The 144,179-nt window shown below is 37.0% G+C and overlaps 3 protein-coding genes across 7 annotated transcripts; all 3 read left to right on the top strand.

Moving 5' to 3' along the window:
- The first annotated feature begins 65,800 nt into the window (after positions 1-65,800).
- On the top strand, positions 65,801-68,096 carry LOC121493271 (histone H2A.Z). Its single transcript, XM_041759054.1, has 5 exons — positions 65,801-65,957; positions 66,395-66,472; positions 66,758-66,871; positions 67,254-67,383; positions 67,660-68,096. The coding sequence occupies exons 1-5, from the start codon at positions 65,955-65,957 to the stop codon at positions 67,719-67,721; spliced, it is 387 nt and encodes a 128-aa protein (XP_041614988.1). The 5' UTR covers positions 65,801-65,954; the 3' UTR covers positions 67,722-68,096.
- A 1,171-nt stretch (positions 68,097-69,267) lies between these two features.
- On the top strand, positions 69,268-117,143 carry DNAJB14 (DnaJ heat shock protein family (Hsp40) member B14). 3 transcript variants are annotated; one of them, XM_041759124.1, is made up of 9 exons: positions 69,681-69,817; positions 75,714-75,796; positions 85,758-85,929; positions 92,718-92,863; positions 103,944-104,129; positions 105,944-106,038; positions 106,819-106,928; positions 107,771-107,943; positions 112,186-117,143. In XM_041759124.1, the coding sequence occupies exons 3-9, from the start codon at positions 85,775-85,777 to the stop codon at positions 112,308-112,310; spliced, it is 990 nt and encodes a 329-aa protein (XP_041615058.1). In that variant the 5' UTR covers positions 69,681-69,817; positions 75,714-75,796; positions 85,758-85,774; the 3' UTR covers positions 112,311-117,143. The 3 variants fall into 3 exon arrangements, with proteins under 3 accessions (XP_041615059.1, XP_041615057.1, XP_041615058.1); XM_041759123.1 differs by lacking the exon at positions 75,714-75,796 and having other exon boundaries at positions 69,276-69,817; XM_041759125.1 differs by lacking the exons at positions 75,714-75,796; positions 92,718-92,863; positions 103,944-104,129; ... (2 more) ...; positions 107,771-107,943; positions 112,186-117,143 and adding an exon at positions 88,366-89,159 and having other exon boundaries at positions 69,268-69,817.
- Positions 117,144-124,011: 6,868 nt separating this feature from the next.
- LAMTOR3 (late endosomal/lysosomal adaptor, MAPK and MTOR activator 3) lies at positions 124,012-137,869 on the top strand. 3 transcript variants are annotated; one of them, XM_041759842.1, is made up of 7 exons: positions 124,012-124,150; positions 124,450-124,495; positions 127,036-127,070; positions 131,425-131,483; positions 133,827-133,960; positions 135,028-135,091; positions 137,292-137,869. In XM_041759842.1, exons 2-7 carry the CDS (start codon positions 124,487-124,489, stop codon positions 137,363-137,365), a joined length of 375 nt encoding a protein of 124 aa, XP_041615776.1. In that variant the 5' UTR covers positions 124,012-124,150; positions 124,450-124,486; the 3' UTR covers positions 137,366-137,869. The 3 variants fall into 3 exon arrangements, with proteins under 3 accessions (XP_041615776.1, XP_041615777.1, XP_041615778.1); XM_041759843.1 differs by having other exon boundaries at positions 124,032-124,264; XM_041759844.1 differs by having other exon boundaries at positions 124,040-124,183.
- The last annotated feature ends 6,310 nt before the right edge of the window (positions 137,870-144,179 follow it).

Below are 144,179 nucleotides of genomic sequence, written 5' to 3'. Positions count from 1 at the left end.
ATGGTAGCAGCATAATGGCAGGCTTTGGTTGTCACTATAAACAAGTCTTTGATATACTGCTTTAGAATGCAATGCAGTAAAGTGGTATCATTGTGAAAGTCTAAAAAAAAATTCATTTACATGATGCCAGAAAGTTTTGCCCTAGTATTATGCAAATGAATACTCACGGCTCAAGATAAAATTTCCAGAGCTTTATCTCAAACAATATAGATTGAAATGAAGACTGTGTCCTCTGGGAAAATGTAAGTTCTTAAAGTGGAACTGTTATCAACAGTTCAAGTGAAGAATTTAGTTTATGTATTTTGGATTTTCTATACTGGAAGGTTTTTAATTGCTTCATGAAATATGAAAGCAGAACAAAAAACAATCTGGGACCATTTCATCAACATCTTTGTGAGTTTGAGCAAGTTTGGACAAGAAGTGTTATCAGAACTAACCCCTGTGCTTTGGAATCAAAATACAATGTGAAGACAGAGTTTGGGATAAAGAGGAACAATAGATTTATTGCTTTGCTGAGCAAAGGAGGCTATAGCAGGCTAAGGCCTTCAAAAACTGCAAGCCCTCCCACAGGAAGGGGCTGGGGTTGGGGAGGAGTTATAGGGAAATACAAGATCTAGTCCATTTTGACAGGAATTGTATAAGTGCTACTAGCCTCCTTCGTCTTGTCTTTAGGGTGGTATTGGGTTCTCAAAACAAAAGGCTAAGAAGGGAGGAGGGGAGATTTGGGAAGGAGAGGAAAGAGGTTACTTTAAGATGGAAGTTCACCAAAGCATCAGCGCAGCCGTTTTGATTTCTGTTCAGCTTTATGACTCTAACCAGTTTCAAAAGATTGACTAAGATTCAGTCATCTTGCATACAGTATAAATTTGATACTCAAACTTAAACGTGAAACAAGTATTTTAGACAGCTTAATCATTTTATTGAATTCTAATTTGACATTTTTGTCATCCTCACATGTTTCTGAATTGTGCTATAATCTAAATGCAATAAATAAAGGTAACTATATTTAAGGTTAAAATGCCTCTTTAAAAGTTTAGGTATATGTTGTTCATGCTTAAAAAAAAAAGAAAAGACATAGAAAATGTGGCTGAGTAATTGAGCTATTGAGCTAAGGTAAGTTCTCAAGTTTTCACTATGTACTCCTAATAAACCAAGTAGCTGCTCTTGAAGAATCTTTGAAATTGTTAGGAAGGAGATTTGAGAGAGTAATGGTAGCAGAACTAGTTAAGAATTGCAAAATCTTATCCTACCTCTCATTTTATGACCCTGCACATATTACTTGACTTCTACACATTTATTCCCACATCTGTAAAATGAGAATGATGACACAATCCACCTCATAAGGCTTTTATAACTAATAAATGCTAAAATACTTAAAAGCAGTTAGGAAAAAACCTTACAACATGACAGGTGCTCAGTAAATGTGAGATCTTACATTTTATCCTTTTTTCTTTTGTTGGCAATATTCACAGCCTTTTAACTTTTTCCCCATAAAGGACTTTTTACACAAAGTAATACAAAAAGTAATACAATAAAATACCATAGAAATCTAATAGAGCAGATAATTGAAATATAGAGACAAGAAAACAAGTTTATTTTAAGCAGAACACCACATGTCATAGATTAGGCTAATGACGAGTTTAGCTCCTTCAGTGATCTGTGGGTGCCAACTAACACATCCAAGAAGCCAAATCTCTGGTGACAGGTTCCTTCCTTCTTTCCCTCCTACCACTTCATATAATGTTCGCTGACTTGAAACTAAGCTGAGGTGAGCAGTAATGAAATCCAAATGAAATATTCCTCCATCCAGAAGAGCTCAAACTTGGATCCCAGGAAAACACAAGCAATACCTTGCTTAAAGGATTTTGAACAGCAAATTGATGATGCAGCAGCATATAAAACTATAACTAAAAGCCACTTCCATTTAAAGTTCCACTGAGCATTGCAAGGTAACAGTGAGTGAGGGAGAGGGAAGTGTCTCGATCCAGGAAGTGTGCAGCACACACACTACGGTTTGTAAAAACTCCTAATTCTTGTAGCTGGGAAGAGCTTGCTTCTGGTCCAAATAACATTCTCCAGAAGTTCCTGAGCTTCTTGAATCCCCTGTCTTGCACCAACATTAAGGAGAATCTCTACATCCCTAGAAGAGGCAGTTATTTAGTCGTGTAAAGAAAAAGTAAACCGAAAGCACCTGCATGTCCAATGTTTAGGCTAAGGCCAGGTTAACACCTGTTTGGACTCATTCTAAGGTATTGAGGGAAATACGTGCTGTTTCATCTGAGTTTCATCATAGGTGTCTTCATAATAAAATCAAAGCCACATGAAGAAATAGTCTTACAGCATCATAGTCCAGCTGGATTTTTTTTTTTTTTTTGCCCTATTTAGAAGAGTTTTTCTAGCCAAGACTCTTAGGTAGTGTCTGAGACCCCTCTCTTGCAAGCAAATTCTAAATTCTAGTTTGGAAGTGGTAACTGGAGACAGGCCCCACTCGACATGCCTGTCCATCAGCTGTGAAACTACCAACTGTCAGTCATAAGGGAACATATTGACTATACCATTTTGACTTGGCTGCCTTGGAAAGATCATTTCAAAATTTCATTACCAAATTATGCATGCAACTAATATCCCCGAGTGTTATGTCAATTCCCAAAACTCACTCTATATCCATCAGCGCCTCACTGAGAATCCCTTTTCGTGAATCTTGTCTACTCACCAGTCTGAGGTAGATTAAAGGATAGAATTTGAAGGAGGAGGTTGTATGCATTACTTGGTAATGGAATATATGTCAGTTACATTAGTTGAAATAAAAAGCAAGCTGAAAGTTTAATGGTTTATTTTTGGGACCCTATCAAAATATCTCTGTCTCAAAATAGCTGCATAAAAAATGTCACAGACTATGAACTATTCAAAAACATTGAGAACTTCTCCAGAGAAAGTAGTTGTACTTCTCTTAATGACTACGAGTAACCAGAAGAGGATTAGTGCAATAAACACAGGGAGAATTTGTGCCCAAAGAGAGCTATCTCCCTTAGATTCTTATGTTTCATTCTGTTTATATGAAAATTCTTTAAGGCCATAACATAAAGATGGTATACCCAAGGTGTAGGAGACTGTAAGGACCATGAAATAACCTGGCCTTTTGTCTCAGGTTCATGGAATGCCTTAAGAATATAATCAGTGTGGGCAGCCCCGGTGGCGCAGCGGTTTAGCGCCGCCTGCAGCCCAGGGCGTGATCCTGGAGACACTGGATCGAGTCCCATGTCAGGCTCCCTGCATGGAGCTTGCTTCTCCCTCTGCCTGTGTCTCTGCCTCTCTCTCTGTCTCTATGAATAAATAAATAAAATCTTTAAAAAAAAGATTAAAAAAAAAAGAATATAATCAGTGGAATCTATGCACATGTATGAATCTTAGATTCCCTTACTTTGTGACTTTTATCATAACTCATAACAATGTAAGTACATAAAAAGGCAAGAGTAGGAAGTGAACTATATATAAAACACTTTTGTCTGTCAATTGCAGGTAACATATGGGGGCAGGTTTAGAAGGAATGACATCTCAACTAGAAGAGAAAAGACAGCTAATTTCATTACCCTACTTCCATGGATCCAGTCATGTCTTTTAGTTTTCCTACTGCAAGGTTAAGGGAAGCATAGGGATGGTCCTGCTTGGAGGCTTGTCTGAAAAGAAAGGAAAAGAAAAGGGGACTGGTTATATGGGCTGGAAGGGTGGTGGGGAGTGAGCATGCAATAAAAAACAAGGAAACAGTCTCACAAAAAGGTATGTCCTTAGTAAAATCAAAAGAAGTGCCAATACAAATATGTAACCATTAGTGGGAACCATCTTATTATAGATCTAGACAAACATTAAAAAGTCTCTTTCATTAAAAAAGTCTCTCATTTGAAGCATGTGCAATACTTATTTTAAAACTAATATAAGAATAATTAAATCACTTATTTGCTCCAAATGTATTTGTTGGCTTTTCCAAATATCAAAATAATTATACTCTTCTCTCCAAAATATACAGGAAATCAAAATACAGGAAAGAACCATCTGGGAATGTTAGGAATTTGGTAAAATATAAGCTAATCCTTAAGCACTATTTCCAGTTGCTGTACTATAAATGTGATATGCCAGTACTCTCCAATAGAGCTCTCCAAAGATAGAAATATTCTATATCTGCTCTGTCCAATAGAGTAGCTGCTGTGGCTACTCATGTGGCTATTAAATACTTGGAATGTATATAGTGCAACTAAAACACTGAATGTGTGTGTATTTATTTATTTATTTATTTATTTATTTATTTATTTATTTTATGTATTTATTTATTTTTAGAGGGAAAAGGCAGAGCGAGACGGAGAGAGACTCTTAAGCAGGCTCCATGCCCAGCAGAAAGTCCAGTGCAGGGCTTGATCTCACCTCTGAGATCATGACCTGAACCAAAATCAAGAATCAGATACTTAACCAACTAAGCCACCCAGATGCCCCAAGAACTCAATTTTTTTTCTTTATTAATTTAAATTTAAATGGCTGCATGTGGCTGATGGCCATTTTATTGGACAACATGAATTATAGAATTATTGCCTTCTTACTTTGCAGTTTTTTTCCAAGTTAGTTATGATTAGGGAAAATTTGTCAGAAATACAAGGAAATGTACATAAGTTTGCTATTTTTGATGCATGAAAATTTTGGAAAATTAGTAGAAAAATAAAAGCCAAAGGAAAAACGGGCAGACAACATGAACCGACAATTCGCAGAAAAAGAAACAAAAATTACAAGACATGTTTTAAAAAAAATGTTCAACTTTATAATTGATAAAAATGATAAATTTTAAATGAGACATCTTATGTTGTTATTCAAGTTGGTAAAGATTAACAAATAATTTTTAAAATATTTTTAAATCTATGAACATATACTAGAGTGGACTTGGACAACCTTTCAGAATAGTTTTTCAATATGTACCAAAAGCTTTAGAAATGATACTTATCTGGCCTGATGGTTCTATTTTTAGTGATTTTTTCTTTTTTTGGTAAGGAAATCAGCTGTACAAAAAGATATAGATGAAGGGCTCTTTCCAACAGCAGTTTGTGATAGTAAGAAACTAGGAAAAGGACTAAAAATAAATAGAGGAATCTTAAAGTAAATTAAGGAATATTATACATATGTCATTTGAAAAAAAATCTAGAAGAATATCCATCAAAATGTTTACAGTAGTCTTTACTATGTGATAAGACATATGTGATTTTGGGTTTTGGTTTTTTTTTTCAAAATTTTCCTTGTTAGTCAAAAATTATTTTGTAAGTCATAACTATAAATCCTGTTATAAAAGCACATGAAGATCTTGTTTTTGTAATGCTTTCCCCACCCTATTCCTGACAAGGGATGCCATCACTGAAAGATGGAAAGGTTTTTCATTTTTCATACTGGCCTTTAATTGTACTATCCCATGGAAGACAGAACCTGGTTTCCAAAATGTTGTTCAGGGCAAGTTTAATGCACATACTAGTCACCCTAGAACCTTGTTGAAATGAAATCTCTGCTTGGGGGGCTGGGTTAGGGTCTCAGATGCTGCATTTATAGCAAGTGCCTGCCAGGTGATGCCAACATTGCAGGTATATGGCCTACACTCCCAGTAGCAGGGGCTTCAGCCTCGTTTAGTCAATCACCAACCACATTTAGCTCCACTATAGCCATGTCATTCCCTCCTGATTCTCAAAGTTATTTTTTCTGTTGCCAGGTGAACTTTATCAGAATATCCATTTTCAACTTTGTGTTGAAATGAGTTCCTGAAATATCTTCCTCTGCTGGTTTATGTTTACTTCATAATCACTGCAGACTTCTAGAGTAGTGGTTTGACCTGACTACACATTTACAGTCCCTTGGGGAGCTTTTTCTGTTCACTTAAGTCAATCTGGAGCCAAGCATCAGCATGTTTCAAAACTACCCAGGAGATTCTAATACAAAGCCAAGTTTGTCAACCACTATTCTAGAGAAAAGGAAGGCAACATCTGAGAAGAATAAGCTCATCAGTTCATGGGTAATAGCAAAGTCATAAATGTGTTCACTTCTCTCTCAGATAACTGAACATTTCTCAGCATCATAAGATCCTGTACAGCAGTGTACATCAGCATCATCTAATAGAAATATAATGCAAGACATACATAATTTTGAATTTCCTGGTCACTGCATTAAAAGTTTTAAAAGAAATAGGTAAAATTGGGATCCCTGGGTGGCGCAGCGGTTTGGCGCCTGCCTTTGGCCCAGGGCGCGATCCTGGAGACCCGGGATCGAATCCCACATCAGGCTCCCGGCGCATGGAGCCTGCTTCTCCCTCTGCCTGTGTCTCTGCCTCTCTCTTTCTCTCTGTGACTATCATAAATAAATAAAAAATTAAAAAAAAAAAAAAAAAGAAATAGGTAAAATTAATTTAAGTAATATGTTTTATTTAATCCTATCACATTATTATTCAACATTTAATCAATATAAAGAATTATCAACTATATAATTTATATTCCTTTCTTCACATTAAATCTTGGAAATCCAGTGTGTATTTTACCTCTCTACTCAGACTAGTCACACTTCACGTGCTCAATAATCTTTGTGGCTAGTGTATGCCATTTTGGACAACACAGTTTAGAGAGTATGGTAACAAGTAAATTGAGACTGCATGAACTCAAAGCCCGTTCTCTATATTAAGTGACTCTGGTTTTGCATCTAATTTGTCCTTATTTTCTATCACAGTCTCCATAAAAAGAGAGTTTCTAACATCTCAGAGACCGTTTCTATTTTTTAACCTCTAGAGTGTGAGGTGGAGTGTTCAAGTGTATTTTTCTAGAGTAATTCTTATTTTCTCAAACTAAACATATAATTTTGGATATTTTTCTGTGAGGACTCATCAGGCCAATATTATACAGTCAGAATTAAGAAAGCTGCCTGTGTTGGGACACCGGGGTGGCTCAGCAGTTGAGCCTCTGCCTTTGGCTCAGGGCGTGATCTCGGAGTCCCAGAATCAAGTCCCATATCGGACTCCTTGCATGGAGCCTGGTTCTCCTGTCTCTGCCTCTCTCCGTGTCTCTTATGAATAAGTAAATAAAATCGTAAAAAAAAAAAAAAAGAAAGAAAAGAAAGCTGCCTGTGAAAAATTTAGAACACTGAATACAAACCAGTTGCATGAAATTTAAGCCAAAAAAAATGGACTAAACAATAAGAAATATGTATTTCTACTTTAAAACTTCAAATTAATGTGTCTTTTATGGTCAAGAGCTCAGAATTTTAATACGGTAATGCTAACACATAGCACTGTTAATAAAATTATTGATGTGCTAAATCTCAACTAGAATGTTACATGTGTTCCAATTGAGCTTTTTAAAAAATATTTTATTTATTTATCTGAGAGACAGAGAGCACATGGAGTGAGCACGAGCAGGAGGAAAGGCAAAGGGAAGGGCAGAGGGAGAAGCAGACTCCCTGCCGAGCAGACAGCTTGATGCAGGGGCTGGATCCCAGGAACCTGGATCATGACCTGAGCTGAAGGCAGACATTTAACCACTGAGCCACTCAGGCACTCCCAATTTAGCTCTTTTAAAGTTAATCTATTGTTTGCTTACATGATGTAGACTGTTTTTCAATGCATCAGCCACATCACCTCCACCACTACTCCTGCCTCTCCACCAAGTGGAAAAAGTAGAGAAGGTACCAAGACTTAAATATTAATAGAGTTTATATCTCTACCTTATTTTCATTCTAGGATAAAAGCACCAAAAATCATAAGATTTTCTATTCAGCACTTCCTGAACTAACTCTGCAGTTTTGCTCTTGGTAGATTGGTCTTTCATACCTAAACCAATACATTGCCATCTCTTCATCCTTCACCACACCAGCTCCTGGGTAAAAACAAAAGATATCCTAGGAAAAAAAGGAGACTCTGTTAACTGCTTGATGCTAAAATCTTTTATTAACCTACAGATACAGAAATCCAAAGAGCAAGTCCCATCCCTCATCCCCCACTCCCATAGCTCCCCAGTAAAATGAGCACCAGAAGTTACCTTTCAGGTATCTCTGGCCAACAATAATTTGGGCACTGGGATACCCAAAGCGAGCATAAAGATGTGCCACATGGAAATGGAAGCTCTTGGAATACAGCCAGATATAAAGCAGAGAGATTATGGTTCCCATTGTGACCAGCATCTGCAAAAAGAAAAAGAAAGAAAAGGAGGAACGCAAAGAGTAGTGTGGGAATCTACTTCAGATATGGTTCAGATGTGGAAGCAATGAGTATATTCTGAAAAAGGCATTTCAGGATGAGATGCATATTATTTAAAGATGAGATGTGTCCTTTATAGGTCTCTTTTGGGAAAAAATATTTGCTGTCACTGGTGTTTTAACCTATTTTTAGTCATTCTGATACTGCTTTCCCTTGGACGATGCAAGATAACTAGATTGGATAATTAACTAGGATTGGATGCTGACCAATAGAATCTTGGCAGTTTATAAAAGGGGGGAAAAGTGGAGGCAGAAGCAAAAGAGGAAGAAGAAAAAGAATTAATGTGTTTGTTCTTTGGGCAGAAACATGATGGGGAGCTAAGATGGGGAGGGAGGTTGCTGCCCTGCTCTCGCACAGGCTGGAGAAGGCACAGCCCTGGTTCATTTGTCCAATACTATCAGCTGCTTCTACAGAGACAGAAGACCTTCAGAACACACTTTCAGCTTCCTCCCTAAAAAGATCCTAGTGAGTCAGTGGCATCCAGAAGACAAATGGAGATGAGAATTCAGTTTGTTAGGGCTGCCATTAAAAAGTATAACAGAGTGGCTTACACAATAGAAATTTATTTCCTCACAGTCTGGAGAGAGATGTTCCAGATCAAGCTGTCAGCAGGATTGGTTTCTATAGATGACTGTCTTCTTCCTGTATCTTCACATCATCTTCCCTCTGTACTCTCTGTGTCCAAATTTCCTACTTTTGTAAGGACATTGGTCATACTGGATTAGGGCCTGTGTTAATGACCTTATTTTAACTAAATTACCTCTCTAAAGATCCTGTATCAAATAGAGTCACACTCTGAGGTCCTAGGGGTTAGGACTTTAATATATGAATTTGGGGGAGAAGAGGACAAAATTCAGCCCATACTAGTAAGCCAACACTATGCAGCAAAATGACAAACTGCTCCACAGGGCCCTCAGATTCATCCCCTGGTTATACTCAGCTGGCTTCTAAAGAGAAGGTCATACTGAAAAAAAAAATACAATGGGATTGACACCTTCCCTTTTGGATGTGCTTCTACTTCGAGGAGAAGAAAAGAATGCAGCTTCTAACCTAAAAACCCAATTCTCAGTTGCTGGCATAAAAGGGAAAAAATCTATTACAGATTCCTATACTAAGAACTGAACTTCAAAATAGACTATTTTAACAAATTATTTTAACTTAATTTGTTTAGCCAAATAAATCAATCAGAAATTGTTAACTTGGAGAATAACAGAGGGATTCTACAGACTTTAATTCAGAATTATTATAAGTACAAAACAAAGATCATTAAATATTTTTCATGGTCATATTGAAGATACAAGAGAGAAGAAAATGATAACCTGGGGATCCCTGGGTGGCTCAGCGGTTTGGCGCTTGCCTTTGGCCCAGGGCGTGATCCTGGAGTCCCGGGATCGAATCCCACGTCGGGCTCCCGGCATGGAGCCTGCTTCTCCCTCTGCCTGTGTCTCTGCCTCTCTCTCTCGCTCTCTCTCTCTGTCTATCATAAATAAATAAATAAATAAATAAATATTAAAAAAAAAGAAAATGATAACCTTACCATAATCCAATATGGGCAAAATTTTAACTATTTATACTTATAAATATATCCTGTTTATAAATTATATATTACTCTAAGTAATTTCTATAATAGAATTTCAGATTTGATGACTATCTCTCCCCTCATCAGAGAATTATTGGTTATTCACAACAATGAATGCCAAAGTCTGTGTGTCAATCTATGTGTGTGTGTGTATGATGGTATTATTTTTGTTGTTGGAGATGTGTTTTGTTTGTCTTTTTTGATATGTGTTCAGGGAGGTATTTTATTATAATTTCTTATCCTCATACCAGGACTTCAAAAGTCGTTTCTATTGATTTTGCTTCATGAGCAGGTGATCTTTCATGTATTTCTATATGTTACAAGGTTTCACAGCAGATGAATGTCTGTGTTGAAACTCTCCAAATCCTTTTTGAAATTATTTTATTTATTTAGCATTTCTTTTGAATATGTCTGACACTGTTTTAATCACTGCAGATAAAATAGTGAACAAAACAAGCAAAATTCACTAACCTGTTGTAGCTTAAAATTGGGGTAGAAAAATGTGGGAACAGATAAAAATTAAAACAAATAAGTAAAACATTCAACATATTAAATAGTAATAAATGCCATAAAGAACAGAAGGAGAATAGAAAATAATGTGAGGTAAGGTTAACAGTTTTTGAAAGGATGGGGCCAGCTGACTGGCCCAATCAATAGAGCATCTGCCTCTTGATCTCAGGGTTGGTGAGTTTGAGCCCCAAGCTAGGTGTAGAGATTACTTTTTTAAAAATTAAATTAAATTGATGGGATACCGGGGTGGCTCAGGGGTGGAGTGCCTGCCTTTGACCCAGGAAGTGATCCTGCAGTCCTGGGATTGAGTCCCACACTGGGCTCCCTGCGTGGAGCCTGCTTCTCTCTCTGCTTGTGTCTCTGCCTCTCTGTGTCTATCATGTATAAATAGATTTTTTAATTAAATTAAATTGAAAAATTAAAAACAAATAAAAGGATAGATAGAAAGAATGGGCAAAGAAAAGTAGAGAAGAATTTATCTCAAAGAGATGTATGATTGTGGCTTTGTCTAATGGAGTAAAATTCAATGAGTTTCACGCAAAATCCAGAAAGATTTGAGAGAATTATATTGGCGAAACACTTCCAGCTTTAGCCCAAAAGGACAGATAGTAGGAAATGAAAAGAAGTCATTGGGCCCCCAAATTTCTACTTGCAGAAAGCAAGCTAAGAAAAGTATTTGGCTGCAAACACCTGGTACCTTTTATGAAGAAAGGAAGGATAGATCAGAAAGTGGAACCAAGGGGATCCCTGGGTGGCGCAGTGGTTTGGCGCTTGCCTTTGGCCCAGGGCGCGATCCTGGAGACCCGGGATCGAATCCCACATCAGGCTCCCGGTGCATGGAGCCTGCTTCTCCCTCTGCCTGTGTCTCTGCCTCTCTCTCTCTCTCTCTGTGACTATCATAAATAAAAAAAAAAAAAAAAGTGGAACCAACAGTTCGGAGGGTGGAACTAAAAGCCTTAGAGAGGGACGCCTGGATGGCTCAGTGGTTGAGCATCTCTGCCTTCCGCTCAGGACGTGATCCCAGGGTCTGGGATCAAGTCTCCCATCGGGCTTCTTGCAGGGAGCCTGTTTCTCCATGTGCCTACATCTTTCCCCTCCTTCTGTGTCTCTCATGAATAAATAAAATCTTAAAAAAAAATAAAAATAAAAGCCTAGGGAATTATTCCCAGAACTTGAGACCCAATCAAGGAACTTTCAATATTTGCCTTGCTGGACTTCAGAATTGCTATGGATTGAGATCTCCTTTGTGACTCCTATTTTACCCCCTATTTGAACTGACCTGTCCGTGGCAGTTTTCCTCTGCCTGTCTCACCATTGTATGTTGGGTGTATGGAGGCAGATAACTTGCCTTTTTAGTCCCACAGGTCACAGATAGAAATTATATTCATAAAGTTGTACTTAAGGAAAAGTACATGGAGAGCCTCATTCACCTCTGGACCTGATTTAGATGCTGAGATTCTAAATTTTGAGGTGATACTAGAGTTGGGTGAGAATTTTGGGGACCTTGGGAGGTGGTGAGTATATTTTGCACTTACAAGGAAGATGAATCATTGGAGCTGGTGGGCAGATTGTGATAGACAGCCTCTAAAATGACTCCCAATGTTCACTGCCTAATGGTATTTACATTTTGTATAAGCTCCTCCCCTTAAGTGTAGGCTGAATCTAGTGACTCTGTACTAGCCAATAGAATACAAGAGTGATAAGACACCACCAGCTACCTCATTTTTAGGGCCAAGTGCAAAATGAACCTGTAGAGCCCTTGGTTCAAGTAGTACTAGTAATATTTAGAAACCAGAGCAGTAAGCCAAGCGTGGGCTTTTTTCATTCACAGGGCTCTGGGCAAATGCATAAGTCACACAACCATGAAGCCAGCCCCAGAGGGCACCTTTCAGATTAGATTATAAAATCTGTGACACCTGTCCTTCTGCTCCTGCCACCACCACCAGAACCTCAAAATTGAAGAAGACCCTGTTTCTTATTTGGAAATAAGGTCTTTGCAGATATACTGAGTTAAGATGACATTACAATGGCTAAGGGTGGGCCCTACATCTAAGCACTTACGACCCATGTCTTTTGTCTGATGTCCTTATTAAAAGGCCATATGAACACTCAGAGACACATAGGGAAGAATGCCATGTGACCACGGTGGCAGAGGATGGAGTGATGCATCTGCAAACCAAGGAGCCCCAAGAATAAGCAGAGCCATCAGAAGCAAGGAGAGAGGTGTGGATATCCTCCCTCAGAGCTTCCAGAAAGAACCAAACCTGCCAACAACTTGATTTTGGATGTTCAGCCTCCTAAACTATGAGAGAATGAATTTCTGTTATTTTCAGCCACCCAGTTTGTGACACTTTGTTATGGTAGCCCTAGAAAATAAGTATACCCTTCAAAGCAAAGGCTAGACAGGCTTCCTGTCTATTATAAAAGATTTGGATTTCCAAATATCAGAGTTGTTGTGCTGTAATTCAACCCACTGCATGGGCAGGTATCACTCAACTCTCTGGGCATCACCCTGTGGGATATTGGAACTCCGAGAACTGTCACAAACGCTGAGCTCAGGCTGCTGCTATTGCTGTACTATGCTGTCCTTTGTCTCCATGAAACCATGGCACGTGATTCACTAACTTCTGCCCAGGTAAAACCTCAGACTCTTCATCGTTCTTGACAGGGGTGACAGAACTTGCTGATGAACTGGATATGAAGAGTAAGATAAAGAAAAGAATCAAAAATAACCTCAAGGCACATGATCAGAGCAGTAGGGTGAAGAGTAGTTCTATTTCCTGAGATGGGGCTGACTGTGGCAGAAAGAGATACTTCATTCTTTGCATTCTGTGCCCTGATTATACCTGAATTTACTGAAAATTCCACGTAGGTAAATCAGCATCAGCAGGTCACCTAAATGCTCTAACACTCTGCTTAAATCTTTCTATTTTTGTCTTCCAAACATCATGGGACATGTTTGCTAAAATTCAAAAGCAACATATCTAGATCATGGCTATTAATATCTGGATCACAGTTATTATTTCCATTTAAAAAGACAATGAGGTTTTTTTGTAATTTTGTTCAGAAGCATTGCTGGCTCATAAGGATCACTACTTCCTTTTTCTGAGCATTCACAACCCAAGTACAACCCAAATTTTGCCACTCTGATTCTCTCATTATGAAATATCATGATCAAGGGGAACCTGTGTGGCTCAGTCGGTTAAGTGGCCAGTTCTTGATTTCAGCTCAGGTCATGATCTCAGGGTCTTGAGATTAAGCCCCATGTTGGCTGTGCACTCAGTGGAGAGTCTGCTTGAGACTCTCTCTCTCTCCTTCCGCTCCTCCCTCCCTACAATAAAGAAAGAAATCTTTAAGAAAAAAAATCACTTCAAGTTGCTGTGGGCAAGTGGCTTTGGTTTTCCTACAATGTTAGTTTGCCAATGAGTTGTGTTAGTTTGAGATCCAGTATGGATAGATCATGTTATATTCAAAAATTGGTAGGAGCTCTGTGAAGTATCATACTAGCATGGTAAGGAGGTAGCACTCAGAGGAGGCTACTGAGTGGTTGGAAAAATTATTACAATGAGAAAACAAGTTAACTGTTAAGCATATAAGGAAATATACTGAAGATGATAAAAACTACATTTCTTTCTATCTGAGAAGGAACTTACAGCACATAAAGAATTGGCAAGGAAGAACCTTCTTACCACACTAGTCTTGCCTGGACTGGATTCACTGACATCTCCATGGTAAGAAGGAGTGGGGGGTGGGCAGAGAAAAAAAGATGGATAACCACACCTCTCTCCTTGCTTCTGATGGCTCTGCTTATTCTTGGGGCTCCTTGGTTTGCAGATGCATCACTCCATTCTCTGCCACCGTGGTCACATGGCATTCTTCCCTATGTGTCTCTGAGTGTTCACATGGCCTTTTTATAAAAGATGGGAAGGGAAGGAAAGATGAAAAGTCAAGGGAAGATCCCAAGAGGATATTTGATTAGATAGATAGATGATAGATAGATATTGAGAGATATCTATATTGATATATTTATATATCTATATATGTATCTCCTGATGTTCTGGCTACTGTGTGTGTATGTATATATATAAAGTCACATATATATATGTCTATTCATGACTTGCACATATGGGTTGTGCTTCAGTTTGTGTATGTCAGGTTAAGTGTTTTTTTTTTATGGACAAAATGCTAGTTTAACTGAAATAATCTTCATAAAGTGGACACAATCTTAAAAAGATTCCTGTAAAGAAAGCATGGAATGAAGTGAATACTAATGTTATAAGGCTTAGTGACCAAGGAATTTCATGGGTGTCTGATTCACATGACTCCAGTCACTGGAACAAGAGGATCAGGTTTGGAGTGCTGAGGAGAGAGGACGCAGGGGTTCATGACTTGTTTGGGTCATATTTGGCTCAAAGAAGTGCTACAAAGCAGGCTGTTGGATAGGGATGTTGAGAATTTTACAGATGTCTAGACTAAACATTTGAGCCACCTGAATAAAGGTGGTAATTTCAGTTACATAGAGTTAAAGACATTTTAACTTTAAATATCAAGATTTCGCTTTTTGGAAGTTTCATATCTCTTGTGATCTGTCTTCCTCTATTGTCAATAATTAGAATTCTATATATATTCTAATGTTTTTAAAGTAATGCTTTTTAAATTTAAAGGCAAATGTTTCCAATCTGGAATCTTACAAGTTCACAGTATATTTTTTCATGAGTAAATATATCAACAACTTTTTATATGGGTTGCTGAAAAGGGCCATTTGAAATCAGCTGTTCCATTTTTTAAAGCATGCAATTTTCAAATATACAAGAAAAGAAATTAGGTTTCCCATGCACCCACCAGCCATATTTGGTTGGCTTATATTTTGCCATTTTTGCTCCAAGTATTTTTTAAGAAATACAACGTTGTAGAAATAATAACACATTCACTGTCAGCTCTTGTCTACTCTCTTCCTAGAGGTAACCACCAAACCTGCATTAAGGGTAAAACATCGGGATCCCTGGGTGGCGCAGCGGTTTGGCGCCTGCCTTTGGCCCGGGGCGCGATCCTGGAGACCCGGGATCGAATCCCACATCATGCTCCCGGTGCATGGAGCCTGCTTCTCCCTCTGCCTGTGTCTCTGCCTCTCTCTCTTTCACTGTGTGCCTATCATAAATAAATAAAATTAAAAAAAAAAAAGGGTAAAACATCTTAATGAATATTTTTAAGCAAGGTTGGGTTTCAGTTCACTATATCAACAGGGATAAATCTTAAATATAAATGTTGGAGGAAATGGAGGGGAAAAAAAAGAAAGTTTCAAACTATTTCAGTATTTCATATTTGAATGAAGATAATATTTAATTAGCATTGCTAAAGCTAAAACATCAAATTGCTTTACTTTTTGTTGGAATTTTTTTCAACCAGTACAGTGTTGATATCAACTGATCAGAAGCCAGAGATTATTTTACCATTGCAGTTTGTTTGGTAGAAATCCGTTAAAACACAAAATTCATTACAGGGAAAACTAGTTTTAAATGGATCCTTAAGTGATGACATGACTAGAATCAATATTTCAGTCCCTGACTAAGGTCAGTTCTGTAAGTTTGAGGACATAATTTGTGCTAAACTCTGTGGTCGCAAAAATAAACATATGACCCAGACCCTGCTCTCAAGCATTCCAAAGTGGTGGAGCAGAAATATAAGCAGATTGCAAAACAGCATGATAAGCACCTTAATAAAGATGCAAAATGTATAAAGTTCCAAGGATGAGAGGATGGTGTCTAATTCTGCCAAGTAAAGTTCTTCCAAAAGTTCTGCCACTGATGGGACCAACATTTTTGTCCTAGAGAACAGTTAACATGGATCAAATTGTCTGAAATTGAATTCCCTACTTTCTCCCTCACAAATGACCTCTTCCTCAGTTCTCCTACATTCAGTCAGTTGCTAGTCCCACCTGATCAGACTCCTGCCATCTCTTATGCAGTCACCTTTCTCCTCCCTGCTGGCACGGACTAGACTCAACCGCCACCACCTCATTCGGAGTTATTCAGCAATCTAGCTCATCACCAAGCCCAGCCTTGAGGCCCCCAATCCATCTTAGAAGAACCATTGGGTTCGGTGATCTTCCTTGTCTTCCATGGCACCATGTACCTATCCCATTACAGTGGAAAAGCAGCCACAGCCAACTGTGAAACAATTTCCCACAATGCTATCTTTTGAAAACAGCTTTGCCCTATTCATGGTCGATATTCACTTTCCTATTGTGAGGAGCATTTTTCCATTATATGTTCATGATAATATCAATTTCAATAAATGAATGCTGCCCACACAGCAATTAAAGAAGCACACCCACATTTTATATGTTCTGCAAAGGAAACGATGTTTTGTGTATGTTCACTTATTTTTGTTTTGGTTGTTTTTAAAGATTTTATTTATTCATTCATGAGAGACACACAGAGAGAGGCAGAGACACAGGTAGAGGGAGAAGCTACCCACAGGGAGCCTGATGCAGGACTCGATCCCAGGACCCCAGGATCACAACCTGAGCCAAAGACAGCCACTCAACCACTGAGCCACCCAGGGGCCCCTGTTCATTTATTTTTGTATTCCTACGGTTTCACTAACTGCCTCATACACCATGGCTCATTCAATATTTGAATGAATGAATTTTTTTTTTCTTTTTTTTTTTTAGATAAGATCCAGGCTCCTCTACCTCACCTTAACTTTTTTCTTTTTCTTTTTTTTTTTTTTTATTTATGATAGTCACAGAGAGAGAGAGAGAGAGGCAGAGACACAGGCGGAGGGAGAAGCAGGCTCCATACACCGGGAGCCCGATGTGGGATTCGATCCCGGGTCTCCAGGATCGCGCCCTGGGCCAAAGGCAGGCGCCAAACCGCTGCGCCACCCAGGGATCCCCTGAATGAATGAATTTGAATGGAGTATGACTTGAACTTAATTTAAAGAATTTACTGATTATCTTTCTTTGTTCTTAGCCAATTCTCAAGAAGAATCAGTTTGAGACTTTCAAGTATTTAAGGAGAAATATTAAAACATACCATGTGTTGGTAATTATAAAATTCAAAGTAGCTAAAATTACTAAAAAAGCAAAAATCACCTGAGATAACAGTTTTAAATTTGCCTTGGAGGTGCTACAATGGTTGTTACGAGGCCAAACTGACACTCAGTCTCACAAGCCACAAACAAGGTTTCAGCTAACAATATGTTTGCCAAGCTTTGTTGAGGGAAATGGGACAGGAGGTACAGTAAGCGCAGTCTATGCATGTCATCAGAAGACCCACAAGCCACCCATCACCCACAGCTGGTGGGGCAGCTGCAGGACATGCCTGTGGTCACTGGCCACAGTGAAGCCACCCTCAACTTCCCCACTATCTTTTAAACTGTTCCAGTCCTACTGGCCTGAGGCCTGCATACCAACCCACGGAATCCACCCCGCCACACACCCCCACCCCCCACCCCCGCCTTGCAGTTTGCACAGAGCAAAGGTAAATAAAGCAAATTAGACACAACATTCCACAGTTTATCTTCCCTCTGTGGTGGCCAAGGAAAGCTTACCAAGAAAAGAGGGGAGGTCACTCCTCTTCCATCAGCCCAAGCCCCGTGTTAACCCTTTACATACAGCCTACTATTTTTTCATGTCCTCAGTATTAATAAATAACTGATCAACAGACAGGTAAATTGGGAGGGAAAAGACAATCTTGAGTTAAATTACAAGCTAAAGAGGACCTACAGCTTCTCCAAATAAGTGTGTATTTCATTCTTTCTGTGGCTGCTGATGCATCTCCTACTCTGTCCTAGATACTTATTGTTCAGTAGTAATCAGAGGCATTCTACAAATACTTCCTGAAGATTAACTTGGTCTTCATGTTGGAAAAGGAAGCTCCTAGCAGTGCCTGTAATCCATGTGTGCACCCCTGTGTAGAAAACACTGGTCCTGGCTAACATGGGAGTGGAGGGGGGAGGGTGCAGAGTGAAAGCTTAGGAGAACATACTAGGAATGTTGCAAACCACTATTGCCTTAAAGAGAACTACAATAATTAGATATAGGAGCATTTATTCTTTTTTTAAAGATTTTATTTATTTATGCATGAGAGATGCAGAGAGAGGCAGAGACACAGGCAGAGGGAGAAGCAGACTCCCTACGAGGAGCCTGATGCAGTGCTCAATCCCAGGACCCTGGGATCAGAACCTGACCCAAAGGCAGCTGCTCAACCACTGAGCCACCCAGGTGCCCGTAGGAGCATTAATTCTTGAAAGTCCCTCGAATCCTATTTATACGGACAGAAAGCTAAAAAAAAAAATTAAGTCCAAACTGGAATGAAATTTGACTTTTCTTCTCTTATTTATAAATTAAAAGTAAATTCTAATGACTCTATCATTTTAAAAGTCAGGTCAGTAGTAAAAAGGCATGTCTGTATTTTGTTTGTTGGATATTTGATGGCCAAGAGAATGCCACTGATATTTGAGACCAATTTAATCCTAGGGACAAAGTAGAGTTTTCACACAAGGAATTGATTTTGTTTTTCCTTCTCCCCCTGGAGAACTGAAATCATTACCCTATCCTAAACTTTATGGATGTCAGGTAGCTTCACAGAAATTTCCATGGGAGCTAATTTCATATTTGAATTTAAAAAGGATAATCCCATATCAATGGCCTATTTAGTCACTGTCCTTCTATGATCTAGTTAGCAACCAGTTTAGGGAGCAGTTAGTTCCCTACAAAGCTTTAGCACCTCCATAATTGTCAGACTATGGCTAAATATGGTACAATAAACAAATGTTTATGTGTGTTCTTTCCTGAAACCTCACTAAATTGGCAGAAAACCAACTGGGAGTGGGACTGGGGAGGTGGGAACAAGAAAACAAAAAGATAAAAGAGGATTAAATCATCTTTCCAGGAAATCTAACTTCACCATAATAAGACATCCGTGAAGAAATCAGAGAAAATGAAATGGAGAAAATTATCAAAACATGATTCAAGAAAATCTCCAGAACTGAAAAACAGTTTTCAGACTAAAAGGTCACACCAAGATGAAAAAAGGAGTCCAGTACAATGGGGGGAAAAGTCATATAAACACATATCACTGAGAAACTTCAGAACATTAGCTATAGAAAATAAGATTCTAAAAGCTTCCAGGAGAGTGAGGGGAATGAGAAGAAAAGGAAAAAGAACTCACATACCAAGAAGCATGAATCTGAATATACCAGATGTTTCAGTATCAAAGCTATGTTCATACCTAGGACATAGTAGAAAAATCTCCTCAAATTTGAAGAATAAAGTATTACAAGTCTCAAATTCTACACCTTGTCTAACTATAAAATAAATATGATGATAGAATGAGAACATTTTCCTTTTCAGAGATGCAAAGGCCTCCAGGGTTCAGTGCCACACTAGAGCAGGGGCATGAACCAAGAAGGAGGGAGTGTCAAGTCTCCAAGAATGAAGAATGTGGTCGAAGAGGAAAGCAACGGGGACTTCCAGGATGATGTGGTGGGAAATCCCAAGAAGACAGCTGGAAAGCAAGTGGAGGGGACAGAGAGCTCCAGACTGGAGTAGCAGAATGGAACTTGTGTCTTCAAGAAAATGGGGAAGCTGAGAGATTATCCGAAGTGCTAGAAGATATTAAGAGGAAGTCAATACTTTGTGAAGCAATACAGGATGAATTAGCTATAGGTACATGGAGAACTAAGGAGAAAAAGGAAATTACAACTACCTAGAAAACAAAGTTATAGAAGAAAGTAATTATAATCATGATACTGATGGGGTTCAAAACAGGATACCCCAAAATACAGCACCTTGGCGTATTGAATCTTTCAAGCTAAGTTTGAGAAAACAGCAGAAGCAGGAAGGTTTCTCTGACATTCCTCTCCCCTTCTCACCTGAAGCAGATCATAAGACCCTCATTTGAGACGTGCCCCCACTATACCTACAAGAAAGGGGTATCCTTATCTCTGAGACCCAGAATCCAAATGAAGAGGCTTTGCTGAGCTTTTTCCAGGTTGCTACACTTCACTCATACTTCTTGTCCTGTTTCTCCATGAGGTTCCATTCTTCAGCAAATCCCACATAGAAACACTCAGATTATAATTTCTTCAAAAGGTCTTCTTTTCCTTATGAAGACTCCTGTGTCATGTAAAAGTTATATTAAGTATATTTGTATGCTTTTCTCCTGACTTTGTTAGTTTATTTTTCATAAAAGATTTTATTTATTTTAGAGAGAGTGCACACACAGCACCCACACAACACACATGCACACATGCATCGGGTGGGGAGGGGCAGAGGGAGAGGGAGAGAATCTCAAGCAGACTCTGTGCTCAGTGAGGAGCCAACTCAGGGCTGGATTCCACAACATGGGTTTCCATCCCAGGTCCCTGAGATCATGACCTGAGCTGAAACCAAGAGTCTGACATTTGACTGAGCCACTCAGGCGCCTCTCTTTGTTGGTTTAATTTATCAGACACAACCAAGGACCCTAGGAGGGCCAACGAAAATTTTTTCCTCCCCTACATTAGACTACTATTTAAATGTGCATAATAATGACAACTGAATATTGATTCAGCCAAAAATGAAGCTGCAGCTATATTAGAAAGAGGAGAGGATAACTGTTTGAGGAGCAGGAGAGCAGAGGCTAGAATTAGGGAATTGATCAATAATACATAAATTGAACAAAATAGCATTACATGAATGTTATTTAGAAATATGACAGCAAACACCAGGAGGAAGGTCTAAAAGTTGAAAGTGGTTTTCTTTGAGGAGCAATAATCAGGAGAAGGAAGGGGGAGAAAAGTGTCATTTTTAAATTATAAGCCTTATGAAATACTGAACTTTTTAAACTATGTCTGCATATAGCTTTGAAAGTTAAAATTTAGTTTAGAAAGTAGAAAAAATATGACAGCTTTTTCATCAAACAGCCAAATGAATTATAAATAATGACAAATAACATCTTTTAGATGGGTGATCCGGGAAAATAAATATTGAACAGGCATAGACCCTTGTGACTTCCTATTGAAGGTGTAGTAATTCATAGCTAGCAACACTATTAGAATGCTCCTGGAGATGTGGCATTCCCATCTTGAACCTCATCACTGGATAACTCTTCTGCCAAAACTTAAAAGTGCTGCTAGCTGCAGAGTTTGTTTTGCACCTGGCAGTCCACCTCTCAGGCTGCTATGTGAACCATTTTGGGTGTGAACAGGGAATAACAACAGTGATTTCATTATGCATTGTCACAATTGTTCCAATTTAATCTCACATTTATAGCACCAAGAACTAACACAGAGCCATTTAGTTAACTCTACTATAAATGCCAAAACAAAATAAAACTTTGCCATCATAAGAACCAAAGGGGGTATTTTGGATATTTTGATGAGGACTTTCTGCTGTATCATCCTGGTAAATCTCAAATGGTTGCAAATTATAGATATTTTGGAGACATTATCGATTTTAAAGTGCTTAGAACTCAAAAGATCTATTGATGAATTATTAATAATTGGCAGTTTACACAGACAAAATAGCCATATAAATTTATCAGCATTCCACACAAGAGGGAGATGTGCAGCTTCTCCTTGACTTTTTTTTAATCAGTGTATTTTCATGTGGCTGGTAATAATTCACCCAAAGTAGATAGGAAACCTTGGATAGAATAACAAAAAAACAAAAAGCAATGTGTTTCCTTTCACAGCCCAAGACTGCCCATATCATTCAACTTATATAAGTCAGTCACATTCATTTTACATTTTCATTTGGACTTAGCTGTAATTATACAGCAATAAATAGTGAAACAGGGTTCGTTAAGAGAGTTGGCCATTTAACTTGTTGCTAGGGGAAGATCTAGCTCCTAAAGCAGAATCAGGGCTATTCCTGGCATATCTAGCAAGTTCTCAGTTATTAGGACTGATAAATGGCAGTTGTTTCAGGTCAGAATCAAAGACTAGAGTTCCATTTTGTTGTTTCAAGTCAATGGAAACTGAACCTCTTAAGTTTCAACTAAGGCACAGAATAGAGAGTTTAAAACCTTCCACATTACATCTCTGGTATAATAATACACAAGATACTGTCTATAGTGGTTGCTTCTAAGGAGCAAGACTGATGGGTAGAGGTGAAGAGGGACAGGTAGGGAGCTAGTGATAAGGAGATTAGGGGGCTTTTTCCTTACGAAATAATTCTTGAATTATATACCATGTACATACCTTACCATTTAAAAAAACTAATTTTAAAAAACAATATATATGAGGGTGTATCTATAGTCTTATAATCTTCATACAATTTCTATCCCTGAGACATCAGTGTTACTTGTTAGCACAGCAATCACAATAGTTTCCATTCAAGAATATTCTGTTAAACTGAGCTTTATGTTAATATATCCCATAGCTTTTTTTTTCTTATGAGTACATCACAACTCCTTCTTAACTTCCTTTAGTTCCTGGTTATGTGTGTGTGCATGTTTATAGCTGGGAGCTGAATTGTTATGCTCCCTGAAAGTGTTTCTAACTCCCTGTCCTTGGGGCCTGTCAGGTGTGCAGTGTCCATTAGCCATCAACTGAGAGAAAAGAAATGCGGAGAGATAAAGAGGTATATTTAAATGCAGCTGGAAAGAGTAATATAAATCAAGACTGGCATCCTTAAAGGGCCTAGTGTTGTATTTCTGGCTGCAAAAGATATCTAAAATGAGAATTAATTTGCATTTTTTTCATCTGCTGATTTGCCATCACAAAATTGCTGACATTCCCCCTTTCCCCACCTCTGCAGCCCCCATCACCTTTACTTACCTATATTTGAATAATCCACTCTCTGATAACTTAGAGTAAGAGCATGTTAAAATATAAGTGAGCTGAAAATACTGAGAGCAAACAAATCTGGTAGCACATTTTTATTCTTCTTATCCAGAATTTTATTTTTTAAAAGCTCTAAATTTTCAGTATTAAGCTAATTTTCAAAGGATAGAAATCTTAACTGACGTTGATATTAGTCCTCCAATTTTCTAGCTAAGTTTGTATAAATTAAGCCGTATTTATATAATTCCTAACAGCTGGCTAAAAAAAAAAGTAAGGAAAAGAAAAATGTAAAGCTAGCTATCTGGTGTCAAATAATCATTCTCGCTAAATTTTAATGAGTTTTTTCTTTTAACAATTGATTGTTTTTAAATATATTAATGTTAACTGGGAAGCCCAGATTTGTGTGTATATGGAAATTTTGAGAGTTTTTTTGATGTGTATAATTTTGAATAAATCTATATTCAATAGAAACTCCTGGGTGGCTCAGTGGTTGAGTGTGTTTGTCTTCGACTCAGGTTGTTATCCCGGGGTCCTGGGTAGAGTTTTGCATGGGGCTCCCCGTGGGGAGCCTGCTTCTCCCTCTGCCTATGTTTCTGTGCCTCTCATGATCAAATAAATAAAATCTTTTTAAAAATCTACTTGCAATATATTTTCCAAGAAAACTGAAATACTTCATGTATAAAGTCTTGACTCTGGAGCATTCTGGGAAAACGCAGTGTGGTTCCTATTTTACATAACTATGACTGACGATTAATCACATTTTGTCCTCTTTCCCAGTTCCATCTTGTATCCTGGAATTGAGCACCTACCTCCCATTTATGCCATGAACGCGGAGGGTACGCCTTGTACTTCCAGGGCAGATTTGCTCCCAAGGCATATTTGTCACTCGCAGGGGATCTTCTTTGCTGCCTCTGAGGCATCCAGGGCTTCATCTTTTTCTTCTCAAGTAGGATTCTCTGTTCAGTCTGTGCTCACCAGAAGGGTAGAGGATTCTCTTTTATTGTGCTTGGCCTGGAGTTGACTCTCCAGGGGACCTTTATTCTTCCCTTCCCCTCTCTCAACTTCTATCCCCTTTCATCCTCCCTCCAGGCCAGGCTTTGCTGGGTAGCTCCTTTTCCTTTTCTGATTTATGCTTGAGGTAAAGCAGCTGTCTTTTAAAGATAAGAACCTGAGAACAGAGATACCAAACGGTTGTAAAGAATAACATGGAAAAGACAAAAAAGCCCCTTTGCCTAAAAATAGCTTTGTCATTAGGCCTTTTTATGCTGAGCATCCAGTTTTATTTCCCCTGTCCCTCTGTTTACACAAACTAAGTCAGTCAAACTACCCTCACCTGAAGAAAAAATAAGGGGTACAAAGGAAATCCTTGACTCCAGGCTATTTTTTACCAAAGTAATACAGTATAAAGGTGGCTAATTTGAATTTTCTTTACTTTCAGTAACTGTTAAAATTATAGTATAATATAAAAGAAGTGGCTTTTGGACAAAAAGAAAGTATGGGACAAAAAGAAGAATCAGAAGAAAACGAACTATGAAAACGAAGGAAAATAGGAAGAAAAGGAAGATAAACTAGAAATCAAGCTAGAAGCAAAGGAAAAATACAGATTATATTGATAGAGTTAAGTCATACATTAGGATCCACAAAATGGAGGCAACCCATTGCCTCCATGTGGGTGGCCTGTCCCACATCACAAATCTAAACCTAAGTTAGCCTGCACTTAAGGGAAACACCTCACTGTCAGGGAATCCCAGCATACACCAATCCCAATCCTTCAATTTAACGTTAGCTAGCTTACTTTACCCTAGGAAACAGGAACTGTTAGCCCTACACAGAAATCTCGACCTGCTAGCCAATCATGCTCTGTTTCTGCGCACGTGTGTGCGCACACACAGACACACAGACACACACAAAGGGGGAAGGGGCAGAAGAAGAGAGAATCCCTAGCCAACTCCCTGTTCAGCATGGAGCTGAATTTAGGGCTGGATCTCAGTACCCTGAGGTCATGACGTGAGCCAAATCAGGAGTCAGATGCATTAACTGAGTGGCCCAGTCTGGTGCCCCTCTGCCTTGCTGCTTCTAATGTCCTATAAAACTGGTTTTTCTCCCAAAGTCCTCCAGACCAGTGCTCCTCTGCTTGTAAGGAACTGTATTTGGTAATCCAAATCCATGGATTATTTCCCTTGAATAAAGGACATCAAATTCATTACTAAGGTGTTTTAGTTTTGCCACTCGACAATATAGGTCTTCCTCAATTTATAATGGGGTTATGTCCAATAACCCTATTGTAAATTGATAATATTGTAAGTTGAAAATGGATTTAATGCATCTAACCTACAGAACATCCAGCTTAGCCTAGCCTACCTTGAACATGGCTCAGAACACTTACACTAGCCCATAGCTGGGCAAAATCATCTAACACAAAGCCTATTTTGTAATAGAGTGTTAACTAGCTCATGTAATTTATTGAATACTGCATTGATAGAGAATGGTTGTATGGATTCAAAATAATTTAAGTATATCAGTTGTTTACCCTCATGATTATGTAAGGAGCCATCTCAAAACAGGCAGATGTAGAGGAGAGAGCCTCTGAGGTGAGAATGATCTGAATAGGCTTCATTTCCCTGCATATTCCTCAAGGATAAAGTTACATCACAAATAAACATTCAGCAAAAAGTGACCTCACTCCTCTATCTGTAGGGTGTAAATTATAATGTAATAAAGAGAAAGGTCAATGCATACTCTGCTTCAGTGTCAGTTAGCCGGGGTTAAGACCCTGCCGGCCTACTGTGAATTATTTCATGATCTAAGACCCTGTCACTTGATGTATGATCAGCAAGCCAACAATGTTGGCCTTCACCTGTGAGCTGGTTAAAGATGCAGAATCTCAGGTCCCACCCCAGACCTACTAAATCGGAATTTGCATACTAACCAGACTGCCAAGTCTCTTAGAAGTTTGAGAAATACTGATCTAGGCCGAGTTACCTAATCTATGCGTGTCCCAGATTCCTCATTTACAAAGTGGGCATGCTAGCACTTACACTCAGCACTGTGAGGAATGAGGAATACATGTAGAGGGATAGCAAATGTCTAATAACCATTAATAAAGACATATCATAAAATATGGTTCAGGGTTCTGAAATTGAATTTTATGCTCTGGTGCGCAAACAATTAAATGTAACTAAAGCTGGGTTTTCATTCTAAATGCTAACTGACTTTTATGACCACTTCCCCAAATGAAATAGTCATTTAAAAATGAGTGGTTTCAAAAGGGCCATCCATATTAATTGCCCAGCTTAGCAATTCACTTACTTTTCTGGAAATCAGTCTTTATCGGAGTATAAGAGATGTTAGTTCAGCTAAGGCCTTTTCTAATTCTATATTTTTATTTTAAGATTTGCTATGAAGACTAATAGACTTAACAGTGATTAATTTGGAATGCTACAAATTAGACATAATGTTGGTATAATTCTCAGCCTTTCTGAGTATTTCAACTCTGAGCAGGACAAAAGAACAAAAAAAAAGATGACCAGAGTAAGAGGCAAGCCTAAAGAAGGGATTGAAACATATCTTGTAGATCTCTGATTTCTTTTTTACAAATATGCAATCTCTAGGGCTGCATACGATTAAATATGTTAAGCCAGAAATGCTTAAAATCACAGTGCCTAAAAGCCTCTTACTTAAAAATGCTACTTCCTAGGACCTGATCTCTTGAGATTCTGATGCAAGAAGTCTAAAGGATGAAGCTCCGGAATTTGTATTTATAGCAAACACCCCAAGAAATTATGACATTGGCAGACACAATTTGAGAAACTCCGGCTAGGTGATTTTTCTTATGACCAAACATAGTTTGATTATTGCATATTAGATCATTTAATATAACAATATTATTTTACTCACAGGTACTCCATACTGTTGTACATAGGTAAAACCACTGTCATTTGGGAAATCTGAGTATGAGTTTCAACTGCGATAAAAGCTCTATGTTGGGCATGATAAGCAACAATACAGCAAACTATTTAATGTCTGTTTCTCTTTTCTTATGTTGTTAGTGGGGAGGCAAGCGGCTCAATATGCACCCAGCCACTTGCCCGTGCCTGGCCTGGCAAATCAGAATGCTCTATTCTCCTTGTCACTTTGATTAGCTCAGGAATTTACAAGTGACCTGAGCCCAGCCAATAGGAGCCAGCTCCAGAACTTTCGCTGAAACTTTTGGGGGAAAGAACTGTCTTTTTAACGTAACTAAACCTCCAGCTAAACATGATCCAGGGTTATATTTGGCATCACCAAAGAAAGCCTGGCTGAAAACGATGCCAATACTAGAGAAAACAATATCAAGACTTTAAATAAGAAAGAGGATGACATTGTCTACGGGGACAGATAAATTACACCTAGACTTCCAGCACAAGAACTTCTTTCTCTCTCTCCTACTTATGCAATTATCATGCAGTTGGAGATTTCCAACAAATGTTGACTAATTTGTTTGTTAATGAAATAAAAATCCTTAGTCACAGATGACAAGGCCAAAAAGCTGTTCAAATTATTATTGCAATATTTTGGCAACCCATTTAAAAATATGTAACACACACATGTATATGACTTTAAAAAATTTAATCAGCAGAGCAATCAAAAACATCTGTATAACTACCAGACATTAAAATTAGGCACTATCCATAAATTATCCTTTTTCTTTATACAATTTGCCAAACAATTCCCTAATCGCAACCAAAAACCATTCAGCTTGAAGGATGAGTCACATCCTGATTGTCTGGTTCTAGCTTAAAATCTCAATGTTCAGAGCCCTCTGTTTTCTTGCATCCTTATTGTTTTTGAAATCTGGAAACCATCTCTTTCTCCAAGCTCCTGCCTCTGTAAGAATCAATGAAGATCAAGGATTCAGTAAATTGGTAGATTTGAAGTTTTCCTCTTCATACAGATTTTTAAAGATTAAAAAGGATGGCCTCAAGTGAGCAATCCTTATTCTTTTAACATGCTGCCATCATGTGGCTGCTTTGCTCATTCACATTCAAAAGTTTCACAAAGATTGCAATGTTTATAGTGACCAGCAAGGTGCAAAGGAGGAAGCCCCAAAGAAACTGAATATGAATAGAATACATTCTGACTGTAAACTTCATGCAGAGTATGGTAGGAAATATGTATGGTTTGCCAAAATTAGGAAATTTGCCAAAATGTAGTATGTCAAAATGCAAAAAAGAATGTGTAGGAAACTAAATAGGCTCAAACTAAATGCAAAGGAGACTCAGAAGGGAGTCGTCTTAGACTCAAGCCTATTTTTCAAATCTTAAGACTGTAATTTTAATAAGGCTATTCAATAAAACTTAACAGTATTTGTTCATACTATTAATTACTTGTAACATCTCATCAATCATCTCCATTTTCATTCTAAGGTGCTTGAGACCAATAGAGAATTTGCCATATGTTTAAGTAACCTAAAAGCAAAGTGAGGCTGTTTGTTCATAGCTGGTTATAAAAGTACTTTGGACTTGTGAGGCTTTTTTTGTTTACTCTATCATTTTTTTAGTCCTGTGCAGTAGATATGGCAGATGGATTAGAGAAGATTCATCACAATTTTCTGACTCTAGCACATTTTTTTGAGCTAGAATATAAAACTATATTCTGTTTTATATACAGGTGCTCAAAAAAATGTGGTTTCAATTGATTGGAAAAATCCATATGAAAACTCGTGAGTTTTGAGATTTCTTGTGTGCTTTTTGTAATCAAAGAAAAATTCAGTGAAATTAGTAAAACTAACTTCTGCAAAATTGTCAAATTATTTCCAAAATAAGTTTTACGACGCCTGGGTGGCTCAGCGTGTCTGTCTGCCTTCAGCTCAGGGCATGATCCCTAGGTCCCCGGATGGAGTCCAGCATCCGGCTCCCTGCATGGAGCCTGCTTCTCCCTCTGCCTGTGTCTCTGCCTGCCTCTCTCTCCCTGTCTCTCATGAATAAATAAATAAAATCTTAAAAAAAAATAAGTTTTAACACCTGAGAATTAGAGAAGAGAAATAAGTTTAGTACCTTAAGATTAGAAAAGTTGTGCTTTTTTAAAAAATTTTTTTAGAGTAAGTGCTACATTTAATGTGGGGCTTGGACTTGCGACCCCAAGATCAAAAGTTGCATGCTCTACTGAGGCAGCCAGGAGTCCTAAAGTTGTGTTTTTTTAAATTGAAAAAAAAAAAAAGGCTTTTAGAGCTGTGCATAAGACATATAGGTACCAGATTCTACTTATTTTAATTGCCTACATAATATCTACAAATTATTATTTTAAAATATTATAAAAAGAGATTGTATACTGACAGGTCTTCTGGAGCTTGTCCACATTTGGCAATGTCATTATCTCAGACTCCTGGCCCTCAGCACTACTTTTCCCCCAAATAAGAATGCAATATAGCTATTACAGTCTTTTACATTCTCTTTTTCTCCCCTCTCAAACACAAAGTTTATTAAGATCAGCAACAAGATTAATGGTAATCACAACCCCCTCAAAAATCCTATGTTGGTGTCCTGATCTATAGAACCTCAGAACATGACCTTATTTGGAAATAGAGGTAAGCAAGTTAAAATGAGATCATTTGGATGGGCCCTAATCCAACATGGCCCATATCCCTATAAAAATGATAAATTTGGACACAGAGACATGTATAGAGGGAAGGCAATGGGTAAACACAGGGAGAAGACAGCTAATCACAAGCTGAGGAGGGAAGACTGAAACAGAGCCTTCCCTTGCTGGCCTCAGGAGGAACCAATCCTGCCACACCATGATCCTGGGCTCATAGTCTCCTGAACTGCAGGACATTCTATTTCTGTTGCTTAAGCCACCCAGTTTGTGGTACTTTATTACAGCAGCTCTAACAAACTAATACCATTAGCCTGGGGAGTAGAGGCGTAATAACTTTATTTTTAGGCCATGTGTATCTTTGCGGCTAGCCCTAATTTAACTGTTGTAATTCTAGAAACTATAAGAACAATAAGCTGTTATTTTTATCCAGAAAACGTTAGTGTGAAATCATATTTTAGAAAAAGTAAGCAGGTAGAGTATATAATTTAAAAAATTAGAATAAAGGATTAAAAACTGGTAATTCCAGGCATAAATTTTGGCTTTGGCAACTATTTCTCCAACTGCATTTTCCTATTTCCTCCCCCAACCAAACTCTGATCAGGCTTTGTGAAGAAAGGACCAATTATTTGCCTCTTTAACCCTCAACATTTTAGGGCAAGAGAAGAAATAGACAATTAGTCTTGATTTTCAAGTGGGTTTTTTAAAGAAAACTGCCTAGAGAAGATCAATTGAGAACTGCTAATGACAATTGTCAATCTTTTTGAACATCCAGAATCTAAACGCCCTTCCAATGATCGAACCTCCCCATCTTGTGAGGCAGAGCCTGCTTCCCACTGCTGAAGCTAGAAATGCCTTACACTGGTTTCCATAGCGTTCATGCAGGTAGAGTGAATACCTCACTCAGGCCACAGTCCAGGCATAGCCTAGACAACTACATCAAATGTTATAGGTGCAAAGAAGCAAGGTAAGAGCAATCCCTCCTAACTAAATAGAAATACTAAATGTATATTTAAATTCTTCATGAATAGTTGAGGGAAAAGAGAGGTAAATAGGAAAGAGAAGATAGAGAATAAAATGCAAAAGGAAACATGATGACAAAAAAATTCCTCCAGAGGGGCACCTGGGTGGCTCAGTTGGTTAAGCATCTGCCTAAAGCTCAGGTCATGATCCCAGGGTCCTGGGATCGAGTCCCAAGGTGGGCTCCCTACTCAGTGGAGAGTCTGCTTCTCCCTCTCTCTCTGTCTGCTGCCCTTCTTGCTTGTGCTCTGTGTGTGTGTGTGTGTGTGTCAAATAAATATTAAAAGCTTAAAAAAAAAAAAAAAGAATTCCTCCATGGGCACCTGGCTGGCTCAGTCGGAGGAGCATGGGACTCTTGACCTCAGGGTTGTGAGTTTGAGCCTGACGGTTGTTGTAGACATTATTTAAATATATAACCTTTAAAAGAAGAAAGAATTCCTACAAAATTTTCTTTGTAATTATTTTTATTTATTTTATGTATCTTATTTTTTAAAAGATTGTATTTATTTATTCACGAGAGACACAGAGAGAGAGCAGAGACATAGGCAGAGGGAGAAGCAGGTTCCATGCAGGGAGCCCAATGTGGGACTCAATCCTGGGACTCCAGAATCACGCCCTGAGCCAAACACAGACACTCAACCACTGAGCCACCCAGGCATCCCTATTTTATATTTTTAAAAGATTTTGTTTATTTATTCATGAGAGACACAAAGAAAAAAGCAGACATAGGAAGAGGAAGAAGCAGGCTCCCTGTGGGGAGCCCGATGAGGGACTTGATCCCAGGACCCTGGGATCATGACCTGAGCCAAAGGCAGATGCTCAACCACTGAGCCACCCAGGTCCCCCTTTTTGTAATTATTTTTAGATTTAAAACCTTCTGTCCTGATTTTTGATCATTATCTAAGCTTTATTTTACATAATTTTGAAAGCCTATATCAAATTATCTTTAATATACCTAAATAGCAGCATTAGCAAATGATATTAACAGATAACAAAAATGGAAAGACAAATAGCCGTCAAACACATGAAAAAATGCTTAACCTCAATCACAATAAAAGAATACAATTTAAAATGATAGTGACATATTATCTCTCGCTTACCAAATTGGAAAACCCAAAAAGTTTGATCTGACCATACACTGCATTGGAATAAGTGTTGAAAACAGGCCCTTCATATCACTTGTGGGTATGGGTATGTAAGTTGGGACAAGCACTTTTTTGGAGAGAAATTCAGAAGTATCCTTCGATATCACACATAACTCTCTGCCTTTTAACCCAATAATTCCATCTCTACGAATTGGTCCTGCAGGTGAATACAGACATAATCAAAACCATGAAAGTAAAGGGATATTACTGGCAACTGCAATAGAGAATTAATGAGGTGGATTCTGATACATCTAAACGATGGAATACTCTGAAGCTATTAAAATAAACCAGGAATCTCTCCAAGTACTGCTATAGCAATCAGAGCTAAACTTATTGGTGAGGGGGAAATACTATATTACATTAACCCTAGATTTTACCATAGGCCAGGAAGATTTGACAAATCAGAAGTGGACTTGTTGAAAGTAGAAGAACAAAGATAAGGAAGGCTTATGCATATCCAGAGAAGAGAATCAGAGGGATACAGGTGAGAGATGGGAGGAAGGGGCTTGAATCCATAAACCACAGTTCCACACCTGTGATGGTCCTGGCTGTCTCCAGGACTTTGGAAGAAATATCTTCCAGACACAGCAAGGAAAGCAAGGCTGAAGAGGACTACCATGAGAGATGGCAAAGTGGTGCTATGCACCCAGCACATGAAATGTACTGAAGCTGACATTTCGAGCCAAGCTGTCCATTTTGAGCTAAAGGACCTCAGAGGTTATGCGTAATCCACCTAACTCTTTGTTACATATAGAGAAATCGAAGCCTAGGAAAGTTGTGACCAGCCAAAAGTCCCACAACTTGAATGTAGTGGCATTAGGATAATAATCAGCGTCCCCTAACTCCAAGTCCAGTGCCTGCTTTGCATACACACATTCATTGTGTTCCTCCCTATAAATGATCGTTTTACACAGTCGTTTCTTTCATTTTCAATACAAGAAAGATACAGTCTGGAGGAGTATTTTCTTTTTGTTCTGGCAATTGTGTAGTCAAGGCTGCTACAATTCTTGGTCTTTAGTTTGGGATCATTTCTTAGGTTGGCCTCCCGTCCCGGCCATCCATCCACTAAGGATAAGTAAAATGAGTCCTAATTGGGTTAATGCTGTGTTTTCTGCTTGAGGCTGTTTTTTGAGTGCAAAGATCAGAAACCCATTCAAGTAGTTCAAGTACGAGGAAAGCCAATAACACTGAGGGTACAGGAGCACTGTTCTTAGGCTTTTACATCCAAACACAGGAAAGAAGCTAGAGTGGGTTCCATATGAATTAGAAGGCTTAGAAACAAAAGTGTTTTCTATAGTCTTTCATTTTTACATCTGACAGGACGAAATTTACAAAAATAGATTCAATTTTAAAACTGAATTTTTTTTTAAGAAGGAAAGCACGCATGAGCAGAGGGAGACACAGAAAGATTGAGAATCATTTTTTTAAATATTCTATTTATCTATTCATTTGAGAGAGAGAGAGAAAGCAAGGGGAAGGGCAGAAGGAGAGGGGAAGAAAAAATCCCAGGCAGACTCCAAGCTGAGTGTGGGACTCGATCTCACCACCTTGAAATCATGACCTGAGCTAAATGCCAAGAGTCAATCGCTTAATCAACTGAGCACCCAGGTGACCCCAGCTGAATTTTTAAAAGCCACTATAGGAAAATAGAATGGGTAAAATATGGCTCAACCAGCAGCTGGTATAAAAACAAAAAAAGTGAGTCAAGGCTTTTGCTAAAACTTTAATATGAATTTAGGAAGTGTTAATAGAAGTACAGGGCCTAGAATAAGAAAAGTCATTTTTTTCTGCATTATTCATACAGTATGTGCACTATTGTGCTCAATTCTAGGCACCATAAGAGAAAGAGAAGAACAAAAAATATCCAATGAGCAGTTGTCAGACTGGTAAAAATTCTGAAAATCTGGTCTAAAGGAAAGTCCCCAGCAAAAGGAAATGGTTGCTCTTTCTAAATGTTGAGGAGTGTCACCTGAAACTAATACAACACAGTATGTGAACTATACTAGAATTAAAATTTTTTAAATTAAAATAAATAAAATGGGTTATCACTCTTTGCACGCCTGAAACTAACACTGTTTGTTATCTATTACTGCAGTTACACTTAAAAATTAAAATAAATACAAATAAATAAATGTTTGAAGAGCATTTAGTTATAGATATCCCGTTTGGCTGCAAGGAACTGGGACAAGTTAGTGGTCATTGTGGAAATGGAATGGTCTGTGGAGGGTGGCATTCTGTGAGACAGAGGGTCACATGCAAGCAAGTGGGAATGGATAGTTGTATGCTTGGTTGAGTCCTTTCAGTATATGGCCCCATTCAGAGAGGAAAAAAAAAATATAGAACACATTCCTTTCTTCAATTCTGAGTGGCTTTCTTGAATTCCATTGGGGAAAAGGTTTCACAACTTAGGGTACATTCTTTAAGAAGCAGCAGAAGGTGGGAACATTTTGACACTTCTTTGTAGTCATTAAGACATTAATATTAGGACATGTTTGCAAATAGCAACTTGTTAAACTCCTTATATTGGCATAGTGCTTGAGTTAACAAAATGCTTTCACATGAATCCTCTCATTTCATTTTTGAAACACCTCCACAAGATAAGCATTACTATCCCCAGGAAACAAGTGCAGAGGCAATATGACTTGTCAAAGACCTGGTAAATGAGGATAATGCTCAAGCAATACTTAGTTTCTCCATTCAACGTAAATGGTAATGATCAAGATGGTTACCCTAGAGACTTTTTTTTTTAATCACTGCTTAGTATTAAGCTGAAGAACCAACCATTCCATTTCAAGCTAGATGTGCCGGGTCTTTCTATTACCCCAGAGAATGTTCAAATGAGAGTATATTTATTGAAATAAATAAAACATACTTCATACAACTGAGAAAAGAAGGCTCTGGCTTTAAAAAGTGCATACTCACTTAACATGTTAAACAAAATCTCTGTAGTATTGTGATTCTTTTAGGTATTTTATGAGAAAATATTTTCTGTATATTTTACCGTTAGTCCCCAAATACATTAATATTGGCACTTTGCATTTGGACTGCTGGGTAGCAATGTCATCACCAAGTGTGGATTAGTTTTTTACTAACCTAGATTCTATACATCCAAGAAATAAGGAGGCATAATGATGAGCTCTAAGATTACTAGGGTGTACCTAGCACCTAGCACAATGCCCAACAAGTATTAATCACTTTATAAATACTTATTTTAAAAAAGGGCTTTTTCTAAGAAAAAAAAAGTCAGATGCGCAGGTTCCGTACACCAGTTTTCATAGCAGCACTCTTCAGAACAGCCAAAAGGCAGGAACAATCCAATGTCCATCAACAGATGAATGGATAAACAAAATGAAATATATGTATAATGAAATATCATTCAACCTTAAAAAAGGGTATTATGATGCATTGTGACATGAATGAACCTTGAACACATCATGCCAAGTGAAATAAGCCAAACACCAAAGGACAGGTATTGGATGATTCTACTTATATGAGGTCCGAGGGTAGTTGAATTCATAGAAAAGTAAAATAGTGGTTGGGAGGGGCGAGGCAAGGGAGAAATGGAGAGTTACTATTTAGCAAGTACAGAATTTCAGTTTAGGAAGATGGGGAAAGTTCCAGAGATAGATGGCAGTGATGGTTGCACAGCAACATATTATACTTCAACGCTACCAAACTGTGCACTAAAAAATGGTTAAAATTGTAAATTTTATGTTATATAAAATATACATGACAATTTTTAAAGTTAAAAAATCGATGATTTACTTTAGTATTACCTAATTAGAAGTCACACTCCAAATCTGTGTGACATTTTTGAGATTTACTGTAACTTAGATTTTTAAATTCTATCTTCTTTAAAAAAAATCATTTGGACTTCAGTTTCCAATTCAGTATGTAAGAAACTTAGAAGTCATCACCATGTCCTAACGACAAATACAAAGTTGAACAAACTGAAAAACTGAAAAAAATCAACAACTCTTCTAAGATCTATGAAAAAACAAAAACAGAGCAAACCTCTGTCCTTAGAACTGGAGAAACAGACAGGCAAATGCAGAGAATCACAACTTACCAGAGCAGAAACCTTTGTGAGAACCAGTGCTGGGGTAGGAAAATCTGAACTATAACTGACTAATTGCTGGAGGCTCAGTATGGACAATTCTGAGAGTTCAAAACTCCAGGAGGACCCAATCATACAGATCCCCCCACTCATACATGTTTTTAAGTTTTCCCTTCAGGAAGTTGATCTGGTTCTCACAGTAACTATCAGAGAAAAATCCCCTTGAGCTTCTAGGAGGAGTAGGAGGAAAGAAACTGTTTTTGAAATATGCCAGAGCACTCACTTTGTTCTTCTGAACATAACAGGAGAAGCTATTTAACTAGAGCCTTACCTGTTGGAGTTTTATGAGAGCTGAATTGAACTGAAAGAAGGAAAGTACCCAACTTGAGCCCATTCTATCCATTCTGTCCCACCTAAAAGGGGAGGAAAAAAAACCTGAAAATCGCTTGTAAAGCAGATACATGCTCACTAAAAGACTAAGACCCAATCATAGTACAAGTGAACACTTTCCTTAGGCCAACACCTCGCTTCCATATTATTGAAGGTCTATTTATAGCATTTCCTTTTACCCAGTGTTCAGTGATAAAGAAAAAATTACAAGGCATACTAACTGGCAAAAACACAATTTAAAGAGACCAAACAAACATCAGAACTAGACAAAGATATGGCAAAGATGTTGGAATTATCAATAGGGAGTTAAAAATAACTATGATTAATATGCTAAGAATGCTAATGGATAAAGTAGACAGCACGTAAGAACAGATAGGCAATGTAAGCAAATAGGAATTCAGAGAAAGAACTAAAAAGAAATGCTAGAAAGCAAAAACACTAACAGAAATGAAGAATGCTTCAAATGGGCATATTAGGAGCTTGGACATGGAAGAAAAAATATGTGAGCTTGCAGAAATCTTAACAGAAAACTCCAAAACATGAGGTTAAGCATCTGACTCTTGGTTTCCAGCTCAGATCTGATCTCAGGGTCATGAGATTGAGCCCTGCATCGGGCTCCATGCGCAGCATGGAGTCTGTTTAAGTTTCTCTTTCTCCCTCTCCTTCTGTCTCTCCCCTCTGCTCATTCTCTCTCTCTCTCTCTCTCTCTCTCTCTCACTGGAAAATAAATAAATACATCTTTAAAAAAAAATAAAGGAAGAAAACTCCAAAACTGAAAAGCCTAGAAAATAAAAGAACAGACTATCCAAGAACTATGAAATAACTATAAAATGTCTAATATATATATATAATAGAAATACCAGAAGGAAGAGAGAGAAAGGAACAGAAGAAATGTCTAAAACACAAGGTCTGAGAATTTTCCTAAATTAATGTCATATACCAAATCATGGATCCAGGAGTCTCAGAGAACACCAAACAAAATAGATGTCCCCCCAAAAAATGACATTTAGGCATGTCATCTTCAAACTACAGAAAATGAAAGATAAAGATAAAATCCCAAAAGAAGTCAGAAAAAATAAAAACCACTTACTTATAGAAGTGCAAAAATAGGAATTCCATCTGACTTCTCAGAAACCAGGCAAGGAAAAAGGGAATGGGGTGAACTATTTGAAGTACAGAGAAAAAAATTCCATCAACTTAAAATTCTGTACCCTGCAAAATTATTTTTCAAAGTGAAGGAGAGATAAAGACTTTCACAAACAAAAATTGAGGGAATTCGTTGCCAGTAAACCTGTTTTGCAAGAAATGTTAGAGGGAAATAACATAATACAAGTCATAAGTTCTTATCTACAGTATGAAAGGAAGAGCATCAGAGAAGGAATAAGAGAAGACAAATTAAAGACCTTTATTTGTCTTATTTGTACATGATCTAACAGATAAGAGTTTGTTCAAAATAATAGCAAAAATATATTTAATTATGTAGACTTTGTGTGTGTGTGTATAAGTGACATGAATGACAGCAATGATACAAGAGATGAGAGGGAGGGATTAAGATGATTTTCTATTATAAGCAGTATAGTGTTATTCAAAAGTGAACTTGGATTAGTTGTAAATGTATACAGCAAACTTGTGGGTTAGTATTAAAAAAAGTTCTAAAAAGTTTGGAAAAGTTCAACTTCTATGCTAAGAAAGAGAAAATGGAGTCATTTAAAATGTTCAGAGAAAACTACAAAAGGCAGAAAAAAGTGGACATTTTAGACACAACACCAAAAACCTAACCCATAAAAGAAAGAATAAAGCAGACTTCATTAAAATTAAATTTTTCTGCTTTGTGAAAGAAAAGATTTTCTGTCAAGAAAATGAAAAAAACAATCCATAGACTGGGAGAAATAATTTGCAAAATACATATCTGATAAAGGACTATTATCCAAAATATACAAAGAGCTCTTAAAACAGAGCAATAAGAAAACAGCCAATTAAAGATAGGTCAAAGATCTTAATAGACAACTCATCAAAAAATATGTACAGAACACAAATAAGCACATGAAAAGATGTTCCACATCATACACCATCAGGAAAATATAAATTAAAACAACAATGGGGTTGTTTAATCAAGGGTACCTGGCTGGCTCAGTCGATAGAGCTTGCAACTCTTAATCTCACGTTCATCAGTTTGAGCCCCACACTGGAGGTAGAGTTTATACAAAAAAACAAATAGATAGTATTAAAACAAACAATGAGATACCATTACACATGTACTAGAATGGCCAAAATCTTGAACCTTGACCATATCCAAATGCTGACAAGGATGTGGAGAAACAGGAACTTTTACTCATCCCTGGTATGAATGCAAAGTAGTACAGCCATTTGGGAAGACAGTTGTCAGTTTCTTACAAAACTAAACAAACTCACCATATGATTCAGCAGTTGTACTTCTTGGTATTTACCCAAAGGTTTAAACCTTATATCCACACAAAAATCTGCCCACAGATGTTCATAGGAGCTTTATCCATAATTACCAAAACTTGGAAGCAAATAAGATGTCCTTCAGTAGGTGAATGGATAAATGAACCGTGGTATATATATATATATTCAGATAATATTATTCAGCACTAAAAAGAAATGAGCTATCAAGACATGAAAAGACATGGAGGAAACTCAGATGTACATTACTAAGTGAAAGAAGCCAATCTGAAAAGCCTACATACAGTATGAGTAGAAGGAAAAAATGAAAAAAGATGGAGTGCAGGGGATTTTTAGACCAGTGAAACTGCTCTATAGGATACTGTATTTGTGGATACATTATACACATATAATGATATGGACCCATTGTATGCACAATATCAAGAATGAATGCTAAAGTAAACTATGGTCTTTTGGTAATAGTGATGTGTCAGTGTAGGTTCATCAGTTGTAACAAATGTGATATTATGGTGGAGGATGTTGGTGATGGGGGAAGCTATGTGTATATACGGGAAATCTCTGTGCCTTCCTTTCAATTTTGCTGTGAACCCAAAATTCTCTAAAAAATTAAGACTACTTAAAAAAATCCACCGGGAAAAAAAAATCCACTGGATTTGAAATAACTTATTACTAAGACAAAAAGTAGAAAGATCTGGTTAGCAAGCATAAAGCAAAGGTTTATCTTTTCCAGCAACCAAAAATCAAATTTTCAATGAGAATAAATGTCTGATTCATTTAACGTCTTTATAATTTTGAAGGGTTATATTGTAATATGTATTTATGGATGAGAACATAAAAGCTATTTACCAGAACTTATGAAGAGATTTGGAAATGACATTTCACTTTGACAAATTGTTATTTAGTAACATTTGAAGAAGTCTCTCTATCTAATAGACATGGGCTATATTTGGTTCATGGAAAATAATCTGTCCTCCTGACTCTTCTGAAGCAGAGAAAAGAGCTATTTAGAAAGGCAGGACCAAGTGTTGGGTTTAGCTTTCATGCACAATAAGGTAACGCTGTACCTAAGAATGTGGATGGTAGAAATATGTGGCATTGTTTGTAGCCTTAAATAGATTCATATAGTTGGGAAAATATGACCAACAGAGGAAAATAGTGCTTCCCAGTGCAGAGACCAATGCTCCCCAGTTGGTGCCCCTCAAAGGCATGCACAGGTGTTCTCCACACAATACAGTGCTTTGTTAACAATTAATCAGAAATTGCTCCTCTATAGTACTCATGATCAATGCAAATGGCATGTGCATTTTCTACAGACTTTGCCAGCCAGCTATCTATTATCCACCCATGAATCTGTGACTGGCTTCACAGTAGCAATGAGCAGACACTAGGCCTTTGTCACGATCCTTAGCTTTCTTTGTCCAGAAGGTATCTTTGATGTGTCCCTCCCAACCCAAGCTTTCTGCTAAGGATTATCTTTTGTTACCTACCTTTCCCCTATTACCTTGGCCACCTGTTGTCATTATATCTCATAGTATGTAATATTTTTTGGCTTTGTTGCTCTACCATTGTCATAACACCAAAATATATTTAATCCTTTCATCTTATAATAAAATTTCAAAATTGTGCTTTACTGATATAACAATAAAATATGCACTCAGCATACTATTGTAATTTTGATGTCCTTAAGTTACTATAAATAATAAATAATTTCAGGGAAAAAAAGCTGTTCCTATCTTGCCAGATCCAGGCTTTTCAATGAGTAAGTGAAATTTGCTATGGACCCAGGCTTGGCAAATGTTTTCTATAAAGAGCCAGATAGTCCCCTTTAGTACTAGGTAGATAGTAAATAGGTAGTATAGATAGAAAGTAAATATTTAAGGCTTTATGTGCCATATGGTCTCTGTTATAACTACTCAGCCCTGCCTTTGTAGCCCTGTCATAGGCTGAATTCCAAAAACACTTCATTTACAAAAACAGATTGTGGGTCATAATTTGCCTACCCTGCTATAGCCAGTAAGAACTAATAGCTATTGGAGAACAAAACTCACATTTGTGGCCTATATCTGGAAGAATAGACAATAGGTAGAGTGTGTTCTTGGCTGGAGAAACTGAATGTGGGGCAAGATACAGGCATAGAACTGACCGTTAGTAGAACACCCAAGAGGCGGACACGGAGGAAGAATTCATTGAAGCCTGAGGATAGCAAAGTTGAAGGGTGATTACATTAATGTTATTAAGTCATGGTGAACAGAATATTAATGGCCCTCAATGTCTATTTAAAGAATTTGGACATTATAGGTTATAAAATTCTTACTTATGCCTTTATTTCATTTTAAGCATTAGCAAAGGCTATGGTACCTATTTGAAATGTCTCACTGGACAACTTTAAATCATAACCAAAAGCCCAAGAATTTCAACAGCTTCAGAGATAGGAAGTAGATATGTAAGTAGAAGCATGTGATCATTACAATACAACTGCTTTCATACACATTCTCATTTGATTTTTACAGCCCTTTGTAAGAATTAACTGTATAAAATCACGCATCAGTGCCCCTTTATAAACCATATAACATAATAAGAAAGACATTTCATTATATAGTATTAAAACAACCCCATTAAATAAGGTAATACTGTGTTGTAACTCTGCTTCACAGACTGGGAAGCTGAGACTCAGAGATACTGAGTTTTCCAAGGTCATGATGCCAATGCAGAGCCAGTACTGGCAGGACAGTGTAGCAGCAAAGCTGGAGGGTGTTTACACGAATGTTATAAGTCAAGAGTTAAGTCAAGAGTGCAGTTCAAAAATAACTAGTCATGCAATCTTTGGAAAATAAGTCACTTATCCTTCTGAGTAGTATTCTTTTAATGTACAAATCCATGATATGACATTACCTCATGGTAGCCGTGAAAGTAAGTTAAGATAATATATGTGTCTTAGCTCTTCCAGGCTCATTTTCTTTCTCCTCTCTTCTTAACCTTTTCAACTTATTTTTACCTCAATAATTTGAGCAGGAATGTGATCAGTCACTTTCTAGTGCTACCTCTTGGGATATCCTGGTGTAGTCTTTCTTTTTCAATTTCCACTTATATCTAAATCAGCTTTGATATTCTTCAACTCAACATCCCAAGTGAGGAAATACTGCTGGTCTATGCCAGGGAAAAATATACTCAAAAACCTCAAAGCTGTTTCCTTGGGCAGCCAGACCAAGGAAATGAACTCTAAGAAAACAAGGGGGGGGGGGGTGTCTGGGTGACACAGTTGGCTGGGCATTAGATTTGGTTTCCAGTCAGGTGATGACCTCAAGGGTAGTGAGATCAACCCCTCTGTGGGGCTCTGTGCTCAACATGGAGTCTGCTTGGGACTCTCTCTCCCCCTCCTTTTGCCCCGCTCCCTCAAAATAAATAAGCCTAAAAAAAAAAAAAAAAAGAAAGGGGGAAATTGTCACCAGAAGTACTTTTTGAAAGTAGAGCATTCAATGAAACATTTCATAGGCCAAAAAGATGTAAAGTGAGGAAGCAATTACCATTAATTTACACAGAAAAATTTTTTAGTGTTCCCAGACTCCAAAAATAGCCTCTCTCAGGCTTTTCTGACACTTTAGGACACATCTTGCCAACAGATGCACAAGATACATTGAGGTAAAGCATAGATGCTCACAGACACAGCTCAAAGTTATGGATGCTGAGATGCTGAGTGTACTTCACAGAGAAGGAGCTTGGCCAGACCCCTCTTACTGCTCAGGGTGCTCACTGTCACTCCTCTATAATAGCTGCTGCAAAACAAACACTGAATGCTCTTTTCCTGTTTTGCCTTTTTTCTTAAAAGAGAAAATCCTCCTCAATTATCTTTTGGTTAGTGAAAACAGGAACAAATGTAGGTCTTTTGGGAAAAGCAAAGTGGGGTAGAGTAAACTTTCAAAAAGCAAGGGATATCTATACTTAAAGTGGAAGCACTATACAAATGAAATATTTTGTTATTGGTCTGATTCATCACCTAGGGTGCCTTCTAATGGTCCACATATTGAGAAAGATAAACTATAGTGGGAAATTACCTTCTGGGAAATTCCAACAGCTGATTTCTAATGTAAATCTCAAATGATAAATTAGTTACTTATGGACTTCATACTCCATTATTCAAATTTTCTAACAGTTGAAAGAAAACCACATCTTATTCTTAGACTTGTGTGGGTGTCCAGTGAATGAATATTTCATTTCTGATCAGTCATTTTTACTCCATTGGGCAATTCCCAACACAAAATATGTTATTCTTTAATGCCTTATATAAACTTGAAGCTCTTTTTAGGAGATAAAAACACCCTACCTTAATCTGCTTTAATATACAGAATGTTAGAGTTAACGGTCATCTTTGAGTAAATTTAGACCAACTCCCTTATGTCACAGATGAGGAAATGGAAGGTCCTAAAATATATAGTGACTACCCCAAAGTCTTACAGCTAGCTGGAGGCAATGACAGTGTAGGATCTTGAGTTTGGATAGGTTCTAATACAAACAATGACACTTTACTTTCCAATGATAAATGAAATGGAGTTTTTGCACATGTATATTTTCCAAGTAACTAAAATTTAAGCACTAAATAATTGTCAGCCATTTTTTGAAGTATTCTAATACACTTTTCTGCCTTTAAAAACAAAGTGGACCTTCACTTTGCCTTTTATAAATGATTCATTGTTTTATTAACATTAATTGCTGTGTTATGATATAAGGAAATCCTAAGAGACTATTGAAATACGAAAAAATTGATCAAGAGTGATTCTCTATGTCTTAGTAGAAACTCCATATATATTTGTTAGTGGATTGCTTCTACACTGTTGTTGTCTCATATTCTTTACTTGTTAATAAACACGATTTTTCAGTGATTCAGCTTTCCCTCATCCTCCCTCACATCCCTATTTCTTTAGATGGGTAGTCTAAGGCACCCAAATCATCAACTTAATTTTACATGAAAATGTTAGTCCTGTGGCTTTAGGGCAACCTCTATTCTCCTCTTCAGAGCAGAAGATTGGGATTTAGAGCACCTATTTTCCTCAGAGACTTAAAAGCAAAAGTTGAAGTCTGGTTCAAATTGAAGGTTAATTCCAGAGCGGCATATGCTATGTAGCAAATGTTTGTGTCCCTCTCAAATTCATATGTTGAAATCCTAATCCCTAAGATTAAAAACTATTAGGAAGTGGAGACTTGGGGAAATGATTAATCCATGAAGGCACAGCCTAGTGAGTGGGATCAGTGTCCTTATAAAAGAGGATCCCGAGAGTTCCTTCATTCCTTTCTATCATGTAAGGAGGACACAATGAGAAATTAGCAGTCCATAGCCCACAAGAGGGCCTTCACCAGAAACTGATCATGTGGGTACCCTGATCTCAGACTTCCAGACCCATAACTGGGAGAAATAAATGTTTGTTTTTTATGAGCCATCTAGTCTCTGGTATTTTGTTATAGCAAAGGAGCTAATGCATCACAAAGCCATAATGTATCTGTATCATTTTTTGTTTATTAAAAAGTAGCCATCCTCTTCTCTTCTCTTGCTCTTTCCCTTCTATTCGCATTCATCCTACTGAACAATTCAGTCTTAAAGACATTAGATGAACAGATCAAGGGAGATATCCAAACAAATAGGCAGAATTGCATGAGGTATTGGAGACCTTGAAGAATGAGAAGAGCATCCGTATTGGGAAGGAGATTGTCCAGTTCATAGTGTCGGAGTGTGAGAAGGGTGAAGAGGGTACTCATTCAGCAAAAAAGGGCTGGGAGGGAGATGTTTGCTCCCAAGCGGAGTGAGGGAGGCCTCCATACAGGGACAGGATTCTAGTTTGGGGACTTGGAGCCCAAAAGAATGAGCATGACATACTTGAGTGAGCAAATTGGCATCAGGTGTCAGAGCCAGAGCTGGATAAGGAGGGCTCTCCAATGGGGTGGGATGGAGGGAGGCTATTAGATCCTGAGCAGGATAAGGAAGGTGTTATACAAAGGACATGTGTGGGATGGAGTATCAGAGCGAGAGAAGAGTGAGGACACCGACCTGGGGAGGCAGCCCATGTAAGGAATCAGAGCCTGAGGAGGGTGTTCACCCATGGGCACATCTTCAAACAGGGATTCAGAGATGGTGTAGATTAAGAAGGGAGTCCACATGGGAGAAAGCCCTTGAAGTGTCAAGCAGAACAAAGAGGTTATCATGCAAGGAAAGGCCCAATGCAGGGTGTGAGAGCCTACGGAGGGGAGAAGATAATGTATGCAAGCAAGGTGACCTGGAATGGTACATAAGAGCCTGACTGAGGAAGGTGGATGTGCAGTAGTCCAGGGCAGGGAATTAAAGCCTAAACATGCAGATGGGATAAGGAAGCTTCCACAATGGGGAGGGGCTACAGCAGATTAATCAAGTAAACATAAAAAGAGAGAAAACTATTAACTCATTGACTCTACCCTGTGTATAATGCACCTTTCCAGTAACATCTTCATTCATTAAGGTGTGGAAACTTATGTGTAGAAGCATATGAGAATAAACATATGTTTAACTCACTGGAAAAAAAGAAGGGAGAAAACTAAAATGAATTCTGTGTTGTTTGATTGGAATCTAAAGTACTGATTAAACTCATTATTTTCAATACTTATAGATGGATGTGAAAATTAGTACACTTGTAAATGTATGTATGTGTGTATATGTATATTTATTCCTTCTCTCTTACCACTAATAAGGCCTTAGGGCAGTAATCACCCCCATCTTCATCCATGCCCCCAATGCCATTAAGCACATCAAACACCTAGATCATGGCTTATACATTAGTCTCTACTAAAAAGAAAAAGACTCCTTGAAGAAATGACTGATTTCAGGGAAAGGATCAACAAAGCACAAGATGAGCATGGGTTCCCGCTACGAAATGAGCAAGTCATGGGAATAAAGGACACAGCTAATGAATATAGTCAGTAATAATATAATAGCATTGTGTAGTGACAGATGATAGCTAGCTACACTTGTGGTGAGCATAGCATAACATATTGAGAAGTTTAATCACTTGTACCCCTGAAACTAATGCAACATTGTGTGTTAACTATTTCCAAACTTAAAAATTAAAAAAAAAAATTAGGCTGGATATCCTGTGCCCCTAAACAAGGGACTGTTCCTGAATGATAGGGACATGTCAAAAACACACCAGTATCAGCTTGAAAGGGCTCCTACCAGCCAAATCTGGGACCATTGACAGCACCAGTAAATAATGGTAGTAAAAACTATAATGCACAGATTAAGTAGGAAATCATGGATTCAATCAATGATTAGCTAGATGGATAGATAGAAAGATGGATGCAGAAAAATAAATGAATAAATAGAAAGTTTAATGAGAAAAAAAAAAGAAAGTTTAATGAGAAATAGGTTGAGAAATAGTTTTGAAGTACCTCTCCACAAAACACATATTAATTACAAAAAATAAAAGGAATAACTTCACAGAGGAGAAACCTGGCAGATTATACCTTAATCAAGTTATTCAAGTTAATAGCATCAATAATGGGACAAATTAAAGCCATGAGCCACTATATAGAATGAAATGAGAGGAAGAGAGCATTATTTCTATGATATTCTTACCAGAGATATGAAATTTGAATGCACTCATGAGGAAAGATCAGACAAATTCAAACTGAGAGACATTTTACAAAGTAAGTGGTCTATAATATTAAAAACAGTCAGGGTCATGAAATTTAAAAGAAGGTGGGTGGATTATTCCAGGCCCAGCATGAAAAAGACAAAACAACTCCATGCAATCCATGATTCTGAACTGGATATTTTTGCAATAAAAGTCATAATTGGGACCAATGGAGAAACTTGAAAAGGCTCTATGTACTTGATGTGGATTTGATGGTAATAATGTGATAATGGGGATTTCTTAATTTTATTGGCTATATTGTGGTAATGCAGGAGAATATCCTAGTTCATAAAGAATATACCCCAAAGTATTTAGAGGTAATGAGTATCAGCTACTTACTGTCTAATAGATTAGGGGGGAAAAAGAATTCTTTGTACTGTACTTTTAACTTTTGTGTAGATTTGAGATTTCTTTTTAATGTGTGTGTGTGTGTTGTAATGCCTCCTTAATGACCTACCTGTCATCTTCTCAGTGAGGTCTTCCATGACAATCCTTTTAAAACTGCAACCTCCGATGAGCACACTATTCCCCTATTCTGATTTTTCTTCGCTGTACGTAGTCTTAAACATTGATATAATTTATTCATTTGTTCTTGTTCTGTGTCCTCACCTTTACCCCATTCCACTACTAGAATGTGAGTTCCCTGAAGGCAGGATTTTTTTGTTCACTATTGCAAGCCAGTGTCTAGAACAGTGACTGTTATGTTGGGTATTCAATAAATATTAAGCTACTGAATATAGCTGGTTGTTCAGAGACAGGTTCTGTTTTCATTCTATAAAATGATGGCCCTTTGGTCAATAAAAACCTCAAAGGCATTTTGTTCCATTAAGTTTAGGTCCAAGTGTATGTTAAATAAGGCAAGGGGTTGAAGATCCTTAGAACTCAATTAATTCCCTCATCTCAATTTATAATTTAAAAAGAAATTCGAAAAGTAAACATGAATACATATCAATAAAGCAATAAAATAGATCTCACAAGTGTGTAATAGAATATTTCACATATTAGCATGTGGCCCATTTAAAATCATCCATACCTTGCACATGGATGAACAAATGCATAACGAAAATGTGGTATATACATACAATAGAATATTACTCAATCTCAAAAAAAAGAAGGTAATCCTGCCATTTGCAACAACAGAGATGAACCTGGGGATCACTGTGTAAGTGAAACAAACTAGTCACAGAAGGACAAATACTGCACAATTCCACTTATTTTTTTTTAAGATTTTAATTATTTATTCATGAGACACAAGAGAGAAAGAGGCAGAGGGAGAAGGAGGCTCCACGCATGGAGCCTGATGTGGGACTTAATCCCGGGTCTCCAGGATCAGGCCCTGGGCTGAAGGAGGCGCTAAACCGCTGAGACACCCGGGCTGCTCCACAATTCCACTCATATGAGGTATCTAAAATAGTCGAATTCATAGAAGCAGAGAAGAGCAGTGATGGCCAGGGAAAGAGGGCAGATGGAAATGCGGAGTGGCTAATCAACAGGTATAAAGTTTCAGATAAGCAAGATGAATTAAGGTCTAGAGATCTGGTGTACAACATTATGCTTATTATATTATATCCTTAAAATCGGTTAAGAGAATAGATCTCATGTTGAGTTCTTAACTATAACAAAACAAAACTTAAAAAGTTTAAAAAATACATCTTGCTTATGTTCAGATTTGCCACAGGTTGTCCATATATATTAATTCCTGAATATCAATTATTTCTTAATATTACTCTTAATTAAATCAATATTTTGCCTAACATTTATGAATTTCACTTGTATTGAAAATAGCTGTTGAATACATTATTGAGTCATAGAGATTTGGTAACATCATACATGTTTAAGCCTATCTTGAGTAAAGTTATAAAATGTCACTTAATTACAGATTAAGATCAGCAATTTGTGGCAACTTAAAATCTTATTGGTGAGTGGATATGTATTTTTAAATCACTGTCTCAAATATCTATGACGTTTTGAAACATCTGTATTTCTCCCCTATTATTTAACTTAAACTAAGATTTGGCTTTATTTCTTATGCCTTAGAAATATACTTCTTTGTTCAGAAATAGGGCTACTTGTACACAGCGTCATGTATCTACAAAGCAATTCTGAAACCAAGCCAATGAAATAATAGTTTCTTGAATAACAAAATATTGTTACCTGGGAATGCTTAGTGTTTGCTTTTTTTTTTTTTTGCTTTTCTGTGTGTGTTCCAGTTGTGCTTCCAGAAATATTCATAAACTAGCATGATAATCACAATTACACATGGTAGCTGAGGAACTTTTTTTAACATTATCTAATTCATATTACAATTGAATATGTCAATCTAAATATAGAATCAGTCAAGTGTGCTGGCAATTCTTCATGTCACTATACAGACTTAGATATTGCTTTAAGACATAGAATAAATTGCAATATAGGTGATGACAATGAAATCTTAAATATTTTATAAAGTCTTATGGGGTAACAATAATTTACCACACATGAACCCTTTATAATGTTTGCAGATGCTATGTAAAATTCACAATTAATTACCAAATTGAAGTATTGCCTTAAGAACTGGATTGAAATTACAGATGGTTTTTGCTTCAGCTAAGTGAAGCTTTGCCCAATTAAAATTAATTCTAAAAACTATTGAAAAGTTTTAATGAATCAAGAAATTTAGCATAATGTCAATACCTATTAGGTGAGAATCTTTATCGTAACATAGTAATTTTTCTAAAATGAAAGCAAGAAAAATAATTCTTACAGAATAAATATATAATAATTTACTGATTCTATTTACTTTTATTTTATACCATCCAAACATCCCTGGGCCATCAGCAGAAGGTCAGACATGACAACCATAATTAATATCAGTCATCCTTCATATTTTCTAACTTGGAGTTAAAAAAAATTACATAACTCTTCACATTTAAAATTTTTTGTCAATATAAATGTAATTTTGTCATGTAGGGGAATAAACTGTATTTTATTTAACAATGCTAGCTTAATTTTTGACATGTAAATATTCAGGGATATAGTACATGAGCCTCCACAAATGCTACAGATGATGCATTTAAAGTCATTGTACAAATGAATAATGAAACAGTGTATTTGTTGGAGTTTTATTATAACCTGATAAATATAACCCATAGATACTAGTAGAGTTATTAAATATATCATGTCATATATTTATATATTATATATAAATTATATATATTAATATTATACAATAATATATTTATTATGAGTTTAAAAGATTTTAACAGAACTATTAGAAAATGGTAGATTTATTATATCAGCACTATTCAATTAAAATCCTAGAGATGCAGATTTATTTTTTTTAAGATTTTATTTATTTATTCATGAGAGACACAAAGAGAGAGACAGAGACATAGGCAGAGGGAGAAGCAGGCTCTCTGTGGGGAGCCCAATGTGGGACTCAATCCCAGGACCTCTGGATCATGACCTAAGCCAAAGGCAGATGCTCAACCACTGAGCCACCCAGGTGCCCTGAGATGCAGATTTAATAGAGTTGTATATTGATAATGCTTCATCCCATTAAATAAATAAATTGGTGATAAATATGACAACTTTGATCCTGACATAGGTGCTTTTGAGACGCCCCTGTTCCTAAAGTATACCAACATTCCTACGTGTAAATTATTTTTGACTCTTAGATAGTAAAAGCACGTATGAGACAATAATAATCAATTCAATAATCTCTCTTCCCCAGAATATCTCTTCCATATCAAGCAATTTTTCCATGGCTTCCTTGCAATGTACATATTCTCTATTTTGAAGACTTCCCTTTTAGGTGAACTGTAACTTCTCATTAAAAAAAAAAAAAAAGCAGGTTTGATCCCCATTGTACAGAAGTTCATCAGCAGGAGGTGTTTCTGCTGAAGACAGGTGGGGAGAGGGGAGCAAGAGAGTATGCTTAGGGAAAGGTCTATAAAGGAAAAAGGAGACCTAGCTGTACAGTGGGTGGAGGATTTTGGAGAGAGCAAAGCAGCTGCAATCTGGAGAAGACACTTGGGGAAAAAAGTAAAAGAGATGTGTAAAGAATGTTTTATGAAGTTTGCTATATGATTTGCTATTTAAACTTATCCTCGGAATCCCTGGGTGGCGCAGCGGTTTGGCGCCTGCCTTTGGCCCAGGGCGCAATCCTGGAGACCTAGGATCGAGTCCCACGTCCGGCTCCGGGTGCATGGAGCCTGCTTCTCCCTCTGCCTCTCTCTCTCTCTCTCTGTGTGACTATCATAAATAAATAAAAATTAAAAAAAAAACTTATCCTCCTTCAGTTTATAGTGTTAAAGTGAGTTTGATTTGTAGGTTGTAGTCTTTTCTAATAGCACCAAAAAAAAAAAAAAAAAAAGCACTTATCTGTTAAGGTAAAAAAACATTTCAACCATTTACTATCTAAAAACATCTCTAGGCGCAAGTGGTACACGGGAATGTTTGGAGACAACAGAGGGCTTAGGATAAAACTCTGGGAAACTGGCATCCTGAAGGCAGGTGGATAAGATGCAATAGAAGGAGAAGAGAAGAGCAACCACATGGTGTCTGGGAAATCAAGAAAAGACAATGTTTCCAACAAAGGGATCCTGCTGCTAAGAAGTGGGAAGAAGGCAGAAAACTGATTCTTGGGTTTGGCAACATGACAAGTAACACCAGTAAGACCATTTTTGCACACCTGATGGGAATAAAAGCCAGATATTAGTGAGTTGAAGAGGGACTTGGAGGTTAAAAAAAAATAGACAACTATCTTCATAGCAAAGCCTTATGAGAAAGTTTTCAATGAAGAAGAGCAAAGAAAATATGGCTGCTGAAAGGAGTCCTGTGGGAGGAAGAGGAACTCTTTCTTACCAACAACGGAAGCAAAGCATAAATAGTATGAATGCAGGAAGGGGGCATGTTTGACGTTGGTAGCAAGGGCATGTTTTTTGAAATGAGGTCATAGTATGAGCTGGAGGGCATGGAGTTTGGCTAGGTTACTGATTCTTAAATTTAGCTGCAAGTTGGAGTTATCTGGTGAGTTTTAAATAGTGCTTGTGCTTAGATCCTGATTTAATTGGTATAGGGTGAAGCCAGGATGTTATGAGTTTCCAAACCTCTCCAGGTGATTCTTAAAGCAGCAGATTTTAAGAACTACCTGGTAAAGTTTTTGAGGATAGAGAGGGTATTTGGCATCAACTATTTGCATGAGTCCAGACTACCTGCTCTATGGAAAACAAAAGATATAGAGGTCACTTCTTGCTTTCAAGGAAACTAAAAATCTGTAAGCTGTTCAGAAATCTCAAATCTGTCCAGGAAATTTGAAAATTATTTATTTATTTTTTTAAAGAAATTTATTTTTTATTGGTGTTCAATTTGTCAACATACAGAATAACACCCAGTGCTCATCCCGTCAAGTGCCCGTCTCAGTGCCCGCCACCCAGTCACCCCCACCCCCCGCCCACCACCCCTAGTTCGGTTCGTTTCCCAGAGTTAGGAGTCTTTCATGTTCTGTCTCCTTTTCTGATATTTCCCACTTATTTTGAAAATAATTTAGAACATTAGCAATTTTAAGCATATTTTTAGCATATTTTTAAAAATTAGGGTAAAAACCATATTCAATTGTGCAGAATAAAGAAAATAAGGGATCAATTCTAGAGGTGATGGTTCAGGGAAAGCTCATTAAAGGAGAGTATCAAAATAAATTTTGAAGAAGTGAAGAACAAAAATAAAAAGATGTTTGAAGGACATTTCAGATAGGGGAAAGAAACAATGAGAATGAAAACAGGTGATCAAGGAAATCTGGGGAAAACATATACTTCTGGGTAATTGAGGGACATGGGTAGGAGAGAGAATTTTCACTACATGACTTATTTTTTTAACCTTTCAAATGTTGAAACATGTAAAAGTTTAACCTTTTCAAAAATAAGTAAATAAACATTTTAATGGAAGTCAATTGATCTAGATTGAAAGACAGAAAACCAGTGAGGGAGAGGAAAGTTGGAAGAGAGAGTTGATAAAGGTACTGGAAGTGCCCACAGTATCCACAGGAATATATGTTTTCTCTATCATATCACCCAAAGAGATGAAATCACAACTTAACCAAAGAAGCTCTAACATTGGGATGCCTGGGTGGCTCGAGGTTGAACAGCTGCCTTGGGCTCAGGGCATGATCCCGGAGTCCTGGGATCGAGTCCTGAGATCAAGTCCCACATCGGGCTCCCTGCATGGAGCCTGTTTCTCCCTCTGCCTATGTCTCTGCCTCTCTCTCTCTGTGTCTGTCATGAATAAATAAATAAAATATTTTTTTAAAAAGAAGCTCTACCATCACCATAGTGAAAGGAGGTTTAACAGGCACAAAGTCTAAAAGCCAATGTGGAACTGTGGGGCCTCATCCCTCTCTTGAGAGGAACCTGTAGAGTGAGCTGAAATGTGTTTCTTATTGCTGTGTAGTAGGAAAAAGATCATTCTTGTTATTTATATTTGCAGTACTTTGTAGCCCTTAAGCCATTAATTATTTAAAGAGATATTCATGTTCTTTCATGTGGTCTCTTTTTCTGAAGAGAGGATGGGGGAAGCACATTTTCTTCAATTCTCTTTTCAGGACTCAAAAATATATCGTAAGAACAACTTTTCATTAATACCAGATATTTATGTGGCTTATACAATTTAGAGAAAAGCTGCATTCTAGGGCATAGCGAGAAGGAATATTGACTGCAAATTGAAATTATAAATTACTGAAAACAATCCAAGTCACAATTAATGCTACCTGTTGCCCCTATGTATGGTACTAAATTTACTTATAAGTTTTTTAAGAGTTACAGTTGTATTAGGTGATGAAATAAAACAAACACACACAAAATTTTGATCTAATAAAGATGAGGCTTGAAACAGTAAAACTGAGGTAATTAGCTGCATTATGAAATTAATTGCTTTACTTTGATATCTTTTAATGGAAACTTTCAGTTTGTTTATTTGATTTATGTTTAAAAATTGATAAAAATGTTTTGGGGCTCCTGGGTGGAACAGCCAGTTACGCCTCCAACTCTTGGTTTCGGCTTAGGTCATGATCTCAGGGCCATGAGTTCCAGCCCTGAGTCGGCTCCCTGCTCAGTACAGAGTCTGCTTAAGATTCTCCCTCTCCCTCTGCCCCTCCTGCTCATGAGCTCTTGAGCACTTGCTCTCTCTCTAAAATAAATAAATCTTTGAAAATTTAAAGAAAAAAATCCATATAGTGTTTTACTTTTGTAAAGTGACAATGGTGGTGTGAAATATTGCCGGGATTCAGTCTCCATGCTAGTAATGTTTTACCTTGGTATGATGCTCTAGAGATGAAAAAGTACCTTACGTAGCTCACGAAGTCTTTACAATAGCCCTGTTACCATTCTCACTTTGCCTAAGAGAAGTGCCAATACTCACTCAGGGGGTGATTTGATTCTTAGCCTGGAAGTATCAGTGTCAAATCCATGTTGTCTGAATTCAATTTTCCTTTTTCCCCCCACTAATGCCTCACTGCTCCTTCTTTTATGTGACCCATACTCGTATCTGGTGAATTCTTGAACAAGTTCCCTGCATGTTATTTTAGTATAGCAAGAGCAAAACAAAATTAACAACAAAAACATTCGTATAGATGAGATTATCTGTTAAACATGGCTAAGCGCAACCTCAAACAAGAAAATATCCTTTAAAAAAAAAAAGATTTTATGTATTTATTCATGACAGACAAAGAGAGAGAGGCAGAGACATAAGCAGAGGGAGAAGAAAGCTTCCTGTGGGGAGCCCGATGTGGGACTTGATCTTGGGATTTGATCCTAGAACTCTGGATCATGCCCTGAGCCAAAGGCAAAGGCTCAACCACTGAACCAACCAGGTGCCCCGAAAATATTCTTCATATGGTAAAACCAGAGTGCTGAGAAGCCAGCCTGTTTTGTTCAAATCAGGTACTGGAGTTGCCCTTTATTAAAAAAAAATTTTTTTAAAGGGCAAAGTTGTGATGCCAAATGTAGTTTGAGCCCCACACAAGGAGCTAACTGCATGGCTACAAAGCAAAGCTTACCATTTTCTTCTTCTTTTACAAAAAAAGATATCATTTGTAGCAGTTTCATCATCTTTTAAAGACATTTTTTGAAATTTTCCTGAAATTTTCAAAACATACTCAATTTTAACAATCATCAATATTTTGCTGTATTGTTTCTCTCTCCTACACTTAAAAAGGAGATCATCTTTTGGTTGGAACATTTTAAAGTAAATTCCAGAAGTCATTTCATCTTTCTCCTCAGTATTTGTGTTCAATTTTAAAATAATAACATAGGGGGTGGGTTTTTGGGGGGTTTTTTTGTTGTTGTTTTTACATATCCAAATGCCATTATTTTATCTAATAACATTAACAGTAATTATTGAATATTAATGTTAAGTTCATATTCAAATTTCCCCCATTAGCTAAAAACTTAAAAGAAAAAATTAAGAGATATCAGCTTCCGAACAAGGTTCAACACATTTTATTGGTTTATTCTGCCTCCTAATTCTTTTAAAATAATTCTTAAAAAAAAAATTCTTTTGAATTCTTTAAAGTCTCTTCTAAAGCTGTCTAAAACAGCTTCTTCTCTCTCTTTCTTTCTCTCTCTCTCTCAAACTCTCTCTCTTCTCCTTCCTCAATGCTATTTTCTTTTTGAGGAAACCAGGTCAATTGCCCACATCCTACATGTGGCTAATACTCCCTTGCATTGCCTGTTGTCCTTTGATTTCCAGTGGCCTAAACACTTGAATAGATACGAAGTGAACTATGCCACCCCATCTATAAAATATTCTTTTAAAATAATTTTCCAGGTAAACTTGGAAACAGTATGAGTCTCAATCTTCAGTGGAATATTTTATAAAGACAAGATGTTTTTACTGTAGATTGATGACCTTTGAAGAATTGATGTCAAGGTTGCAAATGGGATTTTATTCCTAATTCTATTATTTCTTCCGTGTTTATTGGCTTGAATTCCTCTGTTTAGGAGAATTTCGTCTTCATCAACTAGTTCAGTATAAAATGAAATGTAATCCATAGCAGAGCAACAGGTTAAATGCTTGCTTCTTCACCTTTAATTATCAGATTAGAGTAACCAGTTGGTGCTGTGGATACTTCCAGTTGCATCCAATGAATTTACTTTTCCCTTTCTCCTTCCCTCCTCCTATCCTTCCTTCCTCCTTCACCCTCTCCTCTCTCTGTCCTCTCTCCTTCCTCTTTTTTTAATCTTTAATTTCAATTAATTTCTTTTTCTAAATTCAATGTGTTTGACTTAAGCTTATGGTCGTTATTCTTTTGATGTTCAAATTTCCCCATTTTGGCTAGCAGGAGATTTCTCTAACCTTTTCCAGTGTTCTTTTTGCAGGCATCTATAGTCTTTGATGATGCCCTTACTTTTTGGGACAATATAATACAATTTAATATAAGCTTATCATGTACATTTTCTGCCCCAGCTCTGGAGTCACCCTTTTCTCCAAAGATCTTATGACTAAGGATATTTCCTGCTATTGATTTGTCATTGCTTTTAAGGTTTTTTCCTTGGACAGAGCTAAGATATTTATTTATTTATTTATTTATTTATTTATTTATTTATTTATTTATTTATTAAGAGTGAGCACAAACGGTTGGAAAAGGGCAGAGAGAGGGAGAAGCAGACTTCTTGCTGAGCAGGGAGCCCAATTCAGGACTCAATCTCAGGACCCTTGGATCATGACCTGAGCCAAAGGCAGACACTTAACTGACTGAGCCACCCAGATGCCCCCTAAGATATCTTTTTCAAGAGGAAAGGTAAAATTATATGTTCTCATTGATATTCCCATTCAAATATGAGATTACAGGGTCTTAATTTTATTAGTTTTATACCTCTTTTTTTCCTTATGCTAAATTATCTATACTTAAGAAAATTAACATACCTATAAATTTATCCTGTAACATACATATAACTTTTTAATTTTTATTTATTTGTTGAGAAAGAGAAAGAGGGAGAGAGTAAGAGACAGGGAGAGAGAGACAGACTATGAGCAAGGGGGAATGGCAGAGGGAGAAGCAGACTCCCCTGAGCAGGGATCCCAATACAGGACTCGATCCCAGGACCCTGAGATCCTGACCTGAGCCAAAGACAGACACTCAACTGACTGAGCCACCCAGGCGCCCCAATAATTTTTTTAAAAATAACAATACTGATATAATTCCCAACGTTAATTATTAACGCTTCTTGGTAGCTCTTTTTGTATTTATTGTATATCTCACTAAAGATTAAGAGAAACATTATTTCTAAATTTACTTAGACTAAATCTTTTCTGTTAGAATATGGCACCAACTTGGGGCACCTAGGTGGCCCATTCGGTTAAGCGTCTGACTCTTGATTTCAGCTCAGCTCATGATTGTGGCATCCTGAGATTGAGCCCCTCATCCGGCTCCCCACTCACCCTGGAGTCCGCTTGTCTCTTGCCCTCTGCTCCTCCCCTCTCTCTCTTGCTCTCATAAACAAAGAAATTTTTTTAAAAAAGAATATGGCATCAACTTAATATCCAATTAGGTTTATTTAATTCAGTTTGCTTTCAATATTTATAGTTTGCTTATTAGTCTTTTAAATTCTATAAAAATATTTATAACACCCTGTGTTATAAAACTGTGAAACAAGTTTTGCTTCCATCCCTATTTTTTCTCCCTCCCTCCCTCTCACCATAATAATCTTTATTAATTTTTGATGTATTCATCCACTATTGTTTCTTTTTGCAAATCTGAGCAAATAGGTGAACTTTTACAGAAAACATAACATACTAAATACCATATTCTGCATTTTTTCTTTTTTTTAAATATTTTATTTATTTATTTGACAGAGAGAGAGAGCAAGCACAAGCAGGGGGAGCAGTAGACGGAAAAGGAGAAGCAGACTCCCCACCAAGCAGGAAGCTCAACACAGGGCTCAATCCCAGGCCCCTGGGATCATGCCCTGAATTGAAGGCAGATGTTTAACCCACTGAGTCACCCAGGCACCACTCTGCACATTATTTCTTTCCCTAAGTAATATATGTAAAAGATCACTATATTTCAGTGCATAGAGATTTTTCTTCATTCCTTTTAATAGCTCCATCTTATTTCATTATGTCAATGTATCAGTTTATTGATATGTTTTCTGTTGACGATAATCTGAGTTATTTCCAGTCTTTTGCTGTTACAAACAATGCCACAATAAATAAAATGTGCATAAGTTATTCTGTATTTTTCAAAGCACAATCTTTTTATAAAAGTAGGGAATAACGAAAACAAGAATTCTTTAGTAGGGAATGTTTGCCAAAACTCTTTCTATTGTAGTATGTAGTATTAGCAAATAAGATGGACATTCTAATAACAATGGATCACACAGATATAGGTCTCTCAAAAACACATTATTTACATTGCTTGTTTAGCGGCTATAAATTAGGTGTATTAGATAAAGAAGGCTAACTGCTGTAATAAATAAACAACAAAACTGTGGTGACAACACAATAAAAGTATTAGTCTGGTGTTTCTAGTTGGTCTGTAGTCTTTGTATGGTCAATCCTGAGGATCGAAAATCTTTCAATTTGGAAGTCTCCTTCTTTGTGCACAACCCTCAAATACAGAAAAGGAGAGTGGAGAAGGCACACCTTTTGAAAGACTTGAGGTAGAAATGACACGTTCCACTTCCACACTCCTTGACAAGCATCCATCACATGGCCACACATGGCCACCCTTCCTGGCAAGGGAGCAGGAGTTTCAGTGGCATGCTCAGGAAGAAGAAATGGGTTTGGTGAACAATGAGCCATTCTGGGCTCTGATTACATAGTTCATGTTTTTGAGTTTATTTACTTGAATGTCTATATACAAATCTAAAACCCATATAAAGATCATGTCAGAGAATAGACACTGTGTCCTTTCAAGACAGCCTTTTGAAGTGTGTGCAGCAAATGGAGCAGGGGAGCTTATGACAGTTGCAATCTTACAAATGTCTATATTTTTACATGAGCTATCATTCAAGGGAAAATTCAGTACCTAGAGGTGACATGAAGAGATTTGGCTACCTCCAAAATATGCAGTCTGAATAAAAATGCGTTGCTTTGTAGAAGTGATTTCAAGTCATGTCCCCCAGTCTTTGAGGCCAATCCAATTGCCACAGGCAACCAACCAAGAGTAGAGCCTCAAAATTTCAGATCTGTTCATCTGAAACTTTCAATATGTTATTGGAAATTGAACTGTAGTTTGACTTATTTATAAAGAATGTTCATAAACCAACTTTCACAGAAAACATAAGAAGCAGAAATGTTCAAAAATAGATTTTAAAAGTACTTGAGCTTTGATACATTTATGATAATTAATGTTATTATAGAAAAAATTTTAAAGCAAATGTACTGGTATTTATCCTAGGCAATACATTTAGCAGTTACTTGGAATATTACATATATTCTTACGTGAAAATATTATAAATTTGTTGTATATTTATATTTATATCATATAAGTATTTATCCTCAAGATACTGTGTTTATCTTCAAATGCTCTGTCACTCATAATATTCATTAATTTGAACAAACCCTTTCTGCATATTTTACTACCTTACAAAATCAGTGATGTGAAACAAGTACTTCTGCATTATAATAATATATAATAACACTGATTGGCCAGACTTTTCCCTTTCCTTACATATTTTTTTAAATTCCCGAACTGTCAGCTTATTTTGGAGAAAAAGTGACTTGTTTCATTTTTGAAAATTAAGATGAGTACACTGTTTTAATTTTAAAACAGGAAATAAAAATCTAAACAAAGAGCCAGCATGTAAATTTCCATATCCTGTGGTGAAATATGATAAATGACCTGGACAGCTCTTGTCTAGAGTTGTTGGATTAATCTATTAATGGAGGAAAAGATTGTCTCAGACTGTTTCCTGCTGAGATTCTGAGCAGTAGAGGAGGCTTTTTGAAGAAATTAACGACTATTCCATGTCTTCTAGGACACTAGAAGACAATGAAAACAGTATTCATCTAGAAAGAATAACACTGGTGTCTTAAACACTGTTGCTTAGAGTTTACGTATTTCATTTAAGACAGAAAAAGTTAGGTATGTGTGGTCAAAAGCGCTAATTAAATTCTCTCCTGAGAAGTTTTTCATTCAGAAATCTCTTTAAAGCAATTAAAATAGCTAACAAGATGATTCTAAGCTAGTTAGCTGTATTAGTTGTTTTCCCTAGGTTGTTCTAGGCTAATAAACAGCTTCGAACTGCTCCCCCTTGCCACCAATCCCCCTCCCCAAACAGACACACACCACACAAGACAAAGCTGGGAAAATCTGAGTCTGGAAAAGCCTTTAGATGTTTCTCTTGAACCATTTCCGTCCAGTTGAGAGGACTGTGGGGTTATGCTTGTCTCTACAAAGTTTTAACAATAGATATGATGGCCACCCCTTTCATATGGCTTTTGCCATGGAATTGAGTCTGTGGAGGAGTATGAAGTATAAATTTCATGGTTTTAGACTCGTCTCTCCCCCCCCCCCCCCTTTTGTAGGGCTTCCCTTTTCTCCTTAGGATAAAGATGGCATTTGGATTCCCTCTCATACTAAGAGAACTATATGGAATTTTAAACTCCGAGAATTTAGCCAATGAGCTTTTCTTAGTTATCCTTGCCTTATAACATTGGGCATAAGAAATTTACATAACAACCAAGAGTTTAGATAAAAACAGAGTTCGTCTCAAAATCTCTGGCAATCTTCGGTAAACAGAATAGTAAAGATCAAGAACAGTTCATTTCCCAGAGCTAGCAGCAATACACTTGCGGAAGTGTTTTGAACATCATCTTGTTAGATATTGTAACTAGGGGAATTTTCTAGTTTACTACGGAATCATTATGCCTGGTGAGACACCACACACACTTCACTTCTTTGGGTCTTTTCCTTTGTCTGCTATTTAGCTCTCAATTGTATTCACTGTTTTCCTTGGTGTTGCTATTGGTGTTCAATTAACTAAACAAGGAGGCCATTACATTGAGGTGGCTCTAATGGCACAGCAGCCTAAAATCTAAGCCTGTAAATGCCTCCAGGCTATGAAATAGAAACTTAAGACAACCAATGACAAAGAGTCAACTAAGCTCTAAGCTATAGCTAATCAATGAATTTCCTTTCTCTGCTTTCACACCTTCTCTTTGTAAGTCTTTTCCCCAGCTCCTGTCAGTGGAGGGCCCCTAACTATTTCTGGTTTGGTGTTGCCCAATTCCAATCAATTTTTGCTCCAATAAACTCTTGCACTTTTAAATATGCCTCAGTTTATCTGTTAACAGTTCTGACAGCACTATAGAACTTTTTGGTGAGGCATGCTCCTTGGGATAGATCTCTGAAGCTCTTCCCTTTCACAAACTCCTGCCCTTATTTCCAGCATACGTACTTGAAAATTCCACGTGAATTCTCTAAATATCAACTTAAATATTTCATAACTTTCCTAACTTAGCTCTTCTCTCCTCTGTCTACTCACATCTACCCTCTTGGCTTCCCCATTTTTTTTAAATTTTATTTTTAAAAAGTTTTATTTTAAGTAGGTTCCACATTCAACAGCAGGGCTCAAACCCATTACCCAAGATTAAGAGTTGCAAGCTCCACTGATTAAACCAGCCAGGCACCGATCCCCACTTTGTTAGATGCTACTTTATATCCCAGATCACCAATCTAAAAATCTGGGTATGTTCTTTTATGCCTTTTCACTTATTTGTGTCCACTTCCCATGCCTTCCTAAATGTCAGACCCAGTCAGTTACTAAATCTTATTGATTCTTCCTTTAAGATGTTTTATATCATTCTCTTGGTTACAGTGTTATACTGGTTTTAGGCTATATACCTAAGTAACATATATCGTCTTCTAACAAAATTTTCCCTTTTATGTTTTGCCTCCTACCTCATGCTAGATTAGTATCCTAAAATCAATGAACACTGTATTTCCCCTTCTCTGAGGTATTAATTGGTTTCTCAGTTCCTCAGGGTAAGGTCTGCTATCTTTCTCCAAGATTTAGGATGTTGTAATGGTTAAGTGTAGTGGTTAAGATCAGGTTCAGCTGCAAGTGACAGATAATCCAAAATAAAAGTGGCTCAGACAAAATAGATGTAAAAGTTCAGAGAAATCCAGGGCGGGTTTGATACTCCATAGTATTACTTGCTTTCTCTATCTTATTTTCCTTCATGTGTGACCTATATTCCCAAGTTCGTTTCATGGTCCAAAATGGCTTTCCAATTCTGTTTTCATTCCAGTCAGCAAGAAGAGAAGGGCATATCTTAAAAAAAAAAAAAAAAAAAAAAAAAATTCCTGGATGCTGTGCCTACATCCTTTGGTGAAAACATAAATTCTTCAAAACACTCCAGCCCACAGTTGTCTCTGTCCTTTAGAGAAACTATTGACTTGGCGGCCAATCAGAAACTTATTATGTAACAGCCTTATTAATGTGATCTTAATGATTAAAGCATTGTTTAATTTTTATTTCTTGTCTAATCCTTTCAGCTAGATCGAAGGAAGAACCTAAGGTCTACATATCCTGTCTCCCAACTGCAATTGCTTGGCATAGTGCCTGACACGTAGTACAACTTAATGACTGTGTTCTAGTTTACCTAACAGGCTGGCAGCACCAACCTGGAATATATCACATCTAGTCCTTCATTAGGGAAGGGTTATGTATCATGTATTATGATGCACAGTATTTACAATTTAGCTGGTGGGGTAAGTTATAAAATACTAATATAGGTGAAATCTTATTTGGGAAAACAAGATCGACACATAGACTCCCTCTCTCTGCTCAGAAAGGCCAAAATAGATAAAGGATATGAGAGAAAAAAAAACCCTAGTTTTTTTATTTTAAAAAAGCAAATTTTCAAACATTCTGAGGACTGTTAGAGAAAAAAAAATGTTTAGTACCATATTAAAAGACACACTGGATCCCATGACTTTCAAACTGATTTTCCTGAAATGGCAGTGGATTGAAGTAGAATGGATTTAGCTGATCTTCTTTGTAATCTATGTCCTGTATTTATGAATTAAGTGTATGAAATCTGTGGTCATGGGAAGCAAACAACTGGGCATTTAGGAATTTAAATCTATGGCTGTGGTTTCATCAACAATGTAAACACATAGGTTTCTCCTAATGTAATCATTTTTATATGATGAATTCAGGGAGGACTACAGTCTTTGTCCCACAATATTAATACATTATTCCATATATTTTTTAAAGATTTATTTATTTATTTATTTAAGAAAGAGAAAGAGAAAGCATTTGCATCAGCTGGGAGAGGGCAGAGGAAGGAGAAAGATAATCTACAAGCAGACTCCCCAGCTGAGTGCAGAGCCTAACACAGGGCTGGATCCCAGGACCCCCAAGATCAGGACCTGAGCCAATACGAAGAGTTGACTTCTCAACCAAGTGAGCCACTCAGGTGACCCCTGCCCCCGCCCATATATTCTTTATACTTCATGAAATCCTTTCACAGTTCTATAAGGTTGGTTTCTCTGATGCTAGGAATCCCTACTTCATAAAGGAAGAAACTGTGACTTAGAGTTTGTTACTTCAGGCTGTATAAAAAGTGAGTGGCTACCCAGACTCATTCTGGGTTTTTAACTCTAGGTCAGTATGTTGTATTATATCACATAGGAACTCAGAGTAAGTGAGGGCACATTCTTTCCTGGATGCCCTAAGTAGAGGAATGAGGATTCTAATGAGGATTTCTTGAACAGAAAAATTCTGTCATTAGCTTAGGCTGATATCTTTTGAAATGACTTGTAAGTTTTTATTTGCTTAAAAATAGGTGTTTAAAGCAAGATGTTTTTCAGAAATTTGAGATTCCTAAGTGTGCGATTCTTAAATTTTCACCATAAAAGGTAAAAAAAAAAAAAAAAACAAAAACAAAACACAGTAGTTAACATACAAGCTAGTATTTGAGGGATGATAATAACTGGTCATAGACAGTTTGGAGTTTAGGATAAGGCCATTAAGTAGAGAGTCAGTAATAGTGGAGTCATCTACTTCATATTTAGATTTTTACGACAAAAGAGGAATTAACTAGCTGTTGGATATGGCACTGAACAAAATAATTATATAGCTTTGGCTATCTATATTGTATACATAGCTCAGGATAAACACAAGTACAGGAGATAATAATCCAAGAATATTAACATATTTGTACCATGCATTTTCCGGAGAGGGAAAAAGAGCAGCAATCACAAAACTGCTGTGAGAAGTGAGAAAACTGATGTTATCCTGTTATCCACAGGAAGAGGAAAACTATGGAATGTATTAAACCAATTTAGGACTTTAGTTTGGAGGATGGATGCCTTGGTTGTGCATACTTGGGCAGGTTTCAGGCTGCTACTTTCAGGTCAAAGGAAGACAATGTACTAGCCAGGAAAAAATATTCAGGAATCAAAGATACTTTATTTCACCCCTCCTCAGCATCCAGGGTAGAAGATAATCATAGCTATGACTGAGTGCTTACTGTGTGACAAATACATGCTAGAGGGTACATCGCATACCCTCTCCTTTTAATCTTTCAACAACCACGTTAAAATAAGCGATACCATACATACCCCCCCCTTTTTTTTAAGATTTTATTTACTCATGAGAGACACACACAGAGAGAGGCAGAGGGGATAAGCAGGCTCCATGCAGGGAGCCTGAGGTGGGACTGGATCCTGGGTCTCCAGCATCACACCCTGGGCTGAAGGCGGCCCTAAACCACTGAGCCACCTGGGCTGCCCCATACATACTCTTTTCACAGAAGACCTGGAAGTTCCAAAAAGTTAGTAACTATGATGACATAATAAGAAAGAAGAGCAGAATCCATTTCTACCAGTTCCTGAGTTCCTTCTATTAAAGTCTATTGGGTAAGGCAACAGTGAATTCCTGTAGCTGGGCCTCATAACCAAGAGAACATAGTCTCTAAACCGGAGAAGGTCGGTATTAATGTGGGTTTGTGAGTTGTATAGCAGAAAGGTCCAGTGGGGCCTAGGTACTGTAACATCAGGCTTCACAGGGTTGGGGTTTTTATTATTATTATTATTATTGTCATTGTATAAATTCGGTGGGGGAACTGATTAGGTCTTGCTATCGATGACATCGTTAACAACTCCTTAGTTCCAAGGAGAGGAACTAATAAGCCTTAGTACCAAAATTATTGGGAATCTCTTCTCTAGAATCTAGCTCCCAAATGAAGTGCTCTCATTTGACAAAATCTCTCAAACTGAAACCCAGTCTCAAGTACTCAACACTTATTTCAAAATTACTTCATGTTGGAAATACTGGTAAAGCGTTAACAACAACTATAATCATGAAATACTTAGATCGCTACGAGCGTCTGGAGATGCTCACAGGTGTTATTCATCCATTAGTTGGAAGACAAAGTAGCTGGCGTTACCCTAGGACTCGGTGTTCGGGCCTATTTTTTAAGCCCACCATTTGCAATTGATTACAGGGACCATCTGTAACCGTCTGTGAATCATGTTAGAAGTTACCCCAGTGACATTTATAGAACATTTGTCACGTAGCGAAAGGTTTTGTATAGAAAAGTTGACACACAGTGGCTTCCAGGTGTCACTCAATCAGCTCTAGGTATCAGGCTCCAAGTACGACCCGCTGATGTGCAGCCTCCAGAAAAACATGGTTTATGATTTGATGAAAGAATACGGCCTCGGCCCAAGCCCTCCGGTGCGGAGACCAAAAGGCCTTTTGCGGCCCTCGAGGGGACTCTGCTCCGCCGTTGGCTCCCAAAGTGGTGAGGACAGAAAATGGGGGCGGCACAGCTCGAGAGGCCGCGGCAGCAGCGGGGCGCGACCAGAGGCGGGGGCTTTGCCGCCGCGAAGGACCGCCAGATCCCGGTTAAGCCTGTGGTTCACCGAGTGGGGGCCACCTCCCGCGACGCGGACGCGGACGCGCCACCTGTCAGACCAGAGGAGAGCGGGGCGCGGAGGCGGCTGCCCCGGGCCCCGGAAGAAAAAAAAAGAAAAAGAAAAAAAAGGCTGTGGGTCAGCGGGTCTCGGCCTCGGAGCGCTCCGGCCGCGGCGACCGGGCGGTGGGCGGTGCGGGACGGAGCCAGGTCTGGAGAGCGCCACACGCAGCGGCGGGATCGGGCCGGAGCCCGGGGGCGCCACCGCGCGCCCCTCCCCTGGGCCGGCCTCTCGGCTCCTCCCCCGGACACGTGACCACGGCCGGCGGGTCTCCTCGCTCCCGCAGCGTAGCTCGCTCTGTTTCTTCCCTCCCGCCGCCGTGCCCTTCTTCTCCTCAGTTCCCATCCCTCCGCCCTCCCCCCACCTCCTTCCCCACGCCCCAATAGCGGCTCGAGCGGCGGAGCGCCCGCCCCTCCGCCCTGCTCTGCGCTTGCTCATTGGCTGAGGCCTCAAGGACGCGTCCCGAGGGCGGGTGGCAGCCATTGGTGGGATGAGCAATCCGAGTTCCCGGATGAGGGAACATTCAGCGGTATAAAGGGAGCGGGGAAGGCGGGAGACAGCGCAGTTTGAATCGCGGTGCGACGGAGGAGTAGGCGGTGGGATCTCGCTGGCTGTCTGACTAGTCCTTTCTCTGCCTTGCTTGTTTGAGCTTCAGCAGAATTCGAAATGGTAAACTTCGCGGAGGCGCTCGAAGACTCCGCGGGTTTTTGCCGATGGGAGAAAAACCCGTTACGCTCGGGGGATGGGGGTGAAGTGGCGACGGTTGGGAACGCGCGGAGACAGGATTTGGAAGAGCGGGGGGAGGTGTTTTGTCGGCGGCGAGCGGAGCAGCCTCCGCTCTCGCGGCGGGCGGCGGCGGTTGGGTGGCGCGCGCAGCGCCGCTGGGGGCCGGCGGGCGGACGGAGGCGCGCGGCCGCGGCGGGCGCGCCGCGGGGGGCGGGCGGGCGGGCGGGGTCGCCCTTGCGGCGCGCGGCTGGCCGGAGACCCCGGCTGGGCACGGGGCCGCGCTCGCGCCTGGGCCGCGCCGCGGTGGGGGAGGGGCACGCCGCCCTGGTAATCCTATATTCCCCGTTCCTCCTTCGCTCGCGGGCGTGTGCGCGCCGCAGGCTGGCGGTAAGGCTGGGAAGGACTCCGGAAAGGCCAAGACAAAGGCGGTTTCCCGCTCACAGAGAGCCGGCTTGCAGGTCAGTGGTGGCTCGTGCAGTCCAGGGATTGTGGCGTTTTTCTTTCCGCCTCTTTTCTTGTTTATCATCGCTCTAGATGGGCGTTTGGTCTTTGCGTGGGTGATGCGGTGTCGCGACTTGGTTCGCCGATACGATAAATATCGGGGGGGGGGGCGATCACGTGTGTCGATGCTGGGGCGCGTTGCTGCACCAGCGTCCGTGCCCCCTTGCTTTGGCGCGCGCGTAAGATTGCCGTCTTTGACTCTAACATCTTTGTGCATTTATGTTTGTGTGCTTAAAATTAAGTTCCCGGTGGGCCGTATTCATCGACACCTGAAATCTAGGACGACCAGTCATGGACGTGTGGGCGCGACTGCCGCTGTGTACAGCGCAGCCATCCTGGAGTACCTCACCGCAGAGGTAAATGGGTGTACGCCTATAATCTGGAAAAGGTTTGGGGGGGCTGGGGGGAGGCGGCGAGAGGGAAGGAGGAAAGTGATGCAAGAAAAACTCCCAGGCCTTAATCACGGCTAGAAGCTTCTGAGAACGCTAGAGGGGGCTGGTGTTCATTGAGGGATCCTACTGGGCTTGGAGTTTGCTGCTCTTGGAAATAAAATTGCGTGCCCCCGTTTGCTTGTGTTGCCATTCAGATAGTAGGGGAAGGCGACATTTGGTAGATTACTCTCCTGGAGATTGGATTCTACTCCCTGGGTTTTGGCTTTAAGGAAAGGTGGAAGGAGATTGACTAACATTTGACTTTAAGGAAAGTTTGGAAGGAGGTTGATTAAAATCTGCCTTGTAGGTACTTGAATTGGCAGGAAATGCATCGAAAGACTTGAAGGTAAAGCGTATTACCCCTCGTCACTTGCAACTTGCTATTCGTGGAGATGAAGAATTGGATTCCCTCATCAAGGCTACAATTGCTGGTGGTGGTATGTAAATACTAAAATTTTGTTTCTTTGGAGAAAAAAATTCCTTAGCGCTCATTAATTCTTAGTCAAGAAGAAGGCCTGTTTTCAGTCGACTTCAGTGTGGTTGCACCAAAAAATTTGATTCGTATATAGAACTTAATGAATTTGTACATACTTGAGCTTTGCATTTAAAGACCTCTTTGAAGTTGAACATTGTCTTGGTTTTTTAAGTGTTGTGTGATTTTTAAAATATGTATATTAAAAAGTAGAATTAATCCCTCTCTGTTCTTCTCCTAGGTGTTATTCCACACATCCACAAATCTCTGATTGGGAAGAAAGGACAACAGAAGACTGTTTAAAGGATGCCTGGATTCCTTATTATCTCAGGACTCTAAATACTCTTAACAGCTGTCCAGTGTTGGTGATTCCAGTGGACTGTATCTCTGTGAAAAACACAATTTTGCCTTTTTGTAATTCTATTTGAGCAAGTTGGAAGTTTAATTAGCTTTCCAACCAACCAAATTTCTGCATTCGAGTCTTAACCATATTTAAGTGTTACTGTGGCTTCAAAGAAGCTATTGATTCTGAAGTAGTGGGTTTTGATTGAGTTGACTGTTTTTAAAAAACTGTTTGGATTTTAATTGTGATGCAGAAGTTATAGTAACAAACATTTGGTTTTGTACAGACATTATTTCCACTCCAGTGGATAAGCTCAATAAAGGTCATATCCCAAACTAGTTGTGTTTTATATTTGCTTGATTGTAATGGGAATTCCTTTCTTTTGAGTAGGTAACTCAGAGCAGTAGTAACATAAGCATATTCTCTTGAAATTGTAGACTTGTAGATCAACCAAGTCAGAACCCCCAAGTGTAATTTTTTTTTTTTAACATGTAATGAGCTATTAAGGATCTTCAAACGTTGGCAGGAGCTGGAATGGGACAGGTTGCTGTTTCTTAGAGGCTGGGCTTGACCGTCTCACTCTGTTGGCTGTGTCTACTCTTACGTGGTGGCATCACATTGGTGGGCTGTTGGTGTGGTGAATTTGGGGAGGGAGAGCGCAGGTAAAGGAAGTCCTGCCTTACAGCTACATACCTACACCGAGGGAACTTGCAGTTTAGACTTTGAAGATAATGTTTTTTCGTGTTTTGAAGTCTGCTTGAATTAAATCTTTGAGTCGCTAAACATCCGGGGAGGGGTGGGGGTGGGAGAGGGCCCATGCTATTTGCATTTTCCAGAAGAGCATCAGTATTTCTTTGCAAGTCCTGAGTTACATATTTGTGTGCTAACAATAGCTTGATTGAACATCGTGAAAAAAAGCTAGTATTTTTTGCTTGGGTTGAGTGGCCTATTTTGAGTCTGGCTTTGTGGGAAGTTCCTGCCCTAATTTTAATTTGGGTGATAGTCCCAAGCAATAAGTGGTCCCTTTCTCCCCAAGGAGACCCAACATGACGTGGTTCAGCATTTCACGAGGAGGTGCCATGAAAATGGGAGAAGGGAGAAAATCCAACAAGTAGTCAATTCTGTGGTAATAAAACGGTGGTTTCTGCCTTGTTTTGGTGGTAAAGGATCAGGATTAGGGCTTTTCACCAGAATAATTTGCAAACTGCAAATAAAGTACCTTCTGGGTGTACCGAAAGACAATTTAACGGAATACGGGTCAGGAAAAACGGTGTGCAGCTGTAATCGAAGGGAATAAATAAAGCACCACCGTAGTTCGGGTCCAACGACGCTCCACTGCTCCAGAGCACCTGTGCCGGAAGCGCTGCCTAGGGGCTGACAGCGCGATTCTCACCCGACCGAAACCTCCCAGGGCTGAGGGGCCCCGGGGCGAGCCCTTGGGTCCCCGGGGTTTTTGCTGTAAACGGGCGTCCCCAGCCCCCTCCCGTCGCCCCGGCCGCCAGGTCAGGGGGCAGGGCGCTGCTCGGGCGGGCGGCCGGGCCCCCACCTCGGCGGAATCCCCCGGCGGGCAGCCGGGCTGGTATCGCCCGCCCCCCCGGCCCCCACGTTGGTCGGCGCCGAGCGTGGCGGCGCCGCACACCGGCAGACCGTCGGCTCGGCCTCCCAGGCCCGGGAGCTCGGTCCGGGGGGCCGGAGGGATGCGGCTCGCGCCGTAGCGGCCCGCGGGGGGCGGGGAGGCCGCCGTGAGGAGGCGGAGCTGTGAGCCCGCCAGTCCGCCCGGGCCGCCGCCGCCGCCTCGGTCCCCGGCTCTCCTCCCCGCTCGCCCCCGCACGCCCCCGCCCCGGGCCGGCTCGCCTCCGCCGCGGCCGCGGAGTCCGTCCCCCGTAGCTGCGCCGCTGGAGGAAACGGAAGGAAGCGCAAGCCATGGAGGGGAACCGGGATGAGGCGGAGAAATGTGTGGAGATCGCCCGGGAGGCCCTGAACGCCGGCAACCGTGAGAAGGCCCAGCGCTTCCTGCAGAAGGCGGAGAAGCTCTACCCACTGCCCTCGGCCCGCGGTGAGGCGCTCGGTGCCCCTTCCCCACCTGCCGGCGGCCCAGGCCGCCGCGTCGCCCGCCCCCGCCCCCGCCCCCGCCCCCACCGCCGCCCCTCCGGGAACCCGCGGGGCCCCCGGCCTGCCTGACCCCGCCACACCCCCGCGCGGCCCCGACTGTCCCGGGCCTGGGATGGGCTCCCCGAGGTTGCCTCCGCACTAGCTTGCCTTCCAGGTGCCGGCTCTCTGTGGACAGGCGAGTGTCCGCGGTTCCCCGGTCGGTTTGTACGGGTCTGGCTGTCATTCTTCTAGATCTCTCTGGCCCCATCTTAACGGGGGGGGGGGCTTCTTATAGGGCTGTTGGCTCGTGTGGCCCCCTCCCACCGCATCCTCGCCCTCAAGGAAGGCCTAGGCCCCTGGTGAACTGAGAGGAATGGGGAACTCTAGTGGCTGAGGCACAGGTCTCCGTTCCACCACCTCTAGGGCAGAAAACCCTGTTCCCAAAGCAAACATTTTGAATACCTGAGATGACATTGCTTTTCCCCGGTAGAGACTTTTTTAGAAGACAGGAGCAAAATTTGGCATTGATTTCCTCAGTAGTATCTGATTTTCTAACACCTCAATTATCGATAAATCAGGCAAATCGCTAAGGAATAGTCTGCTGAACTGGCTTTACTTGAATTCGCCCTCTTCATGTTCTGCTCTGCAGGCTTTAAAGTAAGAGTAGCAGTCACCATTTACCGAGCGCTGACCAAGTGCCAGGCCTTGTGCCTAGTGTTTCCTATGAATTATTTCATTTACTCCTCAGAGCAGTCCCGTGTAGAGGTGGAATTCATTTGACTGGGTTTACTTATGTGTAAACAGACTTTTTGATGGATGAATGAATGAGGGAATGAATGAATGCAAATATTCTGCCGAAGGTCACAGAGTAATTAGTAGCAAAGTCAGAATAGTACTTGAGCTTTCTACCTCCGGAAAGCCTTTAACCACTATGCTGTATCGGCTTGCCAATTAAAAACTGTTTCACTCGAGGTTCAAGGTATTTCTAGGTTAAGAAAACTAATGATAAGTTAATAAGAATGTGAGGCTGTTTTGTTTTATTGTTTTCTCGATTTTTTTTATATTGTTGAAGCTCTTTTATTGTTTGCTTTTCTCTATCATTTTCATTACACTGCTGTTGAATACTATACTTGAGAGGATAGGAAAAGGAAGTGAAAGAAAAGGAGTTAATATTTTTAAAAATGTGGCAAAAATACGTAACGAAATTTACTTAACCATTTTTAAGCATATGGTTCAGTAGTATTAACCATTTTCACACTGTTGTGTCATAGATCTCTAGAATTTTTTCATCTTATAGAACTGAAATTCTATACCAGTGAAACAACTCCCTATTTTCCCTGTTTCCCAGGCCTTGGCAACACTTTTCTTTACTTTTAAAATTCTACTACTTTTGATACCTTATGTAAGTGAAATCATACAATATTTGTGTTTTTTGACTAGTTTATTTCACTTAGCATAATGTTCTTTAAATACATGTTGTAGCACATGATATGATTGATATGATTTTCTTTTTAAGACTGTATAATATTTCATTACACACACACACACACACACACACACTCCACATTTTCATTATTCAGTCATCTGCCAATAGATATTTAGGTTGTTTTTATAGCATGGCTATTGTGAATGGTGCTATAAGCATGGGTGTGCAAGTATCACATTGCAAGTTTCTCCTGCTTTCAGTTCTTTCACATGCATACCCAGAAATGGGATTGCTGGATCATAGTGACAGTTCTATTTTTAATTTTTTTGAGGAACTACTGTTCTATTTTCCATTGCAATTGCACCATTTTACATTCCTACCAACAGTGTGCAAGAGTTACAATTTTTCTGCATCCTCACCAAAACTCTCTTATTTGTTTTTGATAGTAGCCATCCTGAAAAGTGTGAGGTGATATCCCATTGTGGTTGCATTTTTTTTTTTTTTAATGATTAGTGGTATTGAGCATGCTTTTATACACATGTTGGCTTGTTTGTATCATCTGTGGAGAAATGTCTATTCAAGTCCTTTGGCCATTTTTTAAAAATAATTTTTTACTTATTAGGGTGTTGAGGATAGAACTCAGGTGATTGACAGAAAGTGGCTTATTTTTTAAGCATTAATTAATTAATTAATTAATTATGGGGGGGTGTGGAAGTAGGGGGGAGGGCAGAGGGAGAGAGATAACTCCAGCCGACTCCATGCTAAGTGCAGAGCAGGGCTCTATACCATGACCCTTACTTAGATCATGACCTGAGCTGAAGTCAAGAGTCAGACACTTAATGGACTGAGCCATCCAGGTGCCCTTGCCCATTTTATAATTGGGTTGTTTTGTAGTTGAGTTGTAGGAGTTCTTTATATATTTTGGATAAAAACCCCTTATCAGATACATGAATGGCCCATTTTTTTCCCATTCTATAGGAAGTCTTTCATTCTGTTTGTTATGTTCTTTGATATACAGAAGTTGTTAAGCTTGATGTAATCTCTTTTGTCTGTCTTTGCTCTTATCGCCTGTGCTTTTGGTGTCATATCCAAGAAATAATTGCCCATGGTTAAAATTTTTTGCATACTGTATAAATACATTGTTTCATTTTAGCCATTATTTAGTACTAGACAGTTTTAACGTAAAGCAAATAACCACTCAAGACAGAATACCTTGACTTTTGAAGCCTATCTCCTCTACCTACAAGCTTATATCCTTAATCTTAGGCAAGTAGGGATAACCTCTCTAGCCTTTGGCTCTTTCATCTACAAAATGGGACAGTAATGTACAGATTTTATGAAGCTGTTATGAGAATCAAAGGAATTAATACATGAAATGCATTTAACAGTTAAGAACTCAATTTTTTTGGTATTATTTCTGTCTAACAAGTGTGGGGCTCTGAGAAACTTTAAACTTGTAGCTTGTCATTCTTATGTAAGTGATTTGGGGTTTTTGTTGTTGTTCATTTAATGCTTCATTGAGAAACTTCATTCTTTCAGTGTTTTGTCTTACTTTGTTATTTTAACTAAGCTCTGTGCCTGACATAGCTTGAACTCACAACCTTAAGATCAAAAGTTGTATGCTGTACCGACTGAGCCATCCAGGCGCCCCCATCATATAAGCAATTTGAAATCAGTCTGTTAAAGGATACTATAAGATATCAAAGCACAACATAATTGTTGCTCTTAAAGACATGAACATGGAGAAAATTAAGAAAAATAACAGTGAAAATTAATAGTACAATGTCTTGTAAAGTCAGTCTGTGATAACCAAGTAAAGTGATAGGTTATAGTTGTCTGGTCAGAAAGTTCAGATGCAGACTTTGCCCCTGACAATTTTGTAACAAAGGACAAGTTACTTAGCATCTCTAAGTCTTTTTTGATTATATGTGAAATGAAGATTTCATCACAGGGTTTATGGGAGCATTAGCTGAAATAGAGTTATACACAAATACTTAGTGAAGTGTTTTACATAGAATGTTCTCAGAAGATGTGTAATGGAATAATTTAAGAATTTAGGGGAAGGAAAGGTCTAGAAGATTTGTTTTAAGTCCTGAGAAAATATTTAGTGTAGAAAGAAATTGAAGCTATTGATTAAAATTAAATTTTAAAATTTTATTTCTGAATTTCTCCTATTCTAGATTGTCAAACTCTTATAACTCAGTTTTGACTGGAGGTTCCTCTGATGTGTTGTTATACTAAGATGGGCAAAAGAAAACATTGCATTTGACTTCTATTATTCTTGTACAGTGAATGGGAAAATGTGAGAGTAAATTCTACCTAAATTCCAAAATTTTTATCTTCTTTACATTTTATTTTTGCCAGGTGAGCAGTCTAATTGATAAAACACTTTAAAAAGTTGGCAAGAGTTTTCCTTGAGGAAAAAGCTTGATCTTCAAATGGATCTAGGACATCATTGCTTTCTATGTTTTAGTTAAAGATATTATTTTATGGATCGTTTATTGCAATGGACTTCTAAGTGAATTGACTTTTACAAATAATCAGATATTTTCGTACTTCGAGTTTGGTTTATGTTCAAAAGGATTGATACATATGACTAGCTACTAGCTACTACATATTCTGGAAAAATAATGTCAGCAGGCAGAAAAGTAAATTACATTTTAGTTTCTTAAACTGTATATTTATTGAATTATTGATATGTTTTGGACTTTCACAGAGGGATACAATCTCACTATTTTAATGTTTTGCATTGCTATTTACTTAGTATTAACTTGAGTGTTTCATACTAATTGGGAGGCAGTTTGACTTACAGATTTGTTTGTTTTTTCCAGAAAAGAGCATTTTGATTATTTTCAAGAATTTCTTAGTAACTTGATCTAAATTGTGGCCTACAACTTCAAAAAAAGCCATCCTGTGTCTGCTTTAATGAATGGGTAACTCATGTAATTTGCAACATCTATCAGCACAATGGCAATTAAAATAGTCCCCTGGTTTTTCCCCTCATGTGAGAGATATGTATATAGAGTTTTCCTTGTTTTTCTTTTGGCTATATTTTTTAAAATTTAAATCTAATAAAAAATTCAAAGTTCTGTCCTTTTGCCTCACTCAAAATAGTAAAATAAAGCTTTTTAAACTGTCATTACACATCTGGAGTATTAACCAGCCTATTCCTTTTAAGGCAGTTCCATTCTCTTTCTATTTCTGACTTAATTAAAATTTAGTGACGAGTACGAATTATAACATTCAGAACAATTATTTCGATAACATTGAGTTAAGTGTTATAAAATGATCTCCAAATTTCAGCTAATAGCCAAACTGTTTCAGATATTATAGTTAAAGAATACTGAATTTGGTTTGAAACTTAATCATGGCTTATCATATTCACAAATGAAGCTTTTCAATAATCAGATAAGTATGCAAAAATGTATATATAAAAATTGTCAGTAGCAAAATTTGGAAAGAGTATAAATATTCATTAGTGGGAATTGATTAAATAAATTGCATTGGATTCAGATACTATGTGCCTATTAAAAATGATAATGTGCCTCAGTAATTTTCTATCCACTGATCCCTTCATCTTGCTCTTTGGCCATAAATCCCCAGCTATCTTTGCTGAATTCAGAGGTAAGCCTGATTACTTCCCTATTGCAACAGTCCTGAAAAATAAATAAATAGATAGAGAGATAAATAAATAAATAAAGTGGATTGATATTTATTGATATAAAATGAAATACACAATGAATTAAATAAAAGTGAGTTATAAACATATGTAGATTATTCTAATCTTGTTTAAGCATACATAAAAAACTCAATAGCTAACTAGAATAACTAGAGTCAAGTATACCAAAACGGTTGAGTGATTTTTCTTGTGTAGAATTCATAAGTGATTTTTACTTTGTTATGTCTTTTTTAATGAGTTGAGAAACATTACTCTTATAATCACACAAATAAAAGTTGTTTCTGGTTTGTAAAGAGGAGGAAAAGATGCATTTGTTTTTCACATCATGCATTCTTATTTTAGATTTAGTTAATGGTGGATACTCTATGCATCAGGTGTGCAGTAGAAACTTAGGAAATAAAAACAGATCTTGGTTCTTCACTTTTGGATTATTCACGTAAACATTTTTAATACTGTATTTACTTTTTCACTAGTCTGAAATATAGAGTATTCCTAAATTAATTGCAGATTCCACCAAAACCCCAAAAGCAAGACAGTAGGTGTGGAAAGTGAAGGCATAAAATGATGTATAATTTTGAAAACCAAGAGTAGATGTAGTCTGGTTTGTAAGTACTGTATTTGCCCAACTAATGTTTATAATACTACACATTGTTGCAAATGAGATCTCATGTGATAGCTAAGAACTTAATAAATCAGAAAAATCGAATATGTTCTAAATTGTGGCAGTATTTGAACTGAATCATATTACCTTCTCAGGCATTGGTTCCAGAGATTGTTAATACAGAAAACCTTGCTGATTCCATTTTTAAGATGACAAAACTGGATATTGAGACCCAGAGGTAATGGAACTTGCCCAGATTTTCACTCTTTGGAGCTAAAGAGTGTTTGGTGTGAGTGCATGTACACATGTAGCCATTGTTAAGCAGAGCCCCTATGCATGACGTAGAAAAGTTTTCTGTATAGTAAAAATGTTAAAAATATAAAACAGAGTCTGGTCCTGCTTCAGCAATATTCACCATCTAGCTATTAATCTGGAAGATGTCCAGAAAAAAACTAGATTATTTTTGTGCTAAGAATGCAAGGGAATATATAGATAACTTCTAACTAGCATGCATAGGGACTTTGTGTCCACCTGTAAATACTAAACACATAAAACCATTTTCATATCTGGCTCCACAAGTTTTAGAAAATTCATCATTTATTAGCTGAACTACTTCTATAAAGAGATACTTCCCCTTTCCTGTCTTATGGTTACACAGTGGTACAATTCATACAGAAAAGACAAGTGCCTGATTGCTTTTATCAGTTTTCAAGAAAAGGAGTTGGTTCCCTTTTTTTCTCAAAAGCAGCTATTAGTATAGTTGACCCTTGAACAGCATGGGTTTGAACTGTGTGGATCCACTAATCAGATTTTTTTTTTTTGATAAATACAATACAGTACTAGAAATATATTTTCTCTTCCTTCTGATTTTCTTAGTAACATTTTTCTCTAGCTTATTTTATTATAAGAATACATTAGATAACACATATATAACATATGCGCTAATTGACTGTTTATGTTATTGGTAAGACTTCCTCCCAGTCAATAGTAGGCTATTAGTAGTTAGATTTTTAGAGAGTCAAAAGTTAAATGGGTATTTTTAACTGCATGAGGGTTGGTGCCTCTAATGGTTGGGTTGTTCAGGGTCAATTGTATTATTTTTTAGGTCTTTGGCCAGTAGGGAAACCCCTTTAGATTTAGCTCCTCAGTACAGACAGATTCCCAATAGTCTTTAATAGTTACTTGCTGTTTGCTATAACAGAACGTTGCAGGCTCCTCTTGTACATTTTCTGTGATAGATCTGGAATCAGTCATATTCCCAATAAGCCCTGGCTTCTTTGTGTGTGTTTCAACATCAGTCTGGAACTAGGGATGCTGTAGCTACTAGATTTTTCATTGTTTCTGGGACTTCTCAGTGTACAGATTAGGAAATAACTTTTTTTTTTTTCTAAAGGTGAAACAGCTTATGGGTTTATACTGTTACTTTTCATTCAAATTAAGCACTTTGGGGTATTAAACTTCTCTAGTTTATATTCCTTTTTCTTTTTTTTTTTTTTTCCTAGCTTATATTTCCATCCCCTTCCTTCCACAATAGTAATGCTGGTTCTCAAGGCCATGGTAAATGATAGAATATGTCATGATTATTATTTTTTTTTTTAGCTTTTTGCCACAGCATAACATGCATAATAGTTTCAGGGTAGTATTACTAATATTACTCCACTAATACAGTTATTTAAAAGTGTTTGCATATACTCCACATTTTCCTTCTCCATTTTAAATTTTTTTTTAAATTTTGAAGTAATTTAAAATTCCTAGGAAAGTCAGAATAGTATAGACTTTACTTGTATATTTCACTCAGGCTTCCTACTTGATAAAATTTTACTTCACTTGCTTTATCACACCTTTCCTCTGTCCTTCCCTGGTGTCTCCCTCACCCCATGTATACACACACAATTTGTTCTTATTATAATTTTTCCTGAGTCAGTTAAAAGTAAGTTGCAGATATGATGTCCTGTTACCCCTCAATAATTCAGTGTATATTTTCTAAGATAGGGGCACTCTTGTATAACCATCAAATTAATGAAATTAACACGTACCTCATTCGGATTCTGCCAATCTTTCCAATTATGTCTTTGATAGCAAAAAGACACCTGCTGCATTATTTTGACATATTTTTCCCTTGACCTTGGCATTTTTGAAGAGTACAGGATAATCATTTTCTGGAATTTCCCTCGATTTTTTAAAAGATTTTATTTATTTATTCATTAGAGACACAGAGAGAGGGGCAGGCCTCCCACAAGGAGCCGGATGCTGAACTCGATCCTGGATCCCGGGATCATGCCCTGAGCCAAAGGCAGATGCTCAACCACTGAACCACCCAGGCATTCCAGATTTCCCTCAACTTGGGCTTGACATTTCTTCATATGAATTTTTGTCAGGAATACATAGAAGTGATGTTGTTTTCTTAGTATAACATGTCAGGAGTGATATAGGCTTTATTGGATGATGCTAATTTTGATCAATTGTTTGAGGTGGTTATTATTAGGTTTCTCCATTCTAAACCTACTTTTTCTCCCCTTTGTAATTAATAAATATTTTGTGGGAAAATACTTGAAACTGTGTAAATGTCCTGTTCACCAATAGGCTTTCCCCAATTCCTTTTAGCTCCATCGATGATTCTTTCCTAAATAAATTTCTAATGGTTGTCAAATGGTGATTTTCTAATTCTATCATTCCTTCTATAATGAATTAGTTGGCACTCAACTTTATTAGTTTGGAGTCATGGATTCATATTTAATCCATTACTATCCTTTTTTTTTTTAAAGATTTATTTATTTGAGAGAGAGTGCATGGGCAGATAGAGGGAGAGGGAAAGGGAGAGAATCAAGCAGACTCTTCACTGACTGGCAGAGTCTGAAGTGGGGCTCAGTCTCATGACCCATTAGATCATGACCTGAGCCAAAAAACCAAGCATCAGATACTCAACCAACTGAACCACTCAGGTGCCCCCATTACTATTATTTGTAATTTTGATGCTCAGATTGCTTCAGGTTTAGTCAGAAGTCCCTTCAAGTTGACTCCTGTGTCTTTTTGACATATCTTTATCACTCTTTGAGCTTCCTTACTTTCTGGCACAAAAAAAATTTTCAGGTTCACTTTTTATTGTCCTGGGAATTAGCCATGGTACTTGGAAACTAAGATATATGCACTAGATAGGCTTCTTGCTGCAGGGTTGAGATTGCCTTTAGGTCCTCTCAGTTGACAGAACTAAGAAATATATGTATGTGTGAATGTATGTATGTAGGTGTATATATCTGTGTGTTATATGTGTTTGTATATGGGCATACGTATATGTATAGTAATTTAATCTTTATTAATTTTGATATCAGTCCAGGATTCACTCTAGCTGTCTCCAGTTCCATATATGTAGTATCATTCGCAGCCCTTTTTTTTTTTTTGGCTGTAATTGTCCTCTTGGGTCCAATAAACTTCATCTAGGCTTCAGCTGCCAAAAGATAGAGAAGAGAACAGAAAAGAAGACCAATACTTTGTGTTTTTTTTTTTTCAAGTAAAAGACAAGCCAAAGGAAGCCCACCATTTTAAAAATATTTGAATCCATCTACAGTGTCAGAGCATATTATCATTACATGTTATATGCTCTCTCTTTTAATTGTAGTTTAGTCTTATCTCTGTAGGTCACTATACATTTAGTGCTCACCATCAGTCCTTATATCAATGTATTTATAATTATTTGAGATTCATGAAGCTTGTTCTCTAGTAGATTTTTAGGAAGGGCTTGTGGGGACTATGCTCCTAAGTTCTGGAATGTTGGAAACTGTTCATCTGTGGCCTTAGTGCTTGAAGTTAGTTGGTGCATACAAAGTACTTGGGTGAAATTTTCTTTCTTTGGGTATCTAAATTTGTTATTCCATTGTTTTTTGTAAATACTACTGGTAAGCAAAGTTTGATGACAATCTAACTTTCTTTCATTTTAAGTTGCTTTATCTTTTTTGCCTAGATGCTCAGTTAGTTTTAAAAGAATATATTGTGGTATTGGTCATTTTGTGCCAATATTCATAGTTATGTGATTTGCCCTTTCATTGTATGGTTTGAGATGTTTTTATTGGAAAAGTATTCTCCAATTATTGTTTTATTGGTTTTATTCCTATGCTTTATTTTCTTTTTTAGGAATCCTATTAAATATATGTTGGATATTCTTAAACTATTTTTAGTATTTGCCTTTTTTTTTCTAACTTTTTGTCCTTTTCAATTTTTAATTTAAAAAATTTTCCCCTTTTAACATTCTCTTTTGCTTATACATTATTTGTAGTTTGTTAATTCTTCGTTTCTCCTAGTTTTTTTTTTTTTTTTGAATTGACTTTCTTTTTTTATTTCTTAGTCTTTCCTGAGTTTCATCATCTAAGTTTCATCATCTAATGAATAATTCTGGGGGTTGTTCTAATTCTGATTTATGGTATATTTTCATATTATGTATAACTTTTTAAAAATTCAGCTTATTTTGAGGTAGTAGTTTATGGTGTTTACCTATTTTGTTGGCAAGTCTTTGTGGTATGCTTTCATTGTCTTCAGAGATTTATTTTATTCCTATTTACTTTTTTTTTTTTTCTCACAATAACTTTGTATCGGGTATCAGTTCTACCATTTTCTTTTACTTATTTTTTATAGTCATTTTTATGTGAAGTTAGTTAGCCTTTCTAAATACACAGAATTCCTTCTCCGGTTTTTGGGTAATGTTTGAAAATATGTCACCTTGCTATATAAGTTTTCTTCTCTCTTTTCTCCTTCTCCACTTCATCATGAGTTTCTTTCTTTCTTTCTTTCTTTCTTCTTTCTTTCTTTCTTTCTTTCTTTCTTTCTTTCTTTCTTTCTTTCTTTCTCTTCTTTCTTTCTTTCTTTCTCTCTCTCTCTCTTTCTTTCTTTTTCTTTCTTTCTTTCTTTCTTTCTTTCTTTCTTTCTTTCTTTCTTTCTTTCTTTCTTTCTTTCTTTCTTTCTTTCTTTCTTTCTTTCTTCTTTTTTATTACTTATTTATTTATTTGGGAGACCGAGAGCAAGCAAGAGAAAGAGAACGAATGGGGGGGAGGGGCAGAGGGAGAGGCAGACTCCCTGCAGGACAGGGAGCTGATGTGGGACTCAATTCCAGGACCCTGGATCATGACCTGAGCTGAAGGTAGACACTTAATTGACTGAGCACCCCCCCCCCCAGCGCCCCAGGTGCCCTCAAGTTATATTTCTTAAACATGTGTAAATTTTATGGCAAAGATAACTTAGTAAAGTTGCTAAAAGAGATTTTAGGGGGGATCCCTGGGTGGCACAGTGGTTTAGCACCTGCCTTTGGCCCAGGGCGCAATCCTGGAGACCCGGGATCGAGTTCCACGTCGGGTTCCCGGTGCATGGAGCCTGCTTCTCCCTCTGCCTGTGTCTCTGCCTCTCTCTCTCTCTGTGTGACTATCATAAATAAATAAAAATTTAAAAAAAATTTTAGGTGATCCCTGGGTGGCTCAGCGGTTTAGCATCTGCCTTTGGCCCAGGGTGTGATCCTGGAGTCCTGGGATCAAGTCCCGCATAGAGCTCCCTGCATGGAGCCTGCTTCTCCCTCTGCCTGTGTCTCTGCCTCTGTCTCTGTGTCTCTCATGAATAAGTAAGTAAAATCTTAAAAAAAAAAAAAGAAATTTTAGAGAGAGAGAGGAAGTGTGTGGGAGCTGGGGAGAGGGGCAGAGTGAGAAGGAGAAGCAGATACCCTGCTGAGCAGGGAGCCTGACTTGGGACTCAATCCCAGGACCCCAAGTTCAGGACCTGAGCTGAAGGCAGATGCTTAACTGACTGAGCCACCCACGTGCCCTGATTTCTTATTTCTTCTATTGCCCCTGCCCTCTTCAGCTTGGGTCCTGTTCCTAGAAGATTCTTAATGTGACTTTGTTCTGGATGAGAGTTTTGACTGATTAGCTCTGAGTATTTGTAGTGCCTGCAGTTTCTACGCCTTTACAAGTTTACTGTGGACCATGTATGTCATTCACATGCTACTATAGTGAGCAAAACTCTTTTTTTTTTACATACTTTCTTCAGTTTTGCCTGCTGGGTTGTAATATAGGCAGTCATTGTGGGTTATTTTGGAGTTCTTTTGTTCTGTGGACTGGCAAATACCCTGTTACTGTGCTCTACTTCTTCCCACACAGATGGTAAAACCCACATAGATCTTGTAGCTATTGGTGGTTCTTCCTCACCTTCTGGTATTTTAGGATTTTGTGCATTAGATTTTGGTTTTGCTATCTAATTGCTCAGATTTTCTAAGGGAATTGGTAGAGATTTAAAATATTAGCTGCTGTCACATCCTTCTTCCCAAAATTCTCACAAAATTTTTGAGAATTTTTGTGAACTACTAGCCTCTAGACTATGCTGGCTTCTGCTCTCAAGGTTAACATTATGATTGCATTAAATACAAGCTAAACTATAGTTAAAAATTAACTATAAAAAAATTAACTATATAACATATACTATACTTGTTAATAACATAGGTTGCTATCTAAGAGCCTTTCTGTATCATCTGCAACTGGATATCATAAAAACTGAATGTATGTTTTTTGTGACCTCTTGAATGCATTAGCTAGGGAAAAGATATAGTAGAAAGAAGTGTATATATGCATGCACACACATAGCGCACACACACACACACACACATATATATAATAATTATATGTTTGCAAATTTGCCAACACTGCTAGGGTCTTTAAAAATAAATATATAACAGCTTTATTGAGATAAAATTCACATACATATAATTCATTCATTTAAAGTATACCATTCAACGGGTTTTAGTACATTCACAATTGTGCAACCATTGCAGCAAACAACTTTAGGACATTTTCTTCACCTCCGAAAGAAACCCTATAATCATTAGCAGTCAATCCTTGTTTGTCCCCAATTCCAACCTTTCCTCCCCACTAGCCCTTGGCAATGACTAATAGACTTTCTTCTCTGTACATTCGTCTATTCTATACATTTCAGATAAATAGAATCATACAATATTTGTGACTGGTTTCTTTTTTACTGAGCATGTTTTCAAGTTCATCTATGTTGTAGCATATCAGTACTTCATTTTTCCCCCAAATTTTTATTTAAATTCTAGTTAGTTAACCTACAGTGCAATATTGGTTTTAAGAATGGAATTCAGTGGTTCATCACTTACATACAACATCCAGTGCTCAGTCATAAGTTCCCTTCTTAATACCCCTCACTCATCTAGCCCATCCCCCTCCTACTTCCCTCCTTCAACCTTCAGCTTCTTCTCTATGGTTAAGAGTCTTTTGTGGTTTGTTTCCCTCCGTCCCTTTTTCCCGCCCCCTTCCCATATATTCGCCTGTTTTGTTTCTTAAATTCCACATATAAGTGAAATCTTATGGTATTTGTCTTTCTTTGACTTCTTTCGCTTAGCATAAAACAGTCTAGCTCCATCCATGTTGTTGCAAATGGCAAGATTTCGGTTTTTTTGATGACTGATATTTCATTGTGTGTGTGTGTGTGTGTGTGTGTGTGTCTGTGTGTGTGTACACACACATCTCACATCTCACATCTTTATCCTTCATCAGCTGATAGACATTTGGTCTCCTTCCATACTTTGGCTATTGTTGATAATGCTGCTATAAACATCATGGTACATATACCCCTTGAATCTGTATTTTTGTATCCTTTGGATAAATACTTAGTAGTGCAAATTGCTGGATCATAGACTGGTTTTGAGGAGACTCCATACTATTTTCCAGAGGCTGCACCAATTTGCATTCCTACTAAGAGTATAAGAGGGTTCTCCTATCTCTCCATCCTTGCTAACACCTGTCATTTCTTGTGTTAATTTTAGCCACTCTGAAAGATGTGATGTGGTATTTAATTATAGTTTTGATTTGTATTTCCCTGATGATGAGTGATGTTGAGCATCTTTTACATGTGTCTATTAGCCATTTGTATGTCTTCTTTGGAAAAATGTCTATTCAGGTCTTCTACCTATTTCTTAACTGGATTATCTGTCTTGGGTGTTGAGTTTGATAAGTTTTTTATAGATTGTGGATACTAACGCTTTATCAGATATGTCATTTGCAAGTATCTTTTCCCATTACATAGGCTGCCTTTTAGTTTTGTTGTTTCCTTGGTACTTCATTTCTTTTTATTGTTGAATAATATTCCATTGTATGAACATATCACATTTTATTTATCCATTCATCAATTGATGAACATTTGGATTGTTTCCAGTGTTTTTCTGTTATGAACAATGCTGTTATGAACATTTGTGAGCCAGTTTTTATATAGATGTGTGTTTTTATTGGGTATGTGTTTTCAGTTGTATGATTTCTTAAATATGTTCTCTCTTTCTGTGGATTGTCTTTTTACTTTATTGATAATATTATTTGAAGGGACAAAGTTTTTAATTTTGATGAAGTCTGGTTTCTCTATTTTTCTTTGTTACCTGTACTTTTATCTAAAAGTGTTTTGTCTGACCCAAGGTCACAAAGATGTATTCCTATATTTTGTTCTAGGAAGAAATTTTTCTTACCCTTATATTTACTTCACACATCCATTTAGCTATGTGATCTGTTCTAAGCTAATTTTTGTATATGGTGACAAAGGGATCCAAATGAATATTCACTTGCCCCAGCACCATTTGTTGACTCTCATGTTCTGATATGTAGTATGTTCATTTTTTTTTTCAATTCTATTATGATTATTTCTTTGGTACATGAGTTGTCTTGATTTTTTTTTCTAACCTATTTGTGATCTACTTAAATTTTTAAATTGATTTCTTACTTAAATACATTGTGCTTCTTTGAATGAATACATGACTTAGAATACATGACTACTTCTTAGAAATTCAAAGAGAGTAACATTATGGTCTAGCTATATAATGCCAGTTTTTTTATTCCTGTGTGCCTGTAAAGAGTGAATATTCACCAATTGTTAGACATAATGTGTGTGTGTGTGTGTGTGTGTGTGTGTGTGTATCTTACTTAGATCAAGCTGGATAAATTAGATGTTTATATCATTTGTGTCCTTGGTGATTTTTTTTTTATCTCCCCTGTGTCAATTAATAACTGACATTGAAGTGTGTTAAATTGAAATGTGTTAAATCTTCTATCACCATGGTGGATTTCTCTGCTTCTTCCTTTTAGTTCTTTTTTTTTAATGCTTAAGGTTTTCTTTTTAATCTTTTTAAAGAGATTTTATTTGTTTGAGACAATAAGAAAGAGAGAGCATGTACAACAGTGGAGGTAAAGGGAGAAGCAGACTGCTCACTGAGAGGGAGCCTGACTCAGAACTCCATCCCATGACCCTGAGATCATGACCTGAGTCCAAGGCAGACATTTAACCCACTGAGCCACCCAGGTGTCCCTTATGTTTAGTTTTAACTTATGGAAAGTTTTAAGCATACACAAAAGGAAAGGGAATAGTGTAATCAATTCCTATTGCCCTCTCATCTTTAACCTTTATGAATATATATGGCCAATCTTATTTCATATATATTTTCTCTACCTTCTCTTTTATATTCTTCCAGTGTTTTAAAGCAAATCCTAGACAAAATATGTTATTGTTTTATAGATTCAATGTTTAGATTTACTCATACATATACCACAGAATTTGCTCACCATTCTGTTTTACATTTTCACCTATTCGGAAGCATTTTATTCTGCCCAAAACATATATATTACAGTATCCTCTAGTGAAATCTTGGTGCTAAATCTTGTCAGTTTTTGTTTCTTTGAAAATGTTTTTGATCTTCTGTATTTTCTAGAAAATAAGTGCAGAATTTAAGTTGACAGTTATTCTTTCTGAGCATTTTGGAGATATTATTTCCATGCCTTTTAGCTACCATGGTGGTTGTTGAGAAATAAATAGAAAGTCTAATTTCTGTTTCTTGGTAGCTAATCTCATTGGCTTCTTTAAAGACTATCTCTTTTTCTTTGGTATTCTATAATTTCACCATGATATGACAAGTGAAAATGTGTCATAAGGAATTAAATGATAGTATTTTTGAGTTACTAGGTTTAATTTCTTAATATTCTACTTCTAAGTAATGATTAGTGAGTGGTCTGTAAACAGATATGTAAGGAATTATATTTTATTTTTAAAAACCCTGTGGTGAATACTTTTGGAGTACATGATTTTTAATTTTCAGCTTTATAACTTTCTTCTCAAGATCATGTGTATGCACATGATGTAACATAGCATAGTTTGCTTTCTTTATCTTTCTACAGCACTATTGGAAATAATTATGAAAAATGGAAGCACCGCTGGAAATAGCCCTCATTGCCGAAAACCATCAGGTTGTGGTGGTCAGAGCAAGCCTAATTGTACAAAGGACAGCACATCTGGTGGTAATGAAGGTGGAAAAGGCTACACCAAAGACCAAATAGATGGAGTTCTCAGGTAGGGATAAATATGACTTACATCTCAACTATAATTGATACTAATCTAATGTTTTAATGTTATAACACCTAAAAATAAGTGTGTGAACTATAATTAAGTGAAAGAACAAACATGGAAGAATTGAACTCTCGGTATCTTATGCTTTATGTTATTTACCAACTCAATCTGTAAAGTACCAACTCTATGGAAGGTTCCATCTTTTTTTTCTTTTTAAATTTTTTTATTTATTTATGATAGAGAGAGAGAGAGAGAAGCAGAGACACAGGCAGAGGGAGAAGCAGGCTCCATGCACCGGGAGCCCGACGTGGGATTCGATCCTGGGTCTCCAGGATCGCGCCCTGGGCCAAAGGCAAGCGCCAAACCGCTGCGCCACCCAGGGATCCCCAGGTTCCATCTTTTAAATAAAAGTAACTATAAGGCACAAAGTTGCTTCCAGATATTTTTTTCTTGGGGAACATTATTTGAATTTTTTGACAAAGTATAATATGTAGATAACTATATTAAAAGAGGATAAAGAATTGTTTTGTCTTCTGTATGTAGGAAAGTAGAATTTCACATGAGAAGAAAATTGAGGGCCATAGCAACAGCATTTTCAAATTCCTACTTGTGTTAATGTAGCATAGTTTTTTTTTTTTTCTCTTTTAGGCCATCTTTATATATATGCAAACATTATAATATCCTATTCTTTTAATATTTTTCTTACTCTAATGATCCTGCCTCTGTGTTTCTAGTTTTACCCCATGATACACTTCTACTTAAAGTAGAATTAGGTAGAGTTGGAAAATTGTGAACTGGGTCTTGGGAATCTGACGTAACTGATTATATAATTAAGAAAAGATTTTCTGGCAATAAAGTGAACCTTTGAGTATGAAACACTATAGAAAATGCTGTTTTGTTTTCTGCTACAACTTAGGGAAGCTGTATTTTATATTGTACTGATGTTCTCTAGGTAAACTAAAGTGTAAGGATGAAAAACTCTAAACAGTGGTTAATCAGACAATTCATATGGAGATTAAATTATAGTACAGAGAAATAGCTCAAGTGAAGAGTAGGTAAAACTAGATTATCTTTCTCTTTACATTTTCTTACCTATTTTCTTCTAATCTTACTTTTTTTTTTCTCACCATTTTTCTCCATTGCTCTTTAGTTCTTTTTTTTCTTACCATAATTTAGAATTGAATCATTTTAAATCAAATATCAGTGTATTTACATTTTTCTTCTTCCCCCAATATATTTAGACACTAAAGCTTGATTGTAACATTTTTGTCTGAGTATAACCACAGATCTTGGCATTTGGTGAGAAAAAAGAAAAGATAAAAGACTCCCTAATCATGGGGAAGCCATGGTAAAGGGTATTTGATTAGCATGAATGATAGTGAAGCACTTTTGGGAAATAAGTAATTTTGCTAACTACTTTTATAACTAGTATTGTGTCAGAGATGGCTGAGTAAGTAAATGAATAAATGAGAGACCTTTGAATTTCTTTAAGATAAAGCTTTAATGAAATAGTGTGCTGAAATGCATTCTAGGAAACCACATCTATTTGAAAACAAATTGTATTTTCTTGTAGAATTTACTTTCTATTGGGAGAGTATGTTTTTACTAAAAGAACCAAATAAACTCAATTGTATTGTATATGATTTCTATTTAGAAAAAAATATAGTTGAAAGTTCTGGAAAATAGGAATTTCCTAAATCTGGTGCTATTTTTTTTAAATCATCTTTTCTTTATTTCCTCTCATCTCACCTTGAAAGGAAAAGAGGAGTAAATCAAGGTATGGTAGAAAGAAGGAAGGAAAAGCAGTGCTTTTGTTCTGCTATCTCTTATCTCTTGGAGTATTTTGAGAATGGAAGAATGACAGATGATGGCAGGTACAGATACACTTTGTATATGGCCAGAACTGGAAAGATGGAAACATGGTGTTGAGGGAGTTTCTGTCTGTTGGCTTCTATATTCTCTGTGAAATTGGAGATGAGGTTATCCTCTGAGAGTTAGGAGCAAAGAGATGAGATTGGAAGCTTGAGGAAGTTGTGATAGTATGGAAAATTTACAGAGGGGTAAAGCAAAGGGAAAGGAAGGATTGCTGGTTAGCATTGAGAACCCAGCCAAGTTTGAAACCATGAATTCTTATTGGGTTTAAGTATTAGCTTAGTAGTATAGCTGAACTAGAAATTGTTTCTCTGGTCAATAATTTTATCCCTTTTTTATTAAATGCAGTTTTTTTCCTTTGAAAACTAAATGTGACTGAATGATTCTTTAATAGAATCCCTAAGTTATCAGAGTACTTCAGTTGATAACTTCTGTGAGTTGCTTGGCCGAAATAGGTAACACTTACTCATTATATTAGCCTTCATAAGTGTTGCTTTAGTGAGGTAACAGATCACCAGCAAACACTTACATGCTGTATGTTTTGTTTTTTGTTTTACCTATACACAGGGGATTTTTTTCTGAAGAAAGCCATGTTATCTTGTGTTAGCAGGATTATGCAAACAAGTTGCTCAGTGACAGTTTGGCTCAATGGGAGAAGCCATGCAATAATACTGCATCCATTGCATAAGTAAGAGCTAGCTTACAATAAGACTGAAGTGTATAACTTTGTAGAGCTAATAATATTCTGTGTAACTAAACACTGTTTGTTGTCTTTGAGTTGAAATATATTGAAAAATTATTAAGACGTGTTCTAGATCTAACTTGAAGTTTTTACTTTCTCATTGAAAAAAAGGCCCATCTTTTACTTAAAAAATTTATAAATCACTGTGAAAGCATTAACTGGGGCATCATACTATTTATCAATTGGGAACACTTTTGTACAATTGTGAAGTCATTTGAATTATGGGGATTTGATTAGGATTTGATTTAAGCTGCAGTTTTTTAAATGAAAAGAAATGATTTTGCTAAACTTAACAAATAAATAAACCTTTGTCTCGGTATAAATATTTCCCTAAACACCAATTAAATTGGAGCCTATTTAAATGATCAGCTATAACATGCAAAAAAGAATTGAAAGAGGACTCTCCTGCCCTATCCACTATGCTTTCATGCACATAAAGGAAGACATAGAGGCTGAACTAGATGTACTTCTCAATTGTTGAGGCTGCAGTCTTTCTGGACTGGTTGTATAATACTTCCTTCCAGGGTAGGTAATAGGTTACTTCTTTTTAATTTATTTTCTTTTTTATCTCTTTAAAAAAATTATTTGGTGAAGATGGAGAAGAAAGTTTGAATCTTTCAGTAAGGAGTGAATTTTAAGAAGTATGACAAATGCATTTAATTGGTGAAGGAATGATGAACGAAATATGAATTAAAATAAATATGTGAATGGTAATTTCTCATTCAGATGTGAAAAATTAGGTAAATGAGTACATTTGGAGCATTACCTGAAATATATAGTGGTCTTCAGCCTGTGCATTGATGATATCAACTTGATACCTTTCTGCTGCCTTCTCAAAAAATTTCTCCTCTAATATATGATGAAAAACTCAGTGCAGGGAGGATATGGTAAAACTAGCTACCCTTAAGAATTAGTGAAGTAATTGTTTTCCTACCTTTTTTCTCTTTGTGACAGTTCTTTTCCTTTTTTTAAAGATTTTATTTATTTGAGATAGCACATGAGTTGGGGGGAGGGGCAGAAGGAGAGGGAGATGCAGACTCCCTGTCTTTGTGACAATTCTTAGCTTTATGACCCATCTCTAGAGGATTGTGGATTCCAACCTAATTTCCCTACACTATCCAGCAGTCCTCTGTTGGGCTGCCTTTTTCTATTGCCTAGGCTTTTATGCTCAAGAAATCTCAACAAAACAATTTTACAGTTAATCTTGTGTATAATTAATCGTCTTATGCATGCAAACCAAGTAATAATGACTTTAGGATTGTTTAGTAGTTCTGTTGATCACTTCCTTTTGTTTTCTGCATCCAGATAGTATCTGTCACATTCGCAGCACTGTTCCTTGTCCTACAGTCCATTATCCTCTATTCCAAATTGACTTTTGGTGCCATCTATATTTTCAGTATAGCATTTATCACCTTTAACTTTTAGATCCTAACCATTTCTGCCCTCAGATGGACCCAGTCATCCATCTGTCTATCCATCATTCATCCATTCAATGCATATGATGAACAAGACAAAATCCTTGCCTTCAAGGGCCCTATAGTCTAGAAGAGTAGTCAGACATGATAGCTTCAGTACATTGTGGTCATTGCTGGGAGAGGGCTCAAGTCCAGAGGGCTTTGCAGGGGGTAATATAAGAGGAACACCAAACCTAGTCTTGAGGAATTTGAGTTCTTGAGGAAAGGGAAAGCTAAGTTGAAGACTGAAGAAGTTGTAGAAACTAAGCAAGAAGGAGGGTGGAGAAGGCATGTTTTGGGCACCAAAGTCAACATTTGAAAATAACTATGAGAGAAAAGTTTGTTTAAACACTGATTGGAAAAGCAAACAGAAAGAAAGAGATGGGTTACTCTGGTGTCTAAAGGGCTCCTTTTCCTTGTCTGGTTCTGAGATAGCAGGATTTTCAAGTCAGACTTCAGATTGGAATCCTTACTTGTGGGGCCTTTCCTAATCATCTTATTTAGAATAGGTGGCCTTCACATCCATTCTCTTGTCTCCTTTGTCACTTTAGTTTTCTCTAAATATTTATTATTATAGGACGTATTTTATATTTTACTTGTATATTTGTTCATTGCTCATCCCTTTTCTGATTGTAAATTTAATGTGAAGAGGGATTTTTTTTACTGTTTTATTTTCACTACTAACATCTGAAACAGAGTCTATCACAAAGTAGATGCTCTGTAAATTTTTGTTGAGGAAGTAAATTTCAGTTCCCATTTATTACTTGGTTATAGAACTTTTGGCAACTTAATTAACCATTCAAAGCCTTGGTTTTCTCATTGGTTCTTATTGTCCTAGGAATAACATCTACCTAATGAGGAATACATGAGACAATTTGTGTAAAATAGACAACATAATAAGGTTCTGTAGCTCTGTGTGAAATCTTTGTAGACCAGATGTAGTTTGGAATTCAGAATTGTTCCCATTTTAGAAAGGTAATGAGCATATATTATACATTACGTAATAACATATAACATCTGGTGAGCAGCCCATAACCTAATAGTAACCTTTCTGCAGCAACTTGTACAAATATTCACACTTAAACGGGATAAGTGAAAATTCTGTAGCAGCTTCACATCCATTCAGGACAAACTTTGCCTCTAAAAGAGTTCAAGTCAGGTTTTTGCAGTCAAATTATAGAATAACTCTCATTTTTCAGAGGTTTATAGATATGTGATTGTGGACCTGTGCCTGACACACAGTAGGTGTTCTATAAATGTCCCCTTTCCCTTTTTCTCTATCACATAGTTTCTAAACATATCTGGGAGAATGGGTCTCTACAAAGGCAGGAATCTCTACAAATGTTTCTGTTTTGTTCACTAATATACCTCAAGTGCTCAGAGCACCGTCTGTGACAAAATTGGTGCTCAATAAATATTATTGATTAAATAAAGGAAATATCACGTTCATGAAATAAAGTTGACTGTGTTAATATTTATTAAATATCTAAAGCAGAAAAATCCAATTTTAATTGTTACCATAAAGAAGACTGCATAACAGATTTTTGTTGATGTATGATTATAAAAATTTTCTGTAATCTTATACATGTCTTCTCTCTCTCTTTTTTTTTTTTTTTACTTTGTTCATTTAACAAATGTTGGTACTTTTCATAATAAAAGGAGAGCAAAGGATCATTTATTCCAGAAATATTTACTGAGAACCTATCCTGTACCAAGCACTATTATGGCTTATATATTCAATAGTAAAATAAGATCAATCTTGTCTCTTTCCTTTGAGAACTTTGAGATACTCTGCAATTCCTTAGCTGCCGGCGAACGATTATGTCTAAGATCTTTTCACCTGTTACTACCTCAAACCCTCATACGTGGGACACATCTAAAGTCATCAAGTACTCCACAGAAAATGTTTAAAATAGTACATTATTTTAGTGGAGGAAAATTATTAGGTTTGGGGAGAATATTAGCATTTGAAAGTATTAATGTTCTCTTCTCCATTCAGAACTTATTTTTTTTCTTAATGTACTTCCAAGACTCTGGGCTTAAATCTGTTAACATCTTAGTTAGCTATGTAAATAATCTTTAAAAGTATGCTTATCATAATGAAAATTGGGTGTAAAAAGCATTTTTAAGTCCTGTGATACATATTATTTTGAGATTTTCTTTTTCTTAGACTGACGCAGATGAGTTCCCTTTAGTATAGTGGAGCTGAGTTAAACTTGCCTTGAGATTTAAACCTTAGGATACTTGTAGTTGTTTTACATGTGCTAAACTTGCTTTGTATTTGGTTAGGTCTATGTTATGCAACAACTAAAATCTTGGGATGCAATGCATATTAATCTTTAGCTACAACATACTTGTGAACAGTTTTGGAATTTCTTTGTGTACCTAAGAATACTGTAAAATTGTTCTCGCCCTCTCATTTTAGTTTCAGCATGTGCTCTGTTCTTAATCCATGGTTGTTATGGGCTTTGCCTTACTTCTCTGTAGTTGTGATAAAAAACACCAAGGACATTCTCATGGCCAACTCTCCTTAGACAGGAAAGAGGTTAAAGGAATAGTCTGTGAGAATGAAGCAATAACCTTTAACAGGATAAGCTATCATTTGACACTGAGAAAACAATCTGCAGATAGTTCTTCCTACTATTCTTATAAATAAAAAATTAGAGATATTACATGAAGTTCTTCCTTGAAATTTGCATTGTAACACACTCTTTTGTTCACAGCATAAACAAATGTAAAAATTACTATGAAGTACTCGGAGTTACCAAAGATGCTGGTGATGAAGATTTGAAAAAAGCTTATAGAAAGCTTGCTTTGAAGTTTCATCCAGACAAAAACCATGCACCTGGAGCAACAGATGCTTTTAAAAGTAAAGTAAACCTTTTAAAGCAATTTTCCTAAGCTCTTTTTTGAATCCTACTTTACAGTGTTTTAGAATATTAAGTTCTGCTTTTAGACTGGTGCATTTAGAAGCCAGCATAAGCAAGATCCTCAAAATCCTTTAAAACTGTACTATTAATTTGTTATAAAATGCGGTGTGGCTTCACAAAAGCAAAATGCCAGTTTTGGCAAAGTCCTAAGCAACTTTTCTAGATGATCGTGCATGCTTTCTAGTTTACCACATGCTAGTAGTGTGGTGATTACACATGAGCTTCTCATGTTTTGCCATCTGCCTCCAAAGGGAACTAAAACAAAATATAGCTTTTGCAAGTTTTTAGGATAGAGACTGTCTAGAATTGGGAAATTTGGATTGTCTGCCCGGTGTTCTTGTATTTCTTTTAACTGGCCAATTTTTGCATTTATTTATATGTGGTTCTAACAAATGTGATTTTTTTTTTTTTCTTTATAAGAATTAGTTTCTTTGGGTACCTGACTGGCTTAGTCAGTGGAGCATGTAGCTCTTGATCTCAGGTCGTGAATTTGAGCTCCACGTTGAGCATGAGCTTACTTTAAAAAAAAAAAGAATTAGTTTTTTTTCCTTTTGCCTACTATTCATTTTTCTTCATTTTATTTCTTAATATAATTTTGAGGTTTTTGTCTCTGCCAATTTAGTAAATAAATGTCAGAGAGTTGATTTTATAATTTTGTATTTTGTCACATACAATTTCTTCATAATAGTTAACTTCTAATTCGCAGGAAAATGCTTATATTTGTGATTGTTCCTTCTTTTGAATTTGGCATTTATAGAGCCAACATACAATATTTGCAGTGAAGAGCTGGGGTCTTGGAATAACAGAAAGGAAATGCTAATTTTTAAAATGCTCCTGGGGTGCCCAGGTGGGTCAGTTGGTTAAACATCTGACTTTTGATTTCTGCTCAGGTCATGATCTCAGGGTCTTGAGATGTAGCCCTGCATCTGACTCCACCCTGGGTGTGAAACATGCTTAAGATTCTTTCTCTCTCCCTCTGCCCTTCCCCACAACTCACATCATTTCTCTTTTTCTGAAAAATGAAAATAAAAATAAAAATAAAAATAAAATAAATAAATAGAATAAAATGCTCCTAAAAGATAGATGGTTTCATTGGTCTTTCACAAAATACTATTAAAATTGTTTCTAAAACAGTTTTATTTCTTGAAGGAAGTTGCCAAATAAAATATATTCTGGCAGTTATTAATATGTTTCAATAAAAGCAACTGCCAAAGTGGTGCTGGTGAAAGTATAAAGTATCACTATGACGAGAGCCTTCTCTGTTTGTTACCTTAAAAGTGGCATGTTGAAAGTACAGAAAATGTTTCTTTACTCAAAAACACTAACTTTAGCTAGCACATGTTCCCCCCCCAAAGTTAAAAACAGTTTTTCACATTATGAATTAAAATCATTTAATTTCAAATTGGTGTTTTTATATAATGAAAAACATTTCGGCAGTGAGTTATTTTCATGTTTGTGATCTGCTAAGTGATTTCAGTATTAATTCTCCATTAATGTTAAAAATGTTAAACTGCTTCTTTCTCTCACTTCTGTATTGAAGTCATTTAGCATTATTAGTCTTGGTAAGTGGACCTACCAATATTTTTAGATCCTATGTATTTTGAAGAGGTGAGCAGCATAAATGTCACCCCAGCTAGACTTTCAGAAGGGCTTTACAAAGGTGATTACAGTTCGATGTGGTACATTTCAGAGTCTGATGCTCTACTTTGCAAACTGGAAACAATATTTATCAACATGCTGGGAGGTGGTTCATCTCTAGAGAAGAGGCTCACATTATTCAATACACAGGAGGTTGTCTGTAAATCAGAATGCCAATTTATTAATCCCAAAGAGGATCAGAATAGGGAGTTGGTTGATGAGCCCATTTTTCATTGAGTGGAAACTACATAGAAAACTACGCTGTAATTCACAGATGCTTGGTGAGCAAAGGTACTTAATTAGAAAATATTACGGTTAGTGTCATCATTCAGAAATGGCAGGTTTCATTTATTCAGCATGCAGAGTCTTTTCTTTATCTTCTGAATTATTTTATTTCTAACCAACCAATCCTAACTTCTGTTTTTGGGATACCAAGCTGTTTATTTTAAGTAAATACTATAGTTTTTTTTTTTCTTTTGTATGAAAACTAAGTACAGATTGATTGCTCTGTAACTACTAAAACACTTTTTACAGGGATCCCTGGGTGGCGCAGCGGTTTGGCGCCTGCCTTTGGCCCAGGGCGCGATCCTCGAGACCCAGGATCGAATCCCACATCAGGCTCCCGATGCATGGAGCCTGCTTCTCCCTCTGCCTATGTCTCTGCCTCTCTCTCTTTCTCTCTCTGTGACTATCATAAATAAATAAAAATTAAAAAAATAAAAATAAAACACTTTTTACAGAAGATCGAAACCAGAAACCATTTGCTTTTTATTTCCTCCAAGAATAGAAAAAAGAGGAAGTAATTGGTTTAGGGAATTAAATTAGATAGGAAAGATATTTTCACTTGTGTTTTTGTTTTGTTTTGATTTTTAAATAAGCTCAATGCCCAATGTGGAGCTTGAACTCACAATCAAGAGTCACATGGAAAAAAAAATGCTGAGCTAGCCAGGTGCTCTTTCATTGTGTGTTTTGTAAAGATTTAAAAATAAAAGGTTGCTATCAAGGAGGATAGACTAAATAAACTCTTAAGTTCATATAGCTATTTGTCCTTTACAGTTAAGATTGTAACTCAAGTGTCTTGAAGCAGGGAATATTTTATTTAGTCACTCTAGAGAGTGACTTGCACAATATATATGAACATACTTTTAAAAAATATTTGAATGAAATGGATCCCTTTCCTTCTATCTGACATGGACGTCTTCAAAATATACTTGGTCTACTTTATCTTTAAAGGCAAATACTTCAAAGTATTTCAGAGGCCTTTTGAATGATACCTGTGCCTATTCACATCAACATGAGAGTAATAACAAGGGGTGTGGATTAGTTGCTTATATGTTTACTTAATAAATAATAATGGATCAGATAGTTTTACTTATGTTAGGTCTGGTAATTCAATATTCCTAACATCTGGGCTAGTTTTTGTGGAGAAATACAAAAGGAGAATATGAGATATCCTCTTCCTCAAAGAATTTGAGAAGTGTCACACAGAATATTTGGAATAGTAGTATACATAACACTTGACAAGCATTTTATAGTTCTTCATTCCTATTTTTTCATTTAATGCTTATTAAAAATCTTATGAAGTAGTCAGGGGACTAGTGTCACCCTTCCTTTCCCCAGTAAGAAAATTGAGACTCAGAGAGATTAGCTGATTTAAGGATCTCCCAGAAGACTGAATATAATTAAATACCAAAACATTGGACACAGATGTTTGAAGAAAAGTCAGAAAGATAAGGTAGATTATAATCAGAGTAATCAGAGAAACCTTTATGTAATAGGTGAGAATTAAGAGTTTTTTGGACATGAGTATGATTTCTATGACTAGAGAAGAGAGAAAATGGCAGAAATTTGGGTATGAGAAGGAGGGAAGTGATTTAAAAATCAATGAGGAGTTCCACTTTCAGGAAGATGGAATAGATGTACTTTTCCCTATTCCTTGCACAATGTATAAAACTGAATATTACATATAAAACAAACATGATGGGACACCTGGGTGGTTCAGCGGTTGATTATCTGCCTTCCGCTCAGGGCGTGATCCCAGGATTCGGAATCAAGTCTCATATTGGGCTTCTTGTGCGGAGCCTGCTTCTCTCTCTGCCTGTGTCTCTGTCTCTATCTCTCTCTCTCGCACGCTCTCTCTCTCTCGTGAATAAATAAATAAAATCTTAAAAGAAACATGAAAAAAAAAAAAACCTTTGAAAGGTGGAAAAAAGAAGGTAGATGAGCTAGGGACCTTGGGACCCAAAGAACTACATGGCAGTAAGTTGCTTGGGTTTTCATTTGCCTTTTATATCTTAGACTAGGTACTGGGAAAGCAGACAACCCATAAATACCAATAAGCACAGATAAACAATCCCCAAGAAAAGCCTGCTTTCTCTAGCTAAACAACCAGGAAGGGGGCAACCTGGTAAGACAGAAGAATTTTAAGCAATAACCATGCAATACAGCCAAATCCAAGAAAAAACTGTGGTCCTACCGCACCCACATCAGCAAAGGCTGAGTAAAAACCCAGCCTGTTACCCTCTCTGGGCTGTAATAAGATGCCTACCCCCTTTACTGGGGTGTTAAGAGAGATGATCAAGCAGGGAGCTGGTACTTCTGCTTGGCAGTAACAAGGTGCCCTTTTCCCTCCTCATTGGGGTAGTGTCATAAATGACCTAGTGGAGACTCAGGACTTTAAGCACCATTTAGAGGCAAACAAAGCTATATCCTTGTGTTAGTGAACCCACCAGGGGTGGGGGGAGTAATGAGGCACCCCTACCTACCGTTTCCAGCCACAGAGATATGACTGGACACTTCATGGGAGACTAAGAATCTTATCCCTGCTCAGCAGTAATGAGCTCCTCTTTTCAGATGTTATCAGAGGCCAAGGGGGAAACCTGAACTTTTATTCCCATCTGGAAGTAAAAAGGTGGTATTTCCTCTTCCTGTACCAGAATAATGTCAGAGGAAGACAGTTAAAAACAGAAGTTTTAGATAGATTCAGAGTTTCATAAGATAATATCTCAAATGACCGCATTTCAGTAGAAAATCATTTATCATTACTAAGAACAAGGAAAATCTCAAATTAAATTTAGGAAGTCATAGATATCCACGTGGAGATGACAGAGAAGTTAGAAGTGATTAACAAAGATTTTAAAGCATCTATCATAAAAATGCTTCAATGAGCAATTACAAATATGCTTTAAATAAATTTTGTAAAAGAACAGTTTCAGCAAAGAAATAGGAAATTGAGCAAATAAAAGGTATAAAGAATCAAATGGAAATTTTACAACTTAAAAATACAAAAACCAAAATAAAATCAAGCAATAAATGGAATAAACAGCAAAGTGACAGGAAAGAATCAGTGAATTGGAAAATAGAAAAATAGTATCTAATCTGAAAAGCTCCAGGGACAAATGGAACCTGTAACAAGATTTAACATTTATATCATTGAGGTCTTAAAAGGAAAGGAAGAAGAGAACTTGGCTGAAAAAGTACTCAAAAATAAATAAATAAAGATTGAATACTTCCCATACTTGTCAAAAGATATAAACTTACATAATTCAAGAAGTTGAATGAACCCCAAACAGATAAACCTCCCAAAATTGACACAAAGACACATCAGAGTCAAACTTTTGAAAACTAAAGATGAAGAAAATTTTGAAAGAATCAAAAGAGAAATGACACCTTACCTACTGGGGAAAAGCAATTCAAATGACAGTGAATTTCACATCAGAGACCATGCAGGCTGGGAGGCAATGACCCATTTTCCAAGTATCTTTTGAAAGAAAAGAACTTTCGCCTAGAATTGTATACCCAGTAAAAACATCCTTCAGGAATGAAGGAGAAATCCAGACATTTTCAGATGAAAGTAAAAAGAGAATTTATCATTGGCACACATACCCTAAAAGAATAGCTAAAGGAAGTTCTCTAACCAAAATAAAACAATAAAAGAAGAAATCTTGAAATATGAAAAAGGAAGAATATGGTAAGCAAAAAATGGGTAAATGCAATATATTTTGTTTCTCCTCTTGAATTTCTAAGTTGTTTGACATCTGAAGAAAACTTTTAGCATTGTCTGTATGGTTCTAAATGTATGCCAAGAAAATATATAGGACAATTGTATTATAAATGGGGACGGATAAAAGAAAGTTAAAAAAGTAAGGGTTTCATGGTATACTTGAACTAGTAAAATGATAACAGCAGTAGGCTGTGATAAATTGTGTATGTGTAATATAACACCTTGAGCAACCACTAAAAAGTTGTATAAACAGATACACTCAGAAAACACTAAATAAATAAAAATGAAATTCTAAAAAAAATGTTCCACTCACAGGAAGTCAGGATAAAGAACAATAAGCAAAAAATAAAATAGACATAAACCCTAACTTACCAATAACTACATTAAATGTACGTGATCTAAATATGCCAATTAAAAGACAGATTGGCAGAATGAATTAAAAAAAAACATGACTATAAGAATTAAAAACATGTTCTATATAAGAAACACACCTCTTTTATAACAATACAGACAGGCCGAAGGTAAAGAAATGGAAAAAGATATATCATAAAACTTTAATTAAAAGAAAGCAAGGGGCAGCCCGGGTGGCTCAGCGGTTTAGCGCATCTGTCAGCCCAGGGCCTGATCTGGAGACCTGGGATCGAGTCCCACATCGGGCTCCCTGCATAGAGCCTGCTTCTTCCTCTGCCTATGTCTCTGCCTCTCTCTCTCTCTCTCTCTCTCTCTCTCTCTGTATCTCTCATGAATAAATAAAATCTTTTAAAAAATAAAAATAAAAAAATAAAAGAAAGCAAGAGTGGCTATATTAATATTAGATAAAGTAAATTTAGACTAAAAAAGTTACCAAAGAAGGAATTATAAGAGGATCAGTCCTTCAGGGTAACATAACAATATACATGTGTTTGCATTAAAAAACAGATGCAAAATATGTAAATCAAAAACTGATAGAACTGAAGGAGAGATAGACAAATTCATAATTATAGTTGGAAACTTCAGCATCTCTCTGTCAATAATTGATAGAACAGCTTGACAGAAAATCAGGAAGAATATGGAAGAATGAAACATCATCATTACCCAACAAGCTCTAATCAATATTTATAGAACACTCTATCCAACAACAGCAGATTATAAATTCTTTTCAAGTGCTCACAAAACATAGACCCAGATAGAGCATATCCTGGGTCAAAAAATAAACCTCTACCAAACTAAAAGTCTGAAGTCATACGGAGTTGGTTCTCTGACCACGATGAAATCAAAGTAAAAATTAATGACAGAAAGATAATTGAAACATGTCTAATCACTTGGAAACTGGATAGCACATTTCTAAATAATATATGGGTCATCAAAATTTTTTTTAATGTTTCCTCTGCAGAGACCTTATGAAGAGGATGAAAAGACAAGTAACAAGGTGGGAGAGAATATTCACCAAACATATCTGAAAAGGACTAGTATTTAGAATACAAAAAGAACTCCCCAAACTGAAAATTTTAAAAACAGACAATTCAGTTAGAAAATGAGAAAAAAACATACCACGTAAGATGACATACAGTTGGGAAATAAGCAATTGAAAGATTTTTAACATCATTCATTAGCCATTAGAGATAAAGTAAAACCCATGAGATACCACTATGCAGCTTTCAAAATGGCTTAAATAAAAAAATAGCAACACCACCAAATAACTGGTATGGATGTAGAGAAACTGGATCACTCATACATTGTTGATGGGATGTGAAATGACACAGTCACTCTAAAACAGTTTGGCAATTTCTCAAAACTATTCAATTACCATACAACTTAGCAATTGTATTCCTGGGTATTTATCCTAGAGGTAAAAATTGATGTTTATGTATAAACTTGTACATGGATGTAAATAGCAGTTTTATTCATAATACCAAAAACTAGAAACAACCCAGATGTTGTTCATTGGGTGGACGGTGAAAGAAACAGTGGTACATCCATACCATGGAATACTACTCAGCAATAAAAAGGAATATTACTCAGCAATAAAAAGGGTGGCCCAAGTTTTAACGCCTGCTTTAGGCCCAGGGCACAATCCTCGAGTTCCAGGATCGTGGGGCTCCTGGCATGGAGCCTGCTTCTCCCTCTGCCTGTGTGTCTGCCTCTCTCTCCCTCTCTCTCCCTCTCTCTCTCTCTCTCTCTCTCTCTGTCGTGAATAAATAAATAAAATATTTAAAAATAAATAAATAAATAAATAAAAAGGAATGGACTACAGTAGCCCCCCCCCCCCAACACACACACACTCCTTATTTTCAGGGAAAATATTCCAAGACCCACAGTGGCTTCCTGAAACAACAGATAGTACTGAACCCTATATATACTGTTTTTTTTTTCCTTATATGTAAATACCTATGATAAAGGGTGATTTTTAAATTAGGATCACTAAGATATTAACAATAATTAACAATAAAACAATAACATAACAAAAATAAAAAACAATAATAAAACAATTTTAAAAAATTAAAAACCAATAACAATATCACTAAGATATTAACAATAATTAACAAAAAAACAACAATTTTAACAATATACTATAATAAAAGTTACATAAAAAGTCTGTCTCTCAAGATACGGTATTGTACTTCATTCACGCTTGTTATGATGATATGGAATGATAAAATGCTTACATGATGAGATGGAGTGAGATGAATGATTTAGTCACTCTGATGCAGCATTAGGCTGCTATTGACCTTCAGATGATAGGTAAGAAGAAGGATCATCTGCTTCGAGATCATGCTTGATTGAGGGTAACTGAAACCATAGCTTGAGGGTGAAGGTGGGTACTACTGTTTTGGCTTACATACCAACCTGGATTGATTGCCAAAGAACTATGCTGACTGAAAAAAAGCTTAATCCCAAATGGTTTCATTCCATTTGTATACTATATTATTTTACTTATATAATATTCTTGAAATCATAAAAATATAGAAATAGAGACTAGATTAGTGGTTGTCAGGGGTTAAAAGGGGATGAAGGGGAAGGAAGTGGATATGATTATATGAGAGCGACAGGAGGATGGTGATGGAAATGTTCTGTGTCCTGATTATACCAATGTCCATATCCTATTTGTGATAGTACTTTAATTTTACAAGATGCTGCCATTGGAGAAATTAGGTAACAGGTTTAAAGGATTTCTCTGTATTATTTCTTACAACTTCATATAAATTTCAAATTATCTCAAAATAAAGTTTAAAGAAAAAAGAATATGGTGGAAGGTAATTTTGGTGAAATAAATGAGACTGAGGTAGAAATGTGTTTTGTAAAGCTTTTGAATACCAAAATAAATTTGAGATTTATTTTTTTAGGAAATGAGAAACTGAAAAATTTGATAATGGGTATAGCACAACGTAAATAAATCAAAAATTACTCTAGTCATAGTAGATAAATTGTCTTGCATATATAGTTATGGATTATAACAATATTTCACAGAGATCTTCTAAAATATCTTAATGTTTGGAATTTATTTTTTTAAAAAGCAAAGCCTTAAAACCTTAAAACCATATATCAGTAGTTTAAAAAATAATAGCATGTGAAATTACCTGGAATAGTCTATTTAGTATATAGAGATAAATCCTAAAACTGATATTATTGGAAGTACAACTCTGGCAGATTTTTATAGATATGCTTCTTTTTTGGGTATTGGTTAATACCTTGCTGTTGTTTGCTAGGTATGTTGTTTAGATTTCTGATCATGTTTTCCCCAATATTATAAATGATGGCTATATTTCTGATTCATAAATCTATCTGAGAATCTAAAGAGAGTTTTGGACTATCTCCTCAGATAAGTGGACCATCCAACTAATTTTTCATATACTGGGATTCACAGAACCCCTGAAAGCTATTTCTGAATCCCAGGTTTTAGAATCTCCATCAGAAGAAAAGTTGCAGAGTACGTGGGTATAATTCATTGCAGTGTGCTATGTAATTATCCAAAAACAACTACCTAATGAGTACCTATTTGCTTGTCATTACCTGTGGCAGCTACCGCATGGGATCTGAAAAGTATTTTTTTAAACTATCCCATATTGCAAAAGGTTTACAATCTACTTTAAGAAGTAAGCTGTATTTAGAAGTATCAGAATGAGAATAAGGTAATTCCCACTTTTAGATCAAAGCATTACAGCTTTTGTAAATTACCTCAAGAAGACATTTGGTAACCATTGCCTCTTTTGGAGTAGGAATATGAAATGGGAAATCAAATTCTTTATAAGTAAATATCATAAAACTAGCAAAGTGAGATAGGGAATACTAGAGACTATCTGGATCCATTCAAAAGCAAATTCAGACTTTATCCTGGACCATGGGGATGGATATTGCAGTGAAAACATAGATACCTTCCCTATCCTCGTGGAGTTGACAGTTTCAAGAGAAACAAATTATTAATGAATAAAATGAAAGATAGTTCACTCTGGGCTAGAGTATATAAAAACAGGTTTACAGTAAAGGTTGCATAGAATATACCTACTATCCTGAAAAAAAATTTTTGACCTTGAACAAGTATCCTAACCTGTTTGAGCCTCAGAAGGCTCATCCATATAGTAAGGATAATAATGAATAATGTAAAAATATATTGGGTTCAGAGTATGGTAGTTAGTAGCTACTGCTATTATTATTGGTTTGAGTAGCACTAATGAATGACTAGATTAGGATATTCAAAAGAAGAAGTAGGATATTAGAGGATGGAGCACAATAGTAAGAAAGCAAGATGAACATTCTTTTATGTTAAAGATAGTAGGAAGACTTACCAGTCTCATATAAAAATTTGTATTGGGAGGTAATAATATGTGTAATTGCAAGTAGTGTATAAGTTTAATGTAGAAACCTTTGGGGCTCCTGGGGGGGCTCAGTGGTTGAGGCTCTGCCTTGGACTCGTGTAGTAATCCTGGGGTCCCGGAATGAGTCCTGCATCCAGCTCTCCGCAGGGAGCCTGCTTCTCCCTCTGCCTAGGGCTCTGCCTGTCTCTCAGTGTCTCTAATGAATAAATAAAATCTTAAAAAAAAAAAAAAAACACCTTTTTTTAAGGGGGGGAGGGGCAGAGGAAGAGGGACAGAGAGAATCTTAAGGAGGCTCCAAGCCCAGCATGGAACCTGCCTCCAGGCTCAATCTCATGACCTTGAGATCATGATCTGAGCCGAAATCAAGAGTCTGAAGCTTAACTCAATGAGCCAGCCAGGCACAGCTAATGTATAAACCTTTATAAGAAATTGTTACTATTTTACTTTTTTTTTTTTTAATTTGTCTCAGGTAGGATTTGTTTGGTTTTTTGTTTTTTTCGTGAATATGACAGTAGCTTTTATATGGGGAAGTCTTTTTATAATGTAAAAACTTTGCTTACCACCTTTTACTCATTACCTTTTCAGAGATTGGAAATGCTTATGCTGTTTTAAGCAATCCAGAAAAAAGAAAACAGTATGACCTCACAGGCAATGAAGAACAAGCGTGTAATCACCAAAACAATGGTAGATTTAATTTCCATAGAGGTTGTGAAGCTGATATAACTCCAGAAGACTTATTTAATATATTCTTTGGTGGTGGATTTCCTTCAGGTATTTTAATGTTAGTTATAAATATTCTATTTTATGAAGCTAGAGATTTACACCCCCAGTTAGGCTATTTGGAGATTTGTCAACCTTCTCCCCTACATTTCTTGTAGTATTATGATCGTCTGATGATTTTTCATGAAGGTGAAAAAAATGTTAGCCTTACTACTTTGACTGTAAGTTTGCCTTTTTTCTATAACATGTTTTAATTTTTTAAAAGAAGAAATGAGTACAGATATTCTCTATTTTATATAAAGCTAAAGAAAGGATGTATAAGTAGGAAATCCAGTGACAATATCTTAGTTAAGTGCTATTACAATTACAGGAGGTATCCTGTACCCTGGATGACAATTTGACATTGGTTCTCTGAAGATCATTGTAGGCATTTCATTCATTATAAATTGCTAATGTGAATGTATATGGAGGTAGTACTTTCCATTGCAATATTAAAATGTCTGATTCATAGGTTATATATAAAGTAGTGGGGTTTTAAAATTAAAATAGAAATAATTAGTTGAACTAGGCCATCAGAGTAAATATGGTAGAGTTACTACTAAATAGATTTTATAGTACCAGTGTAAGTTGTATTGAACTCTACTTATGTTTACTATGAGTTATATGAAAATTAATTTTCTTTAAGAATAGCTCCTATAAGGTAGTTAAAATTATAGCTCCAGTCATATTTACAACATTTAAGTGCTAAGTTAAACATTCAGTTCAAAATTAGGAGAATCTTTACGAATGTACTAATATACTTTGGTCTGATGATCCTGTCTGAATATTATTGAGCAAGATTGTGGTCATTGATAGGGCATTTTGTAAAGCATCCTTCATGGAAGGAGAATGTATAAATATAAATTAATGACTGAAAATACAGCATGTATTTTGACATATTAGGGTATATAATTATCTCTCACAAAAAAATTATTCAGACTAGTAATTTTGATGGAGAATATGCTAAGAACAAATCTTTCAAGTAGTAGTGACTTTTCAGGTAGTTGAATTACAGTTCTTGTTTTAACATAAGTTACTTTGACATGGTAGCTATTTCTGGTTGCTCATCTTATTTGAAAACAACCTGAAAGTCCTTCAGAAACTGAATGTTTGAATAAATTGTGGTCTACCCCTGCCATAGTAGATTACAGAGTATATTATACTTGTTTTTTTTTTTAAATGAGTGAAAGCACTATTTTGATTTCCAAAGGTATTTGTGATTTGTTGATAAATGAGGAAGGCGAGAATTTCAGAGTGATGACCCAAGATTTGTAAAAACAATCAACTACAACAAAAGTCCTCTATGGATGCAATATTAGGCAGGAACTCTTACTCATGGTTTCATAAAGAAAGAACTTCTACTTTTAAATTCCAGTTCGGTACATACGGTGCAGCATTGGTTTTAGGAGTAGAATTCAGTGATTCATCACTTACATACAACATCCAGCTCATCACAAGTGCCCTCCTTAATCCCCATCACCCATTTAGCCCATCCCCCATCTTCCTCCCTGCATCAACCCTCTGTTCTCTGTCTTTAAGAGGGTCTTGTGGCTTGTTTCCCTCCTTCTTTTTTCTCCCCTTCCCATATGTTCCTCTGTTTTGTTTCTTAAATTCCACATATGAGAACTTCTACTTTAAAGAAAGGAAAGTCTGGGGAGAATCATTTCTGTTTCCATCTACTTTTTACTCACAGAGCAATAAGCATTCACTACTCAAACATACATTATTATAGTAATTTTTAAAAATTAAACAAGAATGTAAAAGAAAATATGATTTTTCTGATCACAGTTGCTCTCCTTAATTTAGTCTTGCTTTTAATTTTTTAGGTAGTGTACATTCATTTTCAAATGGACGAGCTGGTTATAGCCATCAACATCAGCATCGACACAGTGGACATGAGAGAGAAGAAGAAAGAGGAGATGTATGTTTATGATATGATTAGAAATCTCAAAATGGCAAAATTTCAGCTCAGAAAAAGCAATTAGAATTATCTAAAAAAAAAAGAATTATCTAAAAATAGGGGAAGTTATTTTAAAAGGAAGTAATGAGTTTTCTATTACCAGAGGTATTCAATAGACTGGACAGTCTCTTAGGGATATTAAGGGAACAAGGGTAGAAGTCAAGCTGGAGGGTGGTGGGCAAAATGACACCTTAAGTTGGTGTTCTGTGATTCCGATGAAGTATATCCCTGTGGTATACACTGCTTTGAAGACAAGTTCTCATGTTGGTCCTAAAACATTTAGAATTAGTACTAAAGAACTTAAATTGATAGTTACTTTGCTTGTTCTAATGCAGTTATACCTAATTGCATGTTGTCCTTAAATTACATGGAGTAGAAAGGTAAATGGAAAGAACACTAGACTAAAAATTGAAAAGCCTGGGCCCCCACTCATCTGCTTCCTTATACCACCCTCAAATTCAAGGGAATGCTAGATTTGCAAGATAAATAGAGAACGTCCTCATCTGTAACATGAGATCAGTTTACATCAGTGTTTTCCAAATCAGGATCTCTACATAAAGCACCTGGAAAGGGATATTTTTAAGAATCACTCTAGGAAGCTGTTATGATCAGGGAGATTTGAAAGCACTGAATCAGATGATCTCAAATGCCCTTTCTGCCTCTAAAAATATATGACAACTGTTGGATTATTAACAACTACAATTATATTACAATTTATTATTTTTTGATGATTTTTTGTAGGGAGGTTTTTCTGTGTTTATCCAGCTGATGCCCATTATTGTATTGATCCTCGTGTCATTATTAAGCCAATTGATGGTCTCTAATCCTCCTTATTCCTTATATCCCAGATCGTAAGTAGCTAAGTGAAGTTTTAAAAAAAATTGTTTCTTATCTAGCTTCTTGTAAAGGGCTTTGTGCTCTCTTCAACTTTTAAGCAATCTTCTATTACTATATCAGATTTTAAAATATCTAATTTAAAAAATAGTTACTCAAGTAATAAATTTGTATTATCTTGTTAGTTACATTTCTGTTCCATTGTGGATAAAGACAGAAGTACTATATTTGAATCTGATAGCAATTTAATATGATAGGTAATGTGTTGAATTCACAGGCAAAAAATAGTTTAAAAGACAAAAATACTTGAAAGACAAAAGTAGAATTGTAATTGATGTTACATAGACATATCATTGAGGGGTAAATGACTACATTCTTTTGTTTGTAAATATCGGTTAACTAAAAGCAAATATTACTTTTCTCTTATATAAAATGTTTTTCTACAATGTACTTTATATGTAAGAGATCAGGACAAAAAGGAAATTTAACACAGGATCCATTCTAGACAACTTTAGTGTAATACAGTGAACATAAGGGAAACTAAGTACAATGATATTGGCAGTGATTTTACAGTATTAAAAACAAATTGATCTAAAAATAAGAAATAACTTTTTATTTCTCCTAAATAAGATTTTTATTAACTAAAAGTTGAAAGAACTTATAAGAACATATTGTATTAATGAAATTACTGTTTAATGACATGAATGGTGGTTTTAGGCAGTTTGAAATAATGTAAATAAATGATTACCAATATTAACTTTTTAATTTTTTGTAATTGTTTTTGTTAGCTTGGTTTGTAGTAGCAGGATCAGAATGTGCAATTTTCATTAAAAATAATGATCAAGCATTTCTTTTACAGTGGATCAGGGCAAACTATTAAAATGCAAACAGAAAACTTGGGTGTTGTTTATTATGTCAACAAGGACTTTAAAAATGAATATAAAGGAATGTTATTACAAAAAGTGGAAAAGAGTGTGGAAGAAGATTATGTGACTAATATTCGAAATAATTGCTGGAAAGAAAGACAACAAAGTAAGTTAATTAAATGTTTAACATATAAAAATTTATTCAGAGTCTTTGGAATTGATTGATTATTGTAGGTTTCCCTATTCAATAAAGGTTCTAGAATTGCCTGGCACATAATTGGAGCTCAAAACTTAAAATGTTTTATGTGGTCTTATAACAGTGTTTGGCGCATAGCAAGCACTTGTGATGTTATCAATAAATATTTGGTTGAATAAGTGAATAATACTAAATTTCATTGTATTTAAGATGTTGTCAATTGTAACATGCCTTATTATCGTAGCACTAAGAAAGAAAAAAATTCTGGCACATTAGCTATATCATCAGTTTTAATATGCATCCTGTTTCAGAGTGAAGTTTGAAACTCTTCATTAATTTATCTTCAACATTTAACACTTAGTGTATAATGAGTTCTGTTAACATTCCATTTTCCTTTGTTTATTCTGTACAAAAAATCTTAGGGAACACTTAATCAATTTGTTTGGCATTTTCCATCTTCAACTTCCTTAACTTAAGAAGCAGTTCCACCTATAAAAGTTTGACCATAAGAATCTACAGAGATGCATGTGAAGCAAGTGTTGTTATGGTTATTGTTTTTCTGACTGTTACAAATAATAATGTAGACAATACAGTGTAGACTTTGGAATTAAACAGACTAAAGCTGAAACCTCACTCTGGGATCTTTAGCTGAGTGATTAGGGCCAAATATTCTAACATGTATGAGTTTACTCCCTCGGGTGTAAAATGGATGATGATGATGAGTGGTAGGAGGAAATAACTGTCACATATATAATACCTATTATTTCAGTTACTGTCCCAAGCACTTTACATATGTTAACTCATTTAATCTCCACAACAATACTGTAGAGTTATACCTTTTTTATATATAAGGAAACTGAGGTAAAGAGAGTTTAGTAACTTACCCAGGGCCATAGAGGTAGTCCATGATTCAAGCAGTCCATTTGTCTCCAGAATCCAGGCACTGTGTGCCACAATTTTCTCAATAATACCCAGCTTTGCCAGTTTGTTGTAAAATTAAATCAGACAATAAAGTGTTTTACATGTAGTAAAAGGCCCATAAAATGGTAGTGGTTATCATCATCTCATCTACTAGGGAAAATTTGATAAAATATAACTTTTGTATACTTCCAAGAAAGTTCATATCTCTGACCTTGGTTTCCTCATCTATATTCTATATAGTGGTAGTTAAAAGAGATACAGCCTCCTTGGTGTCTCAGTCTCTGAGTCCGTGAAATCAGTGTGGAGAAGGTTGCATTAGACTAGTTGTCAACCGGGAAAGATTTGCTCTGCTTCACATCACATCTGGTAATGTCTGGAAACTTTTTGTGTGTCACCACCAGTTGGGGATGGAAGAGATTGCTGCCTGCGTATAAAGGATTGAGGCTGGGGTGCCGCTAAACATCCTGCAATGCACAGGACAGCCCCCACAAAAAAGATTTACCTGGCCCAAAATGCTGACATTGCTAAGGCTGAGAAATTGCATTAGCAGAAGGTCTTAAGGGCAGTGGATACCAAATTTTACTTATTTCATTTCACTTTTTGATGTCTAGTGCCTTACACAGTCCTTGGCATATCATAGGCATATGGTAAACTTTCAATGGATATAGGAATAATTGGTTGAAGGATTACTGAATTCATAAAAATGAATAGGAAAGACTTGCTTGTTTTGTGTTAAAAGAATGACTAACACATTAGGTATATCACCTTTCAAATACAAATTCTAATCTTCAGCCAAATATGGACAATTTTTGGATTATGTATACTTAAATTCTATTACCTTAAATAATTGGGAAATCGACTATACAAATAGAAAGAAGGAAGGAAAATATATTCATATTTACGGAAGATAGTGTAATATTACAGCTAAAGTGCAGGCTCTGGGACTGCCTTGCAAGACAAGATCCTGGTTCCACCAACATGTTGCCTAGGCCAAGTTAGTTAACCTTTCTAAATCTCATTTATGTTATCATTAAAATGTGGACCATAACAGATAATACATGTTAACACTTAGCATAATATCTTGCATCAGTAAGTGTTCAATATTTTTACTTACTATAATGTAATTATTTTTTTTCCTATCCATACCATAAGCCAAGTGTTTTTGCTTGGCATACTTAATCTTTTAATCATCTGGCAAGATTGATATTAAAGTTTCACAGGCTTTCAGTCTGTGTTCTGTTTACGATACGAAGTTGTCTACAGCTGTATTGTACACAGTTATATGTGTGTCTTTTAAAGTTACTTTCATAAGTTTTAAGTGAATCTGATTTTAATAAGTCATTATTAAAAAACAACTTACTTATTTCAAGAATATCAATGGAACAAGACAAAACTCTTAAAGACTAAAAAGAAATGACAGTTAGGTACAATGTGTGATCCTGAGTTGGATCCCAGATGGGGTGTGGAGGAAATGGCTATAAAGGACATCATTGGGGCTGCTGGTGAAATGTGAATATGAACTATATATTAGATGATAGAATTATAGTTGTTAGATTTCTGAATTTGAAAATTGGGGTTAGGTAAGACAATGCCCTTGTTCTTAAGAGAAACATGCTGGAGTAATTAGGAATGAAAAGTCTCAAAAGGTTTTACAAAATAATAACCACTAGCACCACCACAACAGCCTTTATTACAAGAGAGAGCTGAAGCAAATTTGACAAAATGTGAAAGATTGATCAATCAAGATGTAAAGGGTTTTAGAGTGTTCATTGTAGTACTCTTTTGTGAAGGTTTAAAATTTTAAGATTTATTTATTTGACAGAAGGGGAGAAGGGGAGCATGGTGGGGGGAGGGGCAGAGAGACAAGCGGACTCCCTTCTGAGCACAGCTCATGCAGGGCTCCATCCCAGGACCCTGAGGTCAGAACCTGAGCTTAAGTCCAATGCCTAACAGACTGAGCCACCCAGGTACTCCTTGAAATTATCAAAATAAAACTCAACAAATTCATCACATCTAGAGGTTAGGGGTTTTAAAGGAAGATGAAAGTGGAAGGAGCTCAGTATAATGTTAATTAATCCACTGATTGAATGTTTTACTTATTAATCAGGATGAACTCACCTTGTTTTATAAATCAATGTTATCAAAAAGGTTGTTGGCCAATTGATTTTGTTTTTAACCAGGGTTTTTCTGTTTTGCAGTCATTTCTAACACTCTCTAATGTCTATATTGATACAGTAGGCATTTTATAAGATACAAGCAGTAATTTGAAGTAATGGAAAGAATGTTAAGCTAGGAATTGGAAGTTTGGCTTGGAATCTAGACCGCCATTGACTAGCTCTGTGAACTTCGGTTTATCTACCTCATCTGGGAAGATGCATCTGCAAAAGGATTTTACAAGTGCCTCACTTGTAAATAAAGGGGATGGAGTGATTTTGATTGTTAAATCTTAGCTGGATTGACTGAATACAAGGTCATTTATGAAGATCTTTACAAATAGAATATACTCTTGCTGTGAGTATATTTTGAATGTGGTGCTGACTGATGTCCTTTACTTTGGCCATTGTTTTCCAGAAAGTAACTGACTTTTTTCTGTGTCTGGTTACATATTTTCTAAGTGCCCCCACCCTTTGGAAGAGTTACTGAACAGTGAAATGACTGAGAGGAACAGAAAGATAGCAAGGAATAGTTCTCTAGAGATTTATAGTCCGTTTCTTTTTCCTTAGTAATGCTATCCACATACTGAAAGAAGTCTCAGAAGTACTTGTTTGCTAAATAACACTACAGTGATTCTATAGCAAACTTTTTTCCCCTTTTGTGATCCTTCAGTAAGATTTTCTTTTTTTCTTTTTTTTTTTTTTTTAATTCAAGCAAACTCAGGGCAAGATTTCAAACTTTTCTACTCAAGTCGTGGCATAATTAATTAACCTGAAACCTTAACAAGAGGTCACACCAAAAACAATCACCAGCAGGATTGAATAGCATATGATATGTCTTTGGTATGCAAGGTCGAAATGGTGCTTTAGAGCAGCAGTTTTTAAACTTTTGAGGACAGGAGTGAGGGAAAGAGTGGATAGGATTTTATTTTCATTTCTTTCGCAGAGTAGCTCTGTGTTTGTTTTAGATACTAGGCTTCCAAAGGCTCTTAGGAGTAATACTTGGATTTCTTTCTTTTTAAAAAAGGGTCAATTATTAGAAACATATTGAAGGGCTTCTTTAAACATCATTTCAGCTTAAGTAACAAAGTGACCTAAATTATTATCTACTAAGCAAAATATTTTGGTTTGTTAACAGAAACAGATATGCAGTATGCAGCCAAAGTATACCGTGATGATCGGCTCCGAAGGAAGGCTGATGCCTTGAGCATGGACAACTGTAAAGAATTGGAGCGGCTGACCAGTATTTATAAAGGAGGATGAACTGGGATTGTATTTATAACTTTTAGCATCCTCTTTATTTTTTCTGTAAGTAAGTTTCGTTTCGTCCTGAGAGCTAAAGAAAAAGATTGTATGTTAAAAACTAAACTGCATAGTTGGTCCCTGAAATCTTGGACTGTTTATGACCTCCTGGCTCCTTTGAATAGTAAGGAACTGAAAACTAAAATTAATATTTTAGTTATGCTTCTGGCAACTATTTTCATTTTAAAAGCGTATATTATTCCTAACTAAAAATGTCTTGAGAAAGGATTATCACACCTGTAGCAGTTTCCAGTTTTAGTGATTCTCCATGTTTCCTTTGGTCATGTAAATATTTATGGAATGATCATTTTGTATATGGGTTACTGCATTTTTATTTAAATTCTTTTAGCATTTAACTCCATGAGACACTTTAGTTTAAACTGATAGAATAAGTGTTCTGTGACAAAATTACATTTTTCTTGTCAGATGTTGAATGTTTGTGAAGTTTAAGCAACGAAACTTTTTCAAAAAGAAAAGAAAAAACAAAAAAGCTATTTAACTGTGTAAATCTTGTAGCATTATCAGCTTAGAGGGAATTGATATTTTTAATATTGCCATTATAATCCAGAATATATATTGAGATAAATGAACTGGTGTAGAATATCAGTTTGCTATTTAGTTTTATGAATTGCTAAGCCATGCATAGAAAAGAAATGCTATACTGATAGATTTTAAAGAAAATATGAGGAGATGGCTATGTAGATATTAAACAAAAAGGGTCTTCAACAGTAAACTGCAGTTATGTCATTTCCAATTCTAGTAATTCAAAGGCTCCCAAATGTTTATATGTCTGTCTTTGAAGGCTGCTATGATTCATGAAGAAAAGGACCCACCTGTTTTGCCCCCATGGAAATTTTAGTTTCTTCTTAGTGATCATTTAAGCAGGATCCAAAGTTAATGGGTTCTTCTACAAATGAGTAATAAGAGAAAAATACTACTAAAATGAAGCTTTGTGCCTTTTTAACCTGATTGCCAACTCTTAAATATATAAGTAGAGTACAGCACACTACTTGATCAGAGCATGATCTGTTTGGCCACATGCAACGGTGAGCAGAAATATGGCAGCAGGTAGGTAGAATAGTGACTTTATAGCAAGTCATCCTTATAAAATTCTGAGCTACAAACTATTCACCATTGAGTCATTCAATTAATCTTATAGGAATAAGCTCTCTCTAATTCAATCCATAATATAAATTAGAAAAGTAAGCTGGAAATTGAAGTTCTTGGTGCCTGTATATTCAGTACGAAACTATTTGATTTCTAGTCTTCTATGTTTAACAGTTGTAATATTTTAATGATTTTGCTTCATACTCAGTTAATGGGACACAAATGCATCTTTGGTAGTTTTTTTGTGTGTGAGAGCATGCTAGTTTGAGTGGCTCTGTTCTTCTGTTTAAAGGTTTTTGTTGTTGTTGTTGTTTTCTGACTGTAGTTGATTTTATAGCATCTGTTGAATAAAACTGCTAAAATGACCATTCTTTTTAAAATGTTCTCTTGTATCCCCTTTTCCAGGTGAATCAGTAGAAATATCTGAATTAATTAATGAGTTAAACTAAACAACCTACTGCCCTAGGAAAACTGGACAGCTTCACCAGTTTTATTTTACAAATGCGACTTTTAAATTAAAAAAATAGCAGTGCTTAAAATACAAATTAAATCTGTTCTTGAGCCTGCAGAATGAATTTTTAAAAAATAAGGTCATAACATTCTAATTAACTTTGAAAGTTCATATACATCAGAAAAATTACAAAAAATTGAATGAAATAATTTAATCCATTCATTTTTCCAGTTTTAATGAGAAATCTACACTATTGTGATTGACACTAATGTGAATCGAACTCTTTTTGAGCGATTCTTTTTCCCTTAATCTTGGCTTTAAAGGGATAGATGAAGTTATCAAGTTAAGTGAAGTTATATATTATGAAGTCATATATGGCTTTTGGACAGTATTATATTTCAGTTGCATTGCTGCATTTCATCACATTTCATAAAATGACGGGGAAATGTGTTTGATAAAATCAAATTTTCAAACAACTATGTGAAATAACTGATTGAGTGCCTGATAATTTAAGCCACATATAAAGTATGCAAGGAAATATTAAGTCCTTAATGTCATCCATATTTTGGTGAGAAGGTCCAACTAAGTGTCTTAGAATTTTGGGTTAGTTCTACAAAGTAAGAAGATATGAACTATCTTGAGATGTAAGATTTTCATGTTTGCTACTCTTACGATAAAAATCTCAACATTTTACCATCTTATTTTTACTACACAGGCTTTGCAATTTCATTTGATAACTTGTACTGTTCATTTTAACCATTGCCTGAAAACTCTCAATCTTTGAGTAGTGCTTTACTAGCTTTTCTAACTGATATTTTAGAAGTTTGGTAGCAACTATATTTATTAATGCTTTACATTTTTATCTTTTTACACATACATATAAACATTATCCTTGTGAGGATTTGGGATAAAGTAGATAGTATCTTTACTCCTCCTGTTTTGATTCCTTAGTTCCCAAGTAGACTGGTGCTAGTTGCTTATAAGGTTGAGAATTTATTTTGATCCAATCTGAGAATTTCATTCTCAATGAGAAAATTCAAATTTAATCCATGTAATAAAAACAATGTATTTTAGGAACAGATTGCATTTGAATGCTTAAATAAGTATTTGTTTCAAAATCACTGCATTTTTCTTTATAACTTACAGAAATTTGGTAGAGAAGAATAAATCCTTAAAGCAAATATATGCCAGTGCATTACACCACTCTGCTTTCGTGTCAGCTCAGGTGTTCACAGGAACAGAAATGTGGAGTCCCAGCCCTTTACTGTGATTGCACTTTTAAGCCTAAGTTGTCTTCCTTTTAATTCTTCAGTTCCACTAGTATGTAAAATAGTGTATAGTGAGAAAAATGGTTACCTTCTTAATTTCTTTTTGACCTTTAATAGTTTTAAATGCAGCTGTTACTTAATAACTGTGACATATTATTCATAATGTTTTCCCATATATTTTCTTAAAAAAAAAAATCTTCTACCTGTGGTAAGGCAGTAAAATATTTTTTGATGTTGACCTGAGAACCAAATGAGCCATCTTGCCAGTTAAGTAAGTGTTATGTCAAAGGACCCTATGGTTCAAAAGGAGAATCTGTGCATTCATTTAGCTTCCTTAAATGAAGCTTAGGTTTAATACTACCCCTATTACCATCTGTCTTCATCCTGAGTGAAACAGACCAAAAGAGCATTCATAATCTTTTCTTGTCTGAACAGAAAAACTTCTGAAAATGAACAATAAATCTGAATTTTAATCTTTACTAAATAGCTAAAAAAAAAAAAAAAACTGTACCTGTTAGCCCGTTGGACTATGCCTGAAGTCCATAAAATTCTCTAAACCAATGAAAAAGTAAAGAGTAGTGTAACAATAATGTACAAAACTTTTTAAATTCTAATTTGTAATTACAAAGAAAAAGTGAGTAGAATGAGAATCTTTAAAGAATTCTTGCACGTCCCTTTAATAATCTGACAGGCACCACAGTCCTAGAATTCAGGCTTCCTTTTTGGTTTCCATTACTATTAAATAGACTTTCATATAAATGGAAACATTTTCCCTCAAAACATTAATTCAAAACATACTCCTTATATTAAGGATTCTATAACCATGTTTTTTGTAAGTGTCCTATGTGTAACTTTTTCCTGTTGGTACTTGATTCATTCTCATTTAATTTTATTATCTGCTGGTTTTGGGGCCAATGGACTTGTGAATATTCTGTGATGTGTCCATGTATAGGTGTGTATATATATATACATATATATATATATTTTTCCAGCTAATACCTCAAATGTGTGATTGTTTAATATATACCACACTATGTTTGCACAGAGCAGGGCTTCCATTAGCAGTGGATATTCTCATTTCTAACTTTGAAAATCATTCCACAGAATTCTGTTGGTGTGAATTCTTCCCATTGATCATTTTCAAATTTTAAAGCAGAGATTCCTATTAGAAGGCCCATATTTCAAATATAATTGTATGTTTCTGTACCTAGCAATGGAAATATGTAGGGGTAAGAAGTGTTTCTTGAAGTGTCTAGTTTAGTAAGTTATTATTAACAATTGGGATTACTGGGTTGCCAAGCTGTCTGGTAACTGCTCAGCGATGACAACCGGCATGATTTTGAGCAAATCTCCTTCACTTTGGCACAGGAGTCGGGACATTCCAGTCTCATTCTACTTTGCCATTTAAGAGTACCACTAAAATAATAGAGGTTTACCGGTGACACTGGAGTATTCTAAGCATCGATTTCAAAATGAATTCTTTTTGAGTTGGCTGACTATACCAACAAGAAGAAAGAAACTCCACATAAATTATATTTTGTAACTTATTTATATTAAGAAATGCTTCTTACCTATTTTTGTTTTCATTTTTTTGGATGGCTACATAAGACTTTCTTCCATTTATGGTTTAAATCATGTGTTGTTTAAAAGCTGCAGGTAATTTTCAAGGTGTGATGAAATTTTAATGGAAGCCTTGTACCAGTTAAGTGAAACTGGCAAAGGAGATCTTACTTTGTCTATAGTGCATTCAAGATTATACAATTAGGTTTAAAAATGTCTGATTTGTAAAATACTTAGTGTTATATCAGACTTATAAAATAAAATTTTCTGTGTGAGAACTCTGTTAAAGAAAATGCATTTGATTTTTAATGAATGTTCTGCTGAATGATTTGTGATGAATTTTTGTCTTTCAGTCTCTGCAGTTTATCTCAATATATGAATAAAAAGAAGGTCTGTTCTCACTGTAAAGGATGTGTTTTTATCATCTTTTATATTCTTGATATGCACTTTCTTTCATTCACTAAACCATTCAACAAATGTATGAATGCCTGCTTTATCCTAGGCAGTGAGCTGAGTGCTGGGAATTAATCACTGAACAAGACAGAAATCCTTATGGAGTTTACATCTAGCCAGGAAAATCAATGTCAAATAAATAACTAATTATGATGAATGCTACAAGGAAAATTACAAGGTACAATGAGAACATATATCTGGAAGACTTAACCTACTTTGGGAGGATCAGGGAAAGTTTCTCTGAGAAAAGGAGCTTAAACTGAAACCCAAAAGATGAAATAAGTAGGAGTGAGGTGAATACTAGAGAGATATTTCAGGCAGGCAGAATGTGCTAATAAGTTGATAAAGCCATAGAAACTTTACAGAAGTGAAAACAAACTTGCACGGAAACAAACTCATATGATTTTTTTTAAAGATTTTATTTATTTATTCATGAGAGACACAGAAGGAGAGGCAGAGACTCAGGCAGAGGAAGAAGCAGGATCCATATAGGAAGCCCGATGCGGGACTCCATCCCAGGACTCAGATCACGCCCTGAGCCAAAGGCAGATGCTCAACCACTGAGCCACCCAGGCGTCCCAACTCATATGATTATAGCATAGGAAAGACAGGGTAAGTTAGAGAATTAAAATAAGATAGGAGCCAAGTTCCATAAAACCACATATAAATGATGATGATGATTGGAATTTATCCTATGCCAATAGAAAACCCTTTGATATTTTTAAGGATGGAGTTACATATGAGATTTGAGTTTTTAAAGTATCATTTTAGGGTTGTTGTGCAGAGAAGACTGGAGGGTAAAAGTGAATGTAGGGAGGATAGGAAGTTATTGGCAAAGGACAGATGATCATGGTTTGATCTAGAGTAGAAATACAGATAACTGAATGATTTTGAGAGAGATTCAGGAGGTAGAGTCAAGAGAATTATTTGATTGATTGGATTTGGGATAAATAGAGGCAGCAATTAAAAACTTCCCAAAATTCTGGCTGTGAAAAAGAGTAGATAGAGAAGGATGTCAGCTGAAAGAGGATGTGGTTTCTAAAGAAGGCTTTTATTTTTTCAATTATTAATTACATGAGATCTTATTGCATGAGAGATCTGTTTTATTCTGTTATTTTTCATTCTGTTATAAAGGGGCAGGTAGAAAGTGAAAGAGTAATACCAGTAAGAGTAGTACCAGTAAGTGCCTGATATGTCCAAGAGGATATTATGTCCATTGGAAGAATTATTTTAGCTAAGCGACCACCAGCATTTTTTAAGAAAGGGACGCATGGAGGATGGGTGCAAAGGCAGGTAGATTTGTAGTGTTGGTTAGTAAGATGTCATGCCTTTCATTGGCTTGATGAATAGGCAGGGTAAAGTCGGGGAGGGGAAAAGAAAAATAAACAGAGGCTTAGAAGACAAATTGAAGAAATTGTTTTTTCACTGAGTCAGCTATTGAATGCAAAAGGGTTTTTATGAGTCCCAGATTGGTGACAGAATTTACAATCTATTTAGTTGTTTATTTTCTCCAGTCTAACCCATCAGCCTATGCATGAGCAGTGGAATACAACTCATCAAACTCATCCAGAGTTGGAGTTCTGTCAGGCTGAAGGTAGGGGAGTTTAAGATGTTGACATGTGAGTGATCCATTGATTGTGATTGTTTATTGTATGCAAGCCAGAGATCGTTTGAATTAGTGATTTCTCAGGTGACTGCCTGAATCCAGGGTGTGAGGACAATAAGTGGTAGTATAAAAGAACTAAAAGTTATTGCCTATGACTTTATAATTGTATTCTCGATGGGCCAAATCCCAAACCATAGCCAGAATCAATATTAGCAAAACATTTTCCAACTTGGCCAATCTAAGTGATAAAATTTTCATTTTTGTATGTTGGAAAATCAGCAAGACTCTCCTCCCCATGAGTTTGTTTATTTTTAAAATATTTTATTTATTTATTCATGAGAGACCCAGAGAGAGAGGCAGAGGGAGAAGCAGGCTCCATGCAGGACGCCTGATGCGGGACTCGATCCTGGGACTCCAGGATCACACCCTGGGCTGAAGGCAGACGCTAAACCACTGAGCTACCCAGGGATCCTGATAATTTTTTATAGGAAAGAAGAATTAAAAAATTTTTTCTAATGGCTGAGTAATATTCCTCAGCCATTAGAAACGACAAATACCCACCTTTTGCTTCAACGTGGATGGAACTGGAGGGTATTACGCTGAGTGAAGTAAGTCAGTCGGAGAAGGACAAACATTGTATGTTCTCATTCATTTGGGGAATATAAATAATAGTGAAAGGGAATATAAGGGAAGGGAGAAGAAATGTGTGGGAAATATTAGAAAGGGAGACAGAACACAAAGACTCCTAACTCTGGGAAACGAACTAGGGGTGGTGGAAGGGGAGGAGGGCGGGGGGTGGGGGTGAATGGGTGACGGGCACTGAGTGGGGCACTTGACAGGATGAGCACTGGGTGTTATTCTATATGTTGGTAAATTGAACACCAATAAAAAATAATTTATTATAAAAAAATAAAAAGAAAAGAAAAAATAAAAAAGAAATTGAGAGGTCCTAGGCATATACAAAAGCTAAGAGAAACTTAAGCTAAAAATAAGCAGAAACAAAGGCTTTTGATGCAACCAATAAAGTTAGAACTTTTACAACATGTACATATTTAACTGTTTAATGTATTATATTTACGGTATACTATTTCTCTAGAATGCTGTGTACTAGAAAATTTGAATAGTAAGATAAAATTTTGTGTGCGTATGTATACAGTTTCTACTAATTTCTTCCTGAACCTCAGGGATCAGCTGGTATACCCCCTTGGAGAACTGGTACATAGTGCTGATAATCCTTTAGGCTGGTAAATATTTCCCCTAGTCTTATACCAGCAGCAGTGAGTAAATTCAAAACAGATCAATCTCCCATTTACTGCCATAATTCAGAAACCACCACACTTGGAAATTAGGAATCTAAGTTCTTTCAATTTGAGGATGTAGTGATATTTGGAGAGTTTAGAAAGCTATGCTCTCCCTTTTCTGCCACCCAAGAAGAAAAAAAAATCAGTATTTTCCAGGTCAATTATCATTTATCAAAGTCATTAGGATGGATGTTAAATGAAAAATAGCACTTCCGGAAATTAAAAGAACTTGCTAGAGTTCATATTTTTATTTGCCTCTAAACTTGGGCAACTAAGAAGTTGTCATCAGGGCCAGAATTAACAGTTTCTTTCAATCACTTTTATTCCACAGATGCTGAATGAGTGCCTAAAGAATGCAAGACATTTAGTCATTGCAGGAAACTGGAAAAAATCCAAAACATGACCCAGCCTTCTAGGTGTTAGGGTTTCATTGGGAAAACAAATCAAAACTATGACACATAAATTATGCACAAATATCAATTATTCTAGGTAACATATAGTAGCATTCAAGAGAATGTGATATGTGAGAAGATATTGTCAGAAAACAATATTTACGTATCTAAGGTTGGGCAGCTCGGGTGGCTCAGTGGTTTAGAGCTGCCTTCAGCCCAGGGTGTGATCCTGGAGACTTGGGATTGGGTCCCACGTGAGGCTCCCTGCATGAAGCCTGCTTCTCCCTCTGCCTGTGTGTGTGTGTGTGTGTCTAATGAATAAATAAGTAAAATCTTTTTAATAACAAATAAATAAATATCTAATGTAGATATTACATTATCCGGGTGGTTCAGTCAGTTAAATGACCAACTCTTGATTTCAGCTCCCAGGTCAGGATCTCAAGGTCCTGAGATTTACCCCCTCATCGGGCTGTGCCCTGGGCATGGAGCCTGCTTAAGATGCTGTCTCCTGGACACCTGGGTTGCTTAGTGGTTGAGCATCTGCCTTCAGCTCAGGGCCTGATCCCAGGGTTGGGGGATTGAGTCCCACATAGGGCTCCCTGTGGGGGTCTGCTTCTCCCTCTCCCTCTATTTCTGTCTCTCTCTCCTTCTGCCCCTCCTCAACCCTGTGCATGTGCACACATGCATATGTTCTTTCTCTCAAAAAATAAATACATATTTAAGGTAGAAACTGAAGGGGTTCAGAACATGCCACCCCAAAATATGCCACTTAGGCATATTGATCATTTTGAACTGAAGGCACTAAGAAAACAGATGCAGGAAGGATTCTTTGATCTCTTTTACCAAAAAGCAGGTCATAAAATTTCCTCTGAGAAAGGTGCCCTCTTACCAGGAAGAGAACATTCTTACCACCAAAGGCAAGACTGATGCCAAAATGGACCTGTACAAACAAGTCTACTAAATAATCTTTATCTGCCATTGGTTTCACGCATATATTTCAGAGTCACTGTCCCACAATTTACTGTCCCTTACCCAAGCCCCCTTTCTTGTCACATCCCCACAATTTGTTGTTCTTTGTATAAAAAGGTATTTAACTTGTGGACCTAATGATTTCTTTGGACCTTACTTCCTTCTGAAGACTGCCATATACACATAAGAATTTTAATAAATGTGTATGTTTTTCACCAGATAATGTATCAGTTTCTTAGGCCCAGCCATAAAAACCTAAGAGGGTAGAAGTATGTTCTTCCTCCCCTACAAGAGAAATAAACATGTGAGTTTAAAAGACCCTCCAGAACCAGTGTGGAGAAAGAATAACCAGTGATGGAAGGGTGAAGTAATCAACTTGGCTGGAGTACAGGATTCACATTAGAATGTGTTTAGAGGGATCCCTGGGTGGCGCAGCGGTTTGGCGCCTGCCTTTGGCCCAGGGCGTGATCCTGGAGACCTGGGATCGAATCCCACGTCGGGCTCCCGGTGCATGGAGCCTGCTTCTCCCTCTGCCTGTGTCTCTGCCTCTCTCTCTCTCTGTGACTATCATAAATAAAAAAAAAAAAAAAGAATGTGTTTAGAAGTAAAATAGGATGCTTGTGTCAGTATATGACTGTCAACTTTATCAGTCTGCAGTGGTACATACATCGCTAAAGATTTTTTGAACAGTAATGTGCATTGTTTTGGAAGGCTTATCTGGCCATTACTAAGGCTATTAATATCATCTTGCTAAATAAAATAAGGGTTTGAATGAAGAATTGAATTAGGGTAGCAGACACGAGGAACAAAAGATTAGCAGTCCCAAACATGATACCTGACTAGTAGAATCATGGAAACAATACAGATACACGTTAGGAAAAAAAGCTTATATGAGAAATTTTTGGAGCTTTTGAGTCAGAGCTGACTAAAAGACATGTATGTAGAAATATCCAACAACCCAGAAGCAGCTGAAAATGTGAACCTAGAATTCTGAGGAAAGGTGTAGACTTGGGACTCACATTCTCAGGAAAATGTGAAAAGAGAAATACAGAAACCAAAGACAAGCTTTAAATGCCATCATCTAAAGAATTAGGAAGCAAACTAGACTGGGTGAGGACTGAAAATAAGTAATGCAGCATCCCAGAAGCTAAGAAGTCAAAGGGTTTAATTCAAATGAGAAAAAGGACGTGAACTTCAAAATGTGAGTTGCTATGGAACTGTCAAGTTCACTTGTAATAATTTGGTCATTTTTAACAGTTTAAACAGCTCTGTAGTTTACCATTTCATCTTCTCAAGGATAACCAGGAAATCAGTGTCCACCATGTCTTGGGCTAGATTTAATTCCTATCGCCCTCGGACTTTTAGGGATTGGGAGCTGAAGATGAGGAGTCCTCAAGTTCCCATAGCCTTCGTTTTCTTACCACCAATTGTAGGTTTTTGTTACATGTGCAAACGAGCACCAAACAAAATACTGTTACTCCTTAGAAGTCACAGCCTCCTAAAACACGAGCCAAGGACAGGTTATCCAGTATCTGCACAAGTTGAGTTGCACAACTGTGAAAACTCCAGGAGGCCCAAGGCTCCTCTATTCAATCTAGACAGGCCCCTGCAGAGCACTCTTGAAAAAGCCAAGGCAGAGGCGGACATTGGGATCAGAAACCTATGAACGCGGGACCTCTTTTCTTTTTTCTTTTCTTTTCTTTTCTTTTCTTTTCTTTTCTTTCTTTCTTTCTTTCTTTCTTTCTTTCTTTCTTTCTTTCTTTCCTTTCTTTCTTTCTTTTTCTCTTTCTTTCCTTTTTCTTTCTTCTCTTTTTCTTTCCTTCCTTCCTTTTCTTTCTTTCCTTTCTTTCCTTTTCTTTTTCTTTTCTTTCTTTCTTTCCTTTTCTTTCTTTCTTTCCTTTTCTTTTCTTCTTTCTTTCTTTCCTTTTCTTTCTTTCTTTCTTTCTTTCTTTCTTTCTTTCTTTCTTTCTTTCTTTCTTTCTTTCTTTCTTTCTTTCTTTCTTCTTTCTTTCTTTCTTTTTTTCTTTCTTTCTTTTCTTTCTCTTTCTTTCCTTTTCTTTCTTTCTTTCCTTCTTTCAGATTTTATTTTTAAGTACCGTCTTCAGCCAGTGGGGCTAGAACTCAGCACCCCGCGATCAAGTCATATGCTCATTGACTCAGCCAGCCAGGCGTCCCGGGAACCAGGGACTTTAGGGCACAGGCAATCCTGCGTGCCGCTCAGCCTGTAAACAACACCCCTTCAAACTTCTTCATCTGAAGATGAAAAAAGTCTTAAGATAACGGACCTTGAGAAACTAATGAAATGTATGCACCCTCCCCACACAACAACGTCCTCTTGCATACTTTTCCCGGGGCTCTTTAGGAGCCCGACGGTTTCCAGCGAAGCCGGCATCCACCAGCGAGCCCGCCCCCCGTCCTTAAGTCTTGCGCAGGCGCAGGGAGCGCCCGCAGAGGGGCGGGGCGGGGCCGGGAGGGGAGAGGCGGGGCGTGCCCGACGCCAAAGGCCCTCGCACCTCCCCGGAAATGCCGTGTCTCGGGCCTCGGAGACAGAGAACTGCTTCCGGGAGCGCGGAGGAGGTCACAAGTCATGTGACGACGGCTTCCCGAGGAGACTTGTCTTTGAAACTGCCCCTGAAGTTACGGCGGAGAGAGCACCGCAGCCCAGAAAGCCAGTAACTCGAGCCGCTTCGCTCGGTATACAGCCGGGGCCCGCAGGGGGCGCGAGCGGTGAGACGGAGAGGGAGAGGACTGGCCTTCCCCTCTCCTTTGGGCCTACATGTCGGCGACTGGAGGGTGGAGTGGGCTGAGGTAGGGCATCCCAGCTTCCTTCTGGCTCTTTGGGAACTCCCACTTCGCTTGGGCTTCCCTGGTGCGAGTCTTAGAGCCACGGATCCTTGCCCGGCCGCCCGGCCGTGATGAGAGCCGACTCCGCTTATTAGGCTGGAGGTGAGAAGAAGTCTTGAGGGGAGAATCACCAGGAGTTTCTCTTCCAGGAGTGGAGATTGATCCTGCGGAAGAAAGGGGTTCGTCATGGCGGATGTGAGTTAACGCACCCACACAAGAGGAAGCGGGGAGGGTGGGGAGTTTGCTGGAGGCCTACTGCGCGGGGAGAGGCAGAGTGTCCCGAGCAGAAATGTGTTTACGTTTAACCCGCCCACCGCCATGTATTTTCTGTAGACTCCGGAGTGAGTGACTAATATGAAGAGATGTTGTGGGTCCTGAGTTTCTGCCCACAGTGAGGGTGGAGGACGCTAAGGTGTCTGAGGTGGAGAAAATTGTACTTGCCACTCCCCAGTCCAGCGGGCGTAAGAGAGGCTCTGAACACCATTTGAATTTCTAAATGGTATTTGGCGGCTTTGTGAATCTACTTTTTCCCAGTAAAGTGGTCATGATGTGTCTCTAGATTCACTGGAGGCAATTTGAGATGATTTCTGACTGATAACCTCTTTAGCGCAGCAACAAAACCCAAATTCGAAGTTTAGGAAACTTGATTGTACCAGTTACTAGGAACAACAGGGAATTAATACTACGAATCTTTATATTTTACATCCTGTTACTATTTTACTTCTGTACATGCTGGGCATTCCTCGAAACACTGAACGTATGTAATTCTTACAACTTTCAGGAAGTAGGCACTGTTACTATCCTTGTGTTCTAGATGAGGATGCCAAGGCATAGAAAGATGAAGTAACTTGCCTCAGGTTACACGGCTGGTAAGTTGTAGAGTCCAGGTACCAAGCCAGACAGTCTGACTCCAGAGTTTATGCTCTTAACCGCTAGGTTAAATGGTCATTAAACATTAATATGAATGTGATTTTTTTTTTCTTTTTGGTTGCAAGATTATGTGTTTGAATATTTCGGAACTTTGTATGCCTTTACATACAGACACTTCATTTTTTGGGGTGTTTGTCATTATGTTCTTGAGACCTTATTCTCCAGTCATCGTCAAATCACTATATATCTATTGAGCATCACCTTGCAAAAGTTGTTGCAATAAGGGCTGTGGGTGAAATAACAATTAAGGTATAATTCCTCTCTTTAAGGGTTTTTAAATTTCTTTTTAAGGTATAGTAAGCAGGTGATCATAAATGTATATACATTATTGTGTGAAAATTCGAAGAAGAGAGGTATTACATCTGGTTTGTATTAGGAAAGCTTATTTGGAGTATTTGGTGGTTGAGATTAGCTCTAAATAAGTAGCATTTTTTCTTAAAATTCTTTAATAAAGAATTATTATTAAAATGAATAGTATAAGCAAAGTTTGAGAGATGGGAAAGGGAAAGAGATGTGTGTGGAGGAGCTGTGAGTTGTCCACTTTTGCTGGGGCTGAGGTTATGAGGGTGTGGTAGGAAGCAAGACTGTAAAATTAGGTGTTGACCATATTGTAGAGAGGCTCAAATATTAAAAGAATTTGTAGAGAATTTTTTAAACAGTGGAGAGCTACTCAGATGTTGGTTCTCAGCCTTGGCTGCACACAGAATCATCTGGCACCTCTAACCCAGGTGAAAAAGTATAATAATATGGCTACTAGCATTGTGTAGAATTGTATGGGATAGAAATGGGAGACCAGCATACCAGTTAGGCTAGCACAAGTCATAAATAAAAAAGTGAACCTGAATTATAATGTCAGTTGAAAAGGAGAAGAAGAGATCATTTTAAAAACATTTGACATCACAAATCATTTAGAAATGTTAAAGGTGATGTTATTAGGGTTAAATGTTACTCTGTGTCTCAGACCTGAATAATGGGATTGGTAGTGCCATTAGTGGAAACAATAAGAGATTGAGGAAATCTATATTTCACAAGAAATGTTGTGAGTTGTATTTTAATATGTGTGTTTAAGATAAGAGCAGAGGTAAGATGGTAATGATAACATGAAATAAAATGAACATTCAGGTTTGGAGAATAGTAGGGATTAGAGGTTCAAAACAACAGATACCTGATTTACCTAGGTAGACCTCATAATTGATACCTAAATTGTCAGTGAAATTCACCAGGTGAGAAAGTGTAAGGAGAGGAAATAAAATAGTGTTTAATTTCTTTAGTCCCAGCTCTCTTCCATGCTTAACACTTGACACACATTGTCATTTACTGTAGTCTTGAAAACAAATGGAGTTTCAGAGAAGAGTTTACCCATGATTGTTAAAGTGACATTAGAAGGTTTATCTGTGGACACAGAAAGATGTTTATAATACATTCTCAAGTGAACAAGACAGTGGCCACAGGATGTAAAATAGTATGAAAAATATGATCTAATTTTACAGCTAATATGTATTTGCTATATTTTTGTCCAGGCAGGCTAATTAGTTTACATACATCTTCTCAACAAATTTTAACAACAGTCTTATGACATAGGTTCTGTGATTTATCCTTTCTCAACAAATAATGAAACTGGAGCTTAGAGAAAAAGGCTAATAAATAACTTGTTCCAAGTCACACAGCTAGTATCAAAATCAGAAAGAAAACACAAGAAAGATTATGAGTGACAATTTAAAGTACCTGAAATGTGGGTGGGACAGTAACTAGAGAACCAGTCCAAGGCATATTATTATAATGTGATTTCTTATATTCTCTTTCAGGACCTAAAGCGATTCCTGTATAAAAAATTACCAAGGTAAAAAATTACTAATTTGTTATTAAACAAATTCTGCATAATATATGTTGATTTTATGTAACATTTCGTTTCTGTATATTATAGACTAGTATGTGTATATTATGCTGCTGTTTAGCATTTTCACATATTTGACATTAGCACAAGAAATATCCTTTGAATTTGCAGATAAATAATACGAGGCTTAGAGAAGTTATGTGACTTGTCTGAAGTTAAACAGCTCATGAATGCCAGAGGGCTAGAAGTTAGATTTCTTGCCACTTGAGAGTTCTTTCAAATATACTGTCAGCAGTTTACTGGATTATACTTTGAAGTAGTTAGAGCAGTTTTAAGGGGAAAAACCCTAAGAACATGCCTTTCCTCTAGTATCATTTTTAAGACCTAATTGCTGAGTCTGCATAACCCAAAAATGCTGGATATAGACAGCATTCATACTTGGAAAAATCACAAAGTTTTCTTTTGCCTGCACCCAGTCCATTTGATGCACCAGTATCAATTAGGTTCTGTGTGGAAGACAGCAAACTTCCTTTTAGATATTTTTGTGGTTCAAAGGACTTTGTCACTTTAGTTGTATTAAAATTCACATTTAGCTTAGTGTAAAGTAATACCTGAGAGTTAATATGAGAAAGAGAATACAACTTAAAACATCCATTTTTATATTTCAGCATTACTGAATGACCTTTGAGGTGTAAAAGTGAGATCCCTTTTTTTTTTTTTACACTTTTTTAAGAATTCTCCAAATGTGTGAATTTTAAAAGATTTTGGATGTCAATTTATTTCTGTAGGTAGGTTAAAAAAAAATATTCTCTTGTTTGGATTTTTGCGTGAATTGTTTGCCGTGGTTTGCCTATTGACTTGTGCCTTTACCCTGGCTGCAACCAGTAGAAATTAATGACCGTGTCTCCTGGGTTTGATTTACGTATATTTTTCTATATTCAGGAAGAACATACTATTGAACTGTTAAGTAACTGTTACTTCTGGTTTCATGTTAATGTAGTACTTGAATTCATTTTTACTCTCTTCCTTCTAGTACTTGCAAAACTAGAGCACTGATTCTGTTCTTAACATGATGAGCAGGCTTTGCTCCATAGTTCAGGGCCATAAAAATGACTGTATAAGCCGAAACCGTCCAAAGCAATTTTAGTAATCCCTGGGGAAAATGACAGTTGTTTTGTGACCTTTAAAGAATTTGTCAAAACATTAAAACCTTTTGTTGGTTCTGTTTGAAGGGATGGAAACAAATGCTAAAACCAATATTTGTTTAATACACCACAATTTAAAAACAGTGGAAATACTGAGTATTACAGTGTTAGTTTCTTTGTAGAAAACTTCTCAAGTGTGGTTTGAACAGTGCCTCCTTCTTTGCATATATAGTAAAATATATGAAAGGTAAAACCTTAAGATAAGGAGCAGGCATCTTTTCTGTGCCTTGGCAAATTGGCATACTCCTCTCTAAATGTGGATCAGCTTCCACCATTTTGTCCTTTGTACTGTTGATGTTCGAAGCTTTTTGCCAGCATCACTTCCTCTGGGAGATTTTCATCCTTTTCATCATAGCCCACTTTCGTAAATTCTGTCAGTGAGTGCACTTTCACGAAGCTCCTCTAACTGCACGTCTTGTGCACAACAGTAAAAATGTCAGCATTCTTTTGGCCAGTTATCTCATCTATGAGTGCTTACTTTCTATTTGAATTTCACTTCCAGCATTGTCACCTTTACTTCCTTTGCTGTATTTCATCTTTATTAGCCAGTTCCCTATTTCAGTTCTGTTTTTCTTTTTAATGTCATGTGCTTTTTCATTGGAAGACAAGGAGATAATAATACTCCATGCTTTACTGTCCCTGCATAAACTAAGTAACAGATGCTCAGTGACCAGTCACCGACACACTTTGAAAGAAGTGATGGGACAGTGTGCATCTGTCATTTACAAAGTTATTCACATAGTGATTTGTGTGAAGAGTTAGTGAGTTTGTATTGTATGCCGTTACTCACTTAATACACCGTACTTCCTGAAATTTGAGCCATCCTGTCAGGGAGAGTGGAGTTATTTAATTCAGCTGTGGTAACTATAGTCCATATTGGAACTGTACAAAATGAAGGCTTTCTGTACTTAGGCTTTCTGTATCTGCCTCGTTGGAGGTTTAGCATATTGAAAGGATGGTAAAATTGACCAGTAGGGTTGGAAAGATACCACACTGGCAACAAAATATAGGAGCAGAAGCCTAGTTGATATTTGTAAAAAGAGTATTTGTAAGAGTGTGATGAAAATCTTTCTATAGTAGAAGAAAGGGATTAGGACCATAGGTTTGGTTTGGTTTGGTTTTCCCCCACCACACAGTTCCCCTCTTGAAGGCACCCATTACCCTCGAAGTTAATTTACGCACCTAGAAACAAGCAGGTAAATAAGCACACATATTTATACATATACACATAGGTCTTGGTTGAGGCTATTAGGACAAAGTGTACCATAGATTGGATTTCCTATAAATAAGTGAAATTCTCACAGTTGTGGAGGCTGGAAGTCCAAGATCGAGGTGCCAGCATGGTTGGATTCTGGTGAAGGCTGCTTTCTGACTTGCAGATTATAGACTTCACCTATCTCCATATGGTAGAAGGAGGGCTAGCTAGTCTCTAGCCTTAAGTAACGGCACTATTCCCATTCTGAGGGCTCCACCCCATATCCTAATTGCCTCCCAAAGGCCCCACCTCTAAATACCATCACATTGGGATTAGGATTTCAACATACGAATTTTGGGGGTGACAAACATTTAGTCCATTGCAACAATACATATGTGTGCCTACCCTTGTTATTATATAAATTTTGTTTCCTGTACACGCACTATGCAATACTATGTTTTTTCACTTAACAATATACCTTTGAGATCAGTCCTTCCCAGTACATAACAAAAAACTATTTTTAATGGCTGTAAAGTATTCCATTGTATACGTGTGTCATAATTTATTGATCTTGTCTTTCTTAATAGTTAGGTTTTCTTCCTATTTCAAGTGATGTTGCTGTTGATAACTGTACAAAATTGTTTCTGTGTGCACATGTATCTGTAGAATATACTTTTATTTAACTAGTTTTTAAGAAGAATTTCTTTTATACATTAACCTTACAGAGAAAAAAAAAACCATGCAGAGCACATTTTAATCTGTAGATAATTCCAGAATTGAATGATCATGAAAAGTAATACCAGTAAATGTTTATACATGGTTATTTCATCGTTCTTACTTTTAATGTGAAGTTCATAAGTGATAGTGTTTATAACATTTTCTCAAATTTTAATAACACTTCTCTGACTTAAAAGTTTTTGCCACTGGGATCTTTAAAGTTTAATTTCAGATTCTTAATATGACAATTCCTATTTCTAACTCAAAACATTAAGGTTAACAAAGAATGATCTGGGTTATAGTTAGCATTGAACATATTTCTGAGTAGCAGTCCTGGATATTACAAGATTATGGGGCTGAAAGTGTGAGAATGTTTTCCCATTCTAATTTTTAACACTTAAGTTTTGTGCTCTTGGAATTCTCTAAAGAGTTAATACATAAACTGCCTAATAAATTGTCAGTGTGTGCAGATGACATTCTGATGGCAATTAGTAATAATTAATATTTGTGAATTTTAACTATCAGATTCTACTTTACATGGATTATTTTATTAAATTTTACAATAGCTACATAAGTAGTTATTCCCATTTCATATTTTTAACAGGGGCTTACAGAGGTTTCATAACTAGCTCAGGGTGGTTTAAATAGTAAATGTAGGAGAGCCTAGACTGGATTATACAGTTACAGTTTTGATGATTCCACTTACTGCTTATTAGGCATAACTGAAAAGGTTGCTACCAGACAGACCTTCATTCTTTCCAACCTGTTCCTTCAGCCTAGAGCAGTCTTTCTGTCAGTCTTCTCCTGACCAGTGCCATAACACCTCAGCTTAACTATCACTGCCTTCCCTGACCCACTTGTCTAAATCACCCCCCTCTTCTAGGTTCTCATACCCCACAGATATCTTTATGGCACTTAATACCATTGTCACTATAGCTACTGCTGATGATAACCTGTCATACTTTCATAAATAATGGAAAGATAATTAGCCATTTTAATGGAGAATTATCTGTGTTTTAGATCTTTATCAATAGCATAAATTGGTAAAGATTATAAGCATGGCAGTAATAGGCATGGTTATTCAATTTCTGGAAGTTTTGGCAGAAATTTAGGAACTTACGAGGTCAGCAACTGAGTTGACAGTTTTTCAGAAATATACTTGAAAATCCCCGTAATGACTTTAAGGTACATATTTTGAGAAAATGAAATGCTTCATAATATTTTAACTTTTTTTTCTTTCTAGTGTTGAAGGGCTCCATGCTATTGTTGTGTCAGATAGAGATGGAGTCCCCGTTATTAAAGGTAAAAACTGAGCCACCTGCATGTCAGTGTCATGTTTGCTTTTTTTTTTTTTTTTTTTTTAAATTTTATTTATTTATTCATGAAAGACACAGGGAGAGGGAGAGGCAGGCTCCCTGCAGAGATCCTGATGCAGGACTCAATCCCAGGACCCCAGGATCACAACCTGAGCCACAGGCAGATGCTCAACCACTGAGCCACCCAAGTGCACCTCATGTTTGCTTTTGAATAAAAACATACTTATGTCTGAGTAGGGCAGAAGGTAAGCATATAAAAGCTATTTCAGTAAATTCAGGCGATGGTCTCAGTTTAGGGGGAGATGTTTGCTTTTGTATGTTGAAGGCTGGGTTGGAGTTTATAACTTATTACATTTTGAATGGATTGTGTCACCATCAAGAGTTTAAGCATGGGTTTATCACAAGCCTGATTTTGCATTAAAGATATTAGTGGTATAATGTAAACATTAGTAAATAGTGCTCAGACTAAGCATGTATGCAGCTGTATATATTATACACACACATTTCCCTAACGTATAATTTTTGATCAGTACTGCTGGTGGTTGTGGTATAAACTTCCATACATTTGAATTCACATATATTGTTTTTTTGTTGTTGTTGAGTCTCTGTTAATTTTCTCCTTTCCTAGAAATAAGATATTTTTTAAACTGTTAACTTCACAATTACTTTAATTAATTAGACTCTAACAAGACTTTCTCGCCTAAAGAAGAGCTTGTTAACCTAAAAACTAATTTTTTTTCTTTGATTTTCAGCCTTTTTTTTTTTTTTTTTTTTTTTTTTTTTTTTTTTTTTAGGTTTTATTTATTTACTTATTTGAGAGAAAGAGCACTAGGCATGAGAGCAGTGTAGAGGAGCAGAGGGGGAAGGAGAGGGACAAACAGACTCTGGCCAGAACCAGGAGCCTGACATGGGGCTCAATCTCATGGCCATGAGATCATAACCTGAGCTGAAATCAAGTCAGTCACTTAACTGACTGAGCCACCCAGACGCCCCTCAGCTTTTTAAAATATATATGATGTCACTGTGTCAGTGTGTATTAAGACTATTTTTACTACTTGTTTCTTAATATGTCATCACATGGATGTTCCTAGTTCTTTAGGGATGCTGTAATAGATTTACCAAAGAAAGATTAAGTAATGTTCTTTACATTTAATTTATTTTCCACCTGAGGTTATCATCTGTGTCAGATAATTTTAGACTTTAGAATTCAGAGAAAGTTTAGAAATCACCTAATTTAGTTCTTTCTTTTTGTAAACAAAGATGGTCAAGTGCAAAAAGTACATCGTTAGTGCAGAGTTACAAGTGAGTCAGTGACAAGATAGTAATAGAACCAATTATCTTCTGTTGTGTGGTTCAGTGTGCATTCTAAGCCACCATACCATGGGCAAGTAAGTCACCTGCCTTTTCACCTTTTCTCAGTTCTGGTAATGAGGGCTTTGAACAAAATCAAAATAATGTTGGAGATTTCCCAGCTCTAATGTTCTTTCTTAGGATCTCTGTATTAAGGCCTTAAGCTCTGCACTTATTGGTAGAACTAACTCCATTCAGGCCTTTTTTTTTTCTTTTTTTTTTTTAAATATTCCTGGCAAATGCTCTTTATTGGTTATGGTCGCCTTGACTTATTTTCTTCTTCATTAGAACAATTTTCTTTTCTTTTCTTTTTTTTTTTTTTTTAATTTTTATTTATTCATGATAGTCACACAGAGAGAGAGAGAGAGAGACAGAGGCAGAGACACAGGCAGAGGGAGAAGCAGGCTCCGTGCACCTGGAGCCCGACGTGGGATTCGATCCCGGGTCTCCAGGATCGCGCCCTGAGCCAAAGGCAGGCGCCAAACCGCTCTGCTACCCAGGGATCCCCATTCAGGCCTTTTAATGAGTGAAAGAAACTTAAAACAAATGGCCAGCTGCAAAATTATTAAATATCTTCAAGTGATATGTTATAGGTTTTATGAGAGCAAAGGTTTTCTGGAAGCTTTTTTCATTATTATATTCTAACTTGGCTCTCAGTTAACCAGAACATTTAGTTTATTAAATGTACTGATTAATTTGTGTTTTAAAGTAGATATTAAGAAAATATATACATTTAGAATTCTTTAAAAAAAAATTACGAGAATCAGTATTTCCTCCCTTAGTTATGATCAGTTTTTCATTGAGCAGTTTTTCTCACCAAAATGGATGAGACCCAATTATTGATATGATCTTCAGTATTGTGAAGCATAGTACCTCTTGTGCTCAATATTTTCACTGATTTATGTTTTTTAAAAAAAGTACGATAAACTTCTATCATATCCACTGCATTGATTTTTATTTAAATCATTTGTATTTCCAGTGGCCAATGATAATGCTCCAGAGCATGCTTTGAGACCTGGTTTCTTATCTACTTTTGCCCTTGCAACAGACCAAGGGAGCAAACTTGGTCTTTCAAAAAATAAAAGTATCATCTGTTACTATAACACCTACCAGGTAGGTTCATAATAATTGAATGGTTTGCTGCTTTCACCTATTATTATAATAGTCTTCTATATAGAATAACTTATGTTATTCTAAATTTTAGTTTTGAAGTGTGGATGGCATTTTAAAATATTAGCCTTCAAAGTTGTGTTGAATTGTAGTAATTGTCTTCACATTTTATTCCAGTATACCAGGAATTAATTAATATGGAAAAGTGATTAAAAGATTTATTAATAAAGTGCATTATCCTAAAAAGAGAAGTCAGGTCACTCTTACCTCCAGTAGATGGTGCCCTTAGCTTAACAAATATGATTTCTCAAATGACACACTTATTTTGTTGTTGTGACAAATAAAAAGTTCCCTTTGATGGTCACATAAGTTACTAAAATTTGTTATTGCTGCTAATTCCTTCATTTGGTTTAAAGATATATATAAGTGAGGTTATTATGAGAGAATTTAATTGCTACATACCTCTTGATGTGTAGCTGCATTTTTTTTGTTTAGAATAAATTAATAGCTTCTGCTTTAGAGCTGTGTTTCCCAGAATTTGATTCATGTACTGCTGATGTTACACAAGTGACATTTTTTATTTTAAAAAATAAATACACATATTCTCATGTGTATTGGGCAAAAGATAACAACCCCTTTTGACCTTTAATTTTACTAATAAAGATTAGTTTGAAACTAACTTTTTTAAAGTGATAGTTGAAGTTAAATTTAAATAGTGTTACAGGAAGCAGGAAAATCATCAAGATATAACTACTTGAATGAGAAATACTGACTTTAGCCATGTAATCAAATATTTCCGGAGTCCCTGCCACGTAATAATTGACACACTGCTAGGCTTTGGAGCTAGAGAAAGGAAGATGACATAGTCCTGCCTTCAAATCTATGCAGGTTGAATAATGATAATGTCTCTAAGAGATACTCTGTCTGTTGTACAGAAATACTTATTTTCAGCTCTTTCATATTACATGATGCTAGGTAGTATATTACACATTGGCCATTTAAATAAAAGTTTTGAAAAATTAAGATATTTCATTTGAGTGACATTTACTTAGATCTTACTTTCTTTTTAGGTGGTTCAATTCAATCGTTTACCTTTGGTGGTGAGTTTCATAGCCAGCAGCAATGCCAATACAGGTGTGTTTTAACTACCTTAAATACAGCTTTTAATTTCTTGTAATACCATATCTGAGCAGTATAATATGACAGAAATAGTAGATTTAGAGTCAGCAAAGCTGAATTAATGGCCCAACTCCACCATCTATCCCTTGGTCTCCAGAAAAGTAACTTCTCTCGATTCTGTTTTTCCTAGCTGTATAATGGAGCTAATACCTACTTTCTTTGTCTGATGGGGTTATTTTCTAGTTCAAATGAACATTGTATGGGTAAGTGATCTTTTAAGAGAGAAAGGAAAATTAAATTATCTTCAGCATTGGAATGCTACATTTTGCTCACATTTGAAACAACTTAAGAAAATAGAGTGGAAAAGATAACCAAACACATAAAATGGTCAAGGATGAGTTCAATTCCATGTAGACCAATCTATTAGAGATTGTTAAATCTTGAATGATATTGGGCAAAATTAATGTGATTTAGATTTTAAGAGTCTGGACTAGGATGAACATATATGTGTTCTTTCTAAGGGCCAAAGATTTTGAGAACACACACCACCAGGAAGCTGTACTTTCTATAGCAGATCATAGGATCCCATTATATTCAGTGACCTTGACCAGATATTTATGTTTAAAATAATGACTGTATTCTGTAGTTTACATACTATACTTCCTTTTGGATAAAGTGGGATTTTTTTTTTAAAGTATTGTCTCCTTTAGATTTGACTGCTATTTAGAACTGTTATACATTCTTCTTTCTGCTTTTTTCTTTCCAAGTTGTTTGAGCATATTCTGTTTCCAGCTGTGTCACTGAAACTTGTCTTTAGATGTCTAGTTTTTAAAATGAGGGGTTTAGAATTGATGATCTAGAAGGTCTCTTCCATTTTTAAATGTTTCAAAGCTGTAAAATAGTATATGTGAAAATACTTTGTAAATTATATAGGATAGTTGTGTTGTTGATATTTAAAGTATATTAAATATCAGTTGTGATCAGTCACCATCATATACTGAGTCATCAGTCGTTACAAATTTTGATAATGTACGGAATTATATTTTAGTACCTAGAACATTTTTTTAAAATGTTTTCTTTCACTCTGTGGTATGTATGTATGTAAGAGAGAGAAGGAGAGAGCAGATTGGGGCGGGGCGGGGAGAGGGAGAAGCAGACTCCCAGCTGAGAAGGGAGCCTGAGGTGGGACTTGATTCCAGGACCCCTGGATCATGACTTGGCCAGGGGCAGTTGCCCAACTGACTGAGCCACCCAGGCACCCCATCTAGAACATTTTGAGAATCCCAGATGCTTTTAATAATCTGTGAAATAGAGGAAGATCTTGAGCATAAAGCAAACAGTTTCTAAGATATTTAAGGTAAATAACTTTTTACTCTGACAAACTAAGGAAAAGCTAGATAGGCTAATTTCTAGACTACATTGTCTCCCAGATTCAACACTAAATTTGCAACATGGAAGTGTATGTTTTACATTCATCTTTAAAATTAATTTTTTCAATTGAAACACCCATTTACACTTTAGCATTACTGAATTTATAAAATAGTTTTCTAATATTTCTTTATTCAAGGTTGAAGCAACCTGTTTACTTGTATTTTGATAAAATCTGTTAGAATCTGTTCAGGAAAAAAAGTGTACCTTTTTATTTTTTTAAATTTATTTTTTTATTTTTTAAAAGATTTTATTTACTCATGAGAGACACAGAGAAAGAGAGAAAGAAAGAGAGAGAGGCAGAGACACAGGCAGAGGGAGAAGCAGACTCCATGCAGGGAGCCCGATGTAGGACTCGATCCCAGGACCCCAGGATCACGCCCTGGGCCAAAGGCAGACACTAAACCACTGAGCCACCCAGGGATCCCCCAAAAGTGTACCTTTTTAAGTAAAAATCTTGTATCATTTTTGATCAGTACAGATTTTAAAACAATAAAGTATAAATTATTCTTTTCAAAACTCTTAACAAAATTGCAGTACATATAATTTATATCTTCTAATACATATGAATATTTTTTAAATTTATTTACTTTAATAATGAAAATAAACTTCATAATGAAAAGAGGTTTTGATTAGTTAGAATTATAGTATTTTGCTTTATTTATGGGGAATAAACTAGATCTTGTTTGCTTTTTAGTAATTAAATTTTGACAGTAGGAAATCTAAGTCAAAGACTTTTTCAGGAATATTTTTCTGATGTTCTAATTTTCTTATCTCTCTGTTTTAGGACTCATTGTCAGCCTAGAAAAGGAACTTGCTCCGTTATTTGAAGAATTGAGACAAGTTGTGGAAGTTTCTTAATCTGGCTGTGATTTTGACGTAAACCTTTTCATCATAACAGACACAATATCAATCCAGCAATCTTTAGACCACAACAATACTTGTATCCATGTACTCAAGAAAGGGCCCCTTTTCCCACCTTACACTAAAGAAAGAGCCTATAGTTATAATTTATGGACAGATTGATTGTTATCTTTTCTTGTGTAGGGTCTTTTCTTGACTTAGTGAGATCTGGGGTTACCACAGAAACGGTTCATTACATCACAGCTCCCATGGAGTTAGTCCAGTCACAGATATGCATGAGATTCTATTCATTGGATCAGAATCAAAATGATACTTTGATCCATTTGAGCCATTAAGTGCTCCCTATTATATAATATGCCCAGGCCTGCAGAATGAAGCAGACCCTTTTTATTGTGAATAATAATGAGGACATATTTTTCTTTATATTGTTTTATTTCTTTGCATTGAGTGTGAGGAAGATAAATGGCTTAGTAAAAGTAATAAAATCAGTACAATCACTAACTTTTCTATGTATATATTATTTTGCAATGTAAGTGAATATTACTAATTGATTTGATTCTTTTCAGAGGGTGCTGCTCTTTAATGAAAATGATAGCTAATGGTTTTTTTCTCCACTCTGCTTTCTATAACCAATCAGTGTTTTAATGTTTGTGTGTTCTTTATAAAATTTAGAAGTAATTCATTATTGAATTCTGTTTCCAGAATTGGTGTGTATGTAAACATAGTAGTACAGCCATTTTTTTTTTCATACATGAGTATAAATAAAATAGTATTTTTTAAAGTATAGTTTGAGCACTAAATAGGTTTCTTTTCTGGCTTCTTTCAAAAGTTTAAAGAATATAATTAACTGAATTCATTTTCAACTACATGAATAAGCAGTGAGTTTTGCTTACAGTTGTTGGTTTGGAGACTGTTGTACCTAGTGTTAATTGGAAAGTAAACCTCATCCATGAGCCTAATTTACTTTCTTTGAAAGAAGTATCTTGGTTCTAGAATATGCCCTTTATATTCAGGAAGGCAGTCCACCATTCAGAGTTAGTTTCTTTGGGTTCTTTGACAGAGTTTGTCACTGGTAGAGTTCAGTACACATGCATTGAGCACCTGTTGTGTGCCATGCACCAGAGCTACCACATTGCAGAATTCTAAGAAGTACAATTCATATCATATTTCTGTGCTCCAGAGGTACCTTTCATGTGGAATGTGTGAATGCTGTCCCTGGAGTTGTGCAGTGAGTAGTCAGCACTGTGCCTGCTTGCCTTTTCTCCCCTATCTCTCTCCTCCCTCCCTCCTTTTCTTCCCCTCTCCCTGCTTTTATACAAACATGAAAGTAAGTTATGGTACCTTCTTTTGAAGAACTTACAGCTCTGTAAATAAAAACAGGCATAGGATATAGTGATACAGCTATCCAGGATGCTGTAGAAACCCAGAGGTGGAGGGATTTATGTTGGGCAAGAGCAGTAGCCTTTATGTGGAATAGAAGCAGGAGACATGTTTGATCTGCAGGGAGCTATCAATAGTTCATGAAACCTAATAAAGCATTGAATGTGCACATTATAATATAGAAGTACCCCAAAATAAAATCAAATCTAGAATTCCCATTATCTGGGATTATTACTGAATAGCGTACCGGAGATTGTTGCTAATGCAATGCAGAACATTAACTTCAGATGATAATATATGCCTAAAAATCCCAAGAAAGGAAACTATAATAAATGGAGATACTTTTAATCCTCCCATGGTGAATATTAATATTACTATTAAAATTTCTGTTTGAAAGAGATAAATTGTTCTATAGCTTACCTGTAAAAGTAAATAGGTGAAAATCAGAAATGTTTGAAAAGGTTATATAAAACTAGATGAACTAGTTTTAAAAAGTAGTATAAACTTGATTAGGTACACAATTAAGTGGGTCAATGGAACAGAAAAACCCAGAAACAGACTTTACTATGGACATATGAGGACTTAAAACATTATGAGGATGACATAAGCCAGTGGGAAAAGGATTATTCAATAAAGTAGGACAGGCATTTTTTATGCCTTTCTGGTAGAAGTGTATATCTTGTATACCCTTTATATAGGACTCTGTGGCAGTCTCTGTGAAACTTCCAAATGCACATAACCTTTGGCCTCATGTATTAGAATTCTCCAGAGAATTAGAACCAGTAGGATACACATTTTTTATTATGTATAAATATATATTATAAATGTTACACAAATATAAAACACTTAGGAGGAATTGGCACTCATAATTCTGGAAGCTGAGTACTATGGTCTGCCATCTGCCAAGATGGAGAACCAGGGGAGCCAATGATATAAATCCCACTGAAGGCAGAAGACAAGTTAACATGTGTTAACCCAAGAGTGAGGCAAACAGGGCAAATTCCTTCCAATTTTGTTTTATTCATACTTTCAATGGATTGGGTAATGCCTGCTCCCACAGCACAAGGCAATCCACTTAGTCCACAGGTTGAATGATGGAACATCATCATAGACAAGAAATAATGTTTATTTGGGCACCCTGTGGCCAGTCAAGTAGATTAAAAAAATTACCACACCCAGCAATTCCACTTCTAGAAATGTCTACTGATGGAAATGGACATGTACAAAACTATGTGTTTGTAGGTATATTCATTGCAACTTGGTGATAACCGAAAGAATGGATACAACCTAAATATCCCATCATAGATAGGGTAAGCCCTATTTTCTGGGCTTCTTAACAGTACCAGTTTATACCTGTTATTTTTTGTGTAATTATTAATGTTACTTCTTTCTCTTTTTAAAGATTTTATTTATTTTAGAGAAAAGAAGAAGGGGAAAGAATCCCAAACAGTCTCCCACAACCCTGACCTTAGCTAAACCAAGAGTGGGTTGCTCAACTGACTGAGCCACCCAGGTGCCCTTATTAATGCTCTTTTCAACTCTCAAGTGTCTCACTTTAGATAAATTATTAGTCACCCTAATCAGAGGATTAGTTAAATAAGTTACTACATTTGCCCAGTGGAAAAGAAAAGGGGAGAAGTGCTTTAGTTACTGAGATAGAAATCCAATATATGTTCAGTGAGAAAAGCATGGTGTGAAATTGCATGGTGTGCTGCAATTTATATATAAGAAATAAAAATACACTTGTATGTACATGTTTGTAACAGTAGGGAAGGACCTGGTAACACTTGTAGCCTCCAAGGAGTAGCGCTAGGTACCTGGGGAACAAGGGTCCCAGGAATGAACCTTTTCAGTGTACACTTCATTGGTTTTTGAATTTTTAACTTCAAAAATAATAAAATATTCCAGCAAGCAAAATTTTTAATAACATGGTTGATGCGGTATTTGGGGAAGAAAATTGTATTAAGGATTGCCAAAGAAACGGAAGCAGAATATATATGTATTAAATTAATTTCAAGGAATTGGCTTATGTGATTGCAGGAACTGGCTGTTCCAAAATCTGTAGGGTGGGCCAGAAGGCTGGATATCCTCAGGCAGTAGCTGAGACTGCAGTCTTCAGGCAGAAGACTTCAATTTCCTCACAGAAACCTCAGTTTTGCTCATAAGGCCGGCCTTTCAACTGGATGAAGCCTGCTCATATTATGGAGAATAATCTCTTCTATTTAAATTCCATGGATTCAGATGATGTTGATTTAAGCACATCTACAAAATACATAGCAACATGTAGATTCATGGTCTATTGAATAGGTACTATGGCCTTGCTAAGTTGACACCTAGAACTAACCTCGGACTACCCTTGTGGGCTTGGCATCATATCCATCTTCCTAAAGCATACTTACCTCTATTTCTGTCAAACCTCAAACAACTAACCTACATACAGAAAAGATGTTCACTTTCCCCAGAGGATGCAAAGTACTTGGGCGTTCATTCACTTTTTTCCTTCATATACTATATTTTTAAAAATATTTATTTGAGAGAGAAAAGGGGGAGGGAGAAGAGAGAGAGAATCCAAGCAGACCCCTGCTGAGCACGGACCCTGACACAGGGCTCGATCCCAGGACCCTGAGATCATGACTTGAGCTGAAACCAAGAGTCACTCAACCAACTGAGCCACCCAGATACTGTAGTTTAAAGACTGTGATGTGAGGTTAACCCTTTTTAATACATCTTAAGTTGAATGATAGAATACAAGAGGAGAGAAAAGTTTTGCTTAATATGTGTATTCATACACATTCATCTACACACAAACATTCATAACAAAACAAGAAATACAATAATCACAGTCCTTGTGTCTGCAGCTGAGTATGTAGCTGTAGCTGGTATTCGTAACGGCCCTCCATTACCCATTCCATATTCCTTTTGCCCTCAGCAAGCACCTCAGCTGATCACAGCTCTAGCCTGTGGGGTGACCCAAACCATTATTTCTGGAGAATCCAACCCATTGGTTGTCCTGCCTGAATTGTAGTTTTCCATTGACTTTAGTCATGGGACTCGGTGATCCTGAGATTCTCTAGAGGATGTGCTGTGTCGTGAACATACTCTTCCCTCCATGGTGCAGTAGCAGCCCAGTGTCCCCCTGGAAATCAGGCCCAGTCAGTACAGTTAATTCCCTTCTGTACCTGCTGATTCCAACGGAGAAGTCCAATGAAGCTGGTAGCAACAGAATGCTTCCACCATTTCCTTGCTTTGAAACCAAAACCTCTAGACTACCACAGCATTAGAATATGGAGACACTGCCCAGCCCAGCTAGATATTGCCACTTACGTGGTGCTCTAACGGAGTCTTCAAAAGGCCATTCCACCATTCTATCAGGGCTGCAGCTTCAGGATGATGGGGAACATAGTAAAACTAGCAAATTCCATGACGGGTATCTGATTTATATTAACTCCAAAATCCAAGGAGGCCCATTAGGTATTGTGCCTCTTTTTTGGTGTGAAAAGGGCCAGATGCAACAAGTTATCCTTTACCTTAGAAAAGCTGTCTTGACCTGTCCCATACCACTGGGCCCCCAGAATTTCAGTGAGACGAAAGCCCCTGAGTTTTTGCTGAATTTATTTCCCACCCTCAACCAAATATCTTACCACTAAGTCTAGAATCGTTGCTGCCTCTTGCACCTTAGGTTCAATTAGCATAATGTTATCAATACAGTGGACCCATGTGATGTCTTATGAAAAATGTGGTCAAGGTTGGTGTGGACTAAATTATGACATAAGGCTGAACTGAAGTAAGATAATCTCCAAGGTAGGATGGTGAAAGGTGGATTGCTGGCCTTACCAGATAAAGCGAGCTGCTTCCGGCGGCCTTTGCTAATAGCAAAAACATTTGCCAGATCAATAGCTGCATGTCAGGGACCGGAGGCTGTGTTAATCTCAAGCAATGAAATCACATCTAGAATCGTAGCTGCGGTTATAGTCACCACCTGATTGATAATCCACTGTCATCCTATGAGATCCTGTTCTCTGCAGAGTTCAAATAGGTGGGCTGCACGGGGATGTGGTGGGAATCAACCACCCCCGCATCCTTCAAGTCCTTGACGGTGACACTAATCTCCGAAACCATTCCAGAAATGTGGTATTGCTTCTGGTTTACTATCTTCCTAAGTAGAGACAGTTCCAATGACCCACATTTGTCCTTTCCGACTACAGTAGCTCTCCACAGTGCAGGTCAGAAAATGGAGGTGGATATTTGCCAGGTCCCGAGGAAGTCTATACCAAGTAAGCATTCTAGAACTGGAGAAATAACCACAGGTTCAGGAACTCGCCCTGCTTCTCTGGTTTCATCTTTGCTTCTTCTGTGGAAGACCCAGTCCCTTTCAAATGTCTTCCAGATATTTCTGGGGGCCCCTCCCCCCCCCCAAGCCCTATAGATCTACTTCTGAAACCAGTTTTTGCAGACACCTACCCATTTCATTTACTCTTGCTCATATTCTCTGGGAGTTCCATCCTGGCCACTGCTACTGTAGTGAGAACATGAGTGCCTAGACGCTGCTGGAGGCTAAGGGTGCATTCTGCACAGCTATGCATGTGACACAACTTACAATTCCTACGTGTTCCCCTTAGGACCCTAGTGAAACCGCTCCTTTACATTTTCACTGTGGGAGTAACGGACAAGAGTGTGCTCGGAATCACCCTGCCCCCATGACGAATGTCCATAACCCATCAGCAAAACATTCGCACGACGACTTTCTCTTCCCTTGGGTGGATTCCTTCTCAGGAAAGTGCTCGGTTTCCTTTTATCTGCAGGTTCACTAGACCAGAGCTACTAGAAATGGGGTCCACAAGCCGGGCTATGGAGCCTGTTAGCAGTACGTGACAAAATAACACGGGTTGAGAATAAAGTGTTTACTTTATAGCAATTAGACATACCAACTTAATGTCTGTTGATTTTGATAATAAAAAATTGAGATTTGTGATATTTGTAGTTTTACCTCATGTCCTAATGACTTTTTTCCTTGGGTTTTACAAAATCTCAGTCTATGATAGATCAGAAGTTTAAAAACAGAAAGGAAAAGGAAATCTGGTCCTTCCCTACTGATGATTTAAGAAACTGTGCTACAGTGATTGAGTGTAAGCTTGAGTATGCTCTGCAGCATACTTGGCCTGGAAGAGTTTGGCAAAAAATTGGGTTTGTTGCGACCAACCTGAAGTAGTGGAGGGGAAGGGCAGTAGGACTGGTGTTAACCCTGTAATATAAGTTCTCTTGCTCTTTGCTTGAACTAGGAACACAGCCCAACTCTCTGACCAGTGCACATGGCGTAAGCGAGAGGGGAGATGAGGAGCCTACTCTTGCAAGCCAGGTGGGTGGGAAGAGAAGGGCTCTGACTCACTGAGTGTTCTCAGGTTCAGTGGCTCAGCAATAGGGGACAGGTTGC

Source organism: Vulpes lagopus, chromosome 6 (genome assembly GCF_018345385.1).
Source record: "Vulpes lagopus strain Blue_001 chromosome 6, ASM1834538v1, whole genome shotgun sequence".
In the NCBI taxonomy this organism is placed as follows: domain Eukaryota; kingdom Metazoa; phylum Chordata; class Mammalia; order Carnivora; family Canidae; genus Vulpes; species Vulpes lagopus.
Note: the sequence above shows the minus strand (reverse complement) of the source record. Positions and strands in the feature narration are given on the sequence as shown.

Excerpts from the sequence above, each read along its gene's own strand:
- LOC121493271 (XM_041759054.1), top strand. Across the intron at positions 66,473-66,757 it reads CACAGAGAGCCGGCTTGCAG|TTCCCGGTGGGCCGTATTCA; the intron begins GTCAGTGGTGGC and ends CTTAAAATTAAG. Across the intron at positions 67,384-67,659 it reads GGCTACAATTGCTGGTGGTG|GTGTTATTCCACACATCCAC; the intron begins GTATGTAAATAC and ends TTCTTCTCCTAG.
- DNAJB14 (XM_041759123.1), top strand. The coding sequence starts at position 69,685 with ATGGAGGGGAACCGGGATGAGGCGGAGAAATGTGTGGAGATCGCCCGG. Across the intron at positions 106,039-106,818 it reads GAGAAGAAGAAAGAGGAGAT|GGAGGTTTTTCTGTGTTTAT; the intron begins GTATGTTTATGA and ends GATTTTTTGTAG. Across the intron at positions 107,944-112,185 it reads CTGGAAAGAAAGACAACAAA|AAACAGATATGCAGTATGCA; the intron begins GTAAGTTAATTA and ends GTTTGTTAACAG.
- LAMTOR3 (XM_041759842.1), top strand. Across the intron at positions 127,071-131,424 it reads CTGTATAAAAAATTACCAAG|TGTTGAAGGGCTCCATGCTA; the intron begins GTAAAAAATTAC and ends TTTTCTTTCTAG. Across the intron at positions 131,484-133,826 it reads TGGAGTCCCCGTTATTAAAG|TGGCCAATGATAATGCTCCA; the intron begins GTAAAAACTGAG and ends TTGTATTTCCAG.